A 104,633-nucleotide genomic window follows, 5' to 3' on the forward strand; every position below is an offset into this window, starting at 1 on the left:
GGTGTTGGGGGGGGCAGGCATCTATGTGGACTGCTGGGGGTAGCACTCTCCAGGGCACTGTGTACTTCTTACTAATGTTCTGAGAAATCAGCACTGTTTTTAAAAAACTATATTATTGGCACATAACCCACATCATATAAATTCAATTGTTCAGTCATATCAAGAATATCACAATCAATCTAGAACATTTTCTTCTTTCTTGCACTCATATGCTCCCCAATCCTCCCTCCCTCAACCTCCCCTGCCATACGCCCAGGAAACCATTAATCCAGTTATTGTGTCTATAGATTTACCTATGAAGCCTGCACTTTTAATAGAAAATCTGCACCGAGACAGTCCAGTCTGACTTCCCCTTAATTCATCTCAAACCAGTACTTTGTATTTTGCATTCTGAATAACCGCCCTCTGTATCCAGGATGGTTCTAAACTCTAGAAAGGTAATTTTTAAAGAGAAAAGTCACTGATCACGGACATTAAACCTGCTCACATTGGGAATTTGTCATTTAATAGCGATTACTGTGCTAATGTTGGAGACAAGGAATTGTTCTCTGAGTCAAACCACAAACATAGGTAAAAGTCGGAGACTTGATTTGCCTGTGGTTTTCAGTAGTTAACAGTGAGGAACTCGGCTGTGGTGGCCAGTAAACCACCCCTTCGAGCTTTCATGCAGTCCCACCTCTTACCACCAGCCATGTTTGCAGCTGCTTTCAGCCAGGGGCCAAAGATGGACACCAGCAAGGGAGAGTCTGCACTAGGCAGCCTGCCTTACTTAGGCAATACAATAAACACATAGTAACAGTTCCTTTTGTCTTAAACGTAAAATGTATTTTACCCCAATCCTCTAAGAGGGTGCACTTTGTAATAACCCTGTGATTTCAAGTACCCATTGCTTGCCCGTGCAAAATGGGATATGGTCTCGCTTCCAGTCGAAGAAGCCCACAGGGGCACATTTGCCCTGTAGGGCTGTTAAGAGTCAGAATAAACCTGATGGCATAAGTGAGATTGAGGAAGGGAAACAGCTGAAGTCTGCATAAGGCATTGGCCTGGGATCAGCTTCCTTGTCACTTCTTCCTGTCTCACTTGGTACCCAGTTCCTAAACCACTAGAGTTTCCCTGTTGCACCTTGGGAAAGTTGGACAAGCACTGTGGTGCCAAGCTGTGACAATCAAAGGAGATAGGAGGGGACCTGCTGGAGATGCCCACCTTAAATCTCAATGAATCCAACAAAGGGACATGAATCACTTTTCCTACTTCCTTGCGCTCTCTGGGTCTCCAGATGTAACTCTGAGAACATAAAAAGCAATCGTGGATTTTCATTTTCCTAAGGGGAGGAGAGGGGAATCAGACGTTCCAAGTATTAAAAGTATCAAGAGCATTTTTACAAATTTTTCTTCTTTTTAACTTTAAAATATTTTTATATCAAGTGGGTTGCCGTTTTTATTAGCAATTAGAAACTCAAATTATAAAAATGCTTAAAATGCTAATAAATAAAATTAAGCATTTTACAGTGTTGATGTTACTGTTGTTAGGTGACCCACAGAGACCTCCTACACAACAAGGAAACACTGCCCCGTCCTGCGCCATTCCCACACTTCCTCTGCTTGAACCCAGTGTTGCAGCCACTGTGTCCACCCATCTAATTGAGGGCCTTCCTCTTCTTCACTGCCCCTCTACTTTACCAAGCATGATGTCCTTCTCCAAGGAAGGATCTCTCCTGACAGGTGGCTTCTACGAAGCACTCTGGCTGTCCTTCCAAGACACATCCGTTTGTTCTTCTCTCAGTGCGCATAGCCACTGAAATTTGGAGTCTGTGGTCACAGAAAACCTACCAGAGTTGGCAGTCTGAAACATCAAGAGCATTTTTTTTAATGGTGCAGAAGCCAAGTGAGAGGCTGATCGTTATTCTCAAGCACACAATCAGGTCACGTGCCAGAAGTACACATCAGATAACCAACTCTTCAAGAGAGTGCGTTTACAGAGAGGAATTTGTGAAACTAATAATGCATGTTTGTAAAGACTTAGCAAAAGACTTTCACTTTGCAAGAGGTTGTAGCATACGGAACCCAGTAGAACTACCCCCGGGTGTTTCCAAAGCTGTAAACCTTTCAGGAGCAGACAATCTCATCTTTCTCCTGCATGTAAGCTAGAAGGTTCAAACTGTTGACCCACCAGGACTCCTGGTGTTAGCAGACAATTCTTTTAAATAGTGTGCACCCTGAATGCTTCAAGCAAGGGTGGGCATCAGACTCCTCTGTGTCAGGGTGCACGCCACCCTCCTGTCCCCCACCTGGTCATCTTGGTTCTCTGTGTCCCCAGTGTGGTTATGAAGACCTTTGGCTGTGGCCTTTCCACAGTGCTGACAAAATCTGGCAGCAGTGGGATACTCTGCATAACTCAGCCCGTGTTTTCCAAATGGCCAAGGGATGATGTTAAACCGTACCTAGGTAAAAGAGCCATTCAAAGTTCAAGTTAAACCGCTCAATCTTGTGAACAGAGAGTAGGAAAAGCATGCTTATTCCTACTGCTTTCAGGTCCCATAACTAATCTTGACCATTTGCCACGCTGAGTGGTGGTTTCAGAGCAGGATACCACAGTTCTCGGAACAGGCTGTTGAAAGACTCCTTCCTAGTACCTGTGCAAGTGATGTATGCACTGAGAGCCACAGGTCAGCCGTTTGGAACCACCAGCGCTCTGAAGGAGAAAGATGGGGCTTTCTGCGCCCAGAAAGAATTACATTCTTGGAAACTCACAGGGTCATGACGAGTCGGCCTAGATTGGATTGCAGCGAGTGTGTTTGTGTGTGTGTTGTGTGCTATGTGAGTGAAGGAGCTCTGGTGGCATCGTGGTTATGCGTTAGGCTATAACTGCAAGGACAGCAGTTTGAAACCACCATGGGAGAAAGACGGGGCTTCCTGGTCCCATTAAGAATTACAATCCCGCCCTCTACCAGCGGCGATCGCACAGGAAGTTCTCGGCGCCCCAGCACGGATCTCTGGGCTTCCTGCCTCCGAAGCACAGCAGCCAGCATCGCAGGAAGGTGAAGAGCTTCCCCAAGGAGGACGCCTCCGAGCCAGTCCACCGTACGGCCTTCCTGGGCAACAAGACCGGCATGACCCACTTGGTGTATGAGGTCAACAGGCCAGGCTCCAGGTGAACAAGAAGGGAGTGGTGGAGGCGGTGACCATCGTGGAGACCCCTCCCAGGGTCATGGTGGGCTACGTGGAAACACCTCTCTGCCTCCGACCTTCAAGACGGTCTTTGCCAAACACAGCAATGAGTGCAAACGGTGGTTCTACAAGCACTGGCACAAGTCGAAGAAGCAGGCTTTCACCAAGTACTGCAAGACGTGGCAGGATGGCGAGGGAGAGAAGGACTTCAGCATGAAGAAGGCCTGCCTGGTCACCCGCGTCATTGCCCACACCCAGATGCGCCTGCTCCCCCTGCGCCAGAAGAAGGCGCACCTGATGGAGATCCAGGTGAACGGGCACTGTGGCCGAGAAGCTTTGCTGGGCCTGTGAGAAGCTGGAGCAGCAGGTGCCGGTGAACCAGTGTTCGGGCAGGACGAGGTGATTGACGTCATTGGGGTGACCAAGGGCAAAGGCTACAAAGAAGCCGCCCTGAAAGACCCACCGAAGGCCGCGCAAGGTGGCTTTTATTGGGGCCTGGCATCCCGCCCGTGTGGCCTTCTCGGTGGCCCGCACTGGGCAGAAAGGCTACCACCACCACACGGAGATCAACAAGAAGATCTACAAGATCGGTCAGGGCTACCTCATCAAGGATGGCAAGCTTATCAGAACAACGCCTCACCAACCATGATCTCTCTGACAAGAGCATCAACCCCCTGGGCGGCTTTGTCCACCGTGGTGACCATGACTTTGTCCTGCTGAAGGGCTGCATGGTGGGAACCAAGCGAGTGATCGCGCTGCGCAAGTCCCCACTGGTGCAGACCAAGCGTCAGGCCCTAGAGAAGACTGACCTCAAGGTCATCGACACCACCTCCAAGTGTGGCCACAGCCACCTCCAGACCGTGGAAGAGAAGAAAGCGTTCATGGCACCACTCAAGAAAGACCGAATTGCCAAGGAAGAAGGCGCATAACAGATGGCGTCGCTGGTGGCATCAGAATAAAGACTTCTTTTCCAGTGAGAAAAAAAAAAGAATGACAGTCCCAGAAACCCACAGGCAGTTGTACCCAGCTCTAAAGAGCCAGCATGATTTGGATCAGCTTGATGGTGGGGTTGGTTTTTTAAGTGATGTGAGTGAGGGTGGGTGTTCTTTCTTCGCTGCCCAGAAATAGGTCACCAAAGCTGGCCGCTTCCACTAACTAGTTGTTGTTAGGAAAATATCTTTCTTTAAAATATGTCGTTTATGTTAACATGTAATGGGTTTATTTTTATGTTTAATAAAGTAATGCATGTTTTTTAATTTCCTTTGGAATTTCATTTCTCACTTGATTTAATATCTAAAAAGGTAAATAGCAATATGTAAATCTATATGAGCCAAAGCTCAATAATTGGCGACTTCAATTTTTAAGAGTGATAAAGGGGTCCTGAGACCCAAAGGCATGAGAAACCCCTGCCCAAGAATATTGAAATCTGTTAGGCAATTACAACTTTGATTTAAAATCCATTTGGGAGCCCTGCCGGTCTGTGGCGATCTGGATGCCGGCCTTGCCAGGACTACACTGGAAATAAAGTGTTTGGGGCTCAGAAGGGGGCTGTGGACGGAGGCTTGTCTCTCCCTCATAGTACCAAGCGATTCCCTGGTTATGATTCAGAAAGTAAGGACTCCAATGCAGACGTGCATCAAAAACACATCCTGGGTCACTACCTAATGGAAGAGGATGAAGATGCTTACAAGAAACAATTTTCTCAATACATAACTCCTGACATGATGGAGGAGATGTATAAGTGGCACATGCCACTATACGAGAGAATCTGGCTTATGAGAAGAAGCCTAAGAGATACATTAAAAAGAGGTGGAATCGTCCCAAAACGTCTCTTGCCCAGAAGAAAGATCGGTTGGCTCAGAAGAAGGCACGCTTCCTCAGAGCTCAGGAGCGGATTGCAGAGAGCTAAACCAAACCATAATTTTTCATGGGGATGTATTACATAAATACAATAAACTATTTACCAAGCCAAAAAAATGCATTTGGGCTCATCTCTAGCTAAATTGAGCTATACTAAAAGTGATTATACTTCCTTCAGATTAATTTTACTAATCACAGCTTATTAAAAAAGCAATCTCTACTCTGGTGGGTTATTAGAAGCAAATTAGATTAGGCTTTGAACGTTGCTGGGTGTGACCATATTATGTTGGTTTTCTTAAAAGTTGATTGTGGCATGACGCCTGTAGAATTATCACTTTAATATCAGCTCTTTATTAGCCATAAGTCTCTGACCTGCTGCTCCTTGACACATAAAATGCCCCAGAACTGCCTCCTTCTGACCTCCACTTACATGCAGAAATTAAAAACTAATTTTAATATTAACCGAAGCAAACCCATTGCCCTGGAGTTGCATTCAACGTAGTGACCCAGTAAAAGTGCCCCACACGGTTTCCAAGGCTCAAATCTTTGCAGGAGCTGACCACTCCGTCCACCTCTTTCTCCCATGGAGCACCGCCATGCACCCCTCGGTTAGCAGCCAAACACTTAGCCACTGCACCCCAGGGTGCCCCAGCAAAGACACATCTGATGGAAAAAGACAAGTCTTTTACGAAGACAGTGCTTTGCAAAGTCAGTAATGGTGCTACTGATTAGTTTTTCAGTTGTCCCTCACACACACACCCTTTTTCTCATTGCTACATCTGAAGGTTGACTCAAATGATTTTAAGGAAAAGTTCCCTATCTTTGATAATGAAATAAGGTGCACTGCCTCGCTTTGAAATGCAGTTAGGGAAAGTCTTTGAAAGACCAGCCTCATTGAGGCTTACTTCATGGGCCCTCCCATATGAATTATTTATAATACTAATTGAAATAGCTGTTTATCATCTTGGTGAGTGGTCTAAACTACTTGACAGGATCCATCTTACTTGTGGGTAGAGCTTTTTCTGGTACTGATGTGTCCGCCCTGTGCCTTGTAGCACTCATTGATGCTGCAGTGGAATAAAACCTGGGACTTCTGGGGACGTTGAGTGCCCTCGAAATGGGTCGTCTAAGTGGTCGTTAGTAGCTTAGAAAAGCTATTATCTTTAAAAAGTGAATCATCAATTCCCCAACGCTGTTGTAGGCTCCTGCCCTTTGAAACTGAAAGCGGATGTGGGGCTGTGGACATGTTACCAGCAGACCATCATTCTGCGCCTGTCTCACCTCTGAAGGAGGGGCGCTTCAGGCTCTGAGAGATCAGCCAGTGTGGTTACAAACCTGCTGCTTGGCTGTCAGAAGCTGAGAGCGCCTGACCCCTAGCCAGTGTCCTGTGACAAACATTGGCCAAAGCTTTCGTCACCAGATAATTTAAAATACCACTTATATGAGGGGGCTTCAAAATGTCCGTGGGACAATTCATCATCTTTTCACTCCTTTTTCATACCAATTATGGAAAGCTTTTTTGTTTTTGTTTTAGCATGCCAACATGGATTTGCCTGCCAATCTCTGAATTTACTTAAAACATCCGACTTGGGGTGTGTGTGTGTATCCCCCCAAAAAATCAGTGGAGAAAAGTTCTGCTGGGCGGAGCTTTCATAGTATGACTTTGTCCCCCACTAGACAAGCATCGAGCAACTCCCTCTGAGTTAGTGCACCCCTGCACTAACCCACTTCCCAGTGCAGCACCTGGGAAGGCTCTCTGGTAACAGTGAATTTTTTTCATAAAAGCAGTTTCACTCGAACCTCTTTTTTTTTTTATTTTGATGGTCGATTTAAGTGAACAGCGTGTGGCTGTGAAATTTTGTTTCCTGCTCAGGAAAAATGCAGCAGAAACTGTTGTGATGTTGCACACAGCTTACAAGGACAGCGCTATGGGAAAAACTCAAGTGGATGAGTGGTTTTCCCATTTCAAAAAGGTGAAATGTCGATTGATGACAAACCTCGTTCTGGACTTCCGTTCAACTTTCCCAATGACTTGTGCATTTGGAGTTCATTCTACCAGGTTGGACTGTTAATCAAGCTTTCTATTTGGAGATTCTGAAAAAATTGCATAACAGTATGTGACCAAAATGGGCTGATTTGTGGCAGACGGTGGACTGGTTTTGCCACCATGACACTGCACTGCTCACGCGGCCATCTTGGTGCACCAGTTTTGGCAAAAAACAGCATGCCTTTCTTGCCCCGCACACCTGACTCACCTAACCTTTCTCCATGCAACTTCTTTTTGTTTCCAAGAATGGAGAGGGACATGAAAAGGCAGCAATTTGATGGCATAGAAGTGCAGAAAAAACAAGGGAGGTGCTGTCAGGCATCCAAACAGATGAGTTTGAAAAATGTGTCCAAGAATGGAATCACAGATTTGACAAATGTATTAAGTGTAATGGGAAGTACTTTGCAGGTGATACAGTTGTTTTGTAAAAAAAAAAAAAAAATTAAATACATAACTTTGAAAACAAGATATTTTTTTTTGGCCTGCGAGGGGGTGGGGGGAACTCCTCGTATATAAAGAGCTCATTTTGTTTATTAAAAGCTGCCCCACCCCCATGTCCATCTCTACTCTAGTTCCTATGTTCCCTAATGTAGGAAATTAGAATGATAGGGGAGGGGGTGTTCACTGTTGTTTAGTTTGTAATGCGCCCTGGTAGCATAATGGTTACCAGTTGGGCTGCTAACTGCAGAGTCATCAGTTCAAAACCACCAGCTGCTCAGTTCCTTGGGAGAAAGATGAGTGAGGCTTTCTGTTCTGGAGAGTGACAGTCTCAGAAACCCACAGGGGGCAGTTCTACCCTGTCCTAGAATAGGGTTGCTATGAGTCGGCATCGAATTGATAGCAATGAGGTTGGGTTTTGGTTTTTGGTTTTCTTTATTTAGTGTGAAGTGGTTGGGAATCTTGTATGTAGGTAGTCCGTTTCCCGTCTGATTGCCCTCGGTGAGAATGTCCAGGAATGGTGATGTAGTAGGAGGAACATGCAGTGTACCCAGCAGGCCAGGATTCCACCCTGACTTGTGTTTATTTACTACTTTAACTTCTCTGCACCATGGTAGAGTGATTCAAGGGTGGGGTTTCTAGAAGGAGATAAACCCGCTTCTCTGAAGGCTCTTGAACATAAATCAGCAGCAAGAGCTCGGAGCTCCGTATCTGCAGAACCAGGCTCTACGCTGTAGCGCCTATGGGGTGTCCTAGAACTATCGCCCATCTCATGCCCAACCCAGCTCTGGTTCTTTCCTAATTGTCAGCATGCATTCCCTCTCCTGGTGGAGCGAACCACCAGCTAGATATCTAGTGGTCATCTTGGACATTCTGAGCCCCTGGGCCTCCTGCGCCTAATTCGCCCATCTGTGATGGGACATCAGGACTGTTACAGGCAAGAAGAACCTTGCCTGCTAAAAGCACAGGGGACTTTAAGCACGTACTGATGATAATCTCCAAGTACATACAGCCTGTAGGATGGATTGTACCTCAATGTTTAGAAAACACCCCCCACCCCCACCCCAATCCACATAGCTAGACCAATAAACATCATGGTCAATGGAGAAAAGATTGAAGTTGTCAAGAATTTCATTTAACTCTCAGGTCCATGAGCAAGGTCCACGGAAGCACCAGTCAAGAAATCAAGCAGCGTATTGCACTAGGCAATTCTGTTGCAAAAGATCTCTAAAGCCTAATGAGCAAAGATGTGACATCGAGGGCTAAGGTGCTCCAGACCAAGCCATGATATTTCAGTCACCTCACATTCATTCAAAAGCTGGACAATGAATAAGGAAGACCAGAGAGGGGAAAGAAGGATGCATTTGAATTACGGGGTTGGTGAAGAATACAGAACAGACTGCATAACCCCGTGGCACAGTTGTTATGAATTGGGCTGCTAACTGCAAGGTCAGCAGTTTGAAAACACCAGCCACTCCTTGGGAAAAAGATGAGGCTTTCTCCTTCCTTTGTCAAGAGTTAGTCTTGAAAACTCACAGGGGCAGTTCTACCCTGTGCTACTGGGGCGCATGAGTCCGCATCGACTCACTGGCGGTGAGTTTGCCTGTGTTTGGTTTTTGCCAGCAAGAAGGAGGGGGCGCCAAAACCCACAAACTAACATCTATCAAGTCAATTCTGGGTTTTCATGATCTTATGGGGACAGGGTAGAACTGCCCTTTTGGGCTCTTGAGACTTTCAATCTTGTTAGGAACAGACCTGTGGAGAAACCTCAGACCTGGTGGTTAGCAGCCCAGGATGGCCTACTCCGCCACCTGGGCTTTTCTGGACTGCCAGAAGAACAAGCACATCGGTTTGGGGAGAAATCCAGCCAAATGGTCCATAGAAGTGCGGTTGGGGAGACATTGGGCGTGTGATCAGGAGTGACCAGTCTCTAGATAAGGCTTCATGCTTGGTAGAGGGCCAGTGAAGAAGAGGAGCCACCCTATCTATCAATAAGCTAGGTTGGCACAGTGGTTGCAACAATGGGCTTAACCTAACAATTGTCAGGATTGCGCAAAACGGCGAAGCATGTGCTTGCTTCTGATGTGCAGAGGGTCCCTGTGCGTCAGAACCTTCTCATCAGCACCTCATGGCAGCAAGAATATCTTTGGAATCCTGTCTATTTCCCTCCACCCACATCATCAGAACCTAGTCTCTCATCTCCTGGGGCCCACCACACTAGACCTCTGACAGGTATCCCTCATTGCTCTTCCCAGCGGTGGGTGCTTAAACTCATTCCCTCCCCTCCTGGCCCCTTTTCTCCTGAGAACTTTGCAACAAAGGCAAGTGCTGCCAGAAACACCTTGGATTCATTACAAGTTGACTTTGAATCCTTTTGGGGTCGTTGCGAGTTTCAGAAACATTTTACTGTTGCCAAATTTTTTCACAACTCCCACAAGGGACCTCGGCCCCCAGTTTAAAATTAGACTGTTTGGGACCACTGCATTATCCCTCCAGCAGGTGTGCCCACCCAGGCCCTGCCCCTCAACCAGCTGATGAGTTCTGCAGGTGCCACCAGCTGAGCATGCAGCTCAGGGGAGCTTCAAATAGTAGGTGCTAAGCAGAGGGTCAAGTTTTAAATGCCCTCCAGTGGTTTCTCAAGGCTTTTTTTTTTTTTAAGTTCCCTCTTTTTAACAGCTTTATGGACAACATAATACACGTACCATACAATTCAATGGTTTGAATACATATATCTATTTTTTTTATTAAGACTTTATTAGCTGGTGGTCAAGGGGCAGCTAGAGCCTAACTCACCCTCGAGCCAGAACGCATAAGGGGGGGTGGGGGGCGGGGAGTGGTGGTGTTTATACTTTGGGAAAAACAAGGTAAAAGGGCAGGTGACGTCATGCTATATGGAAGATGAGAATTTATAAAAATAAAACAGGTTTACCAGCAACATCAACACTTTCAAAAATAAATGCAAGGGCAGCAGTTAACAGAATGTACAGAAGGAATTACAGTAGTTACAAAGTGGACACACCTGAGCGTATTTTTTAAGAGTTGTACAGTCATCGCCACAATCAATTTTAGACCCTTGCTCTTAAGATAAAAACCAGGGCTTGCTTCAGCGGCACATAGGCTGAAATTGGAACGATCCAGAGAAGACAGGCCTGGCCCTGTGCAAGGATGACATGAAAATGCGTGAAGCGGTCCATATTAAAAAAAAGATAAAGACCAAAACCTTAACATATCCTGAAACTGCAACTTGCTTACCTGGCCACCTTCCCACCTTTCTTAGGGTAGGTTGTGCAGTTAAGCACTTGACACTGACCTAAAGGTTGGTGCTCTGAACAACGCAGAGGCACCTGGGAAGACACTGAAACCCTCGAGAAATGTTTCCATTCTGCACCCATAAGTCACCATAAATCCCAGTCTATCCAAGGCTACCTAGTAACAAAATACATGACATTCTTTGTCATGTAATAAGGGCCATTTATGAATTAGTGCTACAGTTCTTAACTAGCATGAATCATAATGAAAGGAATCACAAAGTAGTGTGTCCCCTGGTATTTTGAGGATCGAGTGCAATCATGTATATGAAAGGTATACTACAAAGCACTAATGAGAATTTAATTATCAGCCTGAAGAATACAAGGTGACATTTTAAAATGGGAAAAGTTCTTGCCAAATACAGCATGCATTCAGTGGATAAGAATTCTCCAGGTCAACTTAGGATAAGTCCCTTCCATCAGAAGTTGAACTTTAAAAAATCTTTTTAAGTCATATCAGTCCACAAACTCTGGTGGCCTATTGGGGTGTGTATTGGGCCGCTAACTGCAAGGTCAGCAGTTTGAAACCACCAGCTGCTCCTTAAGAGAAAGAAGATTTACAGCCTCGGAAACCCACAACGGTTTTCTGTCCTATAGGGTCACTATGAGTCAGAATCGCTTCTATGGCAGTGAGTTTTGGGGGTGTGTGTGTGTGTGTGTGTGTGTAACCCCTTGAACATTACTACACATGTGGGAACTAAGGCGCCCCCCTCAATGCCTCCAAAGAGGCAGGGCTGAAGTAGAACTGGAACTGGGCACTGTTGTACCTCCCCCAGCACAAAGTCCATTTAACCAGCGTTACTGAATGCTAGAGCGGATCGCTGGACTCGCTGCAGGAGTGACTCGGCCCTCCCAGGTGTGCAGCGCCCCCTGCTGGCCATGGGAGTAGAGCACAGTCAGCCCCAAGCTGTGACTAGTTTCCTAAAGCCGGTTGTAGCATGTTAGGGAGCCAGTGGTCCCAGGGTGGCAGAAGCAGAGAATGCTCAGCTGATACCCCTTGAAGAAAAGCCTGGCAATCAGCTTCTGAAAAATCCCCCATCGAACGCTCTGCAGAGCCCGCTTCTCGGCCACCCACCCAGGGGTCGGCATGAGTTGGGAGTGACTCAGTGGCAACTGGCGAGGAGCCAGGTTTGGCCTGTCCCTTGACTTTGGGACCTTCTGGTCAAAAAAGGAGGTCCTCAGTGGGGCTGTGTGTCAAGCATTGGGCTACTCACTGCAAGACTGCTGTTTGAAACCCAGCACCCACTCTGCAGGAGGAAGATGAGGGTATCTGTCCTGTGAAGATTTCTCCGGTCAGAACTCTAGAGAGGGTCACTGTGTGTTAGAATTAACACAGTGTCGGTGGCACTTAGCAGAAACTTCTGGTGAAGCTGGATTTACATCCAGAGGTGCTTGGAATCACCAGTTGAACACTCGACCATTCCTGTATCAAGAAACGATTAGAGATGCCTGAATGTCAAAGTCAACTCTTAGGTTGGTTTTTTTTATATCCACATGCTGGATATGATGCTGACCTTCCTTTCCCTGGCAGAACTGTCCTTCCATCTGACACTGGGCCCTTTCTATCTGTGTATGTGTGAAAGCCCCCCCAGTTCCGAAGGAGGGTCTGCATTTGCAGGTCGTTTTTTGTTTTCAAAATAAAGGGAGTGGCAGTGTGCTGGAGCCCCAGTCTAGAGCTTGGTTGGGTGTGTTTGTTTTCATTGAGTCTATGAAATGGAAATAAGGAGCCCTGGTGGCATAGTTGTTACACATCGGGCTGGGACCCACAAGGTCTGCAGTTCAAAGCCACCAGCCTCTCCATGGGAGGAAAGAGAAGCATTCTATTCCCATAGAGTTACAGCCTCGGAACACTAAAGAGCAGTTCTACCCTGTCCTCTAGGGCTGCTCAGCAGCGGGTAGGGGTGGGCCATGAGAAAGAAACATCCGACAGGAATCTGCTATAAATCTGCATGGTAGCAGACAGACTCACATCTTTCTCCTTCAGAGCAGCTGGTGGGTTTGAACCACCAAGCTTTGATTAGCTGTCCAGTGCTGCCCACTGTGTTACCAGGACTCCTTAAAATTACTGTTAAAAACAAAAAACATACTGCCTTTGAGTCCATTTTGATTCATAGCAGCCCTATGGACAAAGTAGAATTTCCCTTGTGGGCTTCTGAGGCTTTCTGAGAAAATCTCATCTGTCTCCCTCTGAGTGGCTGGTGATTTCAAACTGCTGACCTTGTGGCTAGTAGCCTAACAAGTAACCACTACACCACCAGGGCACCTTAAAAAAATAATGAGACCCGGTAATAAGGAACACTTAGTATTTTTATCAATAGCCTCATAATGAATAAAGCAAAATGCTTATGTTTACTTACAGAAAGAGGAAGTCATAGATTTTGCTATTATCCAAATGGGATAGCTATCCTTTAATGTAAAAGCCAAACATCTAAAAATCCTCCTATAAAATATTGGTAAATTTGACGGCATTGAAATATAAAATTTTAACACATTAAGACACTATAAATAGAAAATGAGGAAAATATTAGCAGTATGTGGCAAAGGTCTCATGTACCTTATATGCAGAGTTTTGTTTGTTTGCTCTTATGCAGAGATTTTATAGACTTTAAAGACAAGCAGCCGGTAGAAACAGACAAAATTCCTTAACAGAAGAGGAAATAGAATTTGTTGATAAACAAAAAATGTGTTTTGTGTCACTCACCATTACATCCACAGAAAGTTAGAAGTGGTATTGACAAAGACTCGTTAGCAAGGATTGGGGGTGTCCTAGAATGAAAACAAACACCCTCTACAAGTAAAATCAAAGAGCTTTTACTGGAAGACAAGAGACAATCCAGACTGGGAAAGTGTCCAGAATGCTCACAGTAAACAGACAATCCAGATAGCAACAAAGCAGCGAATATTCTTATACGGCCAAAGCAAGAACGGAAACTACACAATTACAGTTTGCTGAAAAGTATTGACGTAGTTGAAGGGAGGCTTTCTGAAAGTGGGTTCTTAGTGAATGAGAATTGGTGGCTGGCATATATTATTGGTGGAATTAATGGTTGGTTAAGGGCATGTAATCGCAAATATATGTTTTTCGGATAAGTACAGACAGTCATAAGACATGCTTTTCAGAGAACATGTTATTAAAACTGCTTTCCTCAAGCACGTCTTTTCCTAGCGGTCAGTTGTAAAGATTTGTTGGTAATGCTGTGTGTCAAGATCCTTTGGACATTTGCTTATCACATCCTGAACCGGTTTGACCATGGATGAAAGACCTCCTTGGGAACAGACTGTAACATCCTGGATCTTTCCAACCACAGATACTTAATGTTTCCTTATATGGCTAGGTCAATACAAAGGTTAAACACTGTGGGGTGGAATGGGACAGGGAGCCTGCTATTAAAATGTAACATGAATTCTAGATTCATGTCAACTTAAAATGGAGTAAGGCTCTGCTTTCAAGCTGTTATATTTACATGTACCGAGTGCTTCAGATTTTAGACTTTCAAACATTCCCTCTTTTTGATCAAGGATTTCCATGAAATTCTTTGATCACGCATAAGGTAGTGTACTTTCTTCTCCTTGGAGCCCTTCATTTTCATTACCTTTTACATGGCTACTTGCTTAGGTACACATTTTTTAAATCCTGAATGCCTTCCTTTTGAATGGCTGGACACCATCCACTATTTCATCCTGCCTAGATTTAGCCTTCAGTCTTAAGCGATCGGTTGATCGTTTGATTAGTATGGAGTAGGGCCGTATTAGAGGAACTTACTGCTTTGTCAGTGAAAGCCCTCGTCATGAGAGCTCAAGTCCATCAAGAAAATAGCTTTTATCAATGTACATACATAAGTCACGTCATTGTGACAGAGTGGTTCTCTGAGTCAAAGCACTGGCATTAACCTGCCAATTAGGACATTTTAATAATACCATTAAAAACTATTTTTAATTGTTCCAATTATAATGATAATAATCATAGGTATCTTGTCCTTAATAAAATTGATCTAATTCAAGAACCTGCGGGTTTAGGTAACCAACAGAAAATAGCAAGGGAAAAGGGGAATGGGCAACCTTCTGATGACTTTCTTTAATACCCTGCTCCTCCTCCCCAGAGGTGTTAACTTACATAAAATGGGAGGTATTAGCAGTGGCATCTATTGCTCCTGCTGTGGTAACAGAAAAATTAAGGAAAGATTGTTATCTAAAACTCCTTTAGAGGTTAAAGGCGTCTCCTGAGCTAGCAAAGAATCCGCAACATCGCAGCCATCTGTCCTGTAGTGTCAGCTATCTTCTGGACGGCATGTCCTCAATCAGTGACCCCCACAGCAAGGGCGAAGTGCCCTTTAACCGGATCTTAAGCCAGGCTTCTCTTTCAGAAGATCTCCTCTTCACCAGGCCCAGTCCTCTGTAGACTTTGTTCCCCTTTCTCTAAAAGGTTGAGCTCATCCGTCCACACTTTCCTTGTCAAAGCAAACATTTAAAGGCACACCTAAATGTCCTAAGATACATCAGTCCCTCACATTCTAGGCATTCAGACAGGACAAAGCCCAGACACCACACTCTTCATTTGGGCTTGTATTGGCAATGGTGGGGCATCTTGAGCTTTCAAGTAAAAATATGTCTCTGTAGAGGGCACCTGTTATACCTGTTCCATTATGTTTATAAGGGGCAAGGATGGTTTGATTTATTTCTTTAAGCCAGTTTTCTGTCAAGGAGTTATGGCAGACAGGCCGCCTTCCTAGTCTTAGTTCCACAGATGAATACAAGAAGACTTCTTTCCCTCCAGGCATGCTACTAAGTTCATGTAAAAACTGCGCTCCAAAATCTGGGCAGGGCCATTTTAAGGAACTAAGCTTTCATTTTTACATTCTGAATGGTTCCAGGCCACTTCAGAAAAGTGGTAACTCTACTCAGAGCTAGGTTGAAACAAGGGACCTGGGACTGAACTAATAACCTTGATATTAAAGCTTCACACACAGGGCTGGCTTCAGTGATATCGAAGCTGGTAGTAGTGGGGTGGGGGACATAACAGACAATTCAGGTTGAGAGAAATTAATGAACCTGAATGAATGGTGCCAGGTTGTGGAATTAATGGCCAATCCAAAAGTCAGACAGGTTGTCTGGGCCTGAGCATTTTTAACAAAGGTATTCTCATGTCCACCAGTGACTTAATAGGGGCTATGACTAGCAATAGGACTGCAGCAAAGAAAGGCTGTATAAGGAAGGAAATTAGTCCCACAAAGAGAAAGTGGGGCATTGAGGAGGTAAATTATGATCACGATGAAATAAATTCCTGTGGCTGGCCTGTAAGAGGTGGCAGCAGTGCTACAGGAAAATAAGATAACAGAACTTCGGGCCAGCACCCAGGGTTCACGAGCAGAGAGCTACAGTAAAGCCTCCAAGGCCTAGTTGGTACAACAGCAACTTCAAAAGCAACTACTAGTAGGCACAGCGCAACAACCCCTTTTTACCCTGAAAGTCTATAAACTTGAGGCCTGTGTTGTTAGGTGCCTTCCAGTGGGTCCTGACTCCTGGAGACCCCGTGCCCCTCAGGACGAAGCACCTCCTGGCCCTGCGCCGCCCTCACAGTCGTTAGATGTTGAGCCCATCCTGGCAGCCACTAGGTTGAACCAGCTTGTCAAGAGTCCTCTTTTTCGCTGCTCCTCCGCTTTCCAACCATGATGTCCTTTGCCAGGGACTGTCCTCTCCTGAAAACATGTTCAAGGTGCATGAGACAAAGCGTCAACATCGTTTCTTTTAAGGAGCTTTCTGGCTGCACGTCTTCCAAAGCAGATATATTTGTTTTTGTGGCAGTCCATATTCGTATTCACCAGCACATAATTCACATAGAGTGATTCTTCTTCAGTCTTGCTTACTAATGTATGTGAGGGGAGAAAGTACCCTGGCTTGGGTCAGGCAGCCCAAAGTATGGAGTTTAGACCATACAATAAAATTAAAACAGCAAATGTGATGAAAAGCAATAGGCATTCGGGAACTGATTGTGGTAGCAATTACACAGTTCTGCTTGATGTGATTGAAATATGGAATGATATGTATTAAATGCCAACTAGTTACATTTTAAAAAGCAATCGGCAAAATCCAGATCTTTTCTCTTTATTCAGATCTTGTTCTAAAGTCTTAGGGCAGGTTCTCTGCTCCTCGTGGAGCAAGCAGCTTCTGGCCGTCTTGGTGGAGTGCGAGCCTGCCTTTGGATTGCTACAATCCACGGAGGAGCTGAAGCCTCTGTTCTTTGGGAGAAGTAAGCCCAAGGTGTAATTCCCCAGAATTTAGCAGCACATGGACTAGTTCAAAGAACTAAGTAAGATTCCTTTCCATGGATGCTAGAAGAAATCTTTTCTTTGGTACCTCTTTCAATAACCGTAGTCTCTTGAGTGTGTCTTTGAAACAGGCACCTCAACAGATCTGTTTTTTCAAAGGTCAAAAGTTATGATTTTTAGTGAATCAAAGCCTGGTAAGATTTCAGTTACTGGTTGAAACCAAATTAGAATCCATTATTGCCATCTCAGGAGAGAGAGCGTAGGCTTGTCCAGTGACAATTTCATGAAGAGTTAATGTGTGGTCCAAAAAGAGGGGCCTCGAGTCATAGAAGAGGAAGCCACTTGGGTGCTTGGTAAGTGTGACGTAGCTGGAAGCTTGGCTTGCTGATTCTTTAATTTTATCCCCTTGGGCTGATAAAGATGGTGGAATCTCTGAAAAATAGGAAAGATCTTACACACTGCCTGTTTTATTTGACCTTGGAATGAGTGCCTGCGTCACAACACGAGGTTTTAGAATCCCCTCCCCCAACTGGGAATAATATTTCCAAGTTTCTTGGCCATAAACGTGGTGGTGATAGCCTTAAAGCTGGGGTAAGCTTCTATCCAGGGAGGAAATCGAAAGATCATTACTAATAGCCATTGAAATGAGGGAGCTGCCCCACATCAGTCTGCCATTCAAGCACAGGTAGGCCTGCTGGGCAAAGGAAATTTCCCAGGCAAAGTTTGACAAAGACAGGAGGAGATCGAACAGAATGAGTGACTTAATCGGCTGCATTTCAAAAATGCCCCCACATTAACCAGTCAATTGGCATAGGGTAGCCACAAAAACTATCTTCCACATTTTACTTGGATGAGTGGCAGCTGGGGTCATAAAAGCTTGTGAGCAACTATCTAAAGTGCGCCTATTGGTCTCTTCCGTCCAGAGCAAAGAAAATGGAAGACTCGTGGAAACAATTAGTCTAGTGGACTAATGGACCACACAAACCTCAGCTTCTACAATCCTGAGACCAGAAGAACTAGATGGTGCCCGGCCCCACTGCGGACTGCTGTGAACAAGATCCTGTCCGAATTCCTGGGACAGAGTGAGAGAAAAATGTAGAACAAAAGTCAAAATCATCAAGTAGACCAGCCAGACTGGTCAGATACAGGATGGTGGAACCCTCGAGACTATGGCCCTTAGTCACCTGTCCCACGCACCTGGAACCGAACTCACCACCGGGACTCCGTTTTCAGCCAAAGAACAGACACGTCTAAAGGGGAACAGTAACACTAAGGAGGTATGCACTCCTAAAAGTAATGCCGTTCGAGATCAAACAGAACAGCATTTGCTCCGGGGCAATGTTGAGAAGGCAGACAGGGTCAGGAAAGGAGGAGGAAGGGGCACAGGAAACGCAGGGAGGAAATGGGAATGGGGACGCTACATTGTGCAGCTCATAATCGGTGCTGTGAATCAAAACATGCACAAATTGCTAAATGGAAACTGATTTGCTCTGTAAACCCTACCCAATTCACAATAAACATGATGTCACCAATATTATTTTCCTTATATTAAGATTTAAGTTCTACAAGAGCCCTAAAGTCCTACAACCCTCCTTTTATCTTTTTTGTAGTGGGCATGGGGTCAGCTACAATAGTCCTTTTTCTCTAGGGTTGAAAGTTATCCCTATTACTGAGATTTTAGGTCCCAGATTTTTTTATAGAAGGTTGTAACTTTTCTCTGGAGACCTTAGGACCTCCAGTGTAACAGTTGGACACTGAATGAGACAAGCTAGTGGGGAGTTTGAGCGTGCTGTCAGCTCATCAGCATACTGTAGTAAGTGGACTCAACATTTGAGAAGCATATTTATGAGATTCTGTGACCCTATGAGGCATGGCACTCTGTGTGTATTGTTAATCTTCCCACACAAAAGAAAGTAGGGATTGACTATCTGGGTGCACCAAACCAAAATCACACCAAACCATGCCATCAAGTCAGTGCTGACTCATAGTGACCTCTAGGTCAGGGTAGACCTGCCCGTGTGAGTTCCCAAGATCATAAATCTTTATAAGAGTAAAAGCCTTTCTCCGGAGGAGCAGCTGGTGGTTTCAAACTGCTGACCTTTAGGATTGCAGCCTGATGCATAACCACTATGCCGCAAGAGTTCCTTTTGGGTGCACAGGGATACTGAAAAGGCACTGTAAAGATATGTTACCGGGAAATTAGTAGCTTCTGGTATTATATTTGACAAAAGGTAGTTGGAATTTGGTACAAATCTCCATCCCCACTTCCAAGTTTCCGTAGAAGAAAAACAATATCCTTTCTAGGGAATCATATAGGATATTATGAAGACGCCCTGGTGGCATAGTGGTTACACGTTGGGCTGTGATGCAAAAGGGCAGGCGTTCAAAACCACTAGGGCTTCCACGGGAGAAAGACTAGGGTTTCTACTCTCATAAACAATTATAGTCTTGGAAACTTATAGGGTAGTTAGGGTCCTATAGGGCCACTATGAGTCATCATTGACTGGTGGCAGTGAATATAGGGTATTATTAGACCCTGGTCAAGAAGCTTTGAATAATGGGTGCTAATCCTTTCCCCTGCTTCCTTCCTCAAGGCGTAACTAGGATGTTTCTAGTAGGAGCTCAGAGATGTCTGTTTGGATTTTAATGGTATCTGCAAGCAAAATAGCATAAATATCAACAGAGTTTCAGGAACTAAAGATCTCTTATCAACAAAAGAAGGAAGAAGAGAGGAGGTTCCTTTTTAAGTAAGCAGGTTTATAGTGCGGAAGAAACACGCCCTCCGTGACTCTCCTCCTCCCTTGTCTGTGTGTCCTCAGCGTGCTCTACGCACATGCCCATGTTCACTCAATCAGGCATGGCCGTGCCATTTAGCTTGCAGGCCCCTTCCTGTTAAATGTATTAGCGCACCTTAATTTATTAGGAAAAAGTAGACATGCAATGAGACCAGAAGAAATAGGGACAGGCTGTGAATGGATTAAACTGTTTTTGATTTGTTGCTCCTACACATTTGGAGGATTTTGGACTCTGAGACAAAGGTGTTTGTGTGAACATGGGATGAAGAGCTGATAGTGTGGTACCTGAAGCAGTTAGGAGTTTTCAGGGCCTCCGTTCACCTGAGAGGTCATTTTCCTTGGGAATTTAACGCAACGACTGGAAAAGCCCGGGATGTGCCTCCCTTTGAGGCCTGCCATTCAGCTTCAGATGTAGACGCTGATAGTTAAGAGTTTTATTGTTGTATTTTTTAATCATGTCATGGGGAGCAACTTACAGATATCATAACATGCCAGTCACTTTAAGCAGTATTATACAGTTGCTACCACAATCAGTTTCAAAACCCTTTCTTTCTTCTTGAACTCCTTGATATCAGCTCCCCTTTATCCCCTCTCTCCCTCACCCTACCCGCCCCCCCCCCCCCCCCCCAGGGATATTGATTGACTGATTGCCAAGTGTACACCATCCAGTAGATCCATTCACAAATATTGATTTGGTTACTTGTTTTTGAACTTCTGGTACCTATTCCCATTGACACCTCACGATCACACAGGCTGGTGTGCTTCTTCCATGTGGGCTTTGTTGTTTCCCTGCTACATGGCTGCTTGTTTAACTACAAGCCTTTAAGACCTCAGACGCTATATCTTTAATAGCCGGACACCATCAGCTTTCTTCACCACATTTGATTATGCACACATTTTGTCTTCAGCGATCCTGGCAGGGAAGTGAGTATCATACAATGCCACATTACTAGAGCAAACCATTCTTGTATTGAGGTAAGATTTAAGTGCTGCAAGTCCAAAGTCCATCTGCTTCCTTGTTGCATTTGTGTGTGTGTGTATCAAATACAAACAAATACACCTACATTTATATATTTATGTGTCTACATATATATATCTATATATTTTTTCCTTTCTTCTTCTTGTTCTTTTTTCTTTCCTCCTGCCCCACTATCATGTTTAGCCATCGCTCACCTCTCATTAATTCCTTTCAGATACAATGCGATGGATCAAACAGGCCCAGAAAAGCTACACCCTCCCTGCCATCAATTTTAGAACCCTTAATACTCCCCTGTACCTGTCATTATTGGCTCCCCTGCCTCCTCCCGTAGCCTGTCCCCCCAGAACGATCAGTCCCATTTCTGTCTCCGTAGGATTGTCTATCCTGCTTATCTTGTATAGATAAACATCAAAAAAAGAAAAGGATGTACAAGTAGTCACAAGTGTAGCAGGGAACCTGACCCAGAGCAGATGAATATCACTGATAAATAGAGAGGAGGACGTGTTACCATCCATCAGTCCAGCCCCCGTTTCTTTCCATGTCCTGGGTCCCGCCTACCTAACAACACATACACCCTTTAGTCTTTAGTATCTGTGTCCGTAGAGTTTATTTTTTAATGTAATGAAAACCTTCTTAAAATGTCCAGACTTTTGTAATAAAAGCAAACAATAGACAGAATTGTGGCTTCATCGATGGATCGGTGACCTGCAGGACAAAGCCCATTTGGGCTTGAGCTTGGAGCTGTTGTAATTTCAAAGCCATGAGTTTAGTTTGCTTATCCTTGTTCGAACCAAATGTTGAGACAGTTACAGCTCTCTGGCATTGCAGTTCTATAGAGAGATGATTTTATACTCCAAGTGTTTTAGAAACTTAAAAGTTACCAATTATAAAATGCTTCCTATTGGCCCTATATCACATGGGAACCCTGAGCCTCTAATTTACTGTGAGTTTCCCTAGGTCAAAGCTGCTTCAGTGGCCACACAGACTTTCTAAAGATTCCTTGATCCTCCTATGCTAGTGCTCTCCATATGGAACAGTCCAGGGGCCACAGCTCCTACATGCAAGCCACCAGCATACTCGAGGAGGGTTCAGCCTGACCCTGCATGTGGCATTTCCCCATCCTAGCCAGCAACAGCCCGTGTTTCCCTGATACACAGCAGCCCGTGCTTTCTCTGTGTTCGTGCACAACAGATGGAAAAGGACGAGCAAAAAGTTCAGCTGTACTGACCCCTCTGTCCAGGCAAACCTAACTTGGCTTTGCTGGAATGCCCAGTAAACAGGCTGGAAATGAAAGACACACACACACACACACACACACACACACACACACACCCTAAAAAAGAAGGAATTTACAATAAATCATAACTTTGAAGATCCATCAAACACAATGAAACATAAGGCAGGGTATTGACACTGAGATGCTTCTAACTTGGTACTGGTACGTGCTAGCTAGCTCAGTGATTCTCTGATGCTGTCACAGAAAAAATACATCTTTCATTTAGGATATATGGTTAGGTCAGCCCAGTTAAACAGACTTTAAAAAACAAACAAACTTGCTGTTAAAAAAAAAGAACATTAAAGTTTTTTCAACATTATTCTAGACCTCATGTCAAAGCTTACGATAGAGTTAAGACTTCCATGTCAAAACTTACGATAGAGTTAAGACTTCACTTTTAGGCTGCTATATTTACATTCCTAAATGTCTCTGATTGTAGACTCTCACACAGAAGAAACTAGGTAGAATGGGGGTGAATGGACGATGCTCATATTTTGCATTTCTACAGCTTTCTCACAGAATTGAAACAAACAGGCACACATGCTTCCATGTAATACAGTCTGACCAACCAAATGAACCCAAGTTTAAATTACACTTTGTAGTTCTCTCATTTTGGACAAGCTACCTAACCTCTCTAAACCTTTTCCACCGTAGATAAAATGTGAGTAGCAACACCTCAAATGCCTTTACTAAATTAGTGTTAGAATTAAGTGAATCCTACATAGAAATGAGTGGTTAACAGTAAGTAGTCTATCAATGATTGCCACACCCATCGTTATCCTCAAGGGACTAAGTAGTGGTGCACTAGAAGCTACTGTCAGTCAGCTTAGCTCTGCAACGGCCGTTTCTGTGAGTGATCGTGATCAGAGTCTGAATGCCTGGTGAGCATTAGGTCAGAATACTTTTCTTTGTAACTCTGGCTATTCTTAAGTCTTTATATCACTTGTACAATGAAGTGATTTTCCTAGTTCTCATTTGTGGATATGGCTCTTGGTAGAACAAATAGCACTGGGCAGCCTGGATCCCTGCCCTGAGGCAAAATCAGTCTCTTAAGTGTTACTCCCTTACATTTGTGCTCTAAGTTTGCCCAAACATCCCTGGGATGGGAGGGAAAGTCAAGACTTCAGCTGATTCACAGATATAAAAACTCTTTGCCTAACCCTAGATCCCTAGACTACCAGTAAGATGTTTGCCTGTGTTTTGTTGACTGTACAAAGGCATTCGACTCTGTGGATCATTACAAATTATAGGTGACTTTGCAAAGAATGAGAATTCCAGAACACTCAATTGTGCTCATGGAAAACCTGTGCGTAGACGGAGACGGCTGTCCTTTGACCAGAACAAGGGATACCATGTGGCTTAAAAAAATCCAGACAGATGGGCAGTGGGGTTGTACTCTTGCCCCATCCTTACTCAGTCCGCATTGTGTGTGCATATCAGGATTGGAGGCAGGCTCTTTGAACAGTTTCTGGTCTGTAGGTGACATAACCTTGCTCGCTGAAAGGGAAGAGGACTTGAAGCACTTACGGGTGGATTTCAAACACTATAGCCTTCCATTTGGATAATACTTTAACCTAAATAAAGAAAACCAGAAATTCTCAATTTTACACAAATAGGCAACATCATGATAAGCAAAGAAAAGCTTGAAATTATTAAGGATTTCCTTTTTCTTGAATCTCTGGGCAAATATGCTGCAAAATAGATATTTAAAGTATGAAAAAGCAAAGGTATTGCTTTCAGGTCTAAGGTGTACCTAACCAAGTCAAAGTATTTTCAGTTGTCTCATGTGCCTACGAAATCTGGACAAAGCATAAGGAAAACTGAATAGAAATTGAATTATGTTTAAGTCATGAATATTGAATATAGCATGAACTACTAGGAGAACTAACAGATCTGTTAGTTTTTTATCTGGAATGAAAATGGCCAGAATGTTCTTTAGAAGCAAGGATGGTGACACTATGTCTCCCACCCTTTGGATATGTTATCTGGCAAGACCATTGCCTAGAAGAGAAAGATGTCATGCTTGGTAAAGTTAAGGGTCAGCAAAACAGAGGAAGATCCTCCGTTGACAGAGCGGCTGCACCAATGGGCCCAAACATAATTGTGAGGGTGGTACAGTCTGGGCAGTGTTTCATTCTGTTGAACATAGGATAGCTATGTGTCCGAACCACTTAAGTGGCCCTTAACAGCAGTAAAAATTCCCTGCAATGGTCTACATTTCCCAAAAAAATTAGAGGTTTACATTTACATCTATGAAACATTTTTAGTTACTTTTTATATGAGGGGATACCCCCCAAAAAAAATCCAGAAAAAAGCTCTGCTGGGTAGAGCTTTTATAGTACATATTTTCCCCCCACTAGGCAAGCATGGAGCTACTCGCCCTGAGTTAGTGCACCCAGTGGCATCACCTGGGAAGGTTCTCTCTGGTCACTGAATTTTCTTGTAAAAATTTCACTTGAACCTCATTTTTTTGTGATGACCGATTTAGGAAAACAGCGTGCAGATGTGAAATTTTGTTTCCTGCTTAGTGAAAAGTGCCGCAGAAACTGTTGTGATGTTGAACACAGCTTACAAGGACAGCGCTATGGGAAAAACTCAATGAGTGGTTTTCTCATTTCAAAAAAGGCAAAATGTCTATTGATGACAAACCTAGTCCTGGACATCCGTAAACTTCCCGGATGGATAAAAATGTCGACTCAAAAAAAAAAAGAAAATGTTGACTCGTAGTGCATTTGAGGTTCGTTCCACTAGGCCAGACTGTTAATCAAGCTTTCTATTTAGAGGTTCTAAAACGATTGTGTAACAGTGTGCGACAAAAAAGGTCTGATTTGTGGCAGACAGGACTGGTTTTGCCACCATGACAATGCACCTGCTCACGCAGCCAGCTCAGGGCACCGGTTTTTGGCAAAAAACAGCATGCCTCTCTTGGCCCACATACCTTACTCACCTGACTTCACTCCATGTGACTTTTTGTTTCTGCAATGGCAGAGGGACATGAAAGGACAGTGATTTGAAGATGTCGAAAAGGTGAAGAGAAAAATGAGGGTGGTAACCATCAGCCATCCAGACAGATGGGTTTGAAAAATATCTTCAAGAATGGAATTGCAGATTTGCCAAATGTATTAAGTATAATGGAGAGTACTTTGAAGGTGATACAGTTGTTTTGTTAAAAAAAAAAAATCTAAATACATAGTTTTGAAAAAAAATCCGGTTGGGGGTGGTGGTGGCTTGGGTCAAGGTTGTTGGTTTGGGTTTTTGTCTTTGGATCCGGTTGATCCATTGGTCATTTATTCTTCCTGTACTGCATTGCTTTTGAGACTTTGTCAAAAATCAATTGAACATTTTTATGAGTCTACTTTCAAAAGTCTATGTCCTTCTCCATTGATCTGTTTCCTCCCGCCAGTACCACCAAGTCTCGATTACTATAGTTGTGGGAAGGCCAATTTCTCCCACTTTATCATTCTCTTTGAAAAATGTTTACCTGTTCTAGTTCCTTTGCTTTTACATATAAATTTTAGAATAATCTTGCCTGTGCAAAGCAGCAAGGCACCCTGGTGACAAAGTGGGTTACACGTTGTGCTGCTAACCAGGTCTGCAGTTCAAAACCACCAGCCGCTCCAAGGGAGAAAGACAGGGCTTTCTACTCCTGCCACCAGTTACAGTCTGAGAAACAGGCACAGGGGCAAGTCTACCTTGTCCTATAGGGCCACTCTGAGCCAGCCTCAATTCGATGGCAGTGAAAGTGAGAGACAGAGATACACAGCAGTTTTCAAAAAGTTGGTGGGGAAAAAAATTAAAAGACAATGACATTTTCCGTTGAATGTTTTGAAGTGCCCTTGTAGCTACAAAAGAAATAAGAAATTTGGGCTAAAGCCATATGTCAGTATGTGGGAAAATGACATCTTTATTATGTTAAGTCTTCCCATCCTGAAACACATGTCTCTACATTTATTTAAGTATTCTTTTACTTCTATCGTCAGCATTTTGTAGTTTTTAGCATGCACTTTTTCTTTTCAGATTTACATCTAAATATTTACATTTTCTTTAGTGATTATAATGGTACTACATGGTTTTCATTTCAGTAACCCTATGCTCATTGCTACTATATAGAATTATAATTGATTTTTTTATATGCTTATCTTATGTCCTAAGATCTTTTCAGCCAATTTATCAGTTTCTGGGAGTTTTGGGTAGTTTTTCTAGGCATTTTCTATGTAAACGGTCATGTCATCTGCAAATAGGGAATTTTATTTCTCTTTTTCTCATCTATGTGGCTTTTCTTTCTTGTCTTATTACACTTCCAGGACTGTATTAAATAGTGAGAGTGCACATCGTTGCCTTAAGCCCAGTCTTCAAGGATTCAGTCTTTCACTGCTAATCATAATGTTAAATACAATGTTGTTCTTTGTTTAGTGGGCTTTTATTAGTCCTGCTTGACTGTGGAAATGCAGCAGTCAATTTACTTATTTGATAGATCCAGGCATTATCAGGTACAATAGACAGATGGATCCAGACCCGAGTGGCTTCCTACCGTGAAACATGAGGAATGAACATAATAGAATTAGGAGGCAGAGAATTTGGACTTAGTTTGACTCCTCCAGCTTCTAGCAAGATGGCCTGCAGCAATTACTTACACCCCTCTCCAAGCCATAGCCTCATCCCAGAAGAGTGCTAAGCTATTTCTTCACTCAGTTTGTGCCGGAAGTAAAATCTGGGAGTGGTATCTGGGTCCGGTAGAAGCCATCCTGACCACACAGCAAGAGCTGGGACATGGCCTCTGGGAGCTCAGTAAGATCTTCACGTGGCCCTAGTCCACCCCACCCAGCACTTGGGTGCACCTGTCTCCGTGCATGATGGGATGACCTCTGCTAGATCATTAGAATTGCCGCTTGAGGTCTTGAGACTAGAAGGCTCCGTAATCCGTGCATACTTGCTGGGTGCTCCAGGGCAGACTCCCTTGGGTTTGTTTCCTGACTTCTCCACGCACATCTGTGTGAGCCTGGGCAGATTACCATGCCCCCCCCCACCCCCCCACCCCCCCGCTCTCAGGTTCCACCTGTGAAATGGGGATGACGACAGACCTGCTCCCGAGCCGCTGTGAGGACCCATTGAGCAAATCACACACGTGTCGTTTCCATGGCAGCCCCTGACAAGAAACGATGGTAGCTACTGTCATTACGATTGGTGACTAGGAAGGACACATACTTCTTTGTGAATCGCCTTTGTTAAAAACAAAATTGTTTGCTTTGCAGATTTAAAAAAAAATGGATTTGGCCAACCACGGACTTATTCTACTGCAACAGTTAAACGCGCAGCGAGAATTTGGTTTCCTGTGTGACTGCACGGTTGCAATCGGCGATGTGTACTTCAAGGCACACAAATCAGTTCTTGCTTCATTCTCCAATTACTTTAAGATGTTGTTTGTCCATCAGACCAGGTAACTAACGTGGTTGATAATAATCGAATGGCTGTAGACTTCTCAATGTCATGTGCCTCTTTCCTCACCAAGACTGTGGGTCTCTGCATGTGGTTGATAGTAATCGATGGCTGTAGACTTCTCAATGTCATGTGCCTCTTTCCCTCACCAAGACTGTGAGGCCGGACTGCTCCTTAGACTCCAGTCCCCCAGTTCCTTTGACCTCCCTCGACCCCTCTACCCATTTTGCCTCCTCCTACTTTCAGTGCTGCTTGAGGGTCGATGGCTAGCCCCAAGCAGCTCTTCTGCTGCCCTCCTCCGCATGTATTTGAGGTGGGGTCCTTTGCAAGCTCAGCTATTTAACAGCTGCAGTGGACCCATCTCTCATTAATTTTCTTTTCTGTGAACGCCTCCCTTTCAAAGCCCGTTCTTGCGTTCCTTAAATCCCAGCCCCATAAGTCACCTCCTGATTTTCAATATTTATCAGTTTCCAATTCTAATGGCGAGGCCATGCATTTCCCTCATTTCCCACTTTCCTCCGTGAAAGTATCTCAAGGCCTGTGCTCAACTGCCTTTCTCCTCTCTACTGCTTCAGACGCTTTACTTTCCCTCTCGTGCCCCAGGACCCCGCCCCTGAAATCTAGGAGGAGGCAAGGCTTCCTCAGCACTGCTGTCTCCTGGAGTCACCGCACTTCTTGGAGGATCGATCACCTGTGCTGCTGCTTGTACTGCCTGTCCCAGGCTCCTCCTGTCCCCGCGCAGTAAGGTCTCCACCCCATCACTCTCCTAAAGTCCTTCTCCCCAAGGTCACCTTGTCCTCAACACCACTGCCCTTCGTATCCTATCATCTGTGTGTTTGCTACTCTTCCTCCTTAAGAAGGGGTCTCGTGCATTTCTGTAACTTTGTGAGGCCCCATTCTTCTGCCCCTAAATGTGAGCCTTCCATGAATTCTGGTCATGGGCTCCTCTGTGTGCACTCTCCCTTCTAGGTTTGTCCCCCACCCCACCCCCGCCCAGCTCTGCTGGAGACTTCCAGTTTACAGGGTTTAGAATTGGACTTCTTCTTTTTACCTCCTTGTGCAGGGCTAAAACAGGATCCAGTCTCCACCCGCAAAGTTTGAATAGCACCACCTTAAAATCTCTGTCAGTATTTGTTTTATCTTAATCGGTTGTCTTTTATTTCAGAATCCTTTCACAATGGTCTTTTCCTAACTTGTCTCACCTCCATTTCCTAATCATTCATGTTTCAGATTACTGCCAGCTCTGATGGTGCTGTGGGTTAGACACCAGGCTGCTCCCCACAAGGTCGGTGGTTCAAACCCACACACCACCACTCCTCAGAAGAAAGATAGGCCTGTCTGCTCCCATAAAGATGTACACATAATGAAAAAAAAAAGATGTACACATACTGTTGGAGTCCTTATCCAGGGTCAGTATTAGTCGGAATAGGCTCAGTGGCAATGAGTTGGGTTTGGGTTTGAGTTGGGTTAATGTGCCTTGGATCAGAAACCTAGTAAGTTCCTTTTATCAGAAACCAAGATGCTTCTGGAATAAGGTTTCTGTACAAGATTCGTGTTCTGACATTCAAGACCCCAGAGGCTTAGGGCCTGGCCTCTTTCCGCCTCATCACCATCTAGGCCGCATCCCCACCCCTTACTCCAGTGCTGTGGCTCACCTGAATGGTTCTTTCTGCCCACCCCCTAGGTTTGAGTCCACACACCCGCCCTTCCACAACCTGGTCTGATCAGGCGACGCAAATGAGCCAAGGGTCCTGGATCGCTCATTTTCACCGCCTCTTAGTGATGCCTCTTGGCAGCTTCTGCACGGTCTCTCTGTGTTTTGTCATTTGTGTACTGACTTTCCTTCTGCGTTTTAAGTGTCCTAAGAGCAGAGAGCAGGCTTGACACATGTTTGTGAACCCACAGTGTCCAGGCCAGCTTTCCATCAGTGTATGGATGAGAAGAATGAGTGAAGGATGCCATCAAAGATGTGGGGAGATTGCTGTGTCTTAGAGTCACAAGGATGCTCCTTTTCACTTCACTGTGTTTGAGACGGCACAGCCAAGGGAGGGGAGGGAGGTGGTACCCAGACTATCGCCACAGTTGAAAGAAGGCAAGCTAATGGGTCTTCATTCCCTGCAAGAAATGGAAGTCTAGAGCAATAAGTAGATTTAATAATGGAAAGAGAGATGGATGTCGCTACAGGCTGAAGCCTCAGCAGTAGTTTGTGGCCAGAGGTGGCACCTGGCACCTTCATACATAGAATCAAGCCTCTGTGATGCCAAGCCCACCACCAAAGAAGCTGAGCCTGGGCTGCCCAGCCATGCCTGCATGCGAGGCTCACTGCTCAGGGTCCTGTCTGCCGGCTGTCATTGCCACTGGATGTCTCTGTCCCTGTGTGCTGTTTTACATGGGAAGTTGAGAGGGGGGCAGGATGGGAGGGACAGTCTTCTGAGGATGCTGCTATTTTAGAAGCCTTATTTTTAAAGGTCTTTAAAACCACCATTTGTTTTAAGATCCTAGAGAAGGAGGAAGCAGGCCCGGTGGTGCAACAGTTGAGTTAACCCGACAGACGGCTAAGCCCAGCCCCTCAGGCACTCTGCAGGGGAACAGTCGAGCTAGCTTGCTCCCCTAAAATTACCAGCCTGGGAAACCCCGAGATACAGTTCCACTCTGTCACGGGCCGCTGGCCTCGGAAATCCACTCGGTGACTTTCCAAGGACAACCGTGAGCGAGAACCTGGAAATGCAGGGCAGCTTGAGGGAAGGGTTCTGGGGGAGGGAGTTGAGCGGCAGGAACACGGTGTTCCTTTGTTCTGCATGAAAGTGTTGTGTCAACAGATGCTGCACATTCAGCCACACAGGCATCGTGGGACACTGTCAAAGTCTGGACCCCAGGAGCTAAGTCATTCAGAAAGGGCTGTCTGGGGACGGGCTCAGTAAAGGTCAACACAGCCCAGGTTGGAGATGGGGATGTGCAAGACGATCCCACTGAATTCTGTGTGCGTGTGTGCATCTGTACCCATGCTTCTGTGTTACGAGGGGGAAAATAACCTTTAAAAAGTGAAAATAAAATTGATTTTGGGAAACCTGACTGGGCCCTAGGGCAGTGCCAGGCACAGAGCTCCAAGGATGACCAGCTGTGGTCTCTCTGAAAGCTTCTCCACAGGACTTCTGCCCCCCAAGCCCTTTGCCCTCAAGACCTGACTGAAATGTTGGCTGTTCCCCCACCACCACCACCACCACCACTTTCTCCTTTTCCCTCAGAGACCACCGCACACTTGTGCAGTGCCTTAAGTGTCCCTGCCACATCCCTCAGTCACAAGCCACAGACGGAGGACAATCCATAGGACAACCAACATGAGGTGAAATTACAAAATGTAGAGCAAAGTTCTTATCGAAAGTCTTTCCCCGTTGGTAGTACCATTCAGGGATGCTGGAAGGCAAAGCCTCCCAACCCCTTAGCCAGCCTGGAGGTCACGCCACCTGGCAGAACAAAAGGAGCCCGGGGCATCGTGTGTATCTGTGAAGGCCTTGGTCCCGCTTCCTAGGCCTCTGCTGGTGGAAAGAGCGCCCCCACACTGAGCACGCAAGCTTTGTCTGCACCATTAAACTACCCAGGAACATCTAAATATAATGCACACAAAATATTTCTCGAACTCTCCTGGTGCTCAAAGAAAGGCCACCTGTCTGAGCATCCCTAGCTAAAGGTGTGAAATGATTCCAAGCCAAGAAAGCAAAGACCTGCATGGTGGGCTTTTGTTTGGTGTGAAGAAAAATGCCCCCTAAGCAGTTCCCTTCGCCCTGCGGGTGGGAGGCTGCTGCTCACGCCTGGTCTTGTTCTCTGACTTCCAGGCTGTATGTGCCCTCAGATAGTTCCCACATTTGCAAGCAGTCATCTGAAAGTAGGCACGCATGGATCGATCCGAGCTCAGTCATGAGTCACATCTGTGGCGTCCTCAAAATTGCTGACATAGCATTGTCCTTGGTTTCCTGTTCTTTTGTCTGATACAATAAAAGATTACATTTAAGAATAGTGAAGGATACTCAAACATCCTGAAGAACATTTAATAATAAGACACAGGTGGTTGCTAAAGGAACCAAAAAGAGTAGCGTTACATTACCAAAGAAGAGGAATAGTCCAAAGCAATTCAGAGTTCAAAAAGGCATTAAAGGAAGCTTTGGACTTTAAATGTTCTCGTCTGTAGAATATAGCCATTCAGGAGATGACAATAAAGACCTTGAGATATGTGAGGGTGGGACAAAGTACTGCTACCACGTCACAGGGACTTTATTCAACAAAAACACCCAAACATGAAGCTTTGCTTCTTGTCACACCCTTCGTATAGGTCTGTACACTCATGATGGTGATATTCCCATCTCTCTGACCCGTCTAGAGCAGGAGCCTTGCTCGACTAGTGGCTTTTTACAAGTTGGGCTGCGAACCACGAGGTCAACAGTTCAAAGCCACCAGCCTCTCGGTGGGAGAAATTGGAGGCTTTCTACTCCTATAAAGAGTTCCAGTCTCGGAAACCCACCGGGGCAGTTCAACCCTGTCCTGTAGGCTCCCTCGAAGTCAGAATCAATTTGATGGCGGTGAGTGAGCGCCTTCCTGACAAAGTCTACACCCTGCCATTCACACCACATGAAAATGGGTCCTGGCGTTTTCTAGGAATGCAGAGTGTTCCCCTTTCAAATGGTCTTTGTGTTTGGGGAACAAAAGGAAGTCTTGAAGGGGCAAGATGGGACTATCGGTTAGATGGGGGGAGGCTTCCCACCAACATTCTCCTGGGAGGACAACGCGAGCTACCCCTGAAAAAAACCAGCGCGGGCATGTTGGTCGCTGTGCAGGAATAAAACGTCCCTGCAGGACATTCCTGGCTGCCTTCTCACCCGTTCAGTTCTCACTGCTCTTAGAATTTCTGCATAATGAGCCCCTGACCACCCGGGAACTTTCTAGAACATCTGTAAAGATTTCCCCTCAGGGGTCCAAACAAAACAAACCCGCCTCCATCGCCTTCTGAGGGGGCCGTTCTCCCTTGAACTTGACTGGCCCAGCAGATTCCTTCAGACCCCCTATTTGGATGGGACTGTTTTTCCTTGGAGGCAGCCTGCCCAGGCCGGCTCCTGGGTCCCTGAGAGAACTCATGTGTGACGATCCACTGGTCGCAGGGATGGAGCGCACTTTGTTGGGAGTAAACCCCCGCACGTATAAACTGGCACCCCGTAGCAATACCCGCTGACTTAGCCAAGCATGTATCTCTCCGGTTCTCCTCGATGACTTGGAATTTCGGTCATTACTGACGGCCTAGCGGAAGTCCTTAGGAACCCCCTGATTATTGCTGCATAGCCAGTGTGATGTTCCTTGAAAAAGACGCACACCCTCGAATGAGGGCCACCGACTGCTCTGGGTGTGTGTCCCTGTTGACCACCTCTGCCGGGAGGGCGGGAGTCACGCAGGCGTCCTTCTCAGGTGCTCTGCCCCTTGTGTCTTTCAGCGAGTGCGTCCGCCTGAAGCCCACGGACATCCAGCCCGACATCTTCAGCTATCTGCTGCACCTGATGTACACGGGCAAGATGGCACCGCAGCTCATCGACCCCGTGCGCCTGGAGCAGGGCATCAAGTTCCTGCACGCCTACCCGCTCATCCAGGAAGCCAGCCTCGCCAGCCAGGGCGCCTTCTCGCACCCGGACCAGGTGTTCCCGCTCGCCTCCTCCTTGTACGGCATCCAAATTGCGGACCATCAGCTGAGACAGGCCAGCAAGGTCACTCCGCCGGCCCCCGAGAAGCTGGGGCGCGAGCCCCGGCCTCCCCCACCCAGGGTGAGCCAGGAGCAGGTGCCCGAGGCCCCTCGGCTCTCCCAGCTCACCCCGAACCTGCCCCAGGTGAGCCGAACCAACCTGACCCCCTCGGATCCGCTGCAGACCTCCCTGTCTCCCGAACTCGTCTCCACCCCCGTCCCCCCACCGCCCTCCGGGGAGGAAACCAACCTGGAGGCCTCGTCCTCGGACGAGCAGCCTGCCCCGCTGACCATCACCCACGTCAAGCCGAGCATCATGAAGCGCAACGGGAGCTTCCCCAAGTACTACGCCTGCCACCTGTGCGGGCGGCGCTTCACGCTGCGCAGCAGCCTGCGGGAGCACCTCCAGATCCACACCGGGGTGCCCTTCACGGCCAGCCAGCCGGGCGACGGCCGCGTGCCCCTGGCCCTGTGCACGAACGCCGCCGACCTGGGCAAGGACATGGCCATGGAAGTGCCCGAGGCGGGCATGATCAGCGACACGGAGCTGCAGCCCGTGTCCGACTCGCCGCTCATCGACGGGCAGCAGCAGTCGGAGACGCCGCCCCCCTCAGACATCGCGGACATCGACAACCTGGAGCAGGCCGACCAGGAGCGGGAGGTGAAGCGGCGCAAGTACGAGTGCACCATCTGCGGGCGCAAGTTCATCCAGAAGAGCCACTGGCGGGAGCACATGTACATCCACACCGGGAAGCCCTTCAAGTGCAGCACCTGCGACAAGAGCTTCTGCAGGGCCAACCAGGCGGCGCGGCACGTGTGCCTCAACCAGAGCACGGACACGTACACCATGGTGGACAAGCAGACTCTGGAGCTGTGCACGTTCGAGGAGGGCAGCCAGATGGACAACATGCTGGTGCAGACCAACAAGCCCTACAAGTGCAACCTGTGCGACAAAACCTTCTCCACGCCCAGCGAGGTGGTCAAGCACGCGTGCCAAAACCAGAACGCGGACGTGTTCGCGCTGGACGAGGGCCGCTCCATTCTCCTGGGCGGCGGGGACTCGGAAGTGACGGAACCCGAGCACCCCGTGTTAGCGTCCATCAAAAAGGAACAGGAAACAGTGTTACTGGACTGACGGCGACTGGCCTTTTTAAGAAAAACTCGTTTTTACCCACTCAGAACTGTACACTATGGTTCTCCATGGCATGAATCAAACGGGTCGATGACCCCCTTCCTTTCCCTTATCCCTTCTCTCCCGACCCTGCCCCCTACTCCCCCAGCCCCACCCCGGGAAAGGCTTTGTGCATTATAGACCTGAAATATAACCTACTTTTCACACAGGGGATATTGGAAAGATAATGGTCGGTAGTACTTATAAACACAAATAGGCTGAGAAATTGTAGATTATTTAAGAGTATACTTGGAACTAATGAAGGGTATATACGAAAACGATCAGAATGCAATTTGGTTTAAGCTAAAATTATGACTTCCCCTGGGTAAGAAGTCTTCCTTCTCAGAAAAACCCTTATCAGAAAAGGCAGCATGCTCTGGGCTCTGTACTATGCAAAAATCTTGACCGTGTCGGAAATTGTAAACCCAAGCCAGTGCTCCTAGTATGTATCCTCCAGGGGTTCCTTCAGAGTCCATCCTTTGAGATTATGTCCCGTCAAGAAAAATCATCCGTTGTGAAGTCAAAAGAAAAGAAAAAAACTACAATAATGTGATGGCAATCTTAATTTGGGGGTAGAACGTGGCAAGCTCTTTTTGTGTGTTTGTAAGGAAATGTGTGGGGACCAGTTCTAGTGGAGGCAAACCCCACAACGAAATGCTGTGTTTTCAGTGTCTAACAGATTTCTTGTCCGCTTCCAAAAATCAAATTTGGAAATACCTACAGATTGTCCTTCTGAACAGAAAATGATTTGCCACTACTAACAACTGCCAGCAGTAGACATGCCCGCACCAGCCGGGTGCTCATCATTCGGGGTGTAATACTTCAGGGAGAAGGATACGGGCGAGGCGCTGTGGCTTGTAGTCATGTCAGTAGTTGGAGCCAATAGCTGCTCAGCAATGTTCACTGAAGCATCAAAACTGGCAAAGAGAAATCGGGACAACAAAACAAAACAAGCTTTGTTTAGGCGGGAAAAAACACTTGAATTCAGTGTTTTATTGTCCACCTTTTTTCCTATACCTGAAATTCTCTCCATTGGCCTGAAAGCAGTAGAAATTGTTCCTAATTCTTCCCTTAGGCACAAACTAGAATGGTCTCACAAGACAGAACAGGAGCCGGTAATAAGGCTGAAAGGGAACCGAGCCGGGGAAGGCCCCTTAATAGCTCTACTCTCTGTATATGTTGAAAACCGAATATCCCAGCACCCTTTTCCATGTATAGTTCAGTTCTCAGATTTGTAAGTTTTTATACATCCTTTCATTGAATAAACATTTAATTAAATGGGTCTGGGCATGGCTCTGTCTGTCCCAAAGGAGGCCAGGCAACAAGGGGAGTGTGGCGAGGAGCGCCCTCCAGCTCTGTGCTCTCTGTGAAGCAGGACTTGGGCCTGTTCTCTAATCCGAGTGCCATTCTCTGCAGCCGTAAAGTGGAGACCTTGGTAGCTGAATTGGGTGATTGGACAGCAATAATCAAGAGTAAAAACCGTGACGACAACGAACAGGAAATGTTTGACCACGAGTGGGTCTTCCTTTTGCCAGGAAGAAACAGGCACAAGGGGTATTTGCCTAACAGTAGCAAAAATTGAAGATGGTGTATAAGCAAACCATGGTTATTAAATATTGAGTGGTCTCTACCAAATTCATCTTTTACAAAAACCCAACATTCCAATCAATCATCTTGCAACTTAAATGCAAGCTGTATGCCAGATGGTGTATTAGTTTCTTGGATGCTATAAAAGCATGGTTGTATAGTGGTTATGCTTTGGGCTGCTAACCTGAAGGTCAGCAATTTGACTCTTCTAGCTACTCCATGAGAAAAAGACAAGGCTTTCTCCTCCCATAAACTGTTAGGGTCTCAGAAACTCCGAAGGGCAGTTCTACCCTGCCCTACAGGGTCACTGTGAGTCAGAATCGATTGGATGGCAGTGAGGTTGAGTTTGGGAGTTAGATGAAAATGCAAATCACAGTGGGCCTTGCAGTCTGCATACTTCCTGCATCCTACAGGGCAAACCCACCCCACCCCTCGCCCATCCCACACCCCACCTTCCTGTGTCCTGAAGGGGAGTGATATATAGGCAGAGGGCAGAATCTGTTTGGTTTCTTTTATAGGTTTTGGTGAAAGATTGTCCAGTCCACTTGGACATTAATGTCCAATCCATTAAGCCTTTTTATATAATTTATGTTCAGTTTTCATACAAAAGAAAATTTGTTTCACATTCGTAAAAATCCCAATTATTATAAAGGAAAAGGAAACCCACCCCTAGTCTTCCCTTTATTAAATATATAAATAGTTAAGAAGTACACATTTAGATTGGTGTAATCTTGAAATGTTATCTAATAAGACTGAAAACTAAACATTTCAGGTCCTGTACCAAATAATAAAACACTCATAGGCCTGCGGGATCCTTTGATTCACATCAAGAAGAGAACCAGTGTTGGATGTGGTAAAAGAAATGTGGTCATCTCCAATGACAATGTCAAGTTCCTGTCAGCCAACCCTGTAGGGGCGGCCACAAAGCATCGGCTTCTTTTGTAATGTCACTGTCATCAGTAATTCTCTTCCATAATGTTCTTCCATTACACTCATGTACAGAAGCCTCTGTTCTGATCATGACATCATTTTTGTGATTGCTGTTGTGGGCAGACCTAAGCTTTCCGTCTGGTCAAAATTCGAACTCCAGGAACTGGTGTTTAAACTCGCACTTGTGCCCTACATAATAGCGCCAGTAGATATCGCTGGCCATCGACATTTTGGGGCCTGATCAGACCACCCAAGGCTCGGGCAATATGCTGCCTAGCACCTGGAAGTCCGAGGGCAGAATCTTGAGGATGGAAAGTGATGACCGCTGTGAGGTATGATGGTGGGGGATGGGAAGGCTGAGGGCAGCATACCAGCTGGCTCCTGGTTTCAGGCAGGGCAAGGGCCGGCCTGGCTTTCAGGGACCTGTGGATGGACACCACCTATGGTGGCCGCCACCGCCTCCCATTGGCAGGCCTGCAAAACCCAGCTCCTTCCCAATGGGTCTCCCACGCTCTCCTTTCCCTTATCCCGCTCTTCCTTCCCTCCTAAAGGAAGAGTGGACCTCCCAAAGCCCACCCCGCCCCTCCCTGTGCGATGCTCTGCACCAATACGAACCCACGAGGCTTAAATCCCACAGGGCATCCCAAGTTTCTGGGGGCACCCACTTCCATGCACCTAGAAATGTCTCCCTCGCTCTTCCTCTGTGGGACAAACTGGAAAACCATTCGCTCCTTCAATGGCTGTTGCTTAAAAAATCGTGACCATCATCCACCACCCACCACCACCGCCTTCTGCTTACGAAGTGGCCACTGTTGCACTGTTTACAGAGCGGCAGCGACTCAGCGGATGGATGAGGTGGGGGTAGGAGAATACATGCTGAATACAGTCAAACCCGCATAAGCCTGAACCCGTGTAAAGCAGAACACCTGTCTAAGAAGGAAAACACGACTATTTTCCACTAAAATGAGTGATTTAAAAGTGTTTAGACTACCCTCTCAAAGGTGGAAAACTTGGGAGTCCCAGAAAAGCAAGGCAGCCCCCTCTGGGGGTTCCAACACTCCCAGATGTCACTAGTTTCTCCAGTCCTGCTGGAGTTCAGATTGGGCCCAAGGGAGCCCTCCTCACTCATTTATTGGATGCTAAGACTGTAGGGCAAGCTGAGAGTTTATTGTAATACAAAGTTCATTGTAATTCGTATTGTTATGCAACCTCACTTGTCCCACACTGGCATTTTTCAAGATAATGCTCAGAATCCTCTGGGTATTTAAATCATCATTTGTTTTCAGTTTTGGCATTAGGTCTAATTTAAAGGATGGTGTGTTAGTCCGGGTAGACTAGAGAAACAAATCCATAGAAACTCATAAAAAAGACAGAGTTTTATATAAAGGATAATTGTGCATTAAGAAAGTATCCCAACCTAGTCCAGTCCAAGCCCATAAGCCTGATATTAGCCCATACGTCCGATACCGATCTATAAAGTCCTCTTCAGACTCACGAAATACATGCAATGATGCTGAATGCAGGACGATCACAGGCCAGTGGGTAGGAAGTCTTTGGACCCAGTGGCATTATAAGCATCTCAGTGCTGGCAGGGGTCTCTACATGGCTTCTCCAGCTTCAGAGGTCTGACTGCATCAGGGTAGGTCCATGTGGCTTTTCCGGCTCAGCACTAGCGTAGTTCCATGTGTCTTGTCAGCTGCAATGTCGGGGAGTCAGCCTTGTCAGTAGTAGAGTGTCTCTTGGGGAGTGAGCAGAGAGAGCGTCTGTCTTCCACCGCCAAGAAGGAAAATACTGGAATTCCCAGAATCCTTAAGGAAGGCCATTCCCACACAGAAGCCTCAATTGGTTATCACCCGATTGACAGTAGACTCCACCCCTTCACTCTTAATCCTCTTAAATCCCAAATTGACACCAGATTATGTAACTACATAATCATTTGCTACACCTCATTTGCGGGTTAGCAAGATAAAGGCTTAGAAGTTAACAATTTCAATAACTTAACAACTTAATTGGCAAATAAACCACCAATTAAGATACAGCTCAAGGAATCTGCCTTTTTGAGGAATATCTACGTAAACACAGGTATAAGAGCATCAAATGGGGAAGACAAATATCAGACTGGGACTATACAGATCGCTCACTACCATCAATTCAATTCTGATTCATAACGAGCCAGTAGGATGGGGTAGAACCACCCCTGTGCATACGTTTTATGGGAACTCTTTACGGGTGTTGACAGCCTTGTCTTTGTCCAGAAGAGCGGCTGGTGGTTTGAAACTGTCGTCGGACTACAAGAATTCCAGGAGAGCCTGTCACACTGTAGCCCAAAACGGAGACCAAGTGATTCGAGAATTTCTAAGTTTATTCCTGCACGCACTTGCAAGAGGAAAACAGCCAGGGGTCTTCTCTGAGTTGTTTCAGAGTTCAGTCCTGACCCCACAAGTTAATATACAAGAAGCAGGGTTTTTCCCAACAGCGATAGAAAGATTGTACAATGTCACAGGATACAATTGATACTCTAATTAAGCAGGTTTTGGTAGGGACACTCAAGAAATTATTTATACCTCCATTTTCTCCGGGGGCACTAGACCACCATCCCCTGATGCTTCATCCACCCTCGTTTATCTAAATTAGGGTGATGTTTGTGTCTGGCTATTTATCTTACTGACGTTGTCCTCTGCTCAGTTGAAACATCCCTGCTGATATGCTGTCAGGAAGGGGACTATTACAGTTTGCATTTTTAACAAACCAATTTTTAAGTTGTTTTATTTCTAGCGTTTATTTACCCTATATAAAACTGTGGGCCTTGACGTTAGCTAAAGCTTACCCGCTCTGCCACCAGGACTCTATGTATATCACTGCCAACTCACAGGAATCCAGTCGGACAGAGTTGAACTGCCCCTGTGAGTTTCTGAGACTAACTGTTTACAGGAGTAAAGCCATGTCTTTCTCCCAAGGAGCAGATGGTGGTTTTGAACTGCTGACCTTGTAATTAGTGGTCCAACTGGTAACCACTACGCCACCAGGGCTTCTATTTGTGCACATAAAAAGCGTCAATGAAGTGCATGCACCAGGCTCTGCTCCTCACTACTTACCCTGTATAAACCTGTTGGTGGCTGGGCAGGTCGGCATCTATGGAGAACGTCAGGCTGAGGGAGAGCGTGTCTTCCCACAGCAATCCTGTCAGGCCAGCCTCCCTTTTCCACAGATGAGGAAACTGAAAGAAGTTCAACTTTCCTGAGGTTCCAAAACCAAGAAGCGAGAGCCAAGATTCAAACCCCCACCACCATCACCCACCCATCCACATCCACATCATGTATCATCCCCAAAACATGCTTTCTCCTGTAGCCTGACATCTCTGGTTGGTGGTTCAAGTCCACCCTCAGAAGAAACTCCTGGTGTTGTGCTTCCGAAATCAGCCATTGAAGACTCTGCGGGGTCCAAAGAACTCCATAATCACGGTTTCCTTTTACTTTCTTTTGTTTTGTGATGTTCTGAAATCGAGCCCATTGCCCCCAAGCTAACGGCAGCTCAGGACAAACTCCTATCTTATGAGGGGGCTTCAACATTTAAGGGGGGGAAATCCACAATGTTTTCACATTTTTTCCGTGAACTTTTGAAATCTCTTTCTATGGGGCAGAATTTCTCCAGAGGGCTCAGCTGTGATCATCACAAAAGCAGATTGCCTGGCCTTGCTTCTGTGGTACTGCCAAGGGAGTTCAAACTACCAACCTTCAGGGCAGTAGTTGAGCCACACTTCACCACCTAGGCACCAACCAGGACTTGGCAGTTGACAAGGAGTCTGGTGGCTGATCAGGGAGTCCAGATGGCATACTGGGTTAGACACTGAACTGCTAACTGGATGGTCGGTGGTTCAATGCCCACCCCACCCCCTGCCCCGCCGCACCCCCAAGTCCTCTGAGGGAGAAAGAGAAGGCTGTCTTCTCTGTTAAAAATGTAATCTCGCAACTCCCATGGGGCAGTTCTACTGTGTCCTGTTGGGTTGCTGTCTGACAGAATCAACTCAAAGGCTTTGTTTGTTTGCTTCTTAATAATTTTATTTATTTATTTTTAAATCATTTTATTGGGCGCTCATACAACTCTTATCACAATCCATACATACATCCATTGTGTCAAGCACATTTGTACATTTGTTGCCTTCATCCTTCTCAATACATTTGCTTTCTACTTGAGCCCTTGGTATCAGCTCATTTTTTTCTCCTCCCTTCCCGTTACCCACTCCCTCATGAATCCTCAATAATTTATAAATTATTATTATTTTGTCATATATTACACTGTCCGATGTCTCCCTTCACCCACTTTTCTGTTGTCCATCCCCCAGGGAGGAGGTTATATGTAGATCCTTGTAATTGATTCCCCCTTTCTACCTCACTTTCCGTCAACCCTCCTGGTATCGCCACTCTCAGCACCGGTCCTGAAGGGATCATCCACCCTGGATTCCCTGTGTTTCCAGTTCCTATCTGTACCAGTGTACATCCTCTGGTCTAGCTGGATTTGCAAGGCAGAATTGGGATCATGATAGAGGAGGGGTGGGGGAAGGAAGCATTTGGGAACCAGCGGAAATTTGCATGTTTCATCATTGCTACACTGCACCCTGACTGGCTCATCTCTTCCCTGTGATCCTTCTGTAAGGGGTATCCAGTTGCCCACAGATGGGTCTTGGGTCCCCAATCTGCATGCCCCCTCATTCACAATGATATGATTGTTGATTCTTTCATGGCTGATACCTGATCCCTTGGACACCTCGCAGTCACAGAGGCTGGTGGGCTTTGTTGCTTCTGAGCTAGATGGCCGCTTGTTTACCTTCAAGCCTTTAAAACTGATGATTCACACATAAGCAACAGGCAGCTGAGAGGGCTGAAGGCATAGCCTAGCTTTTTGTGTTCATCGGGTTTCCTTTCGTTTTTGGTCTTTGGATGTAGAAAAGTGATAGTTCCGTGCTGAAAGTTACTATTGCCAGGCTTTTCTTCCTAGGAGCAGCCGTGCTGGTTCATAGCGCCCCTGTCTGTGGGCTTCCAAGACTGTGACTGCGGGAGTAGAAAGCCCAGCCTCTTCTCCCACAGAGCTGCATAGTTTCGAACTGCCGACCATGCGGATCGCAGCCCAGCGCTTAACCACTGCGCCACCAGGGCTCCTTCGGGGAGAACAGCTAGGAGATTTCTCCCCAGAAACTTGCCACAACAGAGGGAGCCCCACACAGACATCAAAATATGACAGTATATGGGGCAAAGATGTAAAAAGCAAAGCACAGTTCAATCTTGAATCACGGGCTGCCTCGCGATTTCTGGACGATGGCGCTGTCTAAAGGTACAACATTGGATTGTAGAGGGGTCGGCGGCAGCACCCCATTGGCTCGCCTCAGCCCCACCCTGCCTTTCCATGACCCTTATTCTTGCATCCCTGATTATTCCACTGCAATGATTGGTCCGAGACTTGAGCACCTCATTAGCATGTGAGGTGACGTTGGGATGGGTCATCCAGACCTCTAGCGGACCCTGTCCTGATCGGTAGAACGGATCACGTGAAACACTTTGGGATAGTCGTCCAGAGCTTTAGCTGACAGTGACCATAAATAATCATCTATAGCACAAAAAAAAGTGGCGGTTTCCCCCATGCACCAGCGTTTCTGTGGGCTAGAAGTCAACGGGGGATGAGAGGGTCGCCTTCTCATCCATTAACCGCCTCAGCCTTTGAGCCAGTGAGCTTGGATCCACCTTTTTGAGCCTTCCATTACTGTGGGGTCCCCCACAGGCACACCCCAAAGTGTTCTGAAGCGCTTGGTAAAACTCAGTACAGACCCCAGCCCTGAGCGAGCATGTGGGGGCACTGACCTGGAATGGACGCCCAGCGTTGCATGGCGAGCAGGCTCCTGGCTGGTGCAGCCACTGGCGCCAGGAGCGACGCTTTGATTCAGCGCCACGCTTGCTCTTCCACGCATCCCTCGAGCTCTTCTACTCGGCCAGCCCGGGCTTGTTCCAACTTGCTTGCTCAAGATTACAACCACCCGGGCCCAGCAAGGGATCTGAACCTCTTTCCAGCAAGCTTCCTTCTCTGAGGCCAGGCAGCGCTGGAGAGGCAGGTCAACCTCCCCCTCCTTCCACACGCCCTTGCAGTCTGTAAGTGCAAACTAAACGTATATAGGCAGTGTGTAACCGAATACCCCCAAGTCTGTGAAGAGGCCACCTGTGGGATCATTCTTAGTATAAAAAAGCAGGGATCCAAGGGAACTGCCATTGGACTGTCAGCTGCCATTGAATTGGGTCACGCCCTGGGGACGCTATGCTCATTGGAACCAGCCAGACCTGGGGTCCATAAAGTTTTCATTGACTGATCTTCCCGGCCTCTCTTTCTAGTCTGTCTTCATCTGGAAGCTTCCCGCCGCCCTAGAGCTGTTCAGTGTCATAGCACAAGCTTGTGTCTATAGACAGCAATTACAGTGTACATCCCACTATCTAGGGCATCTTCCAGAGCCTTCCCAGTTTCAACTTTTGCCTAAAGTTTTATTTCTAGCAACATAAAGTAGACTAGTTAAAGAATTTTCTTTCCAGTTAGAGGTTCAGCAGGCAAGGGTCAGAAGCCAGGTGGCAAGAGACAACCAGGAACTGGATGGATAATACAGAGCTGGCTGCCAACTGTCAGGTCAAAGGTTCAAACCCACCAGCCATTCCACAGGAGAAAGGTGACTCTGTTTTCCTCAGTAAAAATTCACAGCTTTGGGAATTCTACTTAGCAGTGTTTCCCAATGCATTGCCCTGGGGTGGGGGCATGCTGGAATGATAGGGATGAGGAGGCTGCAAAAGCAGATGCCTACACTTTATCCTGGGTTATGGGCTATCTATCACTGCTATCGAGCTGATTCCAACTTACAGTGACTACAGGACAGAGTAGAACTGTCCCTGTGAGTTTCTGAGACTAAATCTGTGGGAATAGAAAGCCTCTTTTTTTTTTCTGAGGAGCTGGCCAGGGGTTTTGAACTGCTGATCTTGCCCAACTCAAAGCCACTATACCACCAGGGCTATAGTACAGAAGTTTATTTTTTAAAGTTTTTAATTGTCAAGGGCACTGAGTTATTATTTTTTTTCCCTAAAGAGGGATGGTAGACCAAATATATTTAGGAACCTGTGCTATGCAGTGCCTATGAGTCAGAATCAACTTGACGGAGATACAAGGATTTGGAGATACTGGGGGGCCCTAAATGGCCCAAACAGCTAATTGCAGCTATTCACCCAAATCTAGGTGGGTTAAGTCCACCCAGAAATGCCTCTGATAGAGGCTTGACTATCTACCTTTGAAACATCACCGCCATTAAAAGCCCTTGGGCCACAGTGCTACTTGGGTACATGAATCAGATCGACTTGATGGCCGCTGGTTTGGAAATTTGGGTTAGGGGTGGGGGTGGATCTGGGGTGGCTGGGAAGACTGCAGGTTGGGTCTTCTTAGCACCCAGTTCCTTCCTCCCCACACTGGACTTGTCTGCCTTCATGTCTCCTTGGGGGGAATGTGCTGGCTGACTGCACATGCTGACAAGACGGCCGGTGGAGGAGGAAGGAAACACAGGCTGGATGAGAGCATGAAATGAGGGCATGCTTGGAGCGAATGCAACTTAGACGATTTTAAGGGAAACCGGTGCCATTTGTATCAACCAAGAGAAACAGTCAAGGAATGGCAGTTCATTGGAAGTTAGCAGCTCTCGCCCTCATTCTCCCTCCCTCTCCCTCTCTAATGACTGAGAATGAAGTACAGAAATGAGGAAGCTGCTTTGCACAGAGTAAGTGAAACCTAAGCCCTCGTCTGGACATGGAATCAGGAAGATCAAAGAAGAGTTGATGCATCTGAATTGTGATGCTGGAGAAGAATATGCAAAGAGCTGTGATCTGCTAACAGGACAAATGAATGTCGTGGAAGAAGGCCAGAGGACTCCTTAGAGTCAAGAATGGCAAGACTTCATCTCACATACTTTGGACATGTTGTCAGGAGAGACCAGTCCCTGGAGAAGGACAGCATGCTTGGTAAAGCAGAGGGCTAGTGAGCAAGAGAAAGGGCTTCGATGAGATGGGTTGACAAGGTGGCTGCAATTATGAACTCAGGCATGGGAACAGTTGTGAGGATGGCGCAGGACTGTGCAGTGTTTCGTTCTGTGTGCATAGGGTGGGGATGGGTTTGGTACCACCTAACAACAACAACAGCAAGCCCTCATCAAAGTCACCAAGTCCAAGACTGCAGGAGATTTTAAGACATGCTGCAACAATCTGAGTAAAGGATTTGCCCGGATGGGTGTTTAAAGGCACAGAGCAGATGAAAAAACTAGGGACGATGGACTGTTGAGTTCATTGCCTCTACAAATGACTACTTCCTTTGTCAGGAGATCAGAAGAACTGGATGGTGCCCAGCCACCACTACGGAAGGCTCAGATGAATGATTCTCTAGGAGAATCCCCATCAAAGGAGGGTAAATTCAGAACAGAATTTCAAGTCTCATGGAATCCAGACTTTCTGGAGCTATTACTAGCTTAACTAATAAAGAATGGCCGCTGTGAGCATGGCACTCTTTTCAAGAGCTTCCTCTGTGGGATCCCATGGATACTTGCGCCCAAAGGGTGGTTTAGGAAGCTTATCGGGCAGTGAGTTGTTGAGGCAGTGGTGAAGCAACAACAATCAAACCTACTGTTAACAAGTTGATTCCAACTCATAGTGACATTGAATGGGTTCTGACCCGTACCAACCCTATGTGCAAAGAGGGAAACATTGCTCACTGCTGTGCCATCCTCACAATTGTTCCTATGCCTGAGCCCACTGTTGCAGCCACCGTGTCAATCATCACATGGAGGGCCTTCCTCTCGCTCACTGTCCCCTCTGCTCTATCAAGTATGATGTCCTTCTGCAGGGACTAGTCTCTCTTGACATGTCCAAAGTCTGTCAGACAAAGCCTCACCCTCCTCTTAAGAGAAGCACTCTGGCCTTACTTCTGCCAAGGTAGATTGGTTTGTCTCTTTAGCAGTCTGGGGCACTTTCAATATTCTTCTCTGGCGTCACAATTCAAATGCATTGGTTCTTCTAAGGTCTTCCTTCTTCAATGTCCAACGTACACACACACACACACACACACACACACACACACACACACACACATGGATGGAAAATGCCTTGGCTTGGTCAGGCCCACCTTCATCCTGAAAGTAACATCCTTGTGTTTTGATACTCCAAAGAGGGCTTGTGTAGCAGATTTACCCAATAGAACTCGCCATAAATCCTTAAGGAAGTAGATTGCCAAATCTTTCTCACGCAGAGATTAGAACCATCAACCTTTCAGCTAGCAGCCGAACTCCCAACCTCTGTCACTGCTCTCATCCAGGCACTGTCAGCTCTGGCCGGGTTTGCTATAGCTGGTGTACTAGTCCCCAGCCTGCAGTTTCAGTTCTCAACACTCTAGATGCCATTGGGAAGGTAGGGAACAGCCCCTGTCTTAGGAAGGGCTGGCTCGTGCCTGGCAGGATGTTTAGTTAGCATCCCCAGCTCATTCATTTCTGGTCACACTGCTGGCAGCCATGGAGTGGGGGGGCCAACCTGGGAAGTAGAGCAGCATGGTATCAACATCCCCTCCCCCCTTCCTTGAGAATCAAGGCACATCTTCCTTGCTGGATTTTTTTAATGACTTAGTTGACCTCCTGCTCCATAAATGGACCCCTGGCCTCTGCAGCATCAGCGTTTGCAGGCGCCCTACCTGCTTGCTCAGGAATGTGGCCAGCCCTTGCAGTTGCCAGGGATAAGGTGGACCAAGCACAGGTGGGTTATTAATCAGGCTAGTTCAGAGGATTGGCTTTACGTTCATTAACTAGATGAAGTACGGGGATGATGAGTAGAACCAAGAGGGAAAAGCACAGGGTTCAGAGTTAGGAATAGCCCTCAATAACCTGTTGTGGGAACTTTTCACACAGTCCCATTGCATCATGTAAGAAACGGGACTCTCGCTGGCTAGGCTGGGAGACAAACTGAAGCACACCACCACTGGCCAGAGTTAGCAGGTAGGACCCATCCAGGGGCAACTCAGAGGACGGACCTGACCACGTGGTTTCAAAAACTGTTTGGAGCTGTTGGGAGGAGCCCTGGGGCAGTGCTGATTGGTTTCGAGTCAGCAGTTTGAAACCACCAGCATGCTCAGAGGGAGAAAGATGAGGCTTTCTACTCCCATAGTGACAGTCTGGGAAACCTACAGGGGCAGTTCCACTCTTGTCCAGTAGGGTCGCTAGGAGTTGGGGTCGACTTGATGGCGGTGGGGTTTTGGGTTTCTAGGTGTCTGTGGGCTATGAGTAGGGTTGCTAACCTCAGGGTTGGCAGTTTGAAACCATTACCTGTTCCTCAGGAGGACGATGCTTTCTACTCCTGTACAGTTTATCTCAGAAACCCACAGGGGCAGTTCTACCCTGTCCTATAGGGTCTCTTGAGTTGAATCGACAGGATGGCACCTAGTTTGTTGTTTTCTTTTTCACTTTTTAGCCCGAGTGAAGTGGAGATTTACAGAATAGGTCATCGCTTTTACTTTCAACAACCCAAATCCATGCACATTGTTTCCGCCCCTCCATTGCGGTCCCCCGCAAACTACCATCACTCCGGTGTTCTTAAACACAATGCTCTTGTGTTCTTAAAAGATTGACTATCATATGGGGGGTCCAGGTGTGAAAGGTGATGAAGGGCCGTTGTGTGGGGGATGCCACTCATCTCTAGCTGCCCAATCAGCCTAGCCTCTTTCATGATTTGAGGTTTGTTCCACAATTTCCTCCTGCTCTTTCTAGGATGTTCTAATGTGATCCTTGTCAGAGTGGTTGGTGGTGATGGCCAAGTACCATCCAGTTCTTCTGGCCTCGGCAGTGGAGACTGGTGTTTGCTCGGTGCACCAGTACATTGGACTAAATACTTGACTGAGACGAACTTTCTTCTCTCCTTTCCTCTGGATGGTTTGGGTTTGTGGATGGAGCTGCTCATGTGGGGTTGGAAATGACCCTCCCTCTGGGCTCCAAACATTGGTAGTATTGTGAGACTTTAAGAAAATTTGAAACTATCCTCTACCATTAAAATTTTAACGCCAAGGAACAACGGGTTAATTGGTACAGTTACAAGATAACTTTCCTCAGCATTGCGAAACACTGTAAAGTATGTCTAGATCTCAAAAAAAAAAGTTTAATTTCTGATGAGTCACCTTTGAAAAGTCCATGGAAAAGGGGAATTAAGATACGAAAATTTTTTCCACAAACTTTTTGAAGCCCTCTTAAGACAGCATTAAAAAAGGGGGGGGGGGGAGCATGTATATTATCACCATCATGCCACTCCCATGTCCTGGTTGCCTGAGACCTGTGTCCTTGCCACATCACAGCTCTGAGGCAGGGCCCCAGGTCACCTCTAGACCCAAGGGCTGTTGCAGGCTGCCCTGGTGGCAGAATGGGTTACACACGGGGCTGGCTGCTCGGTACCAGTTCAGCAGTGTGGAACTCCCAGCCACTCCTCGGGAGAGGTGGCTTTCTCCTCCTGTAAAGAGTTCTAGTCTCAGAAACCCTGTCGTAGAGGGCCACTGTGGACTGGTTTGTAGGCTAGGAGCAGTAGGGCAAGTGTTCAAGGGGAACTGGCCACTTGGCATGTGTACGGGCACTGGGCTGGGTTGCCCATCTGTTCCACCTCCAGACCGACATGGGAACTGGTCACGGAAACTTAATATTCCATATTGGATGAAGGGTTTTTAACGCTGGCTATTGGTTGGGTTCTCAGACTATCCAGAAAGTGTACATCCACCTGTATTTTGAGGTCAGCCAGGCGGTTCAGTGAGATTCAAATGGACCCCAAATGGTTAGGAACCAGATCCTTTGCCCCTTCACACTGAGAGCCCATAGATGCTTCCAACTCCCACACTGCCCTGTGGCTAGCATCACCGTAAAGACGACCATGAAAACGGAATCAAGGTGAAATGAGGGAAACCCATAGCATTTAATTACATCGTATTTTATTTAGATAAAGGAACCCCCCGCCCCCAAAAAAGAACTAGCAATCAAATCGTGCCCTGGACTTGACAGAGGAAGCTGCTCTGCTTAAAGCGTACAGTGAAAGCTGAAACTCCCGGCCCCTGGCTACAGTTCCAAACAGGAAAGGAACATACCAGAACACAAAAGGGCTGTCTGTACAGAGCGAGGCAACTCACAGTCCCACGAGCAAAATCACCTGAGGGGAACAATTCAAGAGTCCTCAGTTCCAAGAGGTGGCGAGTTTACAAGTCCTGTCGTTTTCTATTGTACATGGCTCCGTCGTAATGCCACAAATAGCAAAATGTAGGCACTTGCTCCAGATTTCTGCAATGTGTATTTGGTTATTGTGTACGTCATTAATTAACAGCAGCTGCGGACAAGAGAGAATTGTCTCTGGGGCTGCGGCGGATGCTCCTGTTGTGACTACAACAGCGCTGCTCAGTGGACAGAGGTACAGAGCGTGGACAGAAGTACGTAAGGGCACGTTGAGGAGACAGGAGTACAGAAACAAGCACGGGAGATCAGCAACAACTGGGACACTGGGAAGACCAGGCCCCATGTGGAAACAGAAGCTCAAACACAAGTGGGAAGAGGGGGCAGGATGCAATTTAAATAGAAAACCTGTTCCCACAAGCTACGTGAATCTTTCACGGGGTCGGGGGCAACCCGGCAATATTTGAAGCATCTTGAAATTCTCAAGGACGGCTGCCCTTGGCCGGAGGTGACGATCCTTCCAAACCTGACCCCAGGCCCAGGAATGAAACAACGTTAAAGCCTCACCTTGGCAAAACGGAGGAGTGATTTAGATCAGAGTTGGTCAATTCGGGGGTTTTCAAAGGAAGTAAAGTTAAATGTAAGTGGCTCTTCTATTTGTTTGAGAAGAGCCCTTAAAAGGATACTTCAATGGTTTGCAACTTCAAAGCCCCACATAAGGCATCTTACTAATACAGCCAATTCTGAAAACTAATTACTACTGACTGGAGTCAGGTTGGTTAACCTAAGAGAAAATACTTCCAATGTCAATGCACAGGACACCCTAGCACAGTGGTTTTCAACTTTCCTCATGCCGTGACCCTTTCATACAGTTCCTCATGTGGTGGTGACCCCCCAACCATTAAATTATTTTGTTGCTACTTCATCACTGTCATTTTGTTAGTTAGGAATCGGGTGACCCCTGTGAAAGGGTCGTTCGACCCCCCAAAGGGGTCACAACCCACCGGTTGAGAACCACTGCCCTAGACTGTTACTCCCTTTTAGGGAGTTGAAACTCCAATTTGAGGAGTCATGAGCTATGTTTCTCAGGGAAAATGACGCGGTCGATATGCCAGGCCAATTCTAGGTGTGAAAAGTAGGCGCCAGACTGTCTTTTGTGTGACAATTGACACCACACTTCCACATGACCGTGGCTCTATACATTTTTGACAGTTACAAAAATATTTCAAAGATCATCTTTTATTTTAGGCAGGGCTTTTTTTTTTTTAAAGTAAGCAGCCTTCTGAGAATTTCCTTCTAGAGACGTGTGCCATTGTTTGCCACTATAAAACCAATAATGTTCACACACAACATGAGCTTTTTCAAGATGATGCCAGTAGCTGATGGAGCTCTGCCGGTAACATCAGTCTGTTTCAGCCGCTGCATCCCTCTCCCGGGCTCCTCCGGCACTGACCTCAAGCCAGCATGGGCACACAGAGTGACTGGGATGAGCAAGGTCAAGCTGACTGGCTCATTGGGTTGGAAGCCAGGAAACCTGAATCCCAGGCTTCCTACATTCCTAATAAAACCAGCAAATCTAAGTGAAGCAAAAACTTTATTTAAACCATTTGTCAAATCACAAGGTATCCAAATGAACATAATGCAACATTGCTCTTAAAAAGAGTGGGCACAAATATGGCACAGACATCCAGTCTAGCAAAATACTATTTGGAAAGAACTGGCCCTATGTCAGGCTACATGTGTGCACAGGGCCCAGCAGATAGGAGTGGAGTCAAAAACTGAACAGTCCATTCTTTTTCTTTGTAAGATGAAAACATTCCACCTACTGTCTCAGGACGGGGTGCGCACGTTCAAGCCACGCTACCACAGCCAGGAGAAAAGGCTCAGACGGAACCCGCTTCCCTCCAGCCACCCGGGGCTCCGAAGGAAGCATCTCCCCAGCAACCATTGGGCTTTTGGTCTGTCTCCAAGAGGCTTTGGGGGTTTTGGTGCACACTGCACAGGATGGGAAGAGCGGCTGATTTCAGGCTCGTGCCCTAATCACTGGTGCAGCGCCTCAAGTGAAAATGACACCTTCTGGTTGGGCACGTTTGTTCTGGAAGCTGTTTGACCAGGTTAGAACTGAGGCTGGAAGCTGTCCACGGCTTCCCTGTGGGGTCTCGTGGTATACAAAAAGGGGGGTAACTATTGTGTGCATTGACTTACACATGAAGAAAAAATATACACTCGATACCGAAAGATTACGTAGGACCGACATATAAATACACAGAGAACGAGCTCCAGTGGAGCAGGAGAACTAAGTATTGCCAACTCCAGTTCCAGGTGAAGCGTTGGGCACTTCAAAGTAAAACACGTTCTATGGTGGCAAGGGAAAGAGGCAGGGCAAGCACGCGCCCGAGGAAGCCTCGGGGTTGTCGGGGGTCTCCTCAGGCCTGGTCCTAGGATCTCAGAGTTCTGGAATATAGGTCTTGAGTTTCGGCAGCAGCATTCATTTTTCCTTCTTCTGTTGCTTGGCTTCACAGTCTGGTCTTGCAGATGTCAAGAGTTTAGCTGTAGGAAGAAGAATAAAGAAAATCTCTCTCCCCTTCACGCACGAACAGAAGAGCTGTGGCACGTGAGGTGCCCTCGTGTGTCTTATGCTGACTTGGAAGCGAATGGAAGTCAGAGGGTTTGCGTTTTTGTTTTTTGGTTGGGGGCAAGGGTACGCACTTACTGAACTAGTGGCTGGGGCACCCCAACAACCATCAGCCTCTTTCAATATGTGCATAGGGACATTTTCAAAGTGTTACAACTGCGGGGAAAATTCACTGTTTTCTAGAGAGCGATCTAGAGAGCGGCTCAATTCCAAGCGGTCAGCTATAAACTCACCGTGGGCATCTAGTGATGGAAAGAGACATCCAACAAACTAGACGGAATGTGCTGAGTGAACACAAGGGATTTCCTCTGTCTTTGAGCCACTCCTTCCCCCACCCCACCCCACCCTCCACTAATTTTCTTCTAAAGCATCATGGAGGGGATAAAGAAAGCCACGAGACCTCATGGGACAGAGTAAAGGGGGACTGGCAAAAGTAGTAAGAGATAACGGGTTTCTCCACCAACTTTCAGAAGCCCGCTGGTATGTCAGTAGGAGAAAACGAAAAACGATCCCAGACTTCCTGGTGTACCGGACAGTCATTTCCCCCATCGTAGGTTCTGCGTAAAACGACAGTTCCTTTACAGAAAAATGTGCCACCAAATGGCATCAAAGGAGGGAAAGCCACCTTTTTCATAGGAAAGGATGCTTACTTACACGATGTCGGTGGATTCCGGAAGTTCGTCGGGTTTCTCGGCCTCCCTCTCTGGCTTCTGCGTTTCTTCCTGCGGTTGGGTTTTGGTCTCTTTTTCTGATGCGCTCTGCACGGGGCCTTTCTGAAATTCTTCTCCTTGACCGTCCTCCTCTTCCTCCTTGTTCAGTTTGGGTCCATTCGTGTCTGGGGTCCCTCTGCGCAGGTCTCCCGAGGCGTCGGTACCTCGTGGGACCGGGTCCTGAGTCTCAACAGCGGCTCCTTTTTCAGCCCCTTCGGATTCCAGCAGTGACTCTTCTGTTTTCCCTCCCGGCTCAGATGTGGCGCCCTCAGCATCTTCTGGCACAGACCGTGTTCCAGCTACATCGCTCTTGGCATCTGATGGGAGGGCGGCCCCTTCAAGCTGCTCTGGGCCCTTTGCACCGGAACCTTCCCCCTCGACAGCAACAATCGTTTCTGCCCCGTCACTCTGATCTGTGGAAACGCTAGAGGGCGTGGCTGCCTCTGGCTCGTCTTTGGGTGCAGTCGACTGTGTTTCATCCTGGGCAGAAGCGAGGGGCTCACGGTCTTCTTTTTCAGCGTCTGGGTGGTCAGCTTTGTCCCCTTGGGCCTGTGGCTCCGAGCCAGCAGGATGCAGTTCGGGGCTGGCTGCTGCTGAGCTCACGAACTGGCCGACGGCGATCTCAATCACGTTATGGACCAGGTGACCGCTCTCACTCTCAAAGGCCAAAACCTCGCTTCCAGCCCTTGAATCCTCCTCCCCTAGCATGTTCCCTTTGACTTCCTGACTAACAACCTGTCCAGGGTCTTTATCTGCCATCTGTTCCTGTGGAGTGGTCTGATCTCTGTCCGGGTCAGCGCATACTGTGTCTGGTCCGGCTTCAGCAGGAGCTCCGGTCCCTGGGGGCATTGCATCTTTGGAGGCCCGAGCAGTGGAGTCTTGATCTTCGTCGGAGGGTTTCTCTTCAGGTGCAAAGGGTTTCTCTGCAGACTGCAAAGTCTCGGCTCCCGCTTCAACAATCTCGATTGTTGCTCCGATGACCCTGTCCTCTGCGGCTGTGACGGGTGGGGTTAGTGGTGCATCAGAGCTTTGAACCTGGACTTCTGTGGACACGGTCTCCTCGGAAACAAGGCACGGGGCGCTTCCTCCCACACCGGCAACTTCATTTTCTCCGTCTACAACAGTCCCAGTAACTGTTGGAGCTGCCTGCACGGTTCTAGCTGGTGTTTGCTCAAGCTTCTCTCCGTTTGCTTGGGCTGGTGGTGTCTCGATCTTCTCCCCTTCTGCCTGAACTCGCGTCTCGCTCTGCACTGGGGAAGAGAGAGGCTGGACCTCAAGGCTATCAGCGCACAGAGCGTTCTCTTCGGATTCGGCTGCTGGAGTAACTTTGTCTTTGGGCTCGCCTTCTGCTATCTGGTTCTGACTGGCCATTCTCTCTGTGTCTGTAGACCCTTCTACTCCGTCGGCCAAGGGTGTGTCTTTGGTCTTCTCATCGGCACGGTCATCTGCCTCTGAAATCACTTCGGTCTTGGAAAGAGTGGCTACAGTTTCCACAGACGCCTCTTTATCTGCTTGCTCCAGGACTTCTTCCGGTCTGCATGAGTCCTTACCATCTTCCTGGGATTGACAGCTGGGAGGGAAGAGACGCCCCTCTTTCTGCACAGGGCCGGCCTCTGCTTCGGTGGGTTCTGATTGTGCGTGAGGCACCACCTCGCCACCGTCATGGATTTCTCCCACCTGGTCTGGCTGTGCTGCGTTCAGAGTCTCAAATTCTGCTACTGGGGCGCTTCCAGTGGGCTCACTGTCACTGAGGGTTTCCACTGAGTCGGGGGTAATAGCCTGTCCCCTGGTAATCTCCTGTGACTTGACCTCACCTGAGGTTTCCACTGCGGGAGGGCTTTCAAGCCCACTGCACTCCACACTCTCGGGGGCTTCAGGCCCCTTTGGGGGGCGTTCTGGTGTGGTCTGCACAGTTAGCTTCCCTTGGACATCTTCCGTTTTAGTTTCTTGCACCTGCACTTGTAACCCAGAGTCCATCTCTTCTGTCACATCTAGCCCCGTGGATTCCTCTTCTGCTTCTTCCACCTTCTCTAGTATTTTTGATGCTGCCTTCTGGGTGGCCTGGCTTGGGTCTTCTGGGCCAAGGGAGTCGGGCAGCTGTGATTCTTCCCTAACCTTTTCTGCCACTGCCTGTAGGACCGCTTGAGTTCTTCTTCCTAGGCCTTCTAGGTCCAGTACATCTCCTTCCACTTCCTGAACGGGGGTGGCTTCCTCGGTGGTGTCGGGAGTGTCGGTCAACTGGGAAACGGCTGAAACCATCTCTGTGGTCTCCTCCGCACCGGAAGCTTCGGTAGCTTCTTCGGCACCAAATGCCTCCGTTGTTTCTGCAGCTGTTACAGCTCCGGAAGTCAATGCCATCTCACTAGCCACCATGTCAGCCCTGGCTTCTTTGCTCTCTGGCAACGTTTTGGTACCGGTGGGGACTTCTGCAATAGCTTCTCCTTCCTCTCTCTCCTCTCCTGACCGTTTGGCTGTGTCTTCTCCTTGCTCGGGCTGGTCAGTCACTGATGCAGATATCCACGAAGGAGATCTCTCTTCCATGCTGGTGACTGCCCGGGTCCCATCAATAACAGTCACCGCCACCGTGTGAACCAGACTCTTACTGAGCTCCTCTGACACGTACACAGGCGCCTCTGGCGCAGGCTTCTCTGCCCTCTTTTGGGCTTGCTGTGCTTCGATTTTCTCCCGTTCGACAGCATCGTACTCTGACAGGGGCACTACAGCGGGGACGTCAGAATCCTCTTCGTTGACCTCTGCTGGGCCTGTGTCCTCAAGAGTGGCTTGTTCTTGTTTCCCATCCAATCTTTTCTTCTTTCGTCCAGGAATGAATTTCTTAATCGACACCCAGGACTCTTCCTTCCCGAGTTCGACGTCGGAAGCTGAGGGCTCTGCCCCAGTCCCGGGCAGGGAGTCTTCGTTTTTCTCCTCCAGTTTGGACTTGGACTTTTTCCTTGCAGTGACTAATCTTTTAAATGACTCCCAGGTGGACACGCCCTCGCCTTCTGAAGGGCTTCCTGCTTGCTCTGGGGAAGAGCTTCCAGGCCCGTGATCGTGTTCTGGGGGGATGGCAGGGATAGGGTCTGTCCCTGGCTCTTTGTCTTTTCCGGCTTCCTCTGGTTTGGGGATGTCTCCTGCCATTGTTTGGGGGCCCCCTTCGTCATCAGAAGAGGATGCCTTTCTCGCCCTCTTCTTGGAAGATCCCACACAAATTAAAGCTTCCCACGAGACCGAAGTGTCGACCTTGCGCTTTGGTTCCTCTGGCCTCTGCTCCTCTGCACTGGCTTTGACGTCCTCTTGCACCTCAGAGGCTGCGCTCTCGGTGGAAGACAAGGTGGCACTCTTGGTCTTCTCCGGTTCGTCTTCCTTATCACTTTCTGAAGGCCTTCTCACCCGCTTCTTGGGTGTCACCATCTTTTTGAAAGATGCCCAGGGGGTAACCCCTTCTCTTTTCTTCTCCCCATCGGAGGTAGCGCCTTCTTCCGCGTCCCCATCCGCTGGTGCGTCTGCGATGCCTTTCTCCAGACAGGTTATCTCCTCGGGTTCTTCCGGCGATGAAGCAGAGCTCTCGCCCTTCTGGTCATCGGTACTGTCCGGGGACTCAGCGGGGGGGATGTGACTGGGCTCTCCCGGCTCCTCCTCGCCTGCTGGCGCGCCTCGTTTCCCTTTCTGCTTCTTTCCAGAGAGCTTTTTTAAGCCCGTGCTACTGAAAAGTTTCTTTAAAGGGCTTCCCTGCACCTTTGTTCTCTCTTGGGTAGACAGCAGTTCCACCTCGCTCACGATGCCCTCTGGGGGTTGAGAGGACGCCTTTTCTTCGGGACTTAGTTCAGTTGGTTGGGCTTGGTCCTCTCCAGGGACAGAGGCTTCTCTGGTCATGACCACTACTTCCTCGGCTGGCTCAGCAGCCTGCACCTGGGCGGTTGTTTCGGCAGATTTCTCAGGGGGCAAGGACGCTACTGCTTCGTCTGCCCCCGTTTTCTGCTCCTCGGTCCTGGCATGGACTTCTGCAACGATCTCAACTTTTTTATCAAACACTTCAGTGGCTAGAGGAGCGGCTCTCTCTTCAGATGGTCCCCGGACTCCATCAGCCTGCTCATCGCAGGGCAGCTCTATCTTCTCATACTCGGCGGATAATCGGGCATCGTGCACACTGCCCCTCTCCTCCTGGGCGGGTGGCTGCTCAGAAGCCTGGGGTTGCTCTGCGGTAGCCTCTGCCTTCCCGTTCTCTTCAGGGGCTACTTTTCCTGCTTCTTGTTCCTTCTTCTTCTCAGCAGCTTCCACTTCGTCCTCCTTCGGCTTCCGGAAACTGGTCTTCTTCCTCCAGCCCGCCCAACCTTGAGTGAAGAACTTTTTGAAAGGCGATGCCGTCTCATTGGCGGTGGGGCTGGTGGGAGATTCTGGAGCTTTGCTGGCCTCGTTCTCGCGCCTTTCGTCTCCTCCTTCCTTGCTTTCCTCTGCGGCGGAGTCCGCCTCGGCGTTGGGCCGGGCCTCCTTGTCCTCGCTCTGCTGCTCGCTTTTCACGGTGTCTTCAGCGTTCTCGAGAGGCGCTTTCCGTTCGCGGTCCTTGGGAGCTGCTTCTCCTCCGGCCTCCAGGCTGGCCTCCTGATGGTCGCCAGCCCCCCGGGAGCCTTCCTCTCCCTCTGCTTCATCCTTCTTGACAGTGAGCAGTTGGACAGCGTCGGACTTCTCGGATTTATCCTTTTTCACGGTGAATTTAAAGCCAACAAACTTAAATACCTTCTTAAACCCGACATCATTAGACTGGGACTCTGTAGGTTGTGTTAACTCGTCTAAATTACTTTCAGAAGAAGGAACCTGCTCAATGATTTCTGGTAAATCCTCCTGCCCATCCTCGGCGGTGTCTTGAACAACGTCTGCGTTGGCAGCCATTTCTTTAGCTGAATCCTTTTCACCTACATCTTCAGACTCTCTCTGTCCAACTATTAGCCAAAAAAAAAAAAAAGAGGGAAAGGAGAAAAAAAAAAGTCATTACAATTCAAGAAATTTAAGGTTCAGTCTGTGTGCAACATAACGCATTGGTGCCTCCCTTAATGCCAGGCATACCACCTCCTTAGCTCCCACTCCCCAAAAGGGTAATTCCAGGTTAGGGGAAGGGTCTTAATGGTATTTTAAAATCTTAACCCATCAGGTAATAGCTGCTTCTTTCAAATGAACTTTAAAGATTAAAAAGTTTAAGATATTACTCTAGTCTGTTTCATGTAAAGGTTGAACAAGCAAACAAAGAATGTTGATGCATCTAAGTGGGTGCAGCCTTAGCATCGCTGGTTATTGCACTGAACCTACACATCACACCCATGGGTTTCAACTAGAATTCATCCCCTTTTAGATGTATCTTCTACTGTATAGAAAACAGAGTTAGTGGGATAAATTAAGTAAGAATACAAACACGCATCTAGAGAAATTGGGGCTCTCTGATATAAATAAGCCTGGCCTCTTCAAAAAGTTCCCCAAAGGAACAAGAGCTCCTGGGAGAAATTCCAGGTTTGGGGTTGGGAAAGCAGAAGGCACACTGTACTGGAAAGGGGTGCTCCAAAAAGATAAAGACAGGCCAAATTACACTGGAGCCACCTCTGAAGGGACTCCAACTGGTCAAATATTGGAACTTAAAGAATGCCATTGACAATTTATCTGACTCCCTGTATAACAACAAAAAGAATCAAGTGATAAATGTGGAGCAGAGAGCATTTCTTAAAGGAAAATTGACAAATACATTCGACTTTCATCCTTCAAAGACTGTTGCTAGGATGCTATGAGAGTTGGTTTCATGTCAACTTGGCTGGGCCAGGCTGTTCGGTAGTTTGGCAGCTGAGGCTTCCTCCACGATGTTTTCTAACATAATAGTGTCACCTCTGTGATAGGATCTGCTGTGTTCAGCCAAGCAGTTGTGGGACAACTGGGATGGAGTGCAACCTCTTACTCAGGTCACAGCCCTTACTGATGCTTCCTCAGGAGTGTGGCCTACTTCATACCCAAGTAGACATTGTGGAGAACTTCTTTGCACTTCCTGCTAATGTGGATCCTGACTCTGGCTTATTGACCTCCAGTTCTTTGGACTTGAACCAAAAGCCCGCCATATTGCCTGCCGACCCTGGGAGCCATCAGCACCTGTCATCTGCCTGCTGACCTTGGATCCATCCTCTTCTCCATCCACTATCGTCCTGCTTCCTGGTTTGCCGGCCCAGGCAGCTACATGAGTCAGGAAAAGCCTTCCATCTAACATAAGCCCCAACTGCTTCTACAACTGTGTACGCCATTTCGTGGTCTAAATTTCTCTTTGTAAGCATCACTGGGTTTCTTCTCTAGAGAACCCAGCCTAACACAAATGCTAAACCAATTTCAGCAGACTTAACTTGGATTAGGAAGTAGAGCCTGGTAATTTGATTCCACAAGCAGCCAATGAAAACCCTATAGATCACAATGGTTCATCCAGTCACAGGAATGGCCAGGACTAGGCAGCGGTGCTTCACTGTATTGTGCACGAGTCGGGTGACTCCACCCCCACAGCTAGCAATCTAAAGCCTCTTTCTCCCCTTACTTTTTTTTTTTTCCAACAGATTTGTTGTTGTTGTTTAGATGAAACCTGTAAATTACGCGGGCCTCCAGGGACTCTGGAGGGTTAGAGGAGTACTGATGGGAACTCAAGTCAAATACTGGCCACAAGCCACCATGGAGCCAGTGCTGTCTGTCAGCTGCCTCAACCTCTTGGTCAGAGCAGCAGTTACCACGAAGCTCCAGAACATTTATTCTGGCATGCGCATTCAAGGCGCATTAAAGACAAACAAATGGAAAACCGGACATTTCAGACAGAGGTAGTGGTTTGGAGAAAAACCAAGAATCTCTTTATTTAACATAAAATACATTTCCTAATGGATTTCCCCTTCTCTTTTAAATCACGATATGAAATACTCATTTGTGGCCAATTTAGACTTTATAGCCCCCAAAATAAATATTCCCATCCACCTCGGGCAGTCGGAGCCATTGGGGTGGCGCTGCTGGGTGTTGGATTGTACAAGGTCAATAGTTCAAACCCACCGGCTGACCTTCAGGAGAAAGTGGAGGTCCTCTGCCTCAGAATGCTAATTATGTAGGGCCCGTAAGGTGGAATCAACTTGATGGCAGTGGGTTTTTGTTTTAAACAGTAATGCAAATATTTCAAAAGAAAGGAAAATTGGGAAAAACATGATTATAATCACTCCCGAGAACGTTTGACTTTTGCCCTACATTTTAATTGCGAACATTCTCTTCCATTTAAGAAATAGATATACACTATAATGAGAAGACATGCTGTAAGCTTCCATTTCTCCAACTACAGAAGTCACTTCTACTATAAGTGACAGACTCCCTGGTTGTCCTGAGGTGCCACCCAGGCAGTTCCTCTGCGCACCAGAAGGGACAGTGTTCCATTCCAGCCAGCACCAGCTTCACACTATTGGCTCCACTGTCAACACATCTTGTTGAGGGTCTTTCCCGGACTTCTCCTTTACCAAGCATCATGCCCTTTTCCAAGGACTTGCCCCTTTGGATAACACGTCCATAACAGGAGACAACTTCTCACCACCCTCACTCAGTTAAGCACTTTTTTCCCCCTGATCTGCAAGGCCACAACCTCAGAAGCCCAATGGGAGTGCAATTCTCCTTCCCACATCGGAGGTCACCACGGGTCGGAAGAGGAACTGTTTCCATGAAAGATTTCTTAAAATGACCCCCCACTACAAGCACACGCTTATTAAAGACCTTCCCAAACACGTATGGCATAACCCAAGAGTTGTAAACATCTTTTTCTGAAAATAAATAAGTAAGGATGGTATCATTGACTGGAACCGAGAGAAAAAAAAGTCAAATCCCCCAAAATAAATTCTATTTGAGTACAACTTTATTGGTCACATTTCTTGCAAACCTGAGATTTAAAAACAAGCACGCCTGAATCTTTCTGGAATTCACTAAAAAACAGCTGTTTTTCTGGCAGAATGGGAGAAAGGTGTAGTTCACAATTATCTTCCCTCCATGCTCCAAAAGCTGTACAATTTGAAACTTGTTTAAAAAAAATTTCTGGGATGAAAGGAATGTCTACAATGAAGCAGGCTGACAAAACGCAGAACACATGGGCAGTACCCCCAAACCAAAAAGCCACTCACGGCCACTACATTGATAACGTCCTAACCAGCCTACAGGGCAGGACAGAAGGGCCCCTGTGGGTTTCCGAGACACTAACTGTTCACCAGAGTAGAAAGCCTCCTCTTTCTCCCTCGGAGCAGCTGGTCAATTGATACTGCCCCAACATGTAACCCACTAGGCCACCAGTCTGATGTTTTCTTTATGGAAAGTATGCAACAATATGTTATGTGGGTTGACCCCATTCAACCAATTAAGCCCAAACTATATAGGATCTTGGGAAATTTTTAAATCCTAACTGGTCCACATGTCTTGCCATGTCTTTTGATCTAATTCTAGGCATCCTTCCTGACAGGGTGCCAGCCAAGCCTGTACCTTGGCCTCCATCCACAGCAGGGCTCGGCCAGCTCTCTGCTGCCAGAGACCCTCGCTCCACCACACCACACCCCGAAGCTGCTCGACACCCGTAAAGGTCCCAGGGACTAGGGGATGGTCTACTTAACTGAGCCAGGCAGCCAAGACCGTTTGTGACAAGGGCCACCAGCACAAAGGCAAACTTCCATTGCACGTGCATCCCTTACACGCACAAAAGACCAACTTACGGCCCTCGAGTTAATTCTCTCACAGACCTTAGAGAATGGAGCAGAACTGCTCCATCAGAGTTTCCCAGACGCGCAACCTTTATAGGACCAGCCTCATCTTTCTCCCTCAGAGTGGTGGGCTTGAATCTTGTGCTACTAGCCCAACCCCCAGCTGACGTATAAGTATGGCCTTCAAAAAGTTGGCGGGAACTTGGCATTGAGAGAATGGGATTTCTCCCATGGATTCTTAAAGCCTCCTTGTCTGTGCCCTGCCAAGCCCAGACCATGTGTTTAAACCTTCCAGGAGGCTGGATCCGGTTTGTCTCCAGGCATCACGGCCCACTTACTGGGGCGGGGCCTAGTTGCCCTTCGGAACCCATCCATTTTGGACGCCTGCGTCGTTCAGGTTAAATATTGTAAGCTTCCTCATGGACTGCGGTCCAGATCTAGCTTGGGTTTTCCAGGCAGAGTGCCCGGGGGGCTGCACTTTGGCCTGAAACCCAGCGCTGGCCGCTGCCTCTGAACGGATTCCGGGGTATTAAGGGGACTTTAAAAATAGCGTTATGGCTGGACTCCTGTTCCTACGGGATGAGGTGTCCCCAGGGGTGGGGCTCCGCGGGGACTTGATGAGCCTCGGTCGAGCCCACCCATCCCTAGTCACACGCCATCGAGGGATGCAGTCGGGCCCTGCAGGGCGCACTACTCACAGCACAGGTTACTCCACCAGGGCATGGTGCGGGCCACGAGCCGCCGGGGGCCGCCCTACGGAGGCCCGGGAGGCCCAGCCTTGATCTCCCGGCTGCCTCATCCTAGATGGAGACTGGCTGGCAAGTCGGGGCCGCCAGGATGAGTGCGCCCCCTGGGGGCCGCCCCGCGCGTCACAGAGGCCGCCCCGCCCGGCCCCGCCCCACCATGGCCACGCCCCGCCCCCTACCCAGCGGGATGGAGGGACGCACATCCCCGGATGACCCGTCCTGTCTCCTGCTGTGAGTTCACGCGATGCCTTGTGCTCTCAACCCCGTAGCGGGCTGTGACTGTGGGTGCCACGCAGGAACCCCGGATGAAGCCTGATTTTAAGAACTCAGCCGTGGGGAGAGACCTCCCACATGTACCTTACTGTCTTGCAGCCTTGGAGCCCGACGATGGGCACGCTGGTCTCGCCTACGGGCTTACAGGGAGTCATCAGCCTCACTATGCCTCGTGGTGACCTGCACACCTCAGGGTGACCTAACAGGACGGGGTGGAACTGCCCCTGTGGGTTTCCAAGACGATCACTCTTGATGGGAGTAGAGGGCCCCACCTTCCTCCCGCAGAGTTGGGGTGTTTCCAACGCACGGCTCAGGACACCACCCGGGCGCCTGTTCCGGGGACTAAGTGGAATTCAAAGCTGGTTGATCTGACAGGATCGAACGAAAGAACTATTGAAGGATAAGTTAATTTATGTGCCAAGAAAAATGTTCAAGAAAACAACAACTGGTTGATCGACTTTGCCAAGGCCACAAGAGTGGGCGTGGAGCATTTTGTGAACTTCCGATAGCTACCAGGGAGGGCACTAACGAGAAACCCCCCCTACCCACCCACGTGTTTATTTGAAAGAAGTCAATTCTGTGCCTATTCAAAGGTAAAAATCCCAAGTTTCCCCCCAAAAGTATGACAACGCTTTGGAAGTCATTAAGTGCCCCTTATGACAAGAGTGTGTATGTAGCCTGTTTCCCCGAAAATAAGACAATGTCTTACATTAATTTTTACTCCCAAAGATGTGCTAGGTCTTATTTTCAGGGGATGTCTTATTTTTCCATGAAGAAGAATATGGTTCACATTTATTGTTGAACAAAAAAGGAAATTTATTACTTGTATATGGTATGGTAGTAGTTGTCATCACAAACCAGCATAACCAGACAAATTGTAAATCCTACAGTATCAAGAATTTCTTGTTACTACCATTTATCTCCATGTACAACAATCTATGGTACATTTACTCATTTATTCAATGACAGTCATGTCATCATCTTCTGGAACATCATCAATAACACTCCAAACCCTTATTTTCGGGGGGATGCCTTATATTTCAGTGAGAGGCAAAACTAAGTAGGTCTTATTTTCTGGAAAACAGGGTGTTGGTCCTAGGATAAGGTGACCAGATTTTAACATTGGTAAAGTGGAACACCATTGATAAAACTCATATCCTGGAGAAATAGCCACATGGCAGCTGAAAACCGTATACCCTAGCTTGTCGTGCATTCTTTCCAAAAATCAGGACTTTTTAAAAACGGCACAGGACGCAGGAAAAATTGTTAAAAATTTGGACTGTCCCGTCAAAAGCGGGACGTCTGGTCACCTTACCCTAGGAGGGAAATTTTCCTGTATGTCTGAGGCTGACGGGAATTTAACTTCTACTGGGGTCATCAAAAAGTTTGCAGAAAAAAGAATCAAAATATAGTAGTCTTTTTTCCTCTATGAACTTTTAAAAAGCCCCATCATATTCCAATGTACACACACACATATGTCGTGGCTATTGGTATGAAAACCACTGTGGTGCTGGACTGCCAACCACAGAGTGGCCAGTTCAAAACCACCAGTCATCCCACGGGAGAAAGAGGAGGCTGCCTGCTCCCTTTATAAAGATCTACAGCCTCGGAAACACTTTATAAGGTTGATGTGAGTTGGAATCATCAACTGGATGAGAGTGGGTTTGGTTTCTGATATATTTATACTTAAAAAAAGGAAGGATACATTAATCTTACCCACCCGTAAGCAGAATGTGACTTAAAAGATCACCTGATCACCCCATCAGCCTTGCCCTGGAAAAAGCCTGGATAAGGCAAGAACCAGTAAGTTCGAAATGCGAGCCAGTCACGGGAGGAGTGTAAGCAATCCACATGGAGTCTGCTTATTAGTTGTAAGGGAGATAAAATGTAATTACACGCTGGAGAAATCAGACAATACATTAACTCAGTGGTTTTCAACCTTCCTAATGCCGCGACCCTTTAATAAAGTTCGTGTTGTGGTGACCCCCCAACCATAAAGTTGTTTTCGTTGCTACTTCATCACTGTCATTTTGCTACTGTTATGAATCGGGTGACCCCTCTGAAAGGGTCGAGACCCACAGGTTGAGAACTACTGCTTTAACCTGAGGGGCAAACAAATCTGTCTTGGGGGAAGTACAGCCTGAATGTTCCTTAGAAGGAAAGATGGTGAGCCTTTGTCTCACCTACTTTGGACATGTTATCAGGAGAGCCCAGTCTCTAGTAAAGGACACCATGCTTGCTCCAGTAGAAGATCAGTCAGATAAGGAAGACTGTCGGTGAGATGGACGGACACAGTGGCCACAACAATGGGCTCACACATCACAATCGTGTGTACACTGTCTGTGTGCACAGGGTCCCTATGAGTCAGAACCATCTCCATGGCACCCAACATCCTAGGGTTTGGATGTTGGGTGATCATTTAACATACATGGGTACCTGCTTCTGCTCCTCATCACTGCTGCGGATGCTGCTGGCAGAGGCATTGGCAGTGGTGGAGAGGACACGGGGACAGACAGTGAATTAGGAGGGCCAGGGAACGTGTCCAGCCCCACAATGTCGTGCCATCCTGAGCAGCAGGCGCAGCCTACACCTTGCAGTCCCCACCGCTGCCTGCCAAAAAACCCCACAGGAGCCTCTGCCTCACCTGCCAAATCCACCTGTGTCTGGGTTTGTGCTCTTTAAAACCATACAAAGGGAAAACGTCTTACCTTTCAAACAAAACCGTATGAGTCCACAGATGTGTATGTGGCTGGAATGTGTCCCAAAGTTCCTTAAGCAGCATACCTGTATGTAATGGTGGTATGCGGAATTACTTGATAGGGCTTTCTTTATGCCATGGTCTTTAGGATCCCAAGTGGCACTTGGGTTAGGGACTGGGCTGCTAACTGCAAGGTCAGCAGTTTAAACCTACCAGGGACCTTGAGGGAGAACAATGAGACTGTCTGATGTAAAACTTTACAGTCTCAGGCAGAGCGGGTGTGCCTGCTCTTTTGCTGGTGGGTCAAGGTAAGAAAATGTGGGCGAAGTTGCTGGTAGAGCATGTGGCTGAGTTTGAGTGATTAGTAACAGGGCTCACTGCAATGGGAATCGGTGTATAAAACTGTGTATAAAACGAGATATCTGCGAAGTGGAGAGGGGTGTGTGTTTCCCAGCAAGAGAAACGGGGCTGGGAATGGAGCGTGTCTGTGTACTGGGAGATGTCTGTGTACTGACTCTCCTAGACCCAGACGACAGAGGGCGGTGGCACATAGGAGACGCAGAGGAGCCCCAACAGAGGCAGCACTTGAAGCCGTCGTGGGCTGAGCACCCAACAGGGGGATGGAGGCTTGCTCGCAGAGAACTTAATTGAGAAACGTTTCTGACCCAGGGAAGCTAGAACCAAGTGCTTCTGGCTGAGGGTTATGAGCAAGGCTGGGCTGAAGGCCGGAAGGGTGAGAGAGGGGCGTGCTTACCAAAGGACTAATTCCTGATCTTGAATCATCACCTGTGAACGTCTCTAATAAACCCCCCAGTCCTGAGTATTGTCGCTGAGTTCTGTGGGGCCCTTGCAATGAATTATTGAACCCAGCAGAGCAGTGGCCAGTGCCCTGGGGAGATGGTGGGTGTCGGAAGTGGGAAGAAGGTTGAGGGGTGGACACACGCCTGACCTGTGCCCCAGAAGAATCAGCCGTGGGCTGATGAGGTCAGAGGAGATCAGACACTGCCCTGTCCACGCCTTTGACAGTCAGTCAACGCCAAATGGTTCAGAAAGGTGTACAGTGTATGGCAAGAAAAGATATGTTAAGGGTGCAAACCCTGTGAAATAGTTAAGTTGAAAAGGTGTGCTGCGGTTTGGTTTGGTTTTCCAAGATCTCTCAAGCAAATGATAAAACATATGGGTAAAGTGTTCCCAGTAGGTAAATCTGGGTGATGGGAATATGGAGAAGCCCTGACTGTTGTTAATTTTGCAACATTCTGTGTATCTCAAGGTGGGCTTAATGATTTTCAATAGTTGGGAAGAATAAGCAACTGCAGATTTCTAATAGAAATCTAAAAAACGGCAGAGAACAAATTTGTTTGTATTTCAGAGGCGTTCTGGTGGTGAGGGCTAGCCACAGGGTCAGCAGTTTGAATTCACCAGCCACTCTGAGGGAGAAAGAGGCTTTCTACTCCCATAAAGATTTAAAGCCTCAGAAACCCACAGGGCCATTCTACTGTGTGCTACAGGGTCATGATGAGTCAGAACCCATTCAAGGGCTGCGAGTCAAGCGATATTTCTGTTATAATACATAGCAGACACTCCATCTGATGTTTGAGAGGCACAAAAGGATCCCTACCTAGAACAACAGTAAAACCAACTTTCCTGGCCTTTTTACTTAGCTGTACTTTTTACTTTTACCAATTCCAAAAACCCAAACCCACTGCCATCCAGTGCGTCCAGCTCCTAATGACCCAATAACCAGAGTCGACCCACTCCTTGGGGATTCTGAGTCTGTGAATCTTTAAGGGAGGGGGCAACCTCATCTTCCCCCCACCCAGTGAAAGTGATATATAAATTGTAAATGCTTTAAAACAGACGCAAATGGAGAAAAATATTCATAATGACAAGATTCCGAGAAAACCATTATTCACTTTTCGGTTTTATTCTGAATAATGTATTCATTAATCTTTAAAATCATGACGCTATAGCCGGGCAACTTACTTTTCATTTCTAATTTCTCATGAAACACATTATGCCAGAAACATTCACAGGCAGGAAATCACTGTCCCCAAACCTGAACGACGGCGTTTCAAACACAAGAGGGCGGCAGGGGACAGCTTTCAGCTCGCCGAATGCAAGCCTTCATCCCTTAACCTTTTTTTTCTTCTCAGAAATCCACGGTACTTAGTTTCCAAAGCGCTTTCAAATTTTGTCAAGTTCAATGTCACTTTTGCCTATTTTTAACCTCTCTGACTTCCAACTCGACTATTTCATGGGAGAAACATGCGTCTGCTCTCTTGCTTTTATCTTGACCCTGGAGCACAATTTGGCCAAGTGAGGGCCAGAGGTGGCGAAGTTCTCTCTGCTCTGGGGGCTGCTCTCCCCTCCCTCACTTTTCTCTGTTGTTCCAAGCGTACCCCGTACACCACCATCAGCCACACTTCCCACGATCGGGCTGAAAGGCAGGGCCAGAGGTGCTCAGACGTATGCAGCCCTTTTCAGAGAAAAAAATTACACAGCATCCTCCCGGCCATTAAAAACTTTGGTACGATAGCCCACAATCCAGGATAAAGTATTGGACCTGCTTCTGCAGCCTCCGGGATTGTCCCAGCAGGACCACTGGGAGAGGTGTTTTGTCTGGCTCCTGGCACCATCTGTCAGCACCCCCCTTACTGTGGTGGACTGTATGGTGCCATGGTGCTATGCCACCAATACCTCCAATAGCCAGCAGGGTCACACATGGTGGACAGATGTCAATGTCTCCTTTTAAAAATTAGCAAGTGAGGACCCTGTAAGTCACAACAGACTATGCATTATCCAATACATTCCTGAGGTGAACCCCCTGGATCAAAAGGTGCTCAGAATACACAGCAGCTACAGCAATGGGCTCCAGCCGACCAATGAGCATGAAGCTGAAGCAAGGTGGGGCAATAGGTTGACAAATTTACTTTTGGCAAATTTAAATGACTTGAGGTTCCCCTATACCATTGGTTCTCCACCGTCCTCATGCCATGACCCTTTCATACAGTTCCTCATGTTGCAGGGGCTCCCAACCATCAAATGATTTTCGTTGCTACTTCATCACTGTCATTTTGCTACTGTTATGAATCGTCATGTAAATATCTGATAGGATGTATTTTCAATGTTACAAATTGAACATAATTAAAGCATAGAGATGAATCACAAGACAATATGTAATTATATATTGTGAAGGATTTCTTTCTAATTACAAATAAATGAAATTTTGTCTGGAAGCCTGGTGTACCATGGGTAACAGTCCACGCTGGGTATGTGGGCGTATCTGCATGTGGGCAGACCTGCCTGGAGATTGATAGAGGAGCGGTGTTTTGGTTCCTAAAACCATCGGAAATAAGTGTTTTCTGATGTTCTAAGGTGACCCCTGTGAAAGGGTCGTACGACCTCCATAGGGGTTGCGACCCATGGGTTGAAAACCGTTGCCCTATGCAGTCATTTTTGTCACTTCAGAATTATTACCTGCTTTGAGCTTGTCAAATTGGATAGGACGAGACAAAGAAACGATAAGAACAAATAACGAAAATCGCAAAGCGTGATCATCCCGTGGCTGGTTTGCGAATGAACTTTTCCCTTTCTTGCATTCAGAAGGTCCTTCCGCATAAACTGTGCAACTTAGAGCGGCCCCTACATTTCAATACAGTACCGTACGTACACTGAAGAACGATGTGAACCCTCCATGGCTCTCCAAGTGCTCCATGCCTCACTACTGCCAGTGAAGACGCAGGTGTTTAGGCTCCAGACTGGTCATCCAGTTTTACAAAGGCCCCTAAGGCAGAATCGGCAGCTGTTCACACTTGCACCCACTGCCTGTCATTCATGGGTCCCCCCAACCCCAAACAAGCCAGTGGCTCTAGAGTTGGCTTCACTTCATGGTGACCGTGTGTGTGTGTGTGTGTGTGTGTGTGTGTGTGACAGGAGAACCATGCTCCTTAGGGTTTCCCATGGCTGTGGCCATTGGGTGGATTTGAACAGACAACCATCTGTAGCAGTCAAGGACTCCACACCCCCGCCCCCACATGCACTTAAAAGTGGGAATTAAAGACTACAGTTGCTTCTGCAAATCCACCTGCAGGCCCCGTACATTGTGCCGATGTGTTTCCCACACGGACCCGCAGGGAAGCAGCACCATGCATGCCATGCTTCATAAAAACCCATTCCCCCAGAGACCCCGTTACGGCCCCTGTCTGTGAGCACAGACCCTAATCCCATGCTTGCTCCTGCGGGTGGATGCAGGTATGTGTAAAACATTAACTGGAAGAGAAAACGATGACAAAAACTAGACCTTCCACTCACTCTTGTCCTTGGCTGGACATGGACGGAGGCGCTGCTACAGCAACGGCCCTTCACTGCCATCAAATCGACTCTGACACGGAGCGACCGCACAGGACAGGGACAACTAACTGCCCCTCTGTGGGTTTCTGAGGCTGTGCCTTGATGTAACGCCTCCTCTCATGGACGGCTGGTGGCTTCACACTGCTAACCTGCCTGACTCGTAACTGCCATGTCCCCAGAGCTCCAGGAAGGAAGAAATTAAGGCTAGGTTGTCTTGTTGTCACAGCTAAGAGTTGGGGTTTCAATTAGTCAGGTTTCCTGGACAAATGAAAGGGATGTTTCCATCAACAGTGTGGAGAGTGAAGCAGGACATGCTCAGGAGTTCCCAGCAGAACCCCTCTCGGTACATTTTGGTCCCTAAGAGCACACACCACCTTCAATGACTATCACAGGAAAAAAAAAAAAATACAGCGTGTCTTTCACAGGAATAATCATTTCCTCCGTGTGGCTACAACATTGCTAATGATTTTGTCACTACAAGCCCTTCCACGGTTAAAACCTACTATTAATCGTGCCAAAGGAAAGAGAAAACATACAGAAAGTTATCTTTATGGATGCAGTGAGCAGCAAAAGGTGAAATCATTTCATGCACAAAAACCTGTCTCACTTTGATAAAGGATTATTATAAAAGCTTTTTCCGCCTGTAGGTGTTTATCGCCTACAACACTACATATTCCTCCAGATAAATGTCCCAGAAATCCCAACTAATGGAATCACTACAGCTCTCAAACAATAGCTGTGGCAAATCTACAACTGCTTCCTGGAACTACCCAGAAGCCCTTTAGCCCCCAGAATTCCACAGGGCCCACAATCTCCCCCCAACAGGGTAGAGGTTATGGTCACGATACTGCTCGCTGGCCTGAACCGCTCTCCCCAAAGCCCACATCATGCGGTCGGCGGTTGTGTGTCCAAAGCCAAAGGATGTCACGCCCATCTTTTGCTAATTTGTCCAAATCCTGAGAGAGCTTAAGAGATAAAATCATGCCTGGTAAAGTCAGGGCTTGGAGGAAGTCTCTCTGTGCGGTGGAATGTCCTCAGCCTGGACACCACATCACCTGTCACGAAGATGCCCGTGGCTGCAAGACGGGGCAACGAACGCTTTGCTCCAAGTCCTAGCCAACAGGAGTGACACAAGTGTAGCGTATTTCCTTTTACGTTAGAGACTGAGAGGAGGAGTGCTCTTTAGGAATACGTGGTATTTACGCATTACACAATTCCTTTCTGGAAAGGAATTGGGCAGTCATACTTTAGCAACACCGTCGGGTTTTGTCGGGACAGGAGTGTGATGTCGCAGGAGCGACAGCACTGCCTTTCACCTTTAGTATGATCCGTCCTCCTCTCGGATCCTCAGACGCCTCAGGACCGCGGTCAGTTTAGCTCTGTGACATCTGGACTTGGTTAACTTCCCCCCTGAGATCTGCAGCATTGTTCTGGAATTTCTCCAGAAATTCCCTGCATTCTAAATCGAAGCTTATATCCTACCCACCCAACTCCCCTTGTGCTAAAACTCATTAACCATGAAACCTCCAAGTGATTCAAACACAGGAGCAGCGGAACCCTGTAAGGAACCCTGTAAGGCGCAAAGAGCCTGTCTTGCCCCTGGGCCTTGATGACCCCTGAACTGGGGTCTCTGTGGTCAGGGGTAATTACAGAGCACGGCATGCCTGGTACTGCTTCCACTGCTGGTGGAAGAACTGTCGTCTTTTATTCCCACTTTTAAGTACAGATGGCCAAGTGCTCCTCCGCTACTGACCAAAAGGTTGTCTGTTCAAATCCTCCCAGAGGCACCTTTGAAGAAAGGTCTGGAGATCACTTCCCAGAGACCACAGCCATGGGAAACCCTAAGGAGCACCTGGTTGTCCTTTGGCACACATAGGGTCACCATGAATCAAAGCCAACTCTATGGCGGCGAACAGGAGCCCCGGTGAGGTAGTGGGGTGTACGTTAGCGACTGCTGCAAACCACAAGGTCAGGCAGTTGGAAACCACCATGGGCTCCCTAAAGAGCGACTGTGTCAGAAATGCACGGGAGCAGTTTTAGGGAGTCCTGCACGGTCGCTAGGCATTGGAATTGACTACGGAATCAAGTTCTTGTTTGTTTTTCCCTACAGCTACTGGCTTGTACTTTGTTAGTCTGCAGGTGGGGAGGGACCCGTGAGAGAGTAAAACCAACCCATGGGGTTCTCTGAGGCTGTAAATCTTTACAGCAGCAGGTGTCTACATTCTTCTGCGGAAGGGCAGGATCTCTTGTAGGTGGCCCCGGTCTTAGTTACTTGGGGAACCTCAAAAGGCATCTGCCTACCCCACCCCCAGCCACACCCAAAACGTGTGTGCATCTCCAACCGTTTTACAACTCAGATGTGATCAGATTTCGAACTGTGCCCCCCCACCCAAAATCACATTAGCATCACAATGAAAATCTTATTTCCAAACAATATTACACCCACAGGTATAAGGAATAGGATTCTAAAACTTGGTGGGGTGGGGGTGTCAGGATGGCAATGTAGGCACAATTTAATCCACAACAGCACCTTTTTACACAATGAGAAAGAAAGTGACTGTCGGTGTTCTTGAAGGTTCTCGGCAGTTCTGCTTTTTACTGGCTGTGAAACCTTGGGTGAATCACCAAAGCCTGAGAAAATCAGTTTTCAGGAGAAAACTTTCTGCAGGATCTTCGGGAGGTATAAACTTACCCGATGGAATCCACCCGCAGGAGTGGCAGATATTAAATGTCGTTATCCATCTTTAAAAAGGCATGTGTCCAGAGAGGCTCTGCTCACCCTTGGTTTTATTAAACAGCCCATTTAATTTCCCTGGCTGTGGCCAGGGTAACTGTTTCCTGTCTGACAAGGCTCTGGACAACTAACCAGGGCAACTCCAGAGCCCATTAGAAGCAGCCCAGTGGATTTTTTTCCTACTTTAAATCTTGTAAAACTCCAACCAAACCCCCTGCTGGCAAGTTGATTCTGACTCATAGTGACCCTATAGGACAGGGTGGAACTGCCCCTGTGAGTTCCTGAGGCTCTAACTTTTATTTTTTTAATGAAAGCAGAGAGCCTCATCTTTCCCCCAGGGAGTGGCTGTGTTGGAACCAGAGACCTTGCAGGCCACGGTGTAACCCCCTCTTCTCCGAAAGCCCCCTCTGCACTGAGAAAACGCACCTCAAACTCACTGCCTTCGGTGCAGACTCAAGGGGGACCCTGTAGGGCAGAGTGGACTTGCCCCGTGGGTTTCCGAGACTGCAGCTCTTTAGAGGAGCAAACAGTCTCTTCTTTCTCCTGCCTGCAAAAGGAAGGGAGTTACATAAATTAATCCCAAACTCGCATGAATGTTGGAGCTTCTTTCTTCCCCAGTCCACGTGAAAGGTAAAGAGTAATGTCACCTTAAATGTTCACGACACACTAGGGTTGGTAAGAGGCCACAATGGTCAGAGCCCAAACGAGCGACGACGGGCATGGTCATGCTTCCACATGGGGTGCCTGGAATTGCCAGCTGAGGGGGTGGGGGTGGGGGTGGGGGCGTGTCAGCTGAATGGCAGCTGAAAACAACAACAGCATTTTTGGGGATGGGGTAACTAATATTATCTGTTAAATTTGGTAACGCATGCATTAGAGGAGACAGGGAAGATGGGCTTCTCCCGTAATAAGCAAGTCTACACTCTGGGATTACAGTTGTTGTGAGATACGGAGACAGCTCTGGCCATCCACCTAACAAGCAAGGAAGGCCTCAGGATGACCCGAGCCAGCACAATCTTTGGGAGATTCAGGTTCTGCCACATTCACTGGGGGTGGGGTGCCAGGAACCATTCATGTGAACTGACCACTTGCCCCTTTTAGAAAGGAGGCTGGCTCTGACACAAATGTCCCAATCTCTCTCTATGACTGGTGAAAGGTAAACACACTTGCTTTTCAAGGTTTTAGATAACTATTGATTTGTAAATCTTCCTTTTCGGGGGATAATTTGCAGAGAGGGAGGGGGAAAATGCTTAAAAAGTTTCTCCTGTGAAAGGTTTATTCGTTGCTAAATTAGGGGGTGGCGTGCTATTTTGCTAGGGCAGAAAAAGCATTAAAAAGTTAACAAATCCTTCACACCCACATGGCGATAGCACACGGAAAAGCACAGATCTGAGTGCAGTTGCCAGAAAACAGGAGAGGACCCTTCCAACTTTCCCATCCTCCCTCAGCCCTCGGGGATTAGCAGAAGCAAACCCATTAACCCTTCGCTACCAATAGCAAGAGCCACCCTCCCGGCCCACAAGCAACTGCACCTGGACCGTTCAATCAAATCCCGAACCTAAGTGTACTGCAGGCAGGAGGCACCTGAGAAACGAGGTCAAGAGGACCCCACCCTTCGCTGTGACACCCCACAGGCCACACTTCAGACAATCCAAAGTCGGGCACTTGCGTATCTCACGCATAACGAAATTTGTGATCTGAATAAAGAGAAGAGGGTGCTGTGCTTCAGTCATTTGATTTTATATAGTCCACGGAGCCATAGCTCCTACCTATCTGAAATTATCCTGATTGGGGGAAATGCTCAGAAAGGGCAGGCGGCTACCTCTAGGGAGGCCTTTGGCGGAAATCTCAGAGTAAACACGCTAATCTATGGGAAGTGAGAGATTATTTTTAGTTTGTGCTAAACTTTCACATTCATTTACAATTCTGCAGGAAGACGAAGGGTTGTGTGTCGTTCTAAATCTGGCAAATTCTGCAGCTTGCTTTTCAGAAAAACAGGGAGGGGTTTGGTGAGAGACAACCTAGTATTTAAAACCAGGGCTGTTCAGAAGCCACTCAATTTGCAAATAGGGTTTAAGTTTCTTGCTGTGGGGACAGAGGGTGAGAGAGGAGTTGAAAATATTCAGGTTCTGCAGGAGTCCACTAAGTACAGTGATCGATACCCAGGGACAAGGGCTGTAAGTGCGTTCTGAAGATAAAACTTTAGTGATCTGTAAATTATTGATCAGGGGGAGGCCTTACAGGATACTGTTCCCAGTCAAGATTCCTAGATACACCCTCTCTCCCTCTCACTAGTCATTTGCCCAAGTGACACGCCGTTCCGACCCCTAATTTTATAGTCACCTTTTCTATGAAAACCAGAGCGAACATTTTTAAAGTCTCCCAAGTGACTGTATGTTCCCACCACGCGAGCCCATGTGGCAAACTGTTGCAATTTCTCAAGGCGCGGACCTTCGCTGGCGAGGAGGCCCGCTTCCAAGCTCACGGACCTCCGCGGGAACGAATGCTTCTTGCGGGGCGCACACTGAGCAAGCAATGCCCATCGGTCCCTCCCGGGATCCCCACCCCAAGGAAGGCGCGACGGGAGCAAGCTGTGCTCTCGGGCCGGTGTCACCCCCGCCTGCCTCACCTGTGATGGTGATGGTCCCCAGCATGTTTGCACGCGCCGTCCCCCCGCAGGGCCCCGGGGCAGCCAACTCCTCCCTGCCCTCGTCCCCCGGGCGGGCCTGGGATGAGCAGCAGGAACCAGGCTCCGAGGAGAGGAAGAGGGGCCCCGTCCGCGCCGCGGCGGCAGTGGACTGCGGGGCGCGACGCGCAGCTAATTATAGGGACACCGCCCCCCCGCCCCCCGCCCCCGCGCAGCGCGCCCCGCCCCCAGCGCGCCCCCTCCCCCGCGCCTGGGCCGGCGGCGAGCGGCACCTCTTCCCGGACTTGGCACGGGAATGCGGGTCACGTGGTTCGTTTTAAGAAGAGAGCGCCTCCCCTCCCACCCGCTGGGCTGTCCCCCGGGCTCCGCCGAGGGCCGCCGGGAGGGTGGGGCACTTGCTGCAAGCGTAGCAGCCTTAGCCAGGGGGCTTTCTCGGTGCTCTGACTCCCCCACCTCCACCCGGGCACCCCGCTTTGAGCCACGTTTACAAGGACAGATAGGGCATTCTACTTCGCTTTTTCAAACTGTGCCGCCCCCTTCACTCGGCTGAAAGGCTGGAGGCACGTAAAGCACGGTCCCCTTTCCAGCCTCCACTGCGTTTTCTGTTGCTCACCACCTGTTGGAGACGTGCGCGCGCGAACACATACACGACACACGCTGATCTCACACACAATACACACGCTGATCTCGGGGCTGCAGACTTGAGTAGTGTGCCGTCCCCGACTCTCTGAGAAGGACTCCTCTTGAAATTCCTGCAGTGGATTGCTGGCCAAATCTGCATGTTCTTTAACAGCACAGTAGAGAATTCCAGGGAGGAATACAGCCCGGGGTATTTGCAAAGCTTTTGTCTTCCTTCACGAGGAGCCCTGGTGGCATAGTGGTTTCTCCTTGGGCTTCGAAGGTTCGCAGTTCAAAACCACCAAGCGCCCCGGGGCAGAAACAGGGGGCTTTCCACTCTCACGATAAGTTACACGGTCTTGGAAACCCACAGGGGCAGTTTGAACCTGTCCTACAAGGTCGCTGTTCGTCGTGCTGGATTCGGGTAGCAGTGAGTTTGGGGTTAGTGGTGGCGTCTTCCTACAGGATTTCAAACTGAACTGGCTTTCACACTGCCCCGCCCTCCTCGTCTTTGCTTTAGCTGAACCGGCTGCTGCAGCCAGTGTGTCAACCCATCTTAGGGAAGGTCTCCTGTTTTTCACGAATCTTCTGCTTTACCAGGTATGCGTCCGTTCTACAGACACATGCCCAAAGGAAGTGAGGCCAGGTCTGGGCGTCCTTGCTTTGCTAAGGAGCACCCACCGCTGGACTGCTTCTTCCAGGGCAGATCTATCCATTCTTCCGGCAGTCCCCGATCTACTTCATACTTTTTTTCCTAGTACTGCAATTCACAGGAATTTTTATACCTTGTCCAGCTTGGGTCATGCATTCTCAAAACAGCATCTTTGCTTTGTAAAGAGGTCTTGGGTGGCAGACCTCCCCCGTGCAACATGCTGCTGTTGGCTCTCCAGGCAGCGGCTCCCATAAGGGGACTGACTGTGGATCCAAGTCAATTGAAATGTCCGGCCACTTCAGCATTTCCTCTGCTTACCATGCTGCGGTGAATTGGCCACTTGTGACGAATTGTTTTGTCTCGTTGAGGTGGAATCTAGAACGCAGGCTGCAGTCTTTGACCTTCATCACTAAGTGCTTCAAGTCCTTACGCTCCGAGCGAGCAAGGTTGTAGCACCGGTGTGCTGCAGGTCAACGAGGAGTCTTCCTCCCATCCGGAAGCAGAGCCCTTCTTCAGAGCGCCCTGCCTCTTAGAGTTATTTTCTCAGTGTGACGATTGAAAATGTACAGTGGAAGGATACAACCCGGGTGCACCCCTGTCCTGATGGGAAACCACCCCCTGGAAAGCCAATGTTCGACAACAACAACAATAACAACATCTGATGTTGTGGGGTCGACTCACGCCAACCCCATGCATGCATACAGAACAGGAGTATTAAATGAGTTGGCGTGGTCTTGGGGTCCTAACACACTTTCTTTTTTTTTCTTTTCTTTTTTTTTCTAACACACTTTCTGATGTCCGCTTTCCCCTAAGGGTGGTTCCACGTGGGCCCCCCCAACCTCCCCGCTTCCTACTTTCCATCTCTTCTCCATCGACCCCTTCATTGCTCTCCTAATCTGACCTCATTAGCAGGGCTCTTTGCCAAAGTAAACACCAGGAAAGGTTTTATGACTGCTCTGGTCTCCAGCCCATGCAGATCTTGTTCTTTACTGCCTGGGGCAGGGCAAGGGAGGGGGGTGGAGGTAGAGCTGGACCAGAGCAGACCCAGGAAAGAGAAGGGCCAGGAGAAAAGTACTAAGAGAAAAGGGACCCAGACCCCCAGGACGTGGGCTAGCATGGCACATGGTTTGTGCCTCTGGCCACTAGGCGGCGACACACACCACATCGGGTCCATGTCCACCCTCAGCCTGGTTGGCCATCCAACCACCACCTAGCTTCAAGAAGCAACTCCTTCTTTCCATCTGATATTCCACAGAAGCCTGCAAGCACCCAGCCTGGCTCAAAGTTTACGTAAGAGCAGGGAGTGTGAGCCTTGTCCCCCTACAGGGAGCTACAGACATAGAGAAGTCGCAGCTGCCTGCACTTTCAGCTCCCTGGGAGGAGCCTTCTTCAGGCCACAACCTGGTCCAATGGAGCTGGCACCCAGGGGCCAAGGCAAACCTGCCCCTCCCACTGTCTCCCTGCCCCCACACTGCAGGGGCCTGGACATCACATGGTGGTCTGCGGCTTTCCCAAGCCCGTGTGTCAGCATAGTGTGCCTCCCAAGGGGTGCCCAAGCCCAAGAGCCCTGGGGGTCCAGGGTCTCACCTTTGCATAGATTCTCAACACCCATTATAGGGGGACAGCACAAGGCCACCTCTGATATGTCCAACGTATCAGGTGCATCTCGCCCTACAGGGGTCCCTCCTGGAACCCCTGAACCTAACAGACAAGCAACAGCTGAGGGGTAGAGACACATCAAAGACACCCCACCCACCATAAAAAAATAACCTTGAAAAGGCTACTACGTTACTGCGGTTGAATTTTAGCAATGAATCTTATGACACTGGTAAACGCACGAACACGTACGCTGTGAAATTCTTGAAGAGTCTGTTGAGACCACATGGCAGGGCCATAATAGATCAGGTCCCACAAGACCTCAGCCTCTGAAAGTCCTGAAGGACTAGGGTGTGTGGCACAGCTTGTCCAGGGAGCCTCTGGGGTCTGGACTTCCGAAGACCCTGAAGGACAGGGGCAGGCGCAGAGAAACACAAGGTCAGCAGCACTCAATGCAGGCAACTTTGGGTGTGGTCAGCTCCACCCTCCGTTTGGTCGCATCTTCCTCAAATCCGAATTCTTCCAGTAAGACCTCGCCCTCCAGAGATAAACGTATGGAGAATGTGGGGGGCTGTTTTGAGGAGTCGCCATCTGTGAGTTTATTGATTCTGACTTGTGACTCACGACGACGACTTGTGTGTTCACAACAGAACTTCTCCGTAGGCTGTAATGGCTACAGAAGCAGGTCATGAGGTCTGGTCCTCTTCGGGATCTCTGAGCAAGTCCCAGACCTTTGGGTTAGAGCCGACTGAGCGCAAACCAGGAACGAGCCTGCCATATCACAGCCCTTTGGACGCCATTGACTCGCTCTGACTCAGTGACCTTGTGTAGAACACAAGGAAACCCTGCCCAGTCCTGACCTTCTCTCATCATTGTTAAGTTCACGCCCACTTGGCAACCACTGGGTCAATGCATCTCACCAAGGGGCTTTCGCTCTCTCTTTTCTTTCCCCTGACTCTCTGCTTTACCAAAGGAGCCCTGGTGGCATGGCAGGTTACACGTTGTGCTGTTAACCACAAGGTCCGCAGTTTGAAACCACCAGCCGCTCAGCAGGAGAAAAAAGAGACTTACTGTTCACGGAATGAGTTACAGCCTCAGAAACTCGCAGAGGTGGTTCTACCCTGTCCTTACAGGGTGACAACCTGAGTAGGAGTGACAGTGAATTGTCTCTACCATACCCAGCAGGGGGTCCTTTCCCAGGAACTGCTGTCTCCTGGTAACATGCCCAAAGTAGGTGAGACCAAGTCTCACAAGCAAGTCTGACTGTACGTACGTCTCCCAAGACAGATCTGTTTGTTCTTTTGGCAGCAGCGGGAGAGAGGCAGGGAACAGGGAGGGAGCTCGTGGGGGCAGGTAGGAACCCCAAGTGTGTTTCTCGTAGCTGCAAGCACAGGAGACCAGGCACAAAGATGACAGCAAGTACTGAGCCCCAGGATGGATTATGAAGGGTTTAGATAGCATCTGAAATGTCCTAGCACATAGCCCAATTAAGAAATGGAGAAAGATAAACGAATGGCCAAGAAGCACTGAAAAGATGCTGCCCATAACTCATCATCAGGAAGATGCAAATCGGAACCAGGACGAGCGACCACTCCTCTAGCCCACCGAAGCAGATGTAAGGAAAAAAGCAGATAACACTAGGTGCTGGCCAGGATGTGGGGGAACGGGAATCCTGGGATAGCACGGTGGGAACGCAACCTGGTGCAGCCCCTTGGAAAACAGCCTGGCAGCTAGCTCAGCAGGACGTGAAACTAGGCCATCATACACCAGACACGCAAGCCCGCCACACATCATACACCAGACACGCAAGCCCGCCACACACCCATTTAGTTCCAGCTCACAAAACAGAGTAGTAGAATGGCCCCGTTGGATTCCTGAGATGTTTAATCTCACCATAACTAAACTACTAACTAAATGACTGACTAATTGCCATAGAATCTATTCCAAATCATAGTGATCCTAGAGGTAAGGGTAAAACTGTCCTGTAGGTTTCTGAGACTGGAACTCTTTATAGGAGTAGAAAGCCTCGTCTTTCTCCCAAGAAGGGGCTGGTGGTTTCAAATGGCTGACCTCGGGGTTAGCAGCCCCATGTGTAACCACTATGCCAGCAGGGCTCCGTCTTACCGTACCCAGCAATTCCACTCCCATGCACATGGCCCAAAGAAACAAAACCACTTCTACATGAGGGTTCATAGCATCGCTTTACAGAACAGGCAACCTGTGGAACCCACAGGCCCACCCGCTGGTGAATGGCTAAAGGAAACCTGGGGTGCCAAGCAAAAGAAACTCTCCCTGGTGGTGCAGTGGGTCACACCATGGACTGTTAACAGCAAGGTTAGCAATTCAAAACCACCAGCTGCTCAGCGGAGAAAGATGAGGTTTTCTGCCCTGGTAAAGATTTCCAGTCTCAGAAACCCTCAAGCTCTACTGACTCTCTCAGGGTCACTGAGTCTGAATCCACACTACGGCAGTTGGGTTTGGTGGTGGTTTTAAGGGCTGGTAGGAGGTACAACATGGGTGAACACGGGAAAATGTAGGCCAAGTGAAAGAAACCGGTCAAAAAGGGGCACGAACGGAATGATTCCGTCGGTACAAGAAGTGCAGCAGGCATGTTCACTGAGGTCAAAATCGCTGGGGGCGGCCAGGGCTGGAGGGAGGGGGGAGAGGGGAATGACTGCTGGTGGACGGGTCTCTTTATGGGGGACTGACAACGATCGCAGACGGTGGGGATTGGTTGTACTGCTTTGTGAAGATGCGGAAACCACACACCTGCCTGTATACTTCAAGTGGCTCAGTTGTAGGGGTGCGGTTTATAAACAAGAGCTCTGTACAGAGGCTCCCAGGGAGCGCTGGAGGTCGGGACCGGGGCTGGTGGCCTATCCTGAGCACTGTCATGTTTTAGAAAGGTAAGTGGGCAGTAATGACAGGGAGAGAGATACTCCAGAAATAAAACGGACGGAAACGGCGGTGGCCAAGGTGAAGGAGGCAAGAGTGACCTCATCGTTCAGGCCAGAGGCCCGTGGGACCGGGGAAAGGCAGCTGAAGGGAGGGGCCTGTGAGATCATCGAATGGAATGGCCTGGGGCCCCCGAGGAAGCAGCATCTCCCTCCTCAAGATGGAGTCATGTGGGAGCAACAGACCCCCATGTGAAAGAGGACTGGAGTGGACGCTGTGGACAGGTGCCTCCCAGACCACCAAGCCTGGAAGCAGGCGGAGAAGAGGCCCCCGGCTTGGCCACAGCCATGAAGTTTCCCTCTTCCTTTCCTCAAAGGGAGGGGATGGGGCCCACTGATCAGGGCTAGCACGTACATTAGGGCCGTCCACTCCCTGGGTTCTGTGCCAGAACACTGACTGGTTTGCGGCCACGGAGCCGTCACCAGCCAGCTGGCAGTGGAAGTGCGTGGAAATCGAACTTCTGAAGAAAGCAGCCACTGTTTTGAGAATGATGAGGGCAACAATGTACATATGTGCTTGACACAATGGATGTATGTATGGACTGTGATAAGAATTGTACGAGCCCCCAATAAAATAATTAAAAAAAAAAAAAAAAGGAAAGCCACTGAAGGCCCTCGGGAGCTCCAGGGGCCAGTCCCGAGAGTGCAGGCCGCCCACACGGCAGCTCGCAGCGTCCTCCAAGGAGGCTGGCTCTGAGAACCCAGGCCTGGAGAGGTGGACTTCCCCCACCAAACCCAACTCCCTCTGACCTCTGCCAGCCTCTCCTCTTCGGGCCCGCCGCCACACATGGAAGAACAGGAGAAACCAGAAGCCAGGCTCCTTCCTCCTCAGACTGGAGAGGGACAGAAGAAATCTAACCGGGGGACATCTTTGCTACTGCTGCTCAAGACTCATCAAGATCACTTCAAACTGAAATAAAAATTGCCTCAAATCGGGTAATAGTGAAGGAGATGATAAATCACATGGGCAGGTTTGTCAGGATTGGCAGGGCCCTGCCCCGATGCTCAGAAGCCCTGGTTGTGCAGAGAGTTAAGTGTTGGATCACTGACCGGAAGGTAGGTGGTTCCTGCCCACCAGCCTCTCATTGGGAGTAAGAGGAGGCAGCAAAGATTTACAGCCAAGAAGCCTGTGAGTTGGAGCCGAGTGGCCTGCGGTGGGTGCATTTAATGTCTGCTTTGCCTTATGCTAGGAGCACAGCTAATTGAATCTTACGGTCCAGTTGAACTGGACATGTTTGTATAGACATGGTTCTTTTGATTCAAAATCCCTAAGACAAATAATCGGAAGACTAGTTCTTCCAAGAGGCTCTTTGGACACAATAGAAAAAGTCACAGAGGGGTTTTAAAATCACTTAGCCAGACAACCGTGGGGACCAGGGGGAGGGAAGAAACAAGGGCAAATGAACATTAAACAGTCAATCTTGGTAATAAAAGTGATGGAAAATCAATAGAATTCTCCCCGGACTGGATCCTCCTGTAGACACAGTCTCTGACCTGGCCATTCTTCTATGAACTACACCAACTGAGAGGTGACTTAAGAAGTATGTGTGAGACTTAACTGCTCAGGACTTAATGATAGTTAAAGACCCAGGGCATCCTAATAGCGGGGAAACGGGAAGTCTACTGGTCCAGTGGGATACAGGACAAAAACCCGAACCCCCACTACAGACACACACAGGAGCCCTCTTTCCCCACCCACTATCCACTGTCGACGGGTCAGTCGATTCCGACTCATGGTGACTCTACAAGACAGAGCGCAGCTGCTCCCTAGGGTTTCCCAGGCTGCAACTCTGGATGGAGATGGGCTGCCTCATCTTTATCCCTGGCTGGCTTTGAACCACTGGTTCCCAGTCTTCGCCCGATGCTTAAACCCACCAGAGTTCTTACCTTTTGGGGGCAGCTCACTGTGTTAGTCTGGGTTGACTAGAGAAACAAATCCAGATACACTCATATGTTGTACAAGAAAGAGTTTTACATAAAAGAACAATTGTATATTGAGAAAACATCCTAGCCCAGTCCAGATCAAGTCCCTAAGTCCAATTTTAGACCATATGTCCAATAATTCCTCTTCAGACTCACATGCAATGATGCCGAGTGCAGGAAGATCACAGGCCAGTGGGTGGAAAACCTTGTGGATCAGTGGCAGTGGAAGCATCTTAGCGCTGGTGTGGGTCTCCACATGGCTCCTCCAGCTCCAAGGCTCTGGCTGCCATCAGCATAGCTCCATGTGGCTTGTCAACAGAATGTCAAGCACAGAGTCTGTGTGTCCCGCCTCCAGGAAGACAGAAGTTCCCAGAATCTTCCCAGAATCACACAGAGGCCTCATTGGCTATGACCTGATTGACAGGTGAGACTCCACCCCTTCGCTCAAGTTGACAGGAGATGAGGTAACTGCCACACTCACTGAACTAAGTTGGTGTGACCACAGGCATATTCACAGATGGCCTCTAAGGGACAAGGAATGACATCCCCATCAGTAGATGCCATACTGTCACATCTGCTTCCGACGCAAGCGACCCTATATGACAGAGGACCACACACCCCATAGAGTTTCCAAGGTTGTAGTCTACCGAGGCAGGGCACCAGGCCTGGTCTTCCCGGGAGCCGCCGGTGGATTTGAACCACTGACTTTCTAGTTGTCAGGGGAGTGCTTTAACCATCACACCACCCAGATTCCTTAGATTTCAGTGGCAGAGTTTATTTTTCATTAGATTTCCCTCCACTTAAATAAATATTATCTATATCTACCCCCCTCATACTTCCTACTATAATCATATTCATTGATAAAATCACCCCCAAATGATTTTTTTAAATACTTACAAGGTTAACCTACCAGTATAAGGGGGCTTCAAAAAGTCCGTGGGCAAAGTGGAATGAAAAGATCATGGAATTTTCTCCAGAACTTGTTGAAGTCCCCCCATATATTTAACTTAGCCAAAGAAAGCCTATTTGCACATGCTGAAGTCATAGAATTGTTTAACCTGTAGATGTAAGGATTCAAATGTACATGGAAGGACAATTTACTTACTCCAGACAAGTCCAGAGTGTGGTAGTTCAAACCATGTATCTCTCCTTTCTTTTTGTCTTTTAAGCCGAGGCAAAATGTACTGCTTAGGCAAAGAGTAAATTCTGGAGAATGGCCCCTTGAATTTCTACTCCCTCCAGAAACCTTTCCCTCCATGCAGCACCCTCAAGGTCAGAGAAAGAGAAAGAACAAGAAGAAGTTGGACTTGGCCAACTCAAGGAGCTGCGCCCTGGGACAGCACTAGGAAGAGCCATTCAACCTATGCTCCAGAAATCTCCAAGCCCTCGATGGGTTCCAAGTGTGGCCCCAAAGTGCCCCGCTGCTGCCAGGTGCTGTTGACGCAGGTCCAACCCATTGACACCCAATAAGGGAAATATGTCCCCCAGACGTTTGTCCCTCTCAAACTCGGTGTGACTGTGTTGTTCACTGCCATGGTCAGGTCAACCTCCAACTTATGGGAACCACACGTAGCCATGCCCACAAGTGGTTGCCGATTGGATCACTGTGGTCTATGGGGTTTTCATTGGCTTCCAGGCTAATCTTCCACATTCACCTTAGCCTGGAAGCTCAGCCGACACCTGTTCACCATCGAAGTAACCCCTAAGTCTCCACTGATGTGCAGGGTGTGACTGCTGCTGCTCCGATGCCGATTCCAACGCTGCCGTTAGGTGTGTCTTCAGGTCAGTTCTGTCCCAGGAAACACACAGAGTGAAATCCCGCCTGGTCCCGCACCATCCTCACTACTGCTGCTCAGTTAGAGCCCACTGTTGCAGCCACCGAGCCAGTCCGGCTGGTCGAGGGGCTTCCTCTGTTTTCACTGACCGGAACCTTCCCCAAGCATGATGTCCTTTCTTCAGGGACCAGTCCCTCTTGTTAGCATGTCCCAAGTTTATGAGACCCAATCTCACCAACCTCGCTTCTCAGAAGGATTCTGCCCATGCTCCTGAGACCAACAGAGGATCCCTGAAGGGCAAACGGGAACGTTCTGCTTCATTTTCAACAAATCATTATTTGGAAAGTGGCACCTCTCGTGTTCTGTCAAAAGCAAGTAACCGCATTGAGTGAAGTCCCAAAGACGAAATCATTTAAGGTGTACAGGAAGCAGTGTCTAGCGGCTAACTGCTCACCCCCTCGTCATTCTAAGAGAGAAAGCTACACCTGTCTGCTTCAGGAACGATGTGCAGCTGGGAACCCTAAGGAGCAGTTCTCCCCTGTCCCAGGACATTCTGAGTCGGAATGGACTCAAGGACAGTCGGGGTCAAGGACAGTCAGTGTCTTTCCTTCTGCTCTTTTGGGTGCAGCCCCTCCTCGAGGGCAGCAACAGCCCACTGCCCGGGAGTGCGACCTGACTCATGGGGACCCCAAAGTATGACCGAGGGGAGCTGCTCCACAGGAGTTTCCTTGTCTGTCTGGCCTTTCTTCTGTGGTGCAGTCCAGTAGATTCAAACTATGGATGCCACCCAGGAACTTTATCTGGGAGGCGGGGTGGCCTATTGGGTTATGTGCTGGGCTACTAGTCTCAAGGTCAAGAGTTCGGAACACCAGCTGCTTGCCCCATGGGAGAAAGATGAGGCTGCCCACTCTCCTGAAACAGCTGCCGTCTCAGAAACCCACAGGTGCGGTTCTGTGGGTCTGCCTGCCTCCAGGGTCGACGTGAAATGGATTGGACTCCACAGCAGTGGAGTTTGGGAACTTCCTCCCCTAGGGGGAAGCCCTTTGTGCAACCATTCTCATAATTAGGTCTCCACTTACTCACCTCCTCTAATCAATTCTTTGACTACCTAATACCTAGTTTGAAGGGGCATCAACTGCTCTCACGTTACAAAGCAAAATGAGGCAGAAACTTGTGGTGAAGTTGGGAGCAGAAACCGAAGCTCGTTTTGCGTGGCAGACTTTCCCAGAGCACATGCACTACTGGCAATTTCTATATAAACCCTGGCGTTCCTCTTCTGGTGAGAGACAGCTGGCTTTTCCTGGCACTGCCTGGAGAAGACAATGATGAAAGGGATGCCAGGGCCGTTGTTTGCAAATACTTAGGGGGCTCCCAAGTGGAAAAAGGAGGCGAGTCTGTCCTGCCGGTGGTTCCAGAAGGCAGCCTGAGAAATGGAGGTGAGTAGCTGGGAGGAGGCTGCCGAGGGCAGCGCCGGGGGAACCACTGGCTTCCTTTTATGGAGAAAATGCCCCAAACCTTCAAGTGTTTCTGCAGCAGAGCCTCCTGCAGGGGCCAGGGGCCGGGCTTAGCCAGCTTCCACGTTCCCTACTCCAATAGGAACCTTCCTTCCGGAACCTGATGTTCAGGGGTCAGTAAGAAAGGCTGGCTATTGGCCTCGCATGTGTACCTGCCTAAGTACCAGATGCCTGTAAGCAACCAGGTGGTTTAATTCTTGCCCTGCGGCATGCATCCCTCCCACCGAGGCCACAAAGGCGTGACGTGTTGCCGCTCTGGGCTGGCCCTTTCACCACACCAGCAGGCTTTGGAAACTCGGAGCGTGGTGGTGTGGTTGAGTGGTGGTGAGTCTGTACTGACTCACAGCGCCCCAGCGCACAGTAGAACGAAGCACAGCCAAGTCGCTGGGAGTCGGAGTGGACTCATGGGCACCCAAACACCACCGCTGCCATTCGCGTTAAACTCAACTCAAGCCCACTGCTGTTGAGTGGATGCTGACTCTTAGCGACCCTACAGAACAGGGCAGCCCCTGAGAGTCAGCCCCTGAGAGTCTCTGAGACTGGAACTCTTTCCAGGATTAGAAAGCCCCGTCTTTTCCCCAGACAGCTGGTGGTTTGGAACTGCTGACGCAGTGGATCTCAGCGCAACATGTAACCCCTATGCCACCTGGGCTTCTTTTTGTTTTGGTTCCCTGGAATTGGTTAAGTTATTAACAACATCCTATGTCCTCCATTTCTGGGTCACTGGGGAGGAAAACCAAAGGTTTCCATGCATAGTCAAACGTGAACATTATGATCTCTGTCATTGCTCCGGAGTCAATGTTGGTTCATAGCCACCTCACCCTGACCCCCCCTCGGATTTCCGAGACGGTACCTGTTGACGGGAGTAGAAAGCCCAGTCTCTCTCCCTCAGAGCTGCTGCTGGTGGTTTCGAACTGTGGGCCATACAGATCGCAGCCCAGCATGTCACCACTATAGCACCAGGGCTCGCTCCTGTGACTATGAACAAGGCTCAGACAATCTCTCGATAGCTCGCCTGTTGATGAATGAGGAAATAAGCCGGTGTTTCTTTAAGGCTGGAGGCCGTGTGAGTATCCCGACCAGAAATCTATCAATGACACCAGTAATTCCAGAGCAGCAAGGGGATGAATTAAAACCAGTTCCCAGAAACTGCATACCTGGGTCCATTTGTCCGGTTCAAGGCTTCCTCTTTGTGTGCGCACTCCCTATGTTTTCAAGAGGTTACAAAACAGGATACAGCTGGAGAAGATGGCATGCCACCGTATGGTACGTGAAACGCCACAGGGGAAAAAACAAGCCTCCTCTTTGTCCCTGGATCGGCCATACATGATAGGATTGCTAGCAGCTCTCACCTGATCCCAGGCAGGCCAGGGTCTGGTTTCACGTCGCCAGGCAACACCTGCAGGCACCTGTGAGAACCCAGCAAGCCTGCGATGCTGAGAAGCATGGTTTTGTGCACACCAACACGGCCACAAAGGGCAGGGTGGGCTTGAGGTCTGTCCACACAGGGGTATTTAACGCCGCTGAAGACAGCCTCATGCAAAGTGGAAAGTGGAAAGTTAATGGACTCTCCCCAGCAGGTTCGCTGCCGTTAGGTAGGTGCTGTTAAGAACAGTCACCCACGTGCTGCTGCAGCAGTGCATGCTGGGCTTTTCTGCTGCTTTGTTTTGTGTTGTGCCTTCCTCTACTCAGATACGGATCGAGCATGCATCAGATATTGTGCTAGACTCAGGGAAGGCAGTGCTGAACAAATGACCCTTCCGTCCCCGCCCCAAGAAACCTCCGCCATCAGGGTTCTCCCGATCCGGAGGAGCTGAATGTAGAGGCGGCTAGGACAAATGCCGCAGGTTGACAACTGGGAGGGTGGGGGTGGCGCACAGGGTCAAAGCCGCCTGCCTCTCACCTCTCATCGTTCCCGAATCACCTCAGTTCACCTCAGGAGAGTCCTACTGACCTGCTTCCAAACCGCCACCCCGGAAAAGCCCACGACAACCAAATCAATGGAATTACGTTTAAAGACAAGGGGGCATGAAGAGAGGAAAGACGGCCCTGTGAATGCACTCTGCTCGGCCACTCATGGCGTTCACCCCAACCGGAAAGCACCAGCTGGCAGGCCGTCACGTGGACAACAGGGAGTGGACAACAGGGACAGAGCGCACACCTGGAACCGAGACAAACAGAATCCTGCCAGCATCTCTTCTGGGGGAGACAAAGGCTCTAGAGGAGAAACAGGTATTTCCTAAGAGGGGTGGCGGGCCTATCTTAAAGGAGAAGCCCAGCAGCCTCAGGGTAGCTGCCCCTGTGATCAGGGGAGTCATCCTTCAAAGCAAGAAGAACGACTTTCAAGTCCAGAATGGATTTTCTGTGGGGGAACAAGATCCGTGGGGAGGGCTGGGCAGTAACCTCTTGGCCTTTCCCTCCCCCAGGGATCTGGGGGTGACACCAGGGGGCTGGGGCTAGGTTCAAACGGCAGGTTTAATAAAAGCCAAGACGGCGACGGGTGGCATCACGAGGGAAAGGGCCATTCCCCAGTGAGCTGCGAATGAAACCATCGCCTACAGTTCAGGGTGGGGGAAGCTGGACATGAGAAAGGGGACTCCTGTAACAGGTTCAGAACGAGGCCCTCGAAGAAGCACGTCTACTTGAAGTCATGAGGTCTTGGACTGCCCCGTCCGGCTGGGGATGGGGTGGGGCCAGGAGGACCCGAAACAACACATGACCGGGAGCGGGCTCTGCGCTCAGGGATGTAGGTGAGGCCGGAACCGTGAGGAGCTGGATGCTCACTGGGAAGATGACACCCCAATGCCATCGACCTGACTGCGACTCACGGTGACCCTCTAGGAGAGGGTAGAACTGCCCCCATGGGCTTCCGAGACGGTGACGCTTTAGGGAGCCTCTTCTTCCCCCCTTGGAGCGGCTGGTAGGTTCCAACTGCAGTGACCAGCTCACTGGTAACCACGACGCCGGCAGGCCCAGGAAACCCTGTGGGGCCGTTGTACTCTGTCCCTAGGGTCACTGTGAGTCAGACTAAACTGGACACCACACTGCCAGCTGCTTTGCCACGGTTCTGATTAGCATAACAAAGCCCGGTTCCGCTAGTTACTGAGCTGCTCAGCTGAAGTTGCCTTACCTCCACAGAGGTAAGCCCCCAGATCAATCGGTGTGGTGTCAGGCTCCCCCCCACCCCACCCCACATTGGGGAAACACAGTATACAGGGCGTATGAACAAGTTATTTAAAACCCAAGGAGGGGGAAGGAAGGGTGGGTGGGTGGGGAGCTGACACCAAGGGCTCAATAGAAAATAAATGTCTAGAAAAGAATGATAGCACAGATGTATAAACGTGCTTGATACAATTGGTGTACGGATTGTTATAAGAGCCCTCCATAAAAGGTTTAAACAACAACAACAGAAACCCAAGGAGGGGAGCACCATTGTCTGCCAGCGCAGGACAGGACAGGGCAGCATGGCTGCCTCAGGTCCGACCCCGCCTGTAGTCTACACACTCGGTGTGTGCAGACGGCCCATCTCAAATCAACAAACAGCTGCCCTGTGCACTAGAGCTTCAAATGTATCAAACCCCGAGGCCAGGCTTTGAGGGCTCCCTGTGGCATGAGTGAGGGCTGTAGGCACTTTATTGAACAAGCCAAAATGTTCTTATCAACATCCATCAGGGGTTGTTTTTGATGTAGTCACCTAGAGGGGGCAGGCATAACATAACATGCCCACTGGATAGTTATGAGAGCCTGGGGACACAGGGGTTCCGTCTTGGGCTGCGCTGCGCTCACCAGGTTCGAAGTTCAAAACCACCAGCCACTCTGCACCAAAAGGATGAGCCTCTCTACTCCCATAGAGTTATGGCCTCAGAAACCCACGGGAGTCGTTTAACCCTGTCCTGAAGGGTTTCTATGAATCTGAATCAATCTGATCGCAATGAGCTTAAAACAGCACCAGCTCAATACAAAGGCCGGGGCCTCAGAAATGCCTCCATGGGGCCAGGGGGCATCCTGCTGTCCTCCTTTCCTGGACAGGCCCTACAGACTCTTCTCTTGAAGGACAAGGCACACTGAAGCGCACTCCTGCTCAGCACCCCCCCACCCCGCTGGGGTCAGAGGCAAGGTGGGCTCCAGAAGACAATGGCACAAGGGCCGGGCGGAGAACACACAGTGTCTAGAGAAATCAATACTTACCCTCAGGGCTGACGAGGGGAAGGAATTCCCTCATAACCGACAGTCATAAACAACTGAAGGAAAAACCTTCCCTGTGATTGCCTGCAAATTCAGGCTGTGAGTCCCACCCCGCCCTTCTCCTATCCAACTGACATATAAGCATCAGATAAGAAGCCTGAGCTCGATAACCAGCGGGACCCAGCCCACTGGGTCCTGTCCATTCAGACCTGGGACGAGTGACCCTCCAGGGCAAAGCGAAGTAGCTCCCTTTTGTTGCCCAGCGAGCCTCCCTTTATGTGAGCAGGGAGCCTCGTGTTTCTCGTAAGGATCTGCTGCTGGACTTGAACCTCAGACCTTATGGTTAGCAGTCTAATCCTTACCCCACAGCAACACCAGGGCTCCTTCCAGAAGAACCCCTCCTCCCTCTACTGCCATTGTCTTGATTATGACGCATAATCAAGCTATCCCAGTGGCTTTCTGAGACTGTATATCTCATGGTTTCCCCAAAGAGCGGCTGGTGGGTTTGAACCACCAACTCTGGTTAGCAGCTCAACACATAACCTACTATACCACCAGTGCTCCACCCACCCACCCACCCACTCCTTGCCATCATGTCAGTTCTGAATCAAAGCAACCCTATAGGACAGGGGAGAACTGCCCCTGGGGGGGTTCCCAGATTGTAACTCTCTCCAGGAGTAGAAAGCTTTTTGTAACTCTCTCCAGGAGTAGAAAGCCTTTTCTTTCTCTGGAGGAGCAGCTGGTGGTTTCAAACGGGATTCCTGAACTCCACTCCTCCCCCTTGGAGGCAGTGATGGTAGAATGTTCCCTCCCCTGCAGGAGACCCAGGTCTACTCCTGGCCAAGGCACCGCACACACAAGCCCCATCACTCCCCCATCCCTCAGTGGAGGCTTGCGTGAGGCTGAAATACATTTCAGGAAAGCTTCTGGACTAAGACAAACTAGGAAGAAAAGCCTGAGGTTCCACTTCAAAAAAGTCAGCCAAGGAAAACCCCACAGATCACAAGGGTCCACTCTGGAACTGCCCTGTGTGTGTGGATGGGTGGGTGGGTGGAAATCGTGAGGGTTGACCCAGGACAGAGCCGCCCCCAGGAATTGGGGGCCAACTTGATGGCAGCTCAGTGCCACCAGCAGCCACCACCCGGCCCAAGCTTCTCTTCTAAGATCGCCTCCTCGAGACGACACTGTTTGAACCCTCAAGCCTGGGCATGCCCTCTGCTGTCAGCACCGGGGCTAGCAGGTGTCCGTCCAGGCTCTGGTCTGGATCTGGAACAGTCTGGCCTCCAACTCTCCAAGGTGGTGACCCATAGAAGCACAGTTCTTGGCTGAATTACAATACAGTCATGAGACTCCTGAAACTCTGTCACTGAGCCATTCCTGTCTCCTAAGGACTCTCCCTATAGGACAGGGTAGACCTCCCCCAGCAGGTTCCTAACACTGTTCCCGGAAGCAGAAGGCCTGGCCTGCTCTCCACACTCACTGCCATGAGTCGATTCCGACTCTTAGTGACCCTAAAGACAGGCTGCAGCGACCCTTGTGGATTTCCCTGTAACTCTTTATAGGAGCAGAGAGGGTCACCCTTCTCGTATGGAGTGACTGGTAGTTCTGAAGGACCCACCAGAGCTCCTTCTGAGACTAGAGAGAATAATTAGAGAGAATCGTACGCTTCACACATTTGTTGGCTCCTACAATTCTCAATCCAACCACCCTTCGGCACCCAGAGATCCACCCAGCCTTTGACCACAGTGAAGGGCTCTTCGAACTTATCACCCCTTACAAAATACATGCGATCGCCCCAGTCGCCGTGTCCTGGCCTTAATTTGATCTCATGTCACCTTCCATAGGCTTGTTTCTTGCCGCCCCAAGGGTGAGAGCCCAAGTGCAGGCACCATCTCTTAACTTACTTCACCTTCCCCCAAAGCACGAATATGGGGGTGGGGGGCTTGGTCCCAAAAGTCTCAAGAAAGTGCTAACGTTTGAGCTGATTCCAGCAGGAACAAAGCGAGGGGCTCGGGAATGTGTGTTGGGCGCATGCCAATGATTTGGGTGGAAATGATTTGAAACCCACACAGTAGGGCTGTGACACTATATATTTCTGACTTCATATCGGGCCCGGGGAGTTCCTGCTGTAAGGCGAGCCTTCCCACCAACTTCAAAAGCAGCTGCCCACAGGGAGTGGCTCGGTGGGGCACCGAACTAGACGAGAAACAGGTTCCACATGTTGAAAGAATCCTATCTGACCCGAGAGAGACTCTCTTTTCACAGCACTAGCCCCCTTCCCTCACCCCTGGTTCAGAGAGGAGCTGATGTGCTGTTTGCCCAGTGCTCACTTCCCATCGCTTGCATCGTCACTGCTGACAGGGCACAATGCCACGAGAGCCGCCTGGCCCGGTGCCATCATCCCACTATGGTTTACAGATCAGGCGCTGGTGACCCACGGGCTTTCACGGGCGAATTTTGGGAGGGAAACCTCTAAGCTTTCCTTCCTAGTCCATCTTAGCCTGGCAGCTCCCCTGGAGCCCCTTCAACATCAGAGCAACGGGCAAGCCTCTACTGAGAGATGAGTGCAGAGGCGAGAACTCGAACCTGGGTTTCCCTGGTGGGAGGCGAGGGCTCTGCCACTAAGCCAGCACTGCCCCCGTACCTTGCACAGTTAAACAGTATCTGTTTAACTCGTGCCCACGCCCAACAATCAGATGAGAGTTCAGCAGTGTCGGAAGGATTCTACACCACGTGGGCTTTCACGAGAGACCTGCCACTCAAGGGGCTGCTGGAGGGGTGCCCAGAAGGGATGGTGCTGCCCACATGCCACCCGGGCTGATCCTCTGAAAGCAACCACTTTCCCGGTGTCTCCCACAAGAATTCACAGCTGAAGAACACATCCACGAGAAACAACCCATACGCCCACAGGGGAACTCGGACATGGGTGTGTAGAACCGCATGACTCACAGTAGTGAAAAAAAGTGAAAATAACCCAGATTCTATCACTTAACTAATAGATACTAAAACGTGACAGAGTCACCTAATGGAGAGTTTTAAAAAGAAAAGAATTCACAGTTGACAACGCAAAGAATATGATCAAAGCCATGGTGCAGAAATGGTTGAACTGCTGTATGTTTGTTCTGTGTATACTGCCAACAAAACAAAAATTAAATTTTTCTAAATAACCTGATCAAAAGGGGAAGAATATACTACAGGACTTCAAATTCTCATGGAATCCAGACTTTCCGGAGTCACAGCATTCTGGATGAATCCCTAAAATGATTGCCCTACAACAGTTATTTAAACCTTCAATCAAAACTATCCCTGCAGACCCACACAGCCGTCGGCTTCCTGGTGAAGAATGGGTCTGTCTTGGGCACTTCACTCATTCAGGCGCTGCCCAGGGGGGATCCAACTATCCACAACTCAAAAGGCTGGGTGGGGGTGCTCTGGGGCAGGGGGTTTATCATTGCACAAACTGAGGGTGGTAATCAATGTCAGTGAATAGGACAAGCCAGTTGAAAGAAAGACAAAGAATTCACATGTGCTGTTAGACAAGGAGTTGGGAGAAGGCGGCAATCATTTTTAAAGGACTGAGTTCCAGCTAAGGATGCTTACAAAGGAGAGAAGGTAGCTTTGGGACTAGGAAGCAGAGGGGCTGTCCAAATGGTCGGATAAATACTTCCTTTTGTAGCTAAAAGAGGAGCTCTGGTGACAGAGTGGTTCTGCACTGGGCTGCTAATCGCAAGGTCAGCAGCTCAAGACCACCAGCCACTCTTTGGGAGAGAGACGGGACTTCACACTCCCGCAGAGTGACAGTCTCAGAAACCCACAGGGGCAGCTCTGCCCTGTCCTGTAGGGCCTCTGTGAGTCGGCAACGGGTGGGTGGAAGTGAGTTTGCTCTGGTTTGTGTTTTGGAAGCTTGCTGGCTCTTCTTGTTGTGAGCACCACACCGGCAGGCAGGACAGCCTGTTTCCTGCGGTTTGCTGTTTGTCTCCAGCACTCGGTCAGGACCTGGGGGTGTGGGGTGTGGGGGTGACTTACCATCTGTGATGATGACAGCTTCCTCCTGGCCGCCCGGGGCCACCTCCTGGAGGCTGTGTTCCCCCTGCTCGGCTGGGCCGGTGACCGTGGACAACTGCCCGTTCTTCTGCAGGAGCTGCGGGACGACAAAGCCATGTGAACAATGGCGTTACACAGGACACCTGCACTTCGAGACGTAAAGCCTGTGAAGTAGAAATGCCGAGGGAGGCGCAGGGGTGCAACCCCCAGAATTGCAATCTTTGATTCCTTGAAAGGAAGGATTGGGGTATTGTTCCCAAGGACACAGGGTTCTATCCTCCAGCAGGGGGCCACCAGGCTGGAGACCTGTGCACACCGTCCATTCACTCATTCACCTGAACACCATGCATGACTTACACACTTGGCCTTGCTTACGCTGGGCATGCATCAGGACAGACCGGTCCCAGCCAAGGGCACGGTATTCGGTGTAGTCGAGGCCCTCCGTGGGATTCACCGACGCAACAGCTACGACAATGAACTCTAACATGCCAAGGACCAGGAAGGAAGATGGCGGAAGACAGGCCAACTTTCCGTTCCATGAGCGCTAAGGTGGCCATGCCTCAGGCTGTGGCTACTAACACGTGACAAGACTAATAATATGTGTGACCAACCGTGTCTTTCCTTGTGGAAGGGAACAGAAAGGAGGCAGATGGAGAACAAGGGACAAACGACAGAGGGTTGGAACAGGCTCTGGGGTTTCGAGGGAATATGGGCAGAGCTGTCGGCTCCCGGGGCACAGGGTATGTGAGGAGGGCAAGGGGGCCGGACAGAAAAGGGGTGAGGTCTTGAGATGGGGCAGCCAGAGTGCCCAGAGTGGAGAGAACAAGGAAGGGATATGGCGTCTGGGCTGCCATGCATTTCTGACTAATAAACGATGTTATTCAAGTGGCCATCCGCAGTCCTCGGCACAGAGAGGGGCAATGTTTGGCCTCAGCGGCAAAAACAACAGGCCCAGCGGCGTGCCCAGAATTGTTTTCTTAAAAATACAGAATACAGGCAAAACTGTGATTGAAGCACTGAATTGTACGACGTGGAAAACTGTTAAAAACCAAAGTTTTGTCAATAAAAAGCTACACCATAACCACAGGGACTGAAAGATCCTGAGATGACTTGGACAGCTGGTGCTCTCCTGGCGGTGTCACACAGGGACGGAGTGCCACTGCAGAAGGGTGGAACCAGCTGGTCACTGGTCCCAGGGCTGACCGGCAGAGGGGCTAGGGTCCCAGGGCCAGATCTTCACACCAACTGTGGCCAGGGCTTTCCCACGAGACGACACGTCTTCTTGAGACCTTCAGCAACACCCCAACCCAAACTCCCTGCCACAGAACTGTCTACCACTCACAGCGACCCTACAGGACAGGGGTGAACTGCCCCTGTGGGTTTACTCTGCACAGGAACTGTTCACTCTGCACGGGCACAGAAAGCCCCATCTTTCTCCCCATGAGCAGCTGGTGGTTTCGAACTGCCCGCCTGTGGTGAGCAGCTCAGCGTTAACCACTGGAACTCCAGGGCTCCTCCTTTAACATACCAACACCAGGAAAAGCCAGTTGCTATGTAGTGGACTGGAGCCCCGTGGAGTGCTGGTTACATGTCGGGGTGGGGGGGATCGGCATCCACTCAGAGGCAGTGTGTTTTACGTGGGCTGGCATAACTCTGACTCACAGAGACTCCACACACGAGTATAGATCTGGGCTACGGGAGGTGATCAATGTCTGGTTTGGGGGAAGCAGATCACCAGGCCTTTATTCCGAGACAGCTTTGCGTGGACTTGAACCTGCAGTCTTTGGTGATCGGCCAAGGTGTTCATGGCAAAACCCGGGGACCCATAGACATCAAGTTTTGAACGAACTGCCTGCTACGACCCTCTACAGCCAGCACTCCATCTGAAAGGCCCCTACCCCCCAGCCGGCCCACAGGCCCTCGGAGCTGACTGGCCAAACCACTGCCATAGATCAGAGCTGGGAAGAGACAGTGGGTTCAAGACCATCAGTCCAGAAGCCCTGAGTTCATCAGCCAAATTGATTCCACCTGGCCATTCCCGGCTCCCAGCAAAGCTGTCCTTCAACTGTCTGAGCTTCCTGTTGGAATGTTAATACTCACAATACAGATGGAAGACTTGGCGTCAAAATGCCCCCGCCAAGTCCATTTATTACACACAGCACTCAGATTCCATTTCCCCTCAAAGTCTCCGCTTACCAGATATGAAAGATGGGAATTTTAAATGAAACTAAAGATAAAAGGGAGAAGGGGAGCGCCACAATGCTCGTCGGCATTAGTGCCAGCATCTCAGATCTCTCGTTAGGTACTCAGTGAGACGAAGAACATGAAGCAGCACTCGGAACCCTACTTTATCGTCAGCCGTGCAGGAAGCCCATGAATCTTCCACCTGAAAAATGCTGACGTAGAGCCGACTGAGCGAGGCCAACCCAGAACGGCAACCAGACTCCTGCCTCAAGGTCAGGGCAGTCAACGTGGGTCAACGGTGGCCTCTGTTTAGGAACGAGGATTCTGGGGTGCTAAGACGTGACTCTTACCCAAGAATCCTGGGAAATGGCTCGTCGTCTGTTGTGAGCCATCTTTAGCCAGAGCCAAATTCCGTGACTGTAAGACATGGTTGTAACTGCTGTCTCAGAAAGAGTAAAACCCGTGAGAGGCAGAACCTGGGAAAGGCAGCTATCTGCCAGAGAAGGTGGTTTCCACTAGAACAGCGGCTCCCAACTTGTGGGTCGTGACCCCTTTGTGGGTCGAACGACCCTTTCACAGGGGTCACTTAAGACCATCGGAAAACACTTATTTAAGATGGTCTTAAGAACAGACACCACTCCTCTATCCGTCCCCAGGTAGGTCCACCCACATACAGATATGCCCACATATGAGTAACCAACGTGGGTGTGAGACTGTTACCCATGTTACACCATGCTTCAAGACAAAATTTCATTTACAGTATTTGTCATTAGAAAGAAATATTTCACAGTCTATAATAACATATTGCTCTTGTGACTCATTACTGTGCTTTAATTATGTTCAATTTGTAACAATGAAAATACATCCTGCCTATCAAATATTTACATGACGATTCATAACAGGAGCAAAATGACAGTGATGAAGTAGCAACGAAAATCATTTGATGGCTGGGGGTCGGCACATGAGGAACTATATGAAAGGGTCACAGCATAGGAAGGCTGAGAACCACGGCACTCCCTGGAGTGCTGGAAACAGGGCAGGCCTCACCCTGTCGAACCGGGAGAAGCAGAGCAGTCCGTTCAAGCCACAGCTATCCCATAATGGCCACACAATAAAGGGCATTCCCCAAACACCGCCCACCAACTCAAGGGACCCTATCGGACAGGGTAGAACTGCCCCTGTGGGTTTCAGACGGTAAGCCTGTGTGTGTCCATAAAGCCTCCTCTTTCTCCTACGAAGAGCTGGGTGGTTTTGCATTGCTCACCACGCACTAGGCAGCCCAGTGTGGAGCCCTGGGAGGTGGGGGGGACCCACTAGGCCCCCAGGGCTCCTCGGGAAGGGCATTAGTTGATGGAAATTCCTTTCTAAACCCCAGGAGGGCTGCGAGCCCTCCTCAGGATACCCCAAGTGCAATAACAAGAACCACAGGGACCAGTCTTCCCCTTTGACTACAGAGCCAACTGTCTGGACACCAGAAAGCTGCTTGACGCATTCTTAAACCTGGTGACAATTTACGACAGTGACACATGATTGAAACCAAGTCCGTCTGATGCTGTGCTTAGCGCGGGCCTGACAAGCATGAGCAGACTGGGGTCCCAGCATGCTCTCTGCAGCGAGCCAGGGCTCAGAGGCCCCCGGCACGTCGCACACACATTCCAGACAGTTCCATCATGCAGTGCTGGACGTAGGAGCCCGTTGCTGCACTGGTTAAGCACATGGCTGCTACCCCAACAAGCGGCAGTTCAAAGCCACCCGCTTCTCTGTGGGAGAGGATGTGGCAACCCGCTTCTGAGGAGTTACAGGTTAGGAAACGATGCAGCAGAATCTGCGCATGGCTGTGGGCGTGGGTTTAGGTCCTTGATACGTGCAGAAACTTGTGCGAAATCTCCCGCATCCTTGTAGATCGGCGGTTCTCAGCCTTCCTAATGCCAGGACCCTTTCCAGCAGTTTCTCATGTGGTGACCCCCCAACCATCACATTATTTTCATGGTTACTTCATCACTGTCATTTTGATACTGTGATGAATAGGGCGACCCCTATGAAAGGGTCCTTTGACCCCCAAAGGGGTCACGACCCACAGGTTGAGAACCGCTGTTGTCGATGGATTTCCACTTTGACTTTTCACCTCAAATAAGAGAGTTCTCCTTTCCTGTTTCTTTCATCCCCAGCCACCCAAAACAATCCATGCTGCTTGAAACCAGCTGCTGCAGAGTGAACTCTGACTCAGGGGGAACCTTCCCGCCCCTCGCGGGCAGATGTCAGAGTCGAACTGTGCTGGGCCGGGTTTTCTGTGGCTGATTGGGGCGGCTATGGGATGCCAGGCCGTTCTTCCAAGGCACCTGCTGGTTGGACTCAAACATCCAAATCTTCTGGTGAGCAGCTGAGCGTGGGAACCATTCGCACCAGCCAGGGCCGCCACCTAATCCCTAACATTGCCAAACACGCTGGTAGCTAAGAATTAGGGAACATCCCCTCAAATCTTAAACGTAACTTCCACCGTCTGATGGTCCTGCAGTCCTTTCTGTGCGTCTACATGCACACAAAACCATTCCCTCCTCCCCTCCCTCCCTGCAAACAAAGCTGAGGAAGGCTGTGCTGGTTCAGAACCTGCTTTCCCTTTGTCAATCAACACACGTCTTGTTTGTCCCCGCCACTCGCTCTTGTCTCCGTACCGAAAGTGCCCACAGAAGACAAGGTGATACACACAGCTAGGCCACGGAGTGTCACAGGCAGGTAGGCACCCGGCCCCTAACTGGCAGGTTGTCTATTTGAGCTGTGGAGGAAAGGCCCGGTGATCTATTTCTGAACCACCACAGCCGTCGAAACACCCCACCCCAAGGCGCAGAGGCCTACCCTGAAATACACGGGCTCGCCGTGAGTTGGAAATCAACTCAACAGGAGCTGTTCCGTTTGGGTTTGGGACTGTCCAGACTCACCCTGAGTGGCAGAAGGATTAGAGAAGTCGGCAAGCTGAGAGGGCCTCTAATTCAAGGAGGGAAACAGAGTCTCGGGATTTCAAACGAGTAGGAAAAAGAGAGCCCCCTCGCCGCCCCCATGCATTTCTCCACTCGGACGCGTCCTCCCATCGCTTTGTCCACCGGTGTTGTCCTTCATTGCATGAATCTGCTTCTTTCTTTGGAGAGCAGAGCTGGATGGAAGACGTCCTCCTCCCGCTCCGACATGGTCAACACCAGGAAACCCGTTTCCCAGTGGGTCTGCACTTCAAAAAGTGCAAACGCCCCCGCTGAGCATAGCAAAACCCTAAGTGTTTTCAAGCTTATAGCCTCTGTGTGGGTCAGCCAGAGTTTACTCCCTCAAGTATTACCACATTACAGCTAAGGGGGCCTTTAAGAAAAATCCCAAACGCTTCTAGCAACAGCATTTCGCTCCCTAACGGACAGAATCCAAAACAGCAGCCAGGGCATGGAGAGAAGACCGGCCACGTGCCCTCCATGCCCGGCCTCGCCCCTGTCTTCCGGTGCCCCGGGACTGAGCGTATGACTTGCTCAGAACCCGACCAGGCAGAAGGGGAAGAAGGAGACTCCAAAGAAAATCCAAATCCATCGCGAGTCTGAACGTAACCGGGACAGGAGAGCTCTCCAGGGCCATCGGGGCTTTGCGGAAGAACCTGTCCGCCCCGTCACCCGGCCCTCGCCCCAGGTCCGATTCCCCATGGATGATCAGGCAGGTGCACTGGGCCCGGGCCTTCCCCCAGTCCGCACACTCCCGACCACCTAACACGGCTCACCCAAGACCCACTCAGGGCGCCCCCTAGCCTTTCCAAGGCAGTTGTCGTAACAGAAGCCGACGGCCACCTCTCACCCTGGCAGGGCAGTTGGTGTGCCCGCCCTCTGCCCTTTGCGCTAGTAGCCTAACACACCACCTGAACACTTTCTTCCATAAAGACTCAGGCTAGGAAACCCTGCGGTGTAGGGTGTAGGGTGTCCTGGATTGAAATCAACTGAGCCGCTGGTTGGGTTCTGTGGGCACTAGGCAAGAAACCGGTTACCATGAAGCTGGCTCTGCTTCAAGCTCAGTGGCAATCCCCACACCTGTCTGAGGGGATTTTCAAGGACGGTTAGGACTAACGCCCTCAGCTGCTAATGGAGAGTTCAAAGCCCACCCAGAGGAGTCTTGGAAGTAAGGCATGGGGATCCACTTCCAAAAGTGTCAGCATTGAAAACGCCACAAAACACAGCTCCACCCGGGCACACAAGGGTGGCTGAGGCGGGGTAGGCTGGATGGGCGACAGCTTTGGGGTTTGTTTGAACAGGTGGGCAGTAAAATGAGACACGCAGAATGGTTCTACGGTCATGGCTGTGAAACTCCAAGCTCATTGCCATGGAGTTGATCCCGACTCACAGCGACCCGATAGGACTCACAGAGACCCCCCTGTGAGTGTCTGGGACCATGACTCTGGATGGGAGTAGAGAGCCCGTCTTTCTCCCTCAGAGGGCTGGTGGTTTAGAACTGTGTACCTTTCAGTTAGCAGACCAACATGTAACCACGACGCCACCAGGGCTCCGTGACTGTGGAGGAAATAGAAAGACAGCCATAGGACAAGGCCACGCCTTCGCAGAAATGATCAGACTAAAAGAGACATTGGTAGACACATAAAACCCTGTGGCCAAACTTGTGAAAAAAAACTCCTCAATGTGTTTCTTTTCTCGTTAAAGTATAAAGTATTCAAAGAACAAATCGGATTTAAAAAAAAAATCAAACAGATGAAATAACTATTTTTAATTTCAAACTAATGCCGGTAGCAGTTTGTGAAATCCATGTCTATACACTGTGTAAGCCCTTAGCCCAGAGAGCAAGAGCCGAAAATGGGGTTTTAATTGATTCTACGAAATGGGGCCATCTGACGGCCAAGGCCATACTGCGGGCAACGGTGGAAGCAGCGCAAAATGCAAATGACATTTTTAAAATCTTGGTGTCAGAAGCAATACTCAGCCCACCAAACCCACTGCCTTCAAGTCCATCCTAACTCATGGTGACCCTCTCTAGGACTCCAAGGTTGAAAATCTATAGGTGAGCAGAGAACCTCAACGTTCTCCCTTGGAAAACTGGTGGGTCTGAATCGCCCACCTTGCAGTCAGTTTTCAATGCTTACCTGATAGCCCCACCACAATTCTCAATTCACATAGTGGGATCGCCCTAGTGTACCTTACAAGCATTCACATTCTAAAGACCAAAGCCAAGTTCACTGTCACCGAATAGATTCCCACTCATAGCAACCCTGTAGGGCAGGGAAGCTCAGTCCTTGTGGGGTCCCGAGCCTGTAACTCTGGATGGCAGTAGAAAGCCTTCTTTCTCCCTCCGAGTGTGGCTGGCATTGAGGTTAGCAGCCCAACGGACGGTGAGTAACCCCCATCCCACTAGGCTCCTGGCATTCAGATGAGCGCCTACAAACCTAGGTTATATAGAGCAGAGATGTGCGTTCACACAGTACCACTACATTTTAAAATCATGTCCAATACGGTTGCAAGTCTAGACCAGAACATCCCAGAAACCGGAAACAAGACCACCAAGCTGGTACTGTTACCACAGTTCAAATGATTGCTGGGGACCAGGCGGGGAATCGTCAGTCCCTGCACTGTTCTGTCCTCCGTGGAACCGACTTGCTTGCTTTCAGAAGTGGGTGGTGGGGAGAAGCTTTTCCTGCCTAAGTAGTTTGGATTTGGCTCATTTATGGTCAGACGGGAGCAGAGCAGGTAAGGGAATATCGGCTCACACGGACGCCTTTTCATGCTAATTTGCACCAGCTCCTCACATGAATGTTCGTAGGAACAGAGAATTGCTCTTCGATCCTTCACAGTGAACCTCTCTCTAGGAGCTGTTTCTCCCGGCTTCCAACGGCAGGGCTCAGGGCTGGCGGGGTACATCCTAGCAAGACTAAATATTTCAAATCTGGTCTTTTCTAATTGCCCAGTTATTGCTACACAAGCTGAATTTACTTGAAGCTCCGGGCCAGCAAACAGGAAGTGGGCAGGGGAGTGGGCATCTGGAGTCCCAAGTCTGGCTCTGCTGCTAACTTACTGGGTGACCTCGGCCAATCTCCCTTTCTCAGTAAAATGGGGTAACGAATTCATTTTCTCTCTCTCAAAGATTATCTGCAGCACCTCCCAGCACATGGGAAGTTCTCCATACGTGAATGATTCACATAAATACTAGCTATTTTTGTTATACCATTTGCTCTCCACAAATGTGATCTTGGGGAACTGGCTTCTTCCGTACCCACTTCGAAGCAGCAAGGACAGAAATGTGGCAGGCAGAGTAAAGATGCCTCGCCACAGTTTCCTACAGGCCTGGGAAGGAGAGAGAAGAGCCCTGGTAGCGCAGCGGTGAAGCACTTGGCTGTGAAAGAGAAGGTGAGTGGTTCAAATCCACCTTGGGAGGAAATGAATTTTTTAAGCTCTGGACAAAAGATATGGCAGTCTGCTTCTATAAAGATGGAAACCTTCTTGGAAACACGGTTCTCCGCTATACTGTAAGGCGTCAGCTCCACAGTAATGGTTCAATTTGTTTGTTTTGGGGGATGGAAGATGGGGGAGAAAAGGAGCAAGGTGCCTTTATACGCAGGTCTATAGGAAGGATAGTCACCTGGTTTCTTTCTTCTTTTTCAAACCATAGAAAATCTCACTGCTATTGAACTGGAATGGATTCAGACTCATAATGACCCCATGCTGCTGTTATGGTCAGGTCCTGTCCAGTAAGTTCCAACTCACAGTGACTTTATGGAGAATGGAACAAAACACTGCCCGGTGCTCTGCTGGCCTCACAATTGTTCCTACACCTCAGCCCATAGCTGCAGCCACTGTGTCAGTGCACCCACCCAAGAGCTTCCTCTTTTTCGCTGCCCCTCTACTTTACTGACCATGATGTCCTGCTCCAGGGGCTGGTCTCTCCAGACAACCAAGTCTTGCCACCCTTGCCTCTAAGGATCATTCTGGTTGTACGTCTTCCCAAACAGATCTGTTTGCTCATTTGGCAGTCCATGGTGTTTCCCAGATTTTTCTCCGGCATCATAACTTAAAGACACGGACTTTACTTGGGTCTTCCTTGTTCACTTTACATGCCTCTGAGGCTACTGAAAATACCGTGGCTTGGGTCTGGCACAACTTAGTCCTCAAAGTAGCATCCTTGCTCTTCCACACGATAAAGAAGTCTTAGGAGCCCTGGTGGCATAGTGGTTTCTCACCGGGCTGCCAACCGCAAGTATCTGTTGTTCAAAACCACCAGCCACTGCTCGGAAGAAAGACAGGGCTTTCTACTTTTGTCCAGAGTGACCGTCTCAGAAACTCACAGGGGCAGATCGACCCGGTAACTCTTTATGTGGAGTAGCAAGTCTTATCTTTCTCCTGAGCTGTTTCCAAACTGCTGGCCTTGCAGTCAGCATCCCACTTCAGCGTAGAAATCCATCAAGATGAGACAGTCAGGATATTACATCTGATGGCTCCCACCTATATGGGGGGGTGGTAGTGGTGGCACTCAGGGACCCGGGCACTGCCACAGGGCAGATGGGCACATCACAGGAAGAGGAGCAGGAGTTGGGGAACCGGGCCAACTGACAGCTGCTTCCCTGCTTCCCAGGAATTCTGGTGCCCAGGGCTTCTGGGTGGCTCCGGTTTTCTGTTGCAAAAGCAAGTGATCCACCTGTGGTTGCGGGGTGTGAATGAGATGCGCCACCCCAGCCCCGCCCAGGTAACATGTGTGCTGTCACGCAGTTTGTCTTGGTGAGCCCATCCAGCAACACAGGCTGGAATGTTTCCCACCTTGGCGGCAGTAGGTTTACCCAACCCACAGCACCAAATGGCACAGACCCAAGAGTCCAAGAGCAGCAGGAACCATAACAGAGAGATTTCATTCTTGCCCTCTTTACTTATTTATTCTTTATAAAATCATTTTATTGGGGCTCATACAATTCATCACAATACATACATCAATTGTGTAAAGCACACTTATACATCTGTTGCCCTCATCATTCTCAAAAGTCGCTTTCCTCTTGGATTCCTGGAATTAGCTCATTTTCCTTTTTTCACTTCCCCCTCCCTCCTCCCTTCCCCCTCCCTCATGAACCCTTAATAATTTATAAGTTATTATATCTTATTTTACATGGACCGGCGTCTCCCTTCACCGCCCTTCTGTTGCCCATCGCCCAGAAAAGACGTTATATGTAGATCCTTGTGATTGATTCCCTCTTTCTACCCCCCCTTCCCTCCCAGTATCGCCAATCTCACTGCTAGTCCTGAGGGGTTCATCTGTCCTGGATTCCCTGTGTTTCCAGTTCCCATCTGTACCATTGTGCATCCTCTGGTCTAACCAGGTTTGCAAGGTAGAATTAGGGTCATGGTAGCTGGGGGGAGGAAGCGTTTAAGAACTAGAGGAAGGTTGTGGGTTTCATTATTGCTATACTGAACCCTAAGTGACTCATCTCCTCCCCACTACCCCTCTG

The 104,633-nt window shown here is 48.9% G+C and overlaps 2 protein-coding genes, 1 non-coding gene and 2 pseudogenes across 5 annotated transcripts; 3 read left to right on the forward strand and 2 right to left on the reverse strand.

Moving 5' to 3' along the window:
• Positions 1 to 1,684: 1,684 nt before the first annotated feature.
• LOC101664636 lies at positions 1,685 to 4,096 on the forward strand (annotated as a pseudogene).
• A 6,514-nt stretch (positions 4,097 to 10,610) lies between these two features.
• On the forward strand, positions 10,611 to 10,712 carry LOC115871066. The gene has a single exon (XR_004047055.1). It is a non-coding gene; the product is annotated as a U6 spliceosomal RNA (small nuclear RNA).
• A 7,345-nt stretch (positions 10,713 to 18,057) lies between these two features.
• Positions 18,058 to 35,740, forward strand: ZBTB2 (zinc finger and BTB domain containing 2). Its single transcript, XM_004701946.3, has 3 exons — positions 18,058 to 18,363; positions 27,389 to 27,573; positions 33,049 to 35,740. The coding sequence occupies exons 2-3, from the start codon at positions 27,401 to 27,403 to the stop codon at positions 34,424 to 34,426; spliced, it is 1,551 nt and encodes a 516-aa protein (XP_004702003.1). The 5' UTR covers positions 18,058 to 18,363; positions 27,389 to 27,400; the 3' UTR covers positions 34,427 to 35,740.
• A 1,024-nt stretch (positions 35,741 to 36,764) lies between these two features.
• On the reverse strand, positions 36,765 to 37,208 carry LOC101638455 (annotated as a pseudogene).
• A 13,589-nt stretch (positions 37,209 to 50,797) lies between these two features.
• On the reverse strand, positions 50,798 to 74,823 carry AKAP12 (A-kinase anchoring protein 12). Of its 3 annotated transcripts, XM_045294448.1 has the most exons (4): positions 74,716 to 74,823; positions 52,692 to 57,502; positions 52,510 to 52,619; positions 50,798 to 51,770 (listed from the first exon to the last, which is right to left on the reverse strand). In XM_045294448.1, the coding sequence occupies exons 1-4, from the start codon at positions 74,738 to 74,740 to the stop codon at positions 51,767 to 51,769; spliced, it is 4,950 nt and encodes a 1,649-aa protein (XP_045150383.1). In that variant the 5' UTR covers positions 74,741 to 74,823; the 3' UTR covers positions 50,798 to 51,766. The 3 variants fall into 3 exon arrangements, with proteins under 3 accessions (XP_045150383.1, XP_045150380.1, XP_045150381.1); XM_045294445.1 differs by having other exon boundaries at positions 52,510 to 57,502; XM_045294446.1 differs by lacking the exon at positions 74,716 to 74,823 and adding an exon at positions 61,984 to 62,010 and having other exon boundaries at positions 52,510 to 57,502.
• Positions 74,824 to 104,633: the final 29,810 nt, after the last annotated feature.

The sequence above is a fragment of the Echinops telfairi genome, unplaced genomic scaffold (genome assembly GCF_000313985.2).
Source record: "Echinops telfairi isolate 266 unplaced genomic scaffold, ASM31398v2 ScPeMD7_3533;HRSCAF=4204_0, whole genome shotgun sequence".
NCBI lineage: Eukaryota > Metazoa > Chordata > Mammalia > Afrosoricida > Tenrecidae > Echinops > Echinops telfairi.

Excerpts from the sequence above, each read along its gene's own strand:
- ZBTB2 (XM_004701946.3), top strand. The coding sequence starts at position 27,401 with ATGGATTTGGCCAACCACGGACTTATTCTACTGCAACAGTTAAACGCG. Across the intron at positions 27,574-33,048 it reads TTGTTTGTCCATCAGACCAG|CGAGTGCGTCCGCCTGAAGC; the intron begins GTAACTAACGTG and ends TGTGTCTTTCAG.
- AKAP12 (XM_045294445.1), bottom strand. The coding sequence starts at position 74,740 with ATGCTGGGGACCATCACCATCACAG. Across the intron at positions 57,503-74,715 it reads GGGGACCATCACCATCACAG|TTGGACAGAGAGAGTCTGAA; the intron begins GTGAGGCAGGCG and ends TTTGGCTAATAG.